General features: G+C 40.9%; 1 protein-coding gene across 3 annotated transcripts; it reads left to right on the top strand.

The window, feature by feature from the left end:
* Positions 1-63,137: 63,137 nt before the first annotated feature.
* On the top strand, positions 63,138-140,124 carry Snap25 (synaptosome associated protein 25). Of its 3 annotated transcripts, none has more exons than XM_057781657.1 (8): positions 63,138-63,295; positions 111,763-111,898; positions 113,901-113,942; positions 120,200-120,248; positions 127,219-127,336; positions 130,917-131,042; positions 134,349-134,493; positions 138,819-140,124. In XM_057781657.1, the coding sequence occupies exons 2-8, from the start codon at positions 111,827-111,829 to the stop codon at positions 138,885-138,887; spliced, it is 621 nt and encodes a 206-aa protein (XP_057637640.1). In that variant the 5' UTR covers positions 63,138-63,295; positions 111,763-111,826; the 3' UTR covers positions 138,888-140,124. The 3 variants fall into 3 exon arrangements, with proteins under 3 accessions (XP_057637640.1, XP_057637641.1, XP_057637642.1); XM_057781658.1 differs by lacking the exon at positions 127,219-127,336 and adding an exon at positions 126,928-127,045; XM_057781659.1 differs by lacking the exons at positions 63,138-63,295; positions 127,219-127,336; positions 130,917-131,042 and having other exon boundaries at positions 111,852-111,898; positions 120,200-120,245; positions 134,374-134,493.
* The last annotated feature ends 214 nt before the right edge of the window (positions 140,125-140,338 follow it).

The following is a 140,338-nucleotide window of genomic DNA, read 5'->3' as shown; positions in this document are numbered from 1 at the left end:
ATTTTTCTGTTCTTTGAATCTGATCTATGATTTGTTAGAACCAATAGAAGGTTCTGGAAAGAAAAGTTTGTCAATTCCAAACCTGGCCTCCATTAATCTTGAAGACCTTTTCACTTACTCTTCAACCCTTAGCAAGCACCATGTGACAATGTGTAGACAAGTTTGCTAGATAATAATAGACACATGTTCTAACCACACTGAATAAAAATGAGGAGCCTCTTGGGAATGAGAGCAGATAAATTCTCATGGATGTGGTGTAGATAAGGATGAACCAATGATATGAGAGAGGTCAGGTATAAAAATATTTAGGAAAAGACAAGGGCCTAACGATGGTAAGGAGAGACTTCTCTGTGTGGTCCACCAAAATGTCATGCCAGGAACTGTAAATCAGAAGTAAAAGGAATAATAAAAGTTTTTACCAGATGAAAATTAATATAAAAAGACTTGTAATGTATATGAACATTAGTAGAGAAATACAGACAGCCAGTTCTCAGAGAGAATCCCCTCACAAAGCAGGAGTTGGGGTTTCTTTTACAACTGTTAATGGAGGTTGCTTTCTCCTACCTTGTGCCTCTGTGGGGATTCTATATCTGGATAGGCCCACATCTAGATCTTGTTAAGTGATGAACTTGACAGCACCAGTTCTCCTTCGGAGGACTGGCCATTTAGGGCAAGGTGCCAGAGGACACAAAATGTTTGGCTGTTACTTAAAATAGCCCAAGTCGTTGAATAAGACTGGAATAGTCAAGATACAAGTTTTAATGTGTGGGGACTTTTGTTTTTATTTTTGGAGTTGAGTCTCCATAACGCCTGTAGCACAAATAATAAAAACCCATAGATAGAAATTGGGGTTTACCCGAAAACCAGAAAAGCAAAGCAGTCAAGCCACTAGAGAAGTCTTACCTCTACCAAGTCTGAGTGACCACAAACTAAACAGACAGCCTCTCTCTCTCTCTTCTCTTTTTATATTCCTTATAGTGCTGGGATTAAGGACATATGACTCCCCAGTACTGCGGTTAAAGGTGTAGGACAGGCCCATCTGGATTTATTTCTGCATTGATCTTACATAGCCCAGGGTGGCCTAGAACTCACAGAGATCCACCTGACTCTGTCTCCCAAATCCTGGGATTAAAGGTGTGTGTCACTATTGCCTGACTTCTAGTGGCTTTAGTTTTGCCTCTGGTATTCAAGCAAGATTTATTTATTTATCAAAATACGAACAATATACCACTACAAATGCCCTCACCTGTTATCCACTAAGTTTTTCTCCTCTTTTGTCAGCAATCAGTGAAATGTCAATGTCCTTTAGCCCTTCTTCTTATCATAAGGGAAAAAAACAAACAAACAACAACAAAAATCACAGCAGGTAGTTATAAAACTAGGATCCCCAAAGACAACCTGCCACCATCTGTATCCCCCCGTGGGAAAAGCCTTTAAGCAATGAAGAAGAGCTTTTAAAGAGAAAAGGGCCCCATCTTCATGAGTTACAAACCTCAGTCCCACACCACTCCGACAAAAATGTCTTCCCACCTCGGTGCCCCACTCCAGGCTGGCAGCCTGAGTCTCCTGCTGCCCCTTTATCCTTGACACCTGTTTCCTTCTAGTTGAAAGATTTATCTGAGAGTCTGTTCTCTAGTGTCATTGCCATAATTACCACTACAGAGTTTTCCCTCTTTCCAGTATCAACGCCACAAAGACTTCTTGCCCCAAACAGCAGCCAATCGACTTCCAAGCAAGAATGGGTAAGAAAGGATGGAGCACTCATTCTTCAGCCAACTAGAAAGTTTCAATCTAGCCCAGATGAGATCTAAAAACTGGGCCCAGGGCCGAAGGAACACCCACTGAAAAAAGTAACTTAAGAAACAGTAATGGGTCGTTTGAGGACACAAGTTTTGGAGTCTGTTAAGCAGCATTACTGTGATAGCTGTTAGCTGAGGCCTTGCACACCCTTAACCTTGGAGAAATCCAATCTGGATCAGAAGCGTTCGACTGACCTATAGGCAGCACTGTGTTGTCCAGCACTGTCCTTGTGAACTCAGATGATCCTACCCACAGAAGAGCATCATGGCTAGGCTTGTTGAATCATAGGAGAAAGAGGCTGGCAGCCTCATGGGACACTCGCCTGAATAGCAATTGCTCCTCCCAGCCAATTATATGTAATTCTGACACACTAGATGTGGCTTTGGGTCTCAGCAGGGGACCACAGTATGAAGGTTAGGAAGGACAAGAGGGAGAGGTGCCATCTGTGTGGCCATGAAGAAGCCATCATCCATGTTGGGTCAAAAAGAGACTGATTTGGGGTCACTCATGTTCCTACCAGTAATCCTTCATCTGTGCTCCATAATTAAACCCAACAAACTTATTGGTTCATGGGTGTGAATTTGGGTGGAATTGAAGCTTAGTTTGTCATCAGGACCTTAAAAGATGGGTATAGACCTTACCTAGTCTCCTCCCTCCCCGGGAAGAAAATTCTCCCAACAATTTGGCTCTGGATTTATTAGAGAGGTTTCCAATTCAGAATTATGGAGACTAAGGAGGCCTTTGGTGGACAGAGGACACAGCACTTGGGCAGGAAAGGCTCCCAGTCCAGAGGTCAGCTCTCTGCGCTGCAGACAACACAGACTGAACCTTCCCTGAAGTCACGGGGGAAAGAAGTGACGAGCAGGCAGCTTCTATTTTTGATATGTAGTCTAGAAAAAGTACCTGGGAAGCTCACAAGAGGAAAATCAGAGAGGATGACTGATGGGACCAACAAAGACTTTCACTTTATGAGGAATGTGGGAGAAGAGAGAAGGGCCAGAAATGTGAACAGGGAGCAGATGAAATTAGAACTCAGCCATCTCTGATGTTTAGCTTCAAGTATTCCATCTTTATTCAAATCTAACAAATACATAGCAAATAATGCAAATCTTAAACATCCAGCTTAGTAAACTCGTAGAGAAAGCCCCTGACCAACACGATGGGGCTTCTGGGAACCCACAGATTCCCTCCCAGATTCCTCTTTAGCAGAAATGAACGTCTCAGGATACTGGTTTCCTGACTTCTGGTTAGCTTTCCTGGGCTCTGAGTTCCATAAACAAGGACTCGTACAGTATATACTCATATATATACTTTTTCCGTTTGTCATACTGTCTATGAGACTCATCCACAGGGATTGCATGTTACAATCATTTGTTCCGGTGCATGCATCAAACACAACTCATTCTGTTCTGCAGCTGCTATGAGGCACACGAGCTGCTTCCAGATTTTGGCGTTAGGAACAGCTCTGCTATGAGCATTCTCCTCCTTGCAGTTTGTCACACATTGTCTTTCTCGGTGGCTTTTAACCAGCCCCTCTTTTGTACATCATCTAGCCTAGGAAGTAACTAAATGCAGTTACTGGTCATCATGACTGGAGTCAGAACCTGCCTCTGATTCCAGGATGCATTCTTAACAAAGAAAGGAGAAGGAAGGAAGGAATAGGTAGCTACGTGAGTCCCTCCTAACCTTCCCTCTTCCCCAGAGCTGCTATAATGATCTGCTTTTGAATTAAGGATATAGACAGCTCCTTCTAAGAGGCAAATATGCTTTTCTTTCAAGGACAGATCTATAAAAGAACTGAAATGAAATACTTGTCTGTTACTTCATACTGTTCAATTGTTCTCTCCTCTCCCCAGCTATCCTTTAACCTGGGAGTTTGCTAGAGGTGCAGAATTCTAGGCCTGACCCCAGTCCCTGCATTTTAACAAGAGTCCTCCAGGTAATTTCTGGGCATATTAGAGTTGACGAAGCAATATATTCTCCCACTTGCTACTTTATACAGATCTCTCCAAAACAGAAAAGGGAAGAACAATCATCATTCTACAGACAGGTTCAACAAGATGCAGAAAGGTGAACTCAATATGCCAAGGGCATCTTGCTGACTCTGTCCCAGGGGAGGCCTCTCTAGAAGGAAGTTCAGGTATTTTTAGAGGACAAATGTTCCCTTACTACTCACGGAGAGCTGCTGAAATGCCTACACTTCGTCATGCCCTCCATCCAGCTCTCCCTTCAGTGCAGTATCCTAAAAGATGCACTGACGACATAAGGAGCCACCGAGAAGGATATAAATACTTCAGAGCAGTAAATACGGTGAGGGGGAGCAACACAAAAGAAACCAGGAGCCATAGATCACATGAAAAATGGGATGAGGTGCGGAAAGAAGGGAAAGTGAAAACAAGATACATTGCACATCCCAGCTTCACCGTCTATTCCTTCCTTGCCAGCAGTCAGAGAGGTCTGTGTTGTGACAGTCTGCAAGAGGCTGCTGGCAGTCAGCCCAGAGCTGGCCCAGGTCCCCACTGCAGAGCCTAGGGCTATGCAGAGAGAAAAAGGTTGCCTGGCACACCTTTCCTGGGGCCTGTGGGGCATCAGTGGCCGCCTGCATCTGGAGGCCCCAAGGCTCTGCAGTATAAAGGCAGACTGCAGTACAGGCTGGAAAGTCAGCACAGTCACTGGAGACAGGGACAATTCACGGTTTGGTCTCTGCAGGGTCTGGGGACACCGTGGCTTCATTGTTGCTCTCTGCTCCTTCCTGAAGCAGATCCAGGTTATAGACTGTTCTCCTTGTCCTGGAGATCCAAATGCTCCCCCTTGACCCCTAGTCCAGTATTGATTCAACAGCCAGGATGATTGTGCATCAGAACTCAGGTCTCAGGTCAGTAAACCCTACCTGACTCTACAGACTCCCTTCAAACTCCAGCTGGAAGAGGGTTAGACATAACACCTGGGGGTGGGACTGCCTGCCCATATAGCATCAAAGGAAGGTGACAAGAAAATACTCAAACCTCTACCCCGTTTCAGAATCGGACATCAGAGGGACGATCAGCTGTAACCTTCCAAAGGCAGCTTCAGTTGTTTACTGATCCAGAAAGGATGGTTCTGATGGTACAAAGGGAGGAATATCTAGTCTAGTGAGAGAGCTTATGAAGGATTCATGAAGACAAGTTGAGGAGCTGTAAAACTATGTATGTGCATTGAGTTTCCCCAGTGTAGGCTGGGCCATCAACTGAACTCCCTAAGGCAAAAGAGTAGACTAACGCTGCTGCTTAGCCCTGAGCCTCCCTATTCCTCCAAGTAGCTAAGTCTGCTCCCAACTACTTCACCCTTCACCACCACTGTCTCTCCTTCTTTGTGTTGGGAAACAGTCCCTGTCTATGAACATCTGTGTTCTAGATATTCAGTTGGGGCCAAGTGGTGGGGTAGGAGCCCTGGGTCCAGGCTCCAAAGAGATGAAGCTATGAAGAAAGGACAAACACGTTTCTAAACCATGGTTAGAAAGTTGCTATGGCTAGAATGTACATCTGCGGTGGTCAGACACGGGGACAGAGAGTAGAAGCCACTGGAAAGTAGGTCAAAACCACTGTGTGAATGTGACTCTTTGTCTCAAGCAGCCCAGAACTTCCTTTCTACAGACTTTGCAGAATGAACCACTGAGCTTTCCTACCCCCTTTAAACAAGACCCCAAACAGAGCTCATGAATAGGTTCACCTGCTGTGACAGTGGGAAATAAGAACAAGATAAAGAAAACTCTTCAGACTGAAAATCCCTCACATCCAGGGAGGGGAAAATGCAGTATGTTGGATGCTACATGTTGAGAGTGTAAAAGTATTGACCCCATATACCATACACACCATTTTCCTCTGGACTTGCATCTGTATGTTTCCCACCTGTTTCCCTGAATCAGAGCCTAGATTTAGTTTAGTTTTTTTGGTGTTGTGTTGTCTTCTCTCACTAACCACCTACACCCCTGATAGGCCCTTCCTCCATTTACTTACATAACAACCTTAAGCACGTAAATTGCACTGGAGAGGAATCAGAATTCTTTCTACAATGTAGATGGATGTTTGTTTTTCTTACAAATATTTATCAAGCACTGCCTGCTTGCATAGCATTGTTGGGGGTGCTGGAGAGTATACTAAGGAAGAGAGCACAGAATGCCTATGAAAAGCTCAAAGGACTTTCAGAGAAATGACAAAGTCCCTTTCTACTATCACAATACAGTCCTTTTCTACTATCGAAGAGTGCTTCCCCTGTTAGAGATCCAGACATGCTGCGTCTTAAGGAGATTCCCCAGAAGGTTCCATGCATATTGAAGCTTAAGATTCACTGTTCTAGACAAGGAAAGTTCTACAAGTTTGGGGAAAGAGAGATTACCATGCACTTTGATTATCACCAAAACATGATGCAGGAGTCTGCCTTTGAAGAGTGTCTGGATTTAATTGGACATAGAAAGTTCAGAGGAATGTAATCTCCCACCTCCATTGATATATATATACATATATATATATGTGTATATATATATATATATATATATATATATATATATATATATATGCTGAAGAAGGCAGTAAAATTTTGCAAACACATTTTCCACAATAGCAAAAGCTTTGAGTGATGCAGTGTCTAAGAGTGTCAGGATCCCTAGACAGCAACCTGCCTAGTTTGGACAGCTTCAAGGTCAGATTCCTAAGTATTGTGGATTGGACCAGTCCACACAAGATTCCTCAACTTGTCCAGCTTACTTGCCAATCAAATAGATCAACCAATGAGAAACCAGCTCACTACTTTCCCCAATTATTCAGCCAATTGGCAGTTACTAGGAAACGAGTCTTGGAGTAGCATCACGGAAAGGATGATGAGGTTGCCACTTCCTCACAGCACAGACTAGGGGATCAATCATTGTGAGCTGCCATTAGAAGCTATTGTTTTACACTGAATCACTCTGGATGACTATTCTTTCACCAGCCCATATTACAGTCAGTTTAATTATATTAAGATTTCATTTCAAACCTAAACAGTGAAACAAATGGATAAACAGCTCAAAACACAGACTCTCTTTACTGTTATCTTCTGAGTTTACCTACAATCTACAATAGCTATGCTTCTAGAATAAATGAATCAGAGGAAATGGGAATATGGTCCATAATGAAGAAGCTTCAGAAATCTTAGCAAAGGGGAGCAAAAATCTTCGTCCAAGCTATCTACTACCACTGAGATTTTTCTTGGCATCATTTCCAGCTTTGTGCTGGCCCATATGTGCTCTGTAAGATTTGTGTCCATGGCTTATGTTTATGAGGTGACTGGTAGCAGATTGTTTATGAGCAATATGGAGAGGGGTACAGCAGAGTAGCAAACCCTAGCTGGCTGCCTCATATAAACTGGAATGTAGGACTTTCAGTCTTCACCTAATCCCATTGATCTAATGTTCCCTTTCTACCCATGTAATAACATACATACTGGACCTGTCAAACATGTAACTCTCCACCACCGTAACACCTTCGCTCTTTTCTTCATTACAGTCTCAAGAAGTATTCTATGACTCGTACTCCAGATGCATTTTAAACTGGTGCAAGCTGTGGGTGTGTATGACAGGCAGACATGGTGGGTACCCACCAAACAGAGTGGACATCCTGCTCTTAACCTAAAAACTCTACGATTTACCGAAAAGCTTTTGAGTGGGGAAGGATTCTTCTTGTGTCTTTCACGGGATGGGCATATCTTCTGTCTTTTAAATGGACAAATGAAAGTGAGAAATCTGGGAATGATATAGATTAGAACAGATTGGAGGAATTGATGAAGCAGAGATGAAACAGTATTTCAAATGTTTGAGGTATGGTCGTGGAAAAGGTAGCAGGTATGTTCTCTACAGTCCTCACAGGTGGAACCCAGCTCAGTGAAGGAGGCACCCCCTCACTAAGAAAACGCATCTAGCAAAAGCAGTAGATCCTACTACTCTCAGTGGTAACAGGTTCTTAAGTTTAGACTGCATAACTATTTTAGGAGCCATCTGTATTATATGGGAAAAGATGGAACAGAACTTGATCATTCAGTAATGAAAGCTAACGGTCGTCATTGTTATCATTACCACGTATATTATTCTATTCCTTAGTCCAATAAGGAAGGCATAGTTGCTATGTTTCATTTTCCTTTGACTTTTCTTTGATTGACAAGCTCTTGTGTATGTTATGTGAGTGTCTCTCTCCCCACATACTACTCTGATCTTCTCAGTATGATCTAATCAAAAGGCCTTCCCTGTTTGCATCTTCACCTTCAGTTATCCCTTACCCCAGCTTTCCCTCCCTACTCAGCTTTGCTGTCTGTATGCATATGTTACAATTATATCTGTTTATTACCTGTTTCTATTTTATTTTGGAGTTTACGTGTTCTCCAAAGACATTGTGTGGAAGGCTTGGACACCAGCCTATGGTGATATTGAGAGGTGGTGAAAACTTTAGGAGGTGGGGCCTAGTGGAAAGAGCCTAGGTCCTCATCACCAGAACCTTGGAACCTGGGAACCTCTGCTTCTTCCTCCCTCTCCTGGCTGTTTTGCAACATGCACTCCCTGCCAGCATATTTTGCCCCATCACAGATCCCAAACAGTATATCTGACCACCATGAACTGGAACCTCTTAAAACTGTGAAGCAAAATAAATCTTTGCCCATCTTAACTTGATTATCTCAAATATTTTTTGCATTCTTATCAATGAATGCAGAGACTTACCTGGCTTTGTTCATTCCTCTTAACAGCAGGTAATGGGTCATTGTTTTATTGTTTCAAATGGCATGTACCTATTAGAAGTAGAAGGCAGGACGCAGAGGGCATGAAGCCACCGTTTCCTTTGCTGGCCTTCTGGTTACACAATCATTTGGTTAAATGGAGCAAGTGGGTCGGAGAGGGACAGAAAACAGCTTGACAGTCACCTGGCCCTCATTTGTCCCTTGGCAGACAGACTGACTGACATAACTTCCATGCCTAAAATTAAATTTGCAAACTCAGAGCATATTTCTTGCTCCTCCAGGTGATAAAGCCAACATGCAATGCCGTGTCATGAAAGGAGCTGAATCAGCATGCCTGCATCTTCTCTCTGAGGAGGACTGGGATTTTCCATGGCAAAAAGTCATACTAATTTGAATATTCATGGATTAATAGAGGGACTCCACATATACTTTGGCAGGTAATAAAAAAGAATATGAACTTGAAAATTAGACTAACCTTAGAATTCAGATCGCTTCTTCTAGCTACAGTTTTCTTATCTGAAAAATGGGAACTAAGCCTCTTCATCGTATTCTTGCAGAGGTGGAAAGAAAGGATGTTAAAGGTATTACTGATTTTCTCTTTAGCTCTCAAACTGCTGCTTACCTACTAACCACCTTCTGATCTCTCCACAGCTGTATACAGGGGAGAAATGCATTATACGAAGGAGATATTAGACTGCAATCCAAGTAGCCAGATGGAATTCGCAAAAAGACATAGACATTCCTGTGTCTTACAAGTACAGAACTGTCTGTATTCTTCAGATATTCAGCGCAGGTCAAAGCACCATCCTGTCTCCCAAGCCCTGGCCCGGTGGGCAATGCTTATGTGGCTGCCCAGGAAAAAAACACAGAAAGTACTGAGACAGGTACTTTCATGACCAGAACCTGTGCTGTTGAGTCATCTTCCCTTGGAGCCCATTATGGAAAATGGGGATGACTTCAATAGGTTTGACATCTTTGAGAACCCTTGTAGATCTGCACAAAACTCCTTTTGCTTCAAGGAACAAAAATGTATTGCTGAGCAGTTTCCAGTCCAACCCAATGAGTTACGTCTTGGAATGACCATGGTTCTAAGCTTAAAATCAACACCATGAACTCGGTGGTAATCAAATTCTGTTGGCATACCATTTTCTCATAAAATCTGTCGGCAAAACCTGGCACATGGGCGAGAAATATAGCCCATTGACAGAGTGCCTGCCTATCAAAATCAAGGCCTTCCTTTTGATCCCGGGCACTATTAAAACAAAGGAAAAGCACAAGTGATACTAAACGTATGAAATACACTAATATTCCAGGGAAAGGCATCAGGATGCCTCCATTGCAGATGCCTATGGCCAACACCAGACAGGTCCCTACTAGATTCTAATAGCAAACCATACACAGTTATATGCAGCTGTCGCTAAAGTAGAGTAGGAAGACACATGTCAAATGTCTCCACTGTGGACAGCTCTGTTTCCCTGGAAGACTCCTAACACAGGAAGAGGTCATCAAAGGTATATGGTACATGGCAAACAGACTGTTCACTCTCTGGTACTTCAAAAGCAACATGAAATTTCCTGCACACTTATCTGCTTGCTTTGAAACAAGGCACAGTATTAAACTTGATATCTTGGGAATGAAAAATCCTAATGGTGTCAAGTGCATGATCAGTGCTCCATAAATAATCTGAGTGGATGAAGACGCATAGTAACTTAAATGAATGTCTAAATCCTGTGACTGTTCTCAGCTGAGGGACACGGAATTTTCCTAAAGTGTCGCCGAGAAAGAAAATGTCTCAAGGAACTGTCTGAGTGAAGCATTGAAATCCTGTGAAAGAGAAAGGCGGGAGGTAATTGCTTTCAGTTTCTGTTTGTCGATGGGTTTATTAATAACAGAGGGATTCTGGTCCCTGGTCTGGAGGCCACATTTATTTGTCCAGGTCTTCATGTTTGGTCCTAATGAATGATAGCGGTTTTAGGACTGAGCTTTTCAAAGCCTTTGGACACACACACACACACACAGAGAGAGAGAAAGAGAGAGAGAGAAAGAGAGAGAGAGAGAGAGAGAGAGAGAGAGAGAGAGAGAGAGAGAGAGATTTGGTAGTATGTAATTCCTTGCTGGGAGGAAGGAAATGTGCATGACTGGCCGTATGCTCACCAGCATCCCTGGCCTGATCCCACTGCTAACCTCAAGAAGAACTCCCCTGAATGTCTTTATCCCTCCTCATTCTTCATCCCTTCATGCATCTATCGATCCAGGATTATTCCTTTCAAGTTTTCTATCTCTAGCCTAACTACCATTTACATGTTACATGTAGGGTGAAAATAACACCCCTTCCCTGAACCACAATAAATCCAAAAATGTAACCAGATCTTGCCATATAGCCCTAGTATACAAAATTACTCCTGGTTGAGTATCAGTGAGTTAGTCTGAGAAAGCCATCATCCACTAGATAAATTTGATTTGTAGGCCTTTAAAAAGTATAAACTAATTTTGCTCTGCCATGACATCTGCCTTGTACTTGGTGAGGCCCAGAGCAAAGCAGTTGCAGAAAATAGAAATCTCAAAGGGCACTGAGTGCATAGGGAAAGTTATTATATGAATTGATAGTGTCTCCCTTAACTATTGACATGGTCGTGTTGCTAAACAAACCAATATGGAACTCAGGAACTTGGTAATTTATGCACAAATTCCAGTTCTAAAGATTGACTGGGGGTATGTAGAGTTTGTAGATAGTCTGGGGTATCAATTTTCCATGAATGTCTCTTTGAGCCCTGAGCTATAAAGGCAGTGCTGCTACCTAGGAAACGTTCTCATGATGGAAGGCAAGGCATCCAAGATCTCCCCCAGAAGCAAGCACTGTCTTTTTTAGGTCTAAACAGGCACACAGCAATCTGTCACTTCCATCCATATGCCACTGTCCTAATAAAGACCCATAATCAAAGTGGATCACCTCCAGCTGGGCAGGAAAGACCACACTTCCCTTGCATATGTATTTCAATGACTGCATTCCAGAACTAACACTGGCAATGGAACAAATGGTTGTTTGGCTGGTTGGTTGCTTCGTTGGTTGCTTGGTTGGTTGGTTAATTGGTTTATCATACTGGGGATGGAACCGGGGCCTCACTAGCCAAGCACTCCACCACTGAGCTGTGTTCCTGGCCATCAGTTCCATTAAAAGGCAATTGGTGATAGAGTTGATGCTGGCATTTGAGCACGTTTGCAAAACTAGTAAGGTCTTAGTAAGAAAATTCACATTTTTGAGAACCCTACGTAGCCATGCAAATGATCTGATCTATATTTAGAATTCTGTTTCTTTGCAGAAAGAATATTAAAGAAATCGCTAGTACCTTGACAACAGCCAGCAGCTTCCAACAGATGTATAGTCTTGTTTTGTTCCGCCTTCACATGTGCTCTGCGTTAGTCACAACCCCATCAGAGAACTTGTGCACTGTTTAAGTGTCTAAAGGATAATGTAGGGAAATGGAGTGCACCCAAAAGCAAAACGATTATTAGAGTAGAATAGATGTTACCCAGTTATGGTATCTTTAATAAATATCTGGCATTATTTCATTAATTGAAATATTTTACAACTAAAAGTTAAATCCAACAGTTTCCAGATAGTCTTTTAGGGATCTCACTGAGATCATTCAGCCTGTGGTTTACAAATAAGAAAAATTGAAATCAAAAATAAACCCTATGTTGTACAAGATTATCTTTCAACAACAACTGGCCCTGAGTTAGACCAGGTTTTTTTTTTTTTTGTTTTTTTTTTTTTTTTTTGGTTTTTCGAGACAGGGTTTCTCTGTGGCTTTGGAGCCTGTCCTGGAACTAGCTCTTGTAGACCAGGTTGGTCTCGAACTCACAGAGATCCTCCTGCCTCTGCCTCCCGAGTGCTGGGATTTAGACCAGGTTTTTTTGACTCCCATACTAGAATATTCCAGAAAACCAAGTGTGTTTTATGACATAAAGGAATTGTGGGCATTAGGTCTTAAGACAATAATAATTTTCTATTTTAAATATTGGGAATGCTTTCCATTATTGGTGGGGCAGAACTTGGGTCTCAAATGTAACAGACAAAAGATTTATTTTGACACCATAGGATATTGTCTAAGGGCTCCATTCATGGAGAAAGCACTAGAGATTTTCCCGTTGCAATGCCCACTCTGTTTTCTGGATGCCATGTGTCAAACCCAGTGTCAACCTTTGATTCCTCTCTATGTCTTTCTGACTTGGGACACTCTTGGGATTCCTATGACAATACTTCCCCGGTCTCCTCAATTTCTCTAACTGGTGCTTGTTTCTTGTCTTCACAATTGCTCCTATGTGCATTTTCCTAAACAATGGTGTTGCCCTGAACACCCTTCCCCCTCCCAACTGTGAATGCTGTGCACAGAATCTAGAATAATGGCTCCCAGACCTTTACCTCCATCCCCCGAGCAGTAACTTCAAGTTCTTGGTAGAGATCTGTTGGCCCACCAGTACCTCCTTATTACATTTCTCTCTTTGTGCTTGTCCTCCAACCTTCTCTTCTGTGGTATCCTAAACTAAGTGGGAAGTTGTAGTATCTGCATAGCTACCCAAGGCAGGGACTAGAAGTTACTTTACCACTATGGCTGCTTAAATGTTTCAGTTTCCAATTATCCCCCTCTCTTGGAAGCTGTCCTATCACTCTTTGAATTGCTCATTGGCCTCCTAACTCTTCTTCCCTCAGCCATCCCCCAGCCCTTACTAGATTCTCCATTCCCAAACCCTTTTTTACCACCTGCCTAGAACACAAATTTTCTAAACAGTTGTACTAATAAAAAATCAACTTGAGTTTTATGTAGTAGCCCACTTTCTAATGGACATTGTTTATTCACTAATTAATATTTATGAATTGTACTCTGTGTGTCTATCCTTGGTAAGTTAATAGTAAACATTTAGATCATTCCTCTTATGGGGCTTAAAAACTAGTAAGGAAAGATACATAATACAAGAGTAAATAACAATGACTGGGAATACAATATTCTATATATTAAGTTGAAGTGAAACTGATTTGGAAAAAAAAATGTCATTGAGCAGGGCAAGGGAAGTGACAGTAAGCGGGTTTAAGTACTATCATATGGTTGTCATGGAAACACCACACCGAGAAAATGACATTTAGAGAATGGAAGGGATGATTGAGTGAGCAAATGTGTGAATAATGCAGAAATACAGGATTCTGAGCTGGGAGAACAGCAAATGCAAAGGCCCTGATGCAGGGGTCTTCCTATAATGTCAAAAGATAAGAAAAGTACATCATTTTGGCTTTAAGGCAAGGAAAGTAATAGTCATCAGTTTATGTAGCTTCTAGCTACCAACAGTTGAAACAGCACTTAGAAGTCAAGTGTCTTTCAAAAGAAGGAAAGAACAGAGAATGTAAATGATGCTAGCGCTAAGAACAATACCCTTAAATACCATGCGTCCAAGTCAGGTTTGGGTGTGCATCGAACCACCTAAGTCTCAGTGTAGCTTAAAACTACAATCACTTGCTTTCTTCCTGAGTGCTTCTGTGCATTGGTTGATAGCATCTGGGCTCAGAGTGACCTGACCCCACACTGGTAATTGGGGGGTCAATCTGCTGCAACTTGTCTCCCTGGACCAAATGCTTCATTTAATGGCAGTAGGAGAAGAGATCCAACCAAATCATGTTCACACTTCAAAGTGCCCTCCCCCCACACACTAAGATGCCATTAGTCAAAACAAGTCACATGCCAAATTCAATGTTCAAGGCTTGAAGAATTGCATATTTCACACCATGATAGGAGATATTCCAAGGTCCACATCAAGCTATGTGCCTGAGTATTTCTGGCAAAGGACTGGGTGGGGGATCAAGACTAATTGTCCGATCTTTGTGTACTGTAGTCCTGTTTGGCTTGGCTGCCTTGGCGCTTTCAGAGAGTTTTAACTGAGGTAGGAAGACGCACCTGAGGATAGGTGGCACTATTCTGTGGGGCAGGGCCCCATGCTGAAAGAAAGGGAAGAATAAACTGAGCCCCAGCACTCTGCTTCCTGTCTGAACATGCAGTGTGACCAGCTGCCTCACGCACCTGCCACCAATCCCCATTATGGCAGACGGAACCCTCAAACTGTGAACCCAAATGAACTGTTCCTTAACTTGCTTTTGTCATATATTTTGTTAGGGCAATGAGAAGAATAACTAATACAAGAACCTTCTCTAAACAGCAAAGGATCCCAGCTTTTCAAGCACAGCCTAAACATAAGGCTCATGTCAAGCAAAATTTAGAAAGCAAGTTCAAGTAGCATATTCCAAAATTCGTTCTTTTAACTTCCTTGTCTTCCAAAGAGAAGAATATACATTAAAATCACACTTTTCAGATATCCTGTCGATTAGGGTCCCGGATAGGAATTGTGCTGTGCCATGTAGGTACCATCGCATGAGTTCAAAAAGACAGAGCTGTCCAGACTGATGGTTGGTAATCCTTAGGAGAATTGAGCATGTGCAAAAGTCAGAGTCAGGAGTCTACTGTCTAGCCACTGTGTCTTGGACTTGAGGTAGCAATAGAAGCAAGAGGGGAAAACATGACAACCACAGGTCCTGACTTTCCATAGAAACCAGATTCCATTTTTGCTCTGGTCCCTATCTCTCTGTACTAAACCTAATCAAAATGTCCATCCTTGTTCTCTTCTCTCTACTGGACTTTGCCATATCACATTGACATGGGATTTCCCTCTGTATGCTATGAATATGTTTTATTACCATTGGTTACTAAAAAGGCTGTTTCAGCCAGTGACTTAGTAGAGTAAAGCCAGGTGAGAATCCAAACAGAGATATTGAGAGAAAGTAGGTGGAATCAAGGAGATGCCATGTAGCTGCCAAAGGAGTAAGACATAAACCACTAGTCAGCTTACTGGTAGGCCACAGCCTCATCTCAATAGACAGATTAATAGAAATAGGTTAATTTAAAATGTAAGAGTTCACCAGAAATATGCCTAAGCTATTGGCCAAACAATGTTGTTTTAATACAGTTTCTGTGTTATTCAGGTCTAGGGACCAGGAAATGAATGAGCTGGCTCCGCCTACATCACATGAGTATCAAAATTATGAACACAGTGTACTGAACAAGAGTTAGAAACACAGAATTCATGCACAAAAGCCTGGCCTCTAGAAACAGTTATATTGAGACACTCAGCTGACTAGGCCATATTCACTATCTGGTTGTCTGTGGCCTCATATAATTAAATTGCTTTTATGAAATACGTTTCTAATTCATCTAATTGCTTGGGAGTCTTTCGGCTGAGTGATCTCTTGGCTGACTAGGAAAATATTTTAGAGACATTTTGGTGTGGTGTGGAAGCCAGAGTTGTGACTGATTGCCTTCATCACGGAGTAAAAGCTACACACCCACGGCTATGCTCCAGATGACTTACCATTACCTTGACATGGCATCTGCTCTTCTGAGAATGATGCTGGTCTCTTGTGTGCCTTCTCCAATGACTGTGAAGAATGGCATCAGGGGAAAGTAGCAATAAGTTTTTGGGTTCCGTGCCGAAGAGTAGGAAGCATGCAGAGAGAAAAGCCCAGTGAGATATTATGAACCTGAGATGTCCATTAATTTCTCAGGAGCAATGGAGGTCTCTGTGCCCCTGGAAGGAAACATTTACAAACACTGCACTGTCATGCGAAAGCAAAACAGCCATTCAAGCACAGAGCTAATGAGTTCTGGACTACAATAAATTTTTCCAAGTTTTAAAATATCTTTTATCTTTCAATTTATAATTATATCACTCCCCCTTCTCTTTCTTTCCCCCGAATCCTCCCATATACCTCTCCTTGCTCTTTTTCAAATTTATAGCTTCTATGTTCATTTAAAATTATGACATCCACACTTGCACAGAGCCCAGAGGTCCCCGAATTGGAAGTGAAGTGAAAACCTTCCCCCTGAGGACCAGCTTTCATAGTACCGCAAGGTACCACACAGGCTTCCAAACGAAGGAAGCAACTACCAGTTCCACCCAATTATGATGCTTATGAACCATGAACCACAGTGACCAGCACAGCACAATAACCCTAAGAGTGCAGCAATGGCTCACATTCCTTTAGTAAGCAACTGCTCTCAAACTGAACTTAAGACACATTCAACAGGCGGGAAACCATGTCTGTTATTAGAAACATAGTCCACTTCCAGGGTTAGTAAAGTCATGGATTTTGAAGGAGAAACTGCAATACCACTTGACTGAACCAGCGAAACCCCTGACTGCATTATGCCTGCAGATAGGCGTAGTATTCACCCCTCGACAAAGAAACTTTGGGGGAGGAGTTAAGAGCAGATTGCTGTTTAGCTTTTTCTTCATTGGACTTGGGAAACCATCTTTCCTGTCTTTCTTGCCCCTTCCTACTTGTCAACTCTTGCTAATCATCTCTGACTCTTGCTGTGGGATCACCCCTCCCTCACTCTCAGTTCATATTCACATAAGCTGACTATCCCACATGAGCCATCCAAACACCTGATCCATGCCTAGGGACCAAGATAATGCTATCATATAAACCACTTGATTGGGTCAGACATGGTCACATGATGTTCTCCTTGAGGCACACAGACAATAGCCATGAGTCTGGGGGCTTTACACAGAAACACTTGGGAAAGTAAATGCTTTATGTTGATGTTAACAGCATGGAGGTTTTAAGTTTCTAGCAGTGGAGGGCTATGTGAGAAAGTCAGATTAAAACTGAAGCTAACATGAAGAAAAGTAGAAAGACTGACTTTTGTGCCTTTAATACAGTTATCATCTCTTCTCCTTAGGAAAACAACTTAAGCCCTCTGCCTGCCCCCCTTTTCATCTGTTAAATAAGGGTAGGGGAAGGTCATGGTTTAGCATTGTCTCAATCTGAAATTTTTGCAAATTTACTCATCTATGATAATCTCCTACCTTCTTGGAAAGCAATTTCTGATTCTGCCCTGAGAAGCTTGCATAACATGTATCTTCAGTCCCTTATCCCAGGGCACCAAATGTGTTTCTCAGAATTTAGTGAGCATAGTGTTGCCTACCTTCAATTCTAGTACTTGTGAGGCAGAGGCAGGCAGACCTCTTTGACCCTGAGGCAAGCCTGCTCTAATAAGTTCCAGGCCAGTCAGAGATACATAGTAAGACCCCGTCTTAATAAACAAACAAATGTCATTCCTAATACCCATAATCTACACTATACAATCAAACTGATATTTCCAGACTATATATCCACCAAGTTAGATGACATATGCTACAACCTACTAAGGCTCAACAGATCCCATCAGCTTTGGAATAAAATCTACCACCTTCCTCTCCTCCACCTGATTCCAACTACACTGTTCTCTTGTTCTCCCCCGAACCTGCAATCTCCCAAAGATTGCCATACAGAGACTTGGTCTAGCAATATCTTCCAGAACACTCCTTGAGATCTAATATCCTTCCTTACTTTCCTTGTGATCTAATATGCTCCCTCATATTACCAACGTCATCCAAAGACATTTCTTGACGCAGAGTGTCCAAGCTGAAATTACATCCAGCTCTCACTCTTAACCCTGACTTGATTTATTTTATCCCTTGCTCTTATCTGAAGCTCTTCTATTGAAATTATAGTATATCATGCTATGACGACACTGTTATATAATTAACATTTAATTTAATATAATTTAATGGAAATTACATTAGCATAGAGAGTAGCAGATAGCAGAGGCTCAGTTGGCTCTGTGGAATGAATGAGTAATTCTACTTCCCATAAGCAAGCCATCTGCTTAGCTTTGAGGTCTATATGATGATACTCAAACTGGTTATAATGTCCCATTTTAAGCATAGTTTTCCCTAATGTATGGACAATTATCCTATACAATTATAAGAAAGTTTAGGTTCTGACAGAAAGAATTCCTCTTGTGAATTCACACAAATTCTATCTAGTAGAATTATAATAACTTTCAGAAGGGACTGCATATACAACATATATATAGCTACATGAAAACTTTATTTGTGTTCTTAAAAACTTTAACAGCAACACAGAGAAATAAATTTGAAGACAACCTGTTGGGGGTAGCATGGCAAACAGATGTCATGATACGGGCCTGGGTTTTCAGCTCAAACTAGGTTCTTTATTGATTTTTCTCTTTTTCTGTTGTGTTGCCACAGAATCTATAAACCAAGTGCACCAAGATCATTCAGAAAACAGCCCATGGAAACTATCTCAGATCTGATATCAGTTACTGCCTAAATTAAAAATTAAAGGACAAAAATCAAAGTCTTGGTAAACAGCATAAATTAGGAAGCAAAACTATGTTTATTAAAAGATAACGCAGATCTATGAGAATACTAATAACAGCACCACTGTAATAGCAAAAAGATGTTTTTAAAAATTCCATCTATTAAAGAAGATCCCTGTAAGGTTAGAGCGTACCTCTCATGTGTTCATTTGTTTAGACCTTAATTCCTCAGTGCATTCATATGGGGGTTTGGGGACTAGTGGAGAGCATTTAGGTTATAGGACAGAGCCCTCATGGCTGGGTTGGTGCCTTTCTCCCAAAAAGAGGAAATGCATCCTCCTTCCTCATTTGTGCCCTCTCTGTTCTTTGCCAATCATGACAAGAGGAAACACAAGAGCCTCTTTACATTGGCCAACTGATCTGGTACTTTTCAGCATACAGACCCTTGTCATAGCCAGAAGAAATAGACTGAAACAACTTTCACATCTATCAATAGTAGACTGGCTAAATTACATTATAATTCATGCTATAGGTTTTGATATAAAAACTGAGAACGTTTGATCTAGAAATGCCAGGAAACACTGATGCATAGCAAACACTGTTGAAAGAAACAAGCTAGGCAACAAAATATAGAACACTAAGTAATTCTCATGCAAAATTTTAAAACATGTAAAATCCCTGGTGTGAGGATTCAGAACATTCTTGGTGGGCTAGAAGGGGAAACTAAAGAGGCATCTGGGGAGTTAATGATGAGTTATTTCTGCATTTAGGTTCCAGATGAAGATATATGTTAACTTTTTCAAAGTTAATTCAATTACTTATTTATAATATATTCACATTCCTATATATGTCTTATATCTCAAAAAGAAATTTACAAAAAGAATGCTTCTTGTGTTTAAAGAATTTTATGTCAGGAAAATTAAGAAACCCTTTTATAACTCATAGTCTTATCTGCCAAATTTCAAATCCATGAGGAGAATGCACTGAAAAGAAGTTGAAGTTTCAGCTGAACTTTATAAAAAAAAAATAACTCATTTGATTCTAAAGGTATCACTCATCTCAAGTTCATCAAGAGAAAATGGCCTGCTTTTCAAAATCTTTAGTTAATTTTTCTAAAATATTATATCTTCAACTTCTGATCATTCACCAAAATTTGTATCCATATCTATATCTATCTATCTATCTATCTATCTATCTATCTATCTATCTATCTATCCTTCCATCCTTATGTATACATATGCATATATAGATGTGTGTATACATAAAATATGTGTATATATACATATATATGTATATACAAACACATACACATAAATGTGTGAGATGCAGAAGCCACATGATGAATAGACATCATTTTATCTCTTGCAGCTCAATTGATACAGATAAGAAAGATCTGTAGCCTGAAAGCACAAAAAAGTAATAAGACAATGAATAATTACCAAACCAATACCCAGGGAAAGATGGAAAATTGGAGCTGAATCATTGTTTGGTGCCTCCTGGTCTATGTAAAGGATATATCAGAGAGGCTGAAAGGGAGCCCAGAGGACAGAATTTGGAATCAGAAGCCCAGCTTAAATGCACAGCCTAGATTTGTCTGAGATTTATAGATGCATAAATCCCTAAATTTGATTAAAATGACTACAAATGGCTACTATCTGAGATACATGACAGAAAGAAATAAGTCTATTTCTGAATATTTCACATTCACAAATGTTTTTGAAACATAGTGCCTTTTATAAGAGGAAATCAGATTAAAATAGGAAAATGTAAAATACTATTAAAATAATTACAAATGATTTTGATAAAAAAATGGAATCATTGGCTCTCTTTATATTTTCACCTAACACATAGGCTTTTATATGCTTTTCTTTATTAAAACAGAAATTAATAATGAAAATGTCAAAGAATTGTAAAGATTTCTTAAAGAATAAAATGATATTTTAGAACTAAGAAATACATTGGCAAAATAAAAATTAATACATCGTTGTAATAGAAGAATAGAAAGAGCTAAAGAGGGAATTTGTGAACTGGAAGACAGGTTAGAGAGGAAAAACCACATCCATCAAGAACGAAGTGATGAAATGATAAGTCATGCTAGCTCCCCAAAGGACAGCACACTTTATAGAGAATGTCTCTTCACGCACCCCCTTTCACTCACTGCCCATCTCTCATCTTTACTACCAGAGAGCTGTAATTTGGCATTCTTTTTCACCTCCTTTTCATATACATTTTAGCAATTTTAATTTGATCTGACAAGACTGAAAAGCTTTAGAAATGACTAATTTGGAAGCAGGTAATAGGCTTAATTCGAACTAGCGAATAAATTTATTTGGTTGTCACATCAATTTTATTTTTCAATTTGTGAATACAAATGCCTATAGCCTGGGCAAATAATCTCTGGCGGATCATAATCCGCAACTATTTTTGATGTCTAATTCTCAACTCGTTATGCCTTTATTTTCTGTTGGAAAAACACTGCACTTCCTACTTTCGAATGAATTCTTAGGAATCAAAAGAAACAACTCTGCCTCTCTCCATTTGTCTATGGAAGGTCAAGAAAGTCTCTACAGGAAACAGCTTTTATATGGAGGGACAGAGATGTTTCCATGACCACGTCCCCATCCTTTAGAGTTTCCTGAGAGTAGATTGACACAATTGTTTGCATGTGTGTCCTAGAGAGAGTCAGTCAGCTGGAGGAGAGGTAGAGAGGATAATACCCCAATGATTCAGATCTGAATCTCTACTCAGAAAGGATCCGGTATGTGTACAGTGCCTCAATCCTCCAACTAAAAGTCTTTGGAATTAGAAACCACTAGGTAGAACTCCAAACTGTTTCTGAATCAACTACTCAGTTTTACTTCCCAAATATTATGATATTTAGGAAATATTGTCTCTAAATATGAGCCAAGTTGGTGATTTTTTAAAAAAATAACTGTATGTTAAAATTCCAACAACATATGAGACTAGCACACATTTTCAGGTGAGACTACCAGTGCGTCCTAGGAAGTCAAACAATAGTCCTTTTATAAGACAATTTAACTTCTGAAAAGGCTCAGCTGTAGGCCAGACAACCTGGCCCAAGACAGTAAGGCCCTGGTCTCTGAAGAGCCTGCTGGTTTAGAGTTCATGCCTCCCTACCAGCTCAGGTGGTCACCAACTTGTATAATAAATACCACTTGTTAATTCTGAGCTTTGGTGGTTTTACCTATGAAGCGGTTCCACATGACGATTCTGTTTCTAAAGATGGTTTCAGCTGTAAAATGCCACCTCCTACCTGCACCATTCTGGTTTCTTAACTTATGCAGTAGCTATGTGTGTATTTGAAGTATTTTCTCTATAATTACTTTTAAAGTTGAACATACATGCTTTATACAAGCCTCTAAAGTAAGGTTTGACAGTAAGTTGGAAGAGAAAAGAGCTATGAAAGGAAGCCAGTCTAGTACCATTCTTGAATTCATAAAAGTAGGTGTGAAAAATTGAATGTCAGAGGCAAAAAGCCAAGAGAAGATTGAAGCTTGTAAAACTCCAGAAGCTATAAAGCGCTGCAATGATAAGATAGAATCAACGACCGTAGAGTGAATGGGAACTTGCAGAGTAAGTAGAGCTGCTAGAGTCCTATAAAAATCCCCACAATGGTCCTTGGAGGAAATTGAGATCCAAGGGTGGTTATTCAATAGCTAAATTTCCTCTTAGCCAACTGTGTCCATGGGCATGCATTATGTAACTTAGGAAGAACATTTTTGGGTTATAATATGAAGCAACTTAACATTTTCCAAATAACTTGGATATATAACTTTTCTTTACAGGATTTATATCTTTTGTAAAGCATTACCTTAGGTCACAACAGTGTAAAGATAACTCTGGTATGTCAGATTTCAACGAATTTGCGAATTTAGATATCTCTTTGCCATTTAGAGTCAGTCTAGGTCCTTGCTTCTAGTGAAATCTCTGAGTTCTTTAAGAATATTCTTCATCCTCGCTGACCCTCTGATGTTCTCAGAAAGCGCCCATCTCAGGCCCTTTCTATTAGCTAAACATTTTCTCTGCCCATCTTTAGCTGACCAGCTTTTGTTTATGACTTGGGTCTCAAATAAAACACCAGAAATGCTTTTTTTGACCACCCTAGTGAAAAATAAAATTCTGTACTTTCTATATAATATCTAACTCATTTTTAAAAGAATATTTTCCAAAAATTCAAACTCCTTGTGTTTGAAAACATCTCTCAGTTTTTATTTTCCTTTTTTTCCTTTCTTCCTTTCCTCAATATGAAGGAAGTTCCATGACAGGAGAGACTTTAGTGACTCAGCAGCCCTTATGTACAGTACTCAAATCAGGGCCTGGCATACAACAATTCATTAAGTATGTTTAAATTGTGTTATTATTTATAAATGAATATAAACATGACTTATACTAATGGATTTCCAATAATTATTAAGGTTTTGTTTACATGCTCTCAAGCATTATCAAAGACATAAAATCTTCAGGGACTTGGAAAGTAAAGAAAGAAGCCATGAATCTTTATTGTGTATATGCCTTTTATGTCTGGTGCTTAGACTAGAGAAGGATTCACATATGTTCTAATAAGTGGGACTGAGAACAATGCATGGAATTCTTCACGGTAGGCCATGAGAGAAGGCATTCCAAATCTGTCTAATGAGCAGTGTATGGAAAAGCACAAAGAGATAAGACGCATAAAAAGTTACTAGAACATTGGTGAGTGGGAAGGGAATTTATGCCGTGGGGGGAAGTAGACTTGATCATGGGCGTGGCAGTGATTAGCAAATAGAACTGCCAGTCTGATCGTAGGGTCAGCAATGAACCTTTGTGGGTGAGGGGCAATGAGCACTTGGAAGTTGTGGATGAAATTGATGTGTGTGCAATAACTGGATGTTATCCTGGAGAGAAGAAAGAACTCACATATTTTACTAAGGTTCTTATAAAAGAATTTAAAACTGAAATATAAACACTGGCAAACAGCAGATGAAGTGCCCACACTGAACATAAATAAGTATCTAGAGAGGATGAGGCAGGAGAATTGCTGCAGTTGGAGGAAAGATCAACCTTGTAAAAGACATAGTTCTTTTTTAAAGGTGGTATCTTAACAAGTCACAATCAGTTGCATCTTTATGCTTCAGGGGAAATTTGTTAGAAACAGGAGACAACATTCACTTAGAATTAGCGAAAAGTTTGGACTATACCATATAAAATAATAAGACAGAGATAGAAATGATAAAAATAATAATAGAAAATAAAGATACTAAAGAGAAAATGCAGGTACTTGTGAACTAACATAAGGAAGAGAACGGGAGCTGGAGAGATGGCTCAGAGGTTAAGAGCACTGACTGCTCTTCCAGAGGTCCTGAGTTCAATTCCCAATAACCACATGGTGGCTCACAACCATCTGTAATGAGATCTGGTGCCCTCTTCTGGTCTGCAGCAGACATGCAGACAGAATACTGTATACATAATTAATAAATAAATCTTGCGCTGGTTGGTGGTGGCACACGCCTTTAATCCCAGCACTTGGGAAGCAGAGGCAGGCGGATCTCTGTGAGTTCGAGACCAGCCTGGTCTACAAGAGCTAGTTCCAGGACAGGCTCCAAAACCACAGAAAAATCCTGTCTCGAAAAACAAAACAAAAAAAAAAAAAGGAAGAGAACGAAAACTAGGGAAGTTTGCCATTCTTAGATGTGCCCTTTGTGTTTCATGCCTTTGTCTCAGGAACTGTCCTTCTGTAGGATGTTTTTTTCTGCTGAGCAGGTCTTCCCACACCCTATGGATGGAAATGCTGTTTTTGGCATCATTAATACTCTGTTGATCTAATTACTAAAACACCTTGAAGCTTAAAATATCAGTCAATTCATTTTTGCCTTCAATTATAATAATGCTATTATAGTTAGGGTAGAAACAACTCCAAATTAGAGGAGAATAAATTTTAGTGGAGAAACTGAAAGGGGGGAGCATTAAGATGAAACACCAAGCAACAAGAAAACCAGATAGATGCAAGGAAGGCCCAGCCCTGGTCATCTTCCATAAGGCTCAATTAAAGGGAAGCTTAGGTCAAGCAAGGACATTGGTGAGAGAAGACAGCAGGCAATAGAATCAGATGGCCTGGTCCTGTAGAAGCTTACGCACATCCATTTGAAGAGGAAGCTGGGTTTCAAGAATTGGCTTCCATTCAGCAGAGAGAAGTTGCAGGAGCCAGGAGGCAGAAAGATGTCTGCCATCTGGAGAAAAATGCAAGAAGGAGAATTGGAAGTCACAGATAAGGGGTGGGAAATGCGAAAAAGGAGAGACTATCTGGCAAGGAGTCTCCGGGTGGGGTTAGGTTCCCCCTCTGAATTTTAGGGTACAGTTTGCAGACTCTTCACAGTAAGGAATGCCAGCAAGGAAGAGAAAAATAACTCCAATTCCAAATCTTAGTAAATCTATCTATAGTTTATAAATGACATTTAGGAAAGCTGTCTTTTAGTATATAAATGTGCCTCATATTTTTTTAAAAAATATTATTTCTAAAATCTTAAACAGCAGTTCTACAAAGTGCGATGGATTTATTTTGCTCTTTAGAGGTAAAGAAAATTATGGCTGTTTTATCAAGATTCAGAACTTCATATTGGAGAATCAAAATGTGTAGGAAGTCCCTGAAGCACTGAATGAGTCAAGAAGAAAAGCCAAAGTGGGTTGGGGTTTTGGGATGAGATCAGTGAGATTAGATCCTCCTTCCACCATTTATTAAGGTTATGGTTTGTGGGCAAGTCCATATACTGTGCAAACATCAATATCCTGTTATATTAACTGGGAATTACACCCATGTGGAAGCTATTATGGTGAATGAAATTTAAAATAATCATGTTTACAAATGATCTAACTCAGTACTTGGCTATCTTTTGAAAGCTGAGTAATTATTATGTATTTATTGTATTACCATCATCCATGGTCTTAGTTTAGACAAATTCCATAATTATTTGTGAGTCGAGATGATTAGAATTGGCTTTTCTCTTACCATATGGTTGTAGGGCTACCACTTATCAATTCAGCTGCAGAGAGGGACAAAGTCTATATCCACGTGGGAGTTTGAGAATGTAGACCATAGATATTGCTGTTATTGACATCGACCTGGCAGACAGGAGCACATGGGTTCTTCTGTCAAGTCTATAATAAATTCACTGTGATGTGGCATACACTACAGTCTTTTCTCAACCCCTCTTTCTTCATCAGTAAAGATGGTTGGATTACAAAATCTCTATGGTTATATAAATTCTAACATGCCACCATTCTGCACCTACCGTTTCAAACGTGGCACTTGTGAGCTATAAACGATGTAAACCCCCTTTGACAGTATTAGAATTCATTGTGAGAGCTGAACGCACTGGGGGTGTGAAGATGTGATCTTGCCCAGGCAGGAGATTGGTTGCCCTCCTCAGGCTGCTTGCTCAGAACAGCCATTTTGCTCTTCTTTTGGCTGGCTGCCTCTCCAGTAATTTTCTGCAGCAGCTCTGTCTTTACCCAGCCAGCTAGAGGAAAATGAATTCGCCCAGCAGTCCCAGCCATCCCTTAGGATGTTTCAGGGAGAGAGCGCGCCAGGCATTTCACTGTTAATTATCAGCAGCCCGGCTGCTATGGCCCCCTGCTGTGCCAGTATGAGAGATGAAACTCTTTACACTGCTTATTGGGTTCAGCTAAATAAATATTCCCGAGCATTAGCATTGTCAAAGGGACAGTCTGAATTCCGTTCCCTCGAGGGGCTTGGGCACCTGCGGTTTTCAATATCAATTTTCCTGCCTGTCCCCACTCCACACCTTCCTTTAACACATTACAACTAAACTCTTTCTGTGTCCCCTGAACATCAGGGCACTGAAGCAATAACAATAAATAGCATTTGACTCCATTGCTTAAGGTTGTATCCATCGGTGCTACTGATGTTAAAGGAGCCAGATTAACTCACTTCCCGTACCTGTGCTATGAGCATTCAGATTTCTCAGCATCAGATTTTGAATTAGTACCACCTCACCCCTCCCTCCAAAAAGTGAGTTTTGAAGTACGTAAGTCACCTAGTTGCTGTAATAGAGTCAAGGGTGGAAACATGACCCTCTATGAGTCAATTAGGGCCCACAAGAATTAATTCCGATACTTCTTTAAGCTACTTGAAAAGCAATTCTTTTTCTTTGTGACTGAATATTGAGCCATGAAAATACAGCTCTAAAAGCAATTATTAGCTATTTTCAGCTATGAAGATAAAAACTAAATACTAAGAATGGAATCAAAACACATTAAGTAGGGAAAGGGATTTGAGAAAAGAAACTCAGGTCTGACAAAAGCACACGGAAGCCCAACTTAAGCTGTTTTAAGAAGCCATGCCGATCTTTGGACATTTAGGTGTTGGATTAGTACACCTCCATTATCATTCAAGTTTGAATTAGGGATTCTCTCTTATTTCCATTTAGGCCGCTATTGTATGTGGTCCTCTTTCTGTGCCAATTTTGCAAGTGCAGGTTAGCTGTACCAAACTGTGCCCTTTCAGATCTTAACCACTGCACTATTTTCTCCAAACTCCAAGGCTCACTCCAGAAAATCTAGAGCAGCTAGGTGCTCTCTAGTTGTGTGAGGCAGCTCTCAATAACAGAATGACAAGAGCCAGTAAATGAACACTTCAGATTCCCGTTTCCGTGGGATAAGGCTAAGCCTATGCTTTCTGTGGGCTGTTGGAGGATCCCAGTAGGATTGGGACAAAGTGATTTGATCTTAACTGTCTGCCCTCCTTTCCCTCTTACATAATGATTTGTTGGTATCACCTTGTAACTAAGTTACTTCTACAAATATTGCTTGACTTATGATAAGGTTATATCTTCATAAAAGCCTCACCGGTAGTGGACGCTAATGGAAGTCAAAGCTACCAAATTTCTAGCTTAGCTGCATAGCACTCTAAAGACTACTAGTTGTTCCTCTCGTGATCTGATGGTCAACAGAGAGATGTAGCTGTCTAGAATTACAAGACAATAGCTGACTACATGTCTTCTTTTGGCTGGGGTGGGGGGAATCACAGCATTGTCATCTGGAGAATATGTTATTTGGGTCCATAATTTCTTGATAAGAAAGGAAACATCTACTCATTATTTCTTACATGCCCCACCCCCATGTTTTGTTTACATGCCATTCACTGTCCATACACAATGAACTAACACATAACACAGATCTGTTGTATAACAATATCCTGGAAATTTAAACATTTCTATCCTGGCAGAAGGCCCAGTAAGACTCAGGATGTTTCAACTTAAAACATTCCATTCCAGAGAGAAGCTCATTAAGTCACAGAAAATAAACAACTCACAAGTTTTAGGAAGTCCTTGAAACTTACAAGATTCATAAAGTCCCTCCTTCCCCAAGGTTATTTAAGCAGTGAAGCCTGCTTTAGCAAAGAGACTCTCCAACCTGTTGACCTGCCTACAAGTTATGCAAAAGGCACCAGGGTTGCATTTTTCAAAGTCATCATCCATACGGAGGTGCACTTTTTTGCAATGCAGATGCCTTTGTGTCACCCATGTTCCACTAAGTAACCCTTCAACTATACCCCTGGTCAAGGGTGGAAGATTTTAGGAGAGAAAGCAAAGTAAAAGCATGATTAAGCCAATATGTAAAAGATGCTCATTAATCCATCCTCAGACTTCCAAAACTGGGACGATGTCCAAGTCTTTCCACTAAAAGAGTTTTAGTGTCACCAAGATTATGAATTTGGTGACCCTAAAAGATGAGCAACATAGATAGGTTTAATCCCTGGATTTATTTTCTTCCTGTGATGCCTCCCTCCTAATCTTCACACCACACACACACACACACACACACACACACACTCAGTAGGTATGAGGCTCTGCTGGAAACATACACTCCAAATGCTACATGTCAAGTGAAAAGCTTCTAAATAATGAATTTCCCCATTTAACTCCCTACTGTGATGTTGTCTAAGAGTTATGTTAAAAGGTTAAAATTTTTCTTTCCTGCCTTCCCTCCCCCCCACCCTGTGTGTGTGTGTGTGTGTTTGTGTGTGTTCTGCTGGTGGTGGTGGTAGAGGTAAATGTGTGGGTTGGGTACACACATGTAGAGACCAGAGGTGAACTTCATCATTCTCCAGTTTGTTTCCTTCAGTGTCTAGCCCTAAAACTCAGGCTAAGCTTGTGGACAGCAAGTCCCACTGATTCTCCTGTCTGTATCTCCCACAGTGCTGAGGATACAGGCATATGAAGCAGTACCTAGCCTTAGCATCCTGGGGACTCAAAACCAGGTCCTCATGCTTGCCCAGCAAGTGTTCTTAACCATGAATCCCTTGCCTAGGTTTATATTTGAACATTTTAAGCAAACTATTTACTCTAATATGAGAAGTGAAATGTTGATATCTTTATTGAATTTCTTTTTATTTTGCAGTTTCTCACTGTCTCCAGAACAGGTATTGTTCTATGAGCGCTGGTTTTGCTCTTTTGACTTTTTGGAAGGGCCCACAACCTAGCTCCCAAATAAATCACACAGGGAGGTTTATTCTTAGTTATGAATGCCCAGCCTTACCTTGCTTATTTCTTGCCAGCTTTTCTTAAATTATTCCGACTACCTTTTCCCTCTGGGCTTTTACCTTTCTTACTTCTGTATATCTTACTTTCCCTCTTACTCCATGGCTGGCTGGGTGGCTGACCCTTTGAGTCCTCTCTCCTTTTCCTGCTCCTCCTCTTCCTTGGTTCTCCTTCTATTATACTCTCTGTCTCCTGGCCCCACCTATCCATGCTCCTGCCTTGCTATTGGCCATTCAGCTCTTTATTAGACAGACCATCAGGTGTTTTAGACAGGCAATGAAGCACAGCTTTACAGAGTTAAACAAATGCAGCATAAACAAAAGTCACACACCTTTACATAGTATTCCCCAATAAGGTATGGGCAGCAAGGCAATTTCATTGTACTTCTGTTAGAGAGTGCAATTGTGGAATCACATGTCAAAATGATATCTATCTCCTCATCTTAGCAGTAAGAGCAGAGAAGGCACAAAGCCTTAGATGGTAAAATTGGACAGGACTCTAATAGCATCTGAACAATTTATTCTGTCACTGATGAAGACACAAAGTGAGGCACATATCAATGAAAGGTTTTGCCTAACACTTCTTACCTAATCCTAGACAAAGCTAAGGCTTGGCACCAACATTCCTCATTGTATAGCCACTTCATACTACTTTTGGTTTAATTTTTTTCTCACATTTTATCGTATTTTGAGCTTACTTTTCAACCCATACAGAATGTGATATAAATGTTTCTTCTTAGAAAACCTAAGGTTATACCACTGGCCTTGCCTTGATAGTTGAACTGGGAATAAACCCTTCTACATAATGAATTTTATCACTTTCTTGTAAAAAATATTCATGCCTTCTCTTTTCCTCTCAGGCTGCAAAGCCTAATTATACTGCAGTCCATTTGGTTTGATGCTTATCTATAATCCTAGGTCACTTCTGGGCTTCAGCCTGGGTTCTGGTGTAGCCAGAAAATTGCCAGAAGCCATATGGACTCCCCGGGCTATCTCCTGAATGAGGTTAGATGGTACAGACTTAGGAACTGAATCTTTCCAAGAGATGGAACAGATGGCACTTCAGATATGAATATGCATGATGTAGCTCCTAAGGTTGTTAAATAAGTATGTATTTTAGGTAGATTCATGAAAATCAAGATTTTCATAAGTAAAATTAAAAGCAAGCCAAGGAAAACACAAGGATCTCCTGGAAGCTGTGCATTATTCTTTATTTGTTGACACTGGCCTCTACAGCATGCTCCACCTTCCAGAGAAACCACTAGGCAGTAATGGGAAGAAATAAATAGCATCTTCAACAAAGGATGTGCTGTGGTGTCTTGGAGAGGCCATGAGGCAGTATTAGCATCCAGAAATACAAGACTAGAAATGGGGCTGCTTGAACTCGCTCTTTCTTGTGTACCAAGTACTTGTTCACGGTGAATAGTTCCTTGAATATTTCAGCTCTTTCCTGGCCCTTTACCAATAATTTACCCTTATGACCCTACCACCAACTCCAAGTTCTTCATAATTCAATCTTGGCTGCTGCAAGACAAGACCAACAAGTCCTAAGAGTAATGCAGGTCTTTGAATCCGTAGAATTAGTTAAGTAAATGGATTTCACAAATCTCCCATACAAGCAGTATCCATCAAAGGCCCTGAGCTCTCTGCCCAGAAATTTTATCTTACATATTTGGTGATGTCCAGTGTACAGAAAACTTTCAGACTCAAAATCATATCTGATTTTAAACTTTATTGCAACCCTGTGAATTTTTAACCCATTTATAGATGAGAAAGAATGAAGATGCAAAGAGGTTAAATAACCACTTGTGGGCACAACAGGGGAACTGTATCATGGTGACTTCAAGCTAAGTTCATTTGATTCTGTCCGGTAATGAATCTGACCTGGCTTTGACCTGTGAGCCACCAGTCAATGAAGTCTTCACTGGGGGAAAAAAAATCAGCTTGTCCTAAAACGGCCTAAGCCATATGGTCTGATTTCAGGAAGTCGCCACAGTAGCGGGCAGAACAAAGCAATAGCTCATATTCTGGAGATATTCAAAAGAAGGCTGTGAATTTCTTACTTCCACCTCATCTGTGTCAGCTCTGAACCTCTCCCTGTATTCATGGTCTTTTGTAGATCTTACTTGAAGCAAAATATAGTCTGCTTTCATTCAGACAGCTGTGGGACTGAGATCTACTTCACCGAATGAATTCCTAGCAAGTGTTACATAAGCAAAGATGAAATGAGATTGCCTGACTTTGCTCTTTTGATGTTATTAGTTATTACTTTGGGGTGGTTTTGTTAAACAGCAATGGCTGACTGATACCTGTCACTATTTTTCTTTCATCTTCTTACCTTTAATTCAGTGCAAACAGAATCCGCCCCTTGTTGTGATTGCTGTTTCTTTACAGGCCCTGAACTGCCTCTTCTTCCTAAGTCACTGGCGTATTCGATATCAGAGTCAGTATCATCATAGAATTATGAAAGTCTCACTAGGAACTGAGATGGGAGTAAAACCCAGGAAAAGGAAGTAGCAACCAGAAAAGAGAACGCTGTAAGATGTGAAACAGCTAGTCAAGGGGTGACTAAAAACATTTGGCCATTCAACTGCTATTTTATGTTACTCAATTAGAGAAAACACACTGTGATTAGCCAACTCTCTCAAGCTTCTGTGCCTAGTGGCCTAATGCTGTGTGGACTGCAGATGACAAGATGTCCACCCCCTAGAGGACTGTTAATGAACACGGACAGTGCAGAACCTGGCACCTGGTAGAAGACTTGAGTTGGTTTGGGACATATTGGGGATAAAAGGATTAGGCTCAGTGTCTGGCATGAAATGATTACCATTTCAGTTTTTCTGATTGTACCATAATTTCCAAAGCCCCAGAAAACCCAGTTCTGTTTCCTCCCAAGAAACATGCAACAAACTTTAACCTGTCAAGAATTATATGACTCTTCGGGGTGTTTCAGTGGTTCAAATTCCCACATGCTTGAAGCAACTCCCAAGCTATAATGGGAGAATAATGTCCAGATACCTGCCCACTTATAGGAAAGGCTCGTTCTCTGGAACCCTTCGTGGGGGCAATGGAAGAATATTATGCCTAGCACATCTGGTAAGCACTGGGTGAAGAAATAAGAGAGCAAGCAAGTGACCAGCCCCTGCTCTGCCCACCCCGATATCTTCCTACTCCGTTTCATCTCAGTTTGATCAAAGCTATCTGCCTGTCTCTCCAATGTGCCTTGCTCCAGACCTATGGTTCATACATCACAAATCCCCCAAAGTCTTCTCTGATCTCATTTCCTCTTTAATCTCTGGCACAGCTCGTTTCCGACTTAACTCGGAAACGATGCCTATGGATTTTCCATTTGGTTCTCGGTCCCTTTCTTAATATCCCTCAACTGGACTGTGTTTATACGCAGCCCCTAGCCCCTGAGCAGAGCTCCAGAAAGGTGGGCTTTGGTTCTCAGTGTTACTTAGGTGCGCGTGCACACGAGCGCACACACACAGACACACACACATGCTAATAGCATCATGCTGGCTGCTGGAGTGCCCGGTGCTGACCTCGCAAAGCACTTTACTCGGTGCTAATTCATCTGACCCTCACAGTGGTGGTCTTGGGAGGCGGAAGGGTAGCAGGACTCCAACTGTGGAAATGAGAACTCAGAGTAAAAAGAAGTGGCCCCCGCTGGTGTCTCAAGCAGCCAAGACTTAAACCCAATTTTGCTGTTATTTCTTCACATCCTGTTATTTTTAAAAGCACTACTGTTGCTGTGATTCTTGGACAGTCATTATAAGATTCAACCAGAGAAAAGAAAATTTCTAAAAAAAGGAATATTCTGAAGACATGGGGCATTGAGCTTACAGAGAAATTGAGAAATCCTAAAATCTACATCTTGTTTAGATGTCCAGGTTGTTCAGTAGTCACAATCTAATCTGACGTGAGCTCAAGGTCATTTCTAGCCAACCAGCTTGCAATGTAAGACAAGAGAGATGTTTTGGGGAAAGGCCATTAAATGTATGGAGTTGAACAAGCTCCACGGCCTGTCCTTGTCTTATTCTTTCCTTGCGTATTTATTGAGCACTTACAATGTACCAGTCATGGGCACTGGAACAGCTGACAAAATACAGTCCTTGCTCCCAAGGAAATCACTAGAGGAGATGCATTATTCACAGAACAATCATGCATACTGACATGAATGAAAGTGGGCGGCATTCGGCACCTTGCAGGGAAAGGATCTGTCAGCCCCTAGGGGTTCACTTTACCTGTGTGTAGAAGGGCCAGCATGGCTGAAGACCCACAGACACAGGTGCTCAGTGTTAAGAAACAGGAAGGCCACATGGTTAGAGCAGAGGGAGGGCCGAGAGCAGAGCAGAGGATGAGAAAGAAATGGCAGGTAGAGGTTATGGATGGTCATCTCAGCTTAGCTATGACTTTGGGTAGGAACAGACCCGAGGCAAAAATATGGTCTGTCTTAGCTTCCAGTGTGACCTTGAATCATCTCGGTAGGAAAGAATGACAACCTTCTCCTTTCTCGGAAGCCAGCTGGGATGACCTAGAGAAACAGGCAGCTAGCTTCCCACCGCCTCTCTGTGAGGCTGCATCGGGAATCTGGTGCTTTACTAAGCATGCCAGTGACCATCTTGCTTGAAGCAGAAGCACAGGGAGGCTCCAGAAGGCTTCTTCAATTGGCTGCCATAGTGACTCAGGAGGTCCGGGAAGGGTCCCTCTAGCTCAATCCTAACAGGAACAGCTATAGTTCCTGGAGGTGGGAGATTCTGTTGTCGAGGTTTGCCATTTGGTTGGTTAAGAATCAAAGGACCCTAGCTGCTGCTGACTCCCTAAAATGGACTGCTAAGGCTGGTGGTGAAGAACTCAGCAGAATGGTTATTTTAAGGATACTCACGGCTTCCAGACCCTATTTCCTTTTTTCTGAGTAATATTGATATTTTTAGAGCTATAAATTATGAGTGCATTTCTATGCTCCTGCAGAATTCAAGCTGGGAGGCTGGGCAGGGGCTTGTGTTTAAGACCAGAAAGCTCTCAAGGAGGCTCACTTGCTTTCCCCCATGCTAGAATGAGGCCTTCCTGCTATGGCTTAGTTGCTTCAAAAACCCTGAGTCATTCCAATAGTCCTGTGTCTCTCTTTCCTTCCTGTAGCTCCCCCAGAGCACAGCACTCCTGGAGCTGCCCCCCTCACTCCCCCCTAGCCCGGCAGCCGTCCGCAGACACAAAGTGGGGGTGGCACAGCTCGGGCAAGCCCGCGGGGAGGGCGCCAGGGACGCGGCTCTGATCGTAGGCGGAGGGGCTGTGTCCCCAGTGCCGCAGTGAGCGGTGGCGGCGGTACGCGGGCGGTCTCCTGAGTCACTGCTGCTGCTGGGCTGCTGGAGCCTCAACTCCCGCCCCTACAAGCTGCGGAGGAGGCAAGGCAAAGCATCCCCTGGGTCAGGGGTCCCGCAGGCTTTCCAAACAGCCTGTGCGCATTTCCTCGGGAGCCCTCGGGGCGCTGCGCTGTCACAGCCTTGTCACTCTTTGTTTATTTCGACATCTGCCCCCGGAGATTCCCTTAGACCAGAAACTTCTAAGCCACCCCCGGATGGATTCGGGGGCCTTTGCTTATGGCAAAGCGCCCGGAGCGTCATCATAACTTGGGAGACCAGTAAACAGCAGTGGGGGAAGGAGAAAAGGAAGGAGAAGGGGGAGCAGAGGGCGGGAGAAGATCAAAACAAAACCCAACAAAACTAAAAACCGAAAGGGAACTGACACTCCTTATCTGCAGAAGTGCTGAAGCCCACCCTCAGGTAGTAAAGAAACTAAAACCTTGGGTAGGAGTGGACTGCACTCACTCCCAGGCCTTCTACTACGGAAATCAGAGTCAACACTCTCAGGAGGGAAGAAAAGGACTAGATTTAAAGTCTTTTGCTCATAATAAGAAAGGGTGCTCAAAATGTTACCCCCCCCCATGCCACTTGCTTGTAAAGCAAACAGACAGTGGCTCTTGCCTGTTCCTTCACTGTAACCTCCTATATCTAGAAGCTGGAAGAGTATTAGAAGGCATCTAGTGCCCATTTTACAGGTTAGGAAACTGAGATTCTGGGAGGGATGCGGGCAAGAATCACAGGAAGAGGTACGGTTTCCAACCCATTCATTTTCTTTCCTTTTGCCTTTCCTTAGGTTTTTCCTTCATTCCCCCCGGGTTAAAATTCTAATAGATCCCCAGCCCCACTTCATGCCCAGAGTTCAACTTCAGAAAAAAAAATTCTGAGCGCGGAGCCTCAGGCAGCTGTAGCCTCTAACGCCCCCCCCCCCCCTGCCCCGCACCAGGGATTGTCACAGCTGCCAGCGCCAGCGCCAGCTTGACAAGTTTCTGGGGCATCTCTGCGCACCGAGAGGTGTGTCTCCTGCGGCACTGAGAACAGATTTTTGCCATCTCATCCTCACCTTCGCAGTCTCCAGTTGGCTTCTTGTGATTGGCCAGAACTTTCCCTCTTAGAGATGAGGAGAATCCAGTCTTCCAACCAGCTGAGGAAAAACAACACTTACCACCTCGCAGCGGCAGACCTGGGATGCTCCACCCCCTCCAGTGGCCAGGCTGGAGCTCCACAGGCAGAAAGGTCGTCTATTCCAGAAGCTCTCTATCCATTTAAATCCCTGGCATGGACAGAGGGCGGGCGGGCAGGCCTCTCTGACCACCGAAGCTAATCTGCTCTTTTCATTGAGGGTGTCATTGTGTGTCCTTCAGCTTTCTGGAATAAAAGTTCTTCAAAATCGAACTTGAAAAGTTGCCGTGGAGCCTGGCAGTTTGTGTTCACAGGAAGTGGTTGCTGATATGCATCAGATTAGGGACCATTAACTAACCTTGTTACCTTCCTACCCGAGTCCACTCCTCACCCACTAGACCACGTGAACCCGTGGCTTCGTCCAGGGTAGGAAATCTATAGCTTTACCGGGCACACCGGAGTTAAGACATAATTAGTTATCAATAGCCCTAATTTAGCAGTTAAGTCTCTGCCCAGGCTCGGTCTTAGAACTGCTTGGTTTAAAATAATACCGATTCTCAGGTCACCTCTGACACCGTGAAAATCACTGTTATGCAAGTGTTTCCTAACAGTTCGTGCAGGTGACTGTAAACCACAGTAAGCCCAAAAACATCATCCTATGGTAGGTGCTGATGTTGCCTCTCCCCACCAAACCATTCCTCTGGAAATCCAACTCAGCAAAGCACAATATGGGAGGCCGACTCCCACCTGCCCCCTTGTCACCACCCGTAGAAAGTCCCCCTATAAGTCAAGGCCACAGGGAAGAGATCACCAACAGACTGAAAGATACCCACCCCCCAAAGAAACAGGTGCCTTCCCCTTCCCTGAAGCCCTGTGAGCCTCTGAGGCTGTGGTGCAGAACATCCTATCAGAGCTCATAGGTCACATAAACTGTAAGCTACGTCGGAACGCAGAAAAATGAGTTCTGGCATAACTGAATACCCAACAAGTAGTTTGGGTATTCAAGGCTGAAGACGAAGAAACAAGAAATGGTGCTTTTGTACTTTCAAGTTCATGGCTATCAAAGAGGAAGGTGAGGGGGCTGAAACACATGCCTCGAGTTCCTTCTTCAAGCCCTTAAATTAAATGGTTCTTACTAGCTCAAGACAAAAACAAACAGGCTCACTTTAAAGATATCCTTAGTTCTGAACTTAGTGACTAAAGTCTTGTCTGAGGGTGACTAGGCCAAGTGTCTCTTCCCCTTGAGCAGCCCATCCTGAGCTTGGTCACATGATAGAGTCAAAGTTCCAAGTGTGAAAACAAAATTGCATGAAATCCCTTGAGGTCTAGATTCAGAACATTATCAGCATCGCTTCACGTCGTTTTGTTAGTCAAAACAAGTCACAGCTCCACTTCCTGATGGCCAGCCTTGCAAAGTCACATGGCAGAGAGCCAACAAGAACTCGCAGATAAATTAAATCTCCCTTCCTGGTTAGCAGAAAAGGAACTAAAGCCGATGAACTTACCCATCCTCCTCTGATCGTGGAAGGACCAGACTCTGTCTGGTCTTACTACTGTCCTCATACTCTGCTCCTTGAAAAGGTTATTTCCCATAAGGCACAGGTCCTAGTGATTCTAATAAACCCTGTGGCACAGTTAGGGTATATTTTATCCAAACTTACTACAGAGGAAGATCAGATAGTATTATTCTCATAATTACTCAACAGTCTCAGAAAACAGGACAGTGGGTTCCATTTACACAGAGCAAAGGATTGAGCATTTTGATGGTGTGGCTTGGACTTGAACCAATCAGGACCATCTGATTCCTCCTCTGGATTTGGTTTTCATCTCCATGTGCTATGGCCTGGAGATGCTGCTTAATATATCAGAGATAGTTGTCTATTCGTGTGCTGCGTGTGACCCCTGTCATCTGATGGGGCTCTCAGCCTTTCCCGACCCCACATTCTTCTCCCTGCTTCTGACCGTGTTCTCTTTGATCCTTCAGTGCTGTGTCCTTTCTCCTGCCTTTGTTGGATGGGGACCTGTTATGCAATTGTCTTGGTGGAGTCTAAATAACCGGTGGATAAAATGTAGAACTGGGAGGAGAGGAGTGAGAGAAATGACAGAACAGACAGGAAAGCCACATGTGTGCGAGTCTACAGAAAAAGCTGGTGTGCAAAAAGAAAGAGCTTCAGAGGAGGGGAAAACCTGCAGGCTCTGAGAGCTGGGAGAGGCAAGGATTTTCATAAAGGCTGTGATGAACTGCGAGACTGATTCTTATTTTTCTTCCAGATGCACAAGTGAAATCTTATCTACCATGTTTATTGCTGTTCATTACGTGCTGTGATGGGGTCTTTAGAGCTAACATTCTAGCAGACCATACTCAAAGGGAGAAGACTTCCAGATGCTGCAGTAAATAATTTTATTTCCTGGAATTGTCTGTGAAAGGCGAAAGTGGAAATGATTTTTAAAAGAACTACCATGCTGAATAGCGTAAGGGGTTAGGGACTTTTCACGTCGTCTTAAGCCTGGAGAACAGACCTGTCGAAGGGCTGGAGATGAAAATGTGGGAGAGGCTGAGTGATGCTACAAGTAGTGAGTGGAAAAAAAAATAGCCTCTGTTCTTAGAAGTAAACATTAGACAGAGATGCCCACTGAGAATGTTGCAGATGTTTTCCGGACCACACGCTGGGAAACCCTTGTACTGTGTCTTTGAAAGAAGTTACAGTCAAGATGCACATTTGTCTTCAGAGCATCCACACTGCCCTCTTAACTCTGGAGCCAATCACTGGTCCGCAGAAGAATTCCAGCATGTTCGAGTGGAGTCAGTGAACAGTGAGCTGGAGTGGAAAATCTGAAGACCAGGTGGAGCACGGTGTTTGATATTTCAGCCCCGTGCAACATTTCCAATTGTCTTAGGATACTCCAGTTTTGCAGGGGTCTCCCTTAGCTACACCAGTGCCCTAATATTTATTTGTACATCCAGAGAGCATCAGGGTTGATTGTGACAACTTTGCATCCTTTTAAAGACTAGGCTCTTGTGAAATTTTTATTTGCAATATTAAAATAATCTTGTCAAATTTTATATATACAAATTTTATATTTGTATCAGATCCCCTTGTGAGTCTCATTTTATTGCATTGTTTTTTACTTGTGTATAAGCCCCAAGTAAAAATTCATTATTATTATGAATGTATCTATCAAAGAAAGGAGGGCTCTTCTCCACTCAACTTAGCTGGTTGACAGTTTTGTCGTTGCTATTTCTAGCAGGTACATTTGTGCCAAATGCCAAAGTGTCACCAACTTATGTTCGGCCACTTAGCTTGCTGGGACTGAGTAAATGTAAGGTCTGTTTGTCATAAAAGAAATACATGCTTCCATCAACGAGATTATTTCAATATTTAGGGAAGGCATAAGCATTTTCTGGCAAGAAAAGTGTGGCCAACAAAGCAAGGCACATAGTAAATAAGTCCTCTTTTGGGAATTGCCAGGGTCCAGGGCATGGGCTGCTGTTCTGTCCAAGGAGACCATTTAAATTAACAGTCTGGCACGCTTCCATAGAGATCCTTGGCTGGGAGACAGAAGCCAGGCACAAAACAGGTGTCCCTTTCCACTATTCTTGGTCACAAAATCTAATTTCTAGCACAAGCTGTGACAGTAAGAGATGTTGGAAATTAATCGAGATTCATTTTGCTCCAGAAGTCCTCTGTGTACTGACAAGACAGGGAAGGAAGCCTCGTTCACAAACAGAAAAATATATTTGCTAAGGAGTCTTAATAGTAATTTGGGGGCATGCAAATATTCTCAGGGACTCGGACCATTACTATTAAATAATTTTCAAGTAACATTGTGGTGATAAATGCATCTCTCTCTCTCTCTCTCTCTCTCTCTCTCTCTCTCTCTCTGACTTACTAAATTGATGCTATTTTCTAGGTTTGTTATCTGTATATGTCATTATTAATGGAGGCAAAACCAAAAAACTATTTGGTATTTTCCATCTTCTTGAGCATCAGGAGGTAGACCTCCTGTGTTCTTTGCTCTAACTAGTGTCCGGGATTATTTCTTCCTTGAAAAGAAGATTTGTCAAGATTAACCCATCTTGTCTGAAAGCTTTTGGTGCTCTAAGTCCATGCCTCAAAGAAGCTCCAACTTCTAATTCCTGGGACCTGAGCATTCCAGGGTTTGCTTTGAAGGGATGTTAGGTGTCTGGAGAGATAGCTAGGAGGTTAAGCACATAAACTGCATATACAGAGGACTTGAGTTCTATTCCCAGCACCCTATCGGGTACCCAACAACTGCCTGTAACTCCAGGGCGTCTGATGCCTCTGACTTCCAAGGGCACTGGCACTCATGGGTTCACACACATACCCGTGTACATAATTAAAAATAAAAAAATATTTTGAAAGATGTTGGGGAAATGATGTTTCCCTTTGAAAACTGACCCCCTATTATTAGAAAAATAAAAGAGAGTTGTCCACTGGAAAACAAAAGTCCTTTATTTCAATGTCAAAAGCATTGAATGGGGTTGGGCTATGAGCCATGGGATGAAACCGTCTTCAGCCAGGAAATAAAAGTCTATTGCAAAGCCAGAAGTAGTAATATTCTGAGCCAGGGGGTGGGTCCTGGAGCCAAATGCAGCAGCCCCAAGTGATATGGATGGCAATGCTTAGTGTGACCAGTGACCTCCAACTCTGGAAAGAACACAGATTGCCAGTGAATCAAACCGTCTGTATCTGTTCTGTATTCAGGGTGGTGCTTGGGTGCAGTGAGCTGTGCGTGTCACATTTGTTTTGTCAGGTCTCCTAAACTATTTCTGTGTCTCTACTTTGTATTTATAGTTGCTGTGATCTTACGTGAAAAGAACAAGCAGATGACATCTGAACAAAATTATAATCTCGGAGCTGGAAAGATAACTCACCTGTTCAAAAGCACTTGAAGCCTCTGTAGAAGACAGAGTTAGTTCCAGCACCAGGTCAGATGACTCACAGTTATGGTAACTACAACTCCAGGGACTTCAATGCCCTCTTCTGGCCTCCAGAGGCACCTGCATACATGTGCATGTAGACACACACACACACACACACACACACACATAGATCCAATGATTAAATTTTAAACTATGTTTTCTATATTTTGAAATTTCTCTCAAAGTACAGAGAACTACATGCAATGATAAGGTTAACATTTATTAATTATATCTCATTAATTAAACAACTAACATATTATAGAACAGGGTTGGATCTCCATTCTGTTTCTCTCTCTCTCAGCCAAACATCCCTTAGTCAAGATGTTTGTATTTTCACCACCCACATAGAAAATATATAGAGTTGTTTTTCTATTTAGCTGAATATTAGCAGACTGAATATGATATTTTGTCATTTCTTTTTTCCCTCTGCATTTCTTTTTATCTGTTTTGATTTGCATGGCTCTACACTTTCACACAGCATTCCCTCATATAAGTCTACTTATCTTTCCACAGATGAACATTTGGGTTATTTTCTGAGTTGCTGCAGCATCATCAGTACTTGAGTTTGTGTGTGGCTTCATTTGTATTTTTAATGACCATGCCTAATGCCAGCTTTCTTTTGTTTAATGTTTGTTTCATATAACAAATTCCTTTCTAATTGTCTTATTTCTCACCATCCTTGATCTTTTTACATTAAATGCATCTATGGATAGATTTGCTTGCTTCTTGGTTTGTTTGTTTTCTGTATGGGTTTGAGCCCAGGGCCATGCTATGATGGGTACATGCTCTATGGGTCATATCCCTAATCACAAGTTTTAATTAATATGATTGCCCTATGACTTGTATAATGTAACTGTATTTATTGTAATTACTTTCATATTTGTATCTATCCCTGCATCTTATTATTTATATTTCTTCTGGGAGACTTTTCTTTGTTTTGCCCTTCTGCTCCTGAACACGAGATTCTTTCCTTCTGAGTTTCTCCACTGGTTCAAACGTCACATTTGTTTCCACTATATTGTAGTTTCTCCTTCCGTTTATTTTTATGTGGTTTTTTATGTGTATGAGTATTTTTCTGTGATTCTCTGCATGTCTGTGAACCACATGGGACCGGAAGAGGGTGTCAGATCCCTAGGAACTGAAGTTACAGGTGGTTGTGAGACGCCATATGGGTACTGGGATCAAACGCAGATCCTGTGCAGGAGCAGCCAGTGTTCTTAATCACTGAGCCATCTCTCTGGCCACCAGTTTTGTGCTTTCTCTTAAAGACTGAACCATGTCGTTCAGAAGGCGCATGTGTATCTGCATCTTACTCTAGTACACGACTTTGAAATATATTAACTCTGACCTTCTCGCTTCCTCATTAATGTAGTCAGACATACTCTGTGATTTCTATGCATGAGGTTGGGGAGATTCCCTGAGTCAATTCAGTCTCTAGTTTTAAGTTCTATAACTGAACTTCCAGGGGAAAAAGTGTTTGAAAATCTTTGGGTGGATATGCACCAAAATACAAGAAAAACATATGTGAGATTAGTTTGATTAGAATTTATTTCTAAAGCATCTTTTTTGCTTTACTTTTTGACATTTTTTTCTCCATGATCAAACAAAGAACTATGGGAAGATAGACATTTTTTTATAAGAAAAATTCAAAGTAACCCTAATTACTCTTCGGCTTTCCTCTTGCTCCGTATTTTTCATTTATACTCATGACAGGGTATCATTTTAAATTCATCAATTAAAAGTTACTCAGCTGTTAACCACATATCAGTTATCAATTAGCATAGCAATTCTACACAAGAAAGGGTCCTCAAACCCCATATAAAATATATTAGTTTTTGGGTGCTTGTATATATGTTTTGGTTGATTTGGGTATGTATAGCCCATGCATTGATAGCGAAGACAGAAAAATGGTCCCAAAGATATCCTTTCCTATTCCCTGGAATCTGGGACTGTATTTCCTTGCATGGTGAGCTTTGCATGTGTGATACATCTAAGGGTCTCTAGAAATAAAGGTACTCTTTGATTACTGAGGTTGGCTTGTTAAAATCACAAGTTTCTTTAAAAGCTTAATGAGAGATTGTATGGGAAATAAAGAGGTTATGATACTGACTTTGAAGACGGGAAAAGAAGAAGTCAAAGGCCAAATAACATAAAGGCTTATAAAAGCCAGAAAAGATAAAGAGCCACATTCTTCTGTTTAGCTTCTAGAAGGAATGTAACTCTTCAGGCCCAGTTTAGACTTCTGGTTTCCACATCCATAAATATGAATTTTGTGTTGTTTTAGGCACTAAGATTTTGACGATATGCTGCAGAGAGAGTTAAAATTTAATGTACTAGAGATATGCAGCTGCCCGCCGATCTAGGATGATCAAGTGGGGATGACTAGTGGTTCAGCTCTCCTCCACACTGTTCTTAAGCCTGGACGTGCTCTTGTGGCTATGGCTCACAAGAAATTGTGGGAAATACACTTAAAAATCCTCCTTTCAGTTTCATAATATTCATGGAAGCAAGTCATGTGGCCAGCCCCAGATCCAAGAAGTGCGCAAGTTGATTCTGCCCTTGATTTTACCTCATTTGAAAGAGAAATTATAAGGCCACATGACAAATGGCACAGATACAGGAATGAGTAAAAATGTTAGAATTCTCCACTACAGCTTCCTTATTGAGGTGGTTACTAGCAGATTGAGCTTCCTCAATCTCTTTTTGATTAACTCACTCTTACTTTTATGAATGATGAATTGCTTCTGTTTCAAATGTTGTCTCAAGATTGTATGTATCACTTGCTTCTCAGTGTCTCTTATGCGTGATCTTCCCTTCTAATGAGGAATAGAGCACAGAGAGGAGTTTGCCTTCTTTCCTTTGCAATTTTTCTGTTAGCTCCCAATAACTTTAAGTTCAGATAGCCATCTACTCACCTGGCAAAATTTCAAACGTTCTACATTTACTTCTGAATGTCTTGTGCAAGGCAATACATACTCTGCTCTTGATATCGTTCTCTCTGGAACTTAGTGGTAAATTTCTCCCTTGGGACAGGGTACTGAGTCCCATTCAACCTGAATAACCCTCCTTGTACCCATCTACTACTGAATCACTACACATTTCCCATGGAGGAATCCCTTGATAGAGTCACGAGTTGGCTTTCTCAATGTTTCTACTTGCCTTCTAGTCTGGAGATCCTGGATTCTCTATAAAGCACAGAGTAATGGAAAATATTCTTGCAGCTCAGCTACATTGGGCCATGTGTCCACTTACCTTCTACTTCAGTCTGTCCTTGTTGGCATAGGCCCTTTCTGATATAACCATTCTGGCGAAAGCGATAAAGTTCTAAAGAGAGACACAGGTGCTTTTCCTATGGCCTATCAGATTGATGAAACAAAGGATCCCAAAATAATGAAGTTTCTCCTGGAATCCCATGCTGGGGGAAGGAAAAGGCTGAAACCTGGTGCCATTCAGGGAGGAACTTGTCTCCCAGAAGCAATTTCACAGAGTTCTGACGGTTTGTCAGACCATCTTTCGGGAAAGACTAGATCCTAGACAACGAGGGACAGATGGCAGGAGGAGTCATATCTTGACCTAGGTTGCTTAGTCATATGTACTTCTTGCCTTCAATTTAACCAGGTCTGTCTTTGAACCCTGAAGACAGGCTTGGGGTTCATGGCACCTCTTTACTCCTCTAAAAAAAAAATATGGCCACATTGAGTAAATCTCCTTCTGCTTTTCATTATAGCTTATCTCTTTTTAAATTGCTATTGTAAGGACAGGTGGCTAAGCGTCACTTTTTGGAAATAAGCAAAGCTCAAGTTTGAGTCTCAAAACTCTGATAACACCAATAACACTGAAGTGTTTCTAGTATCTACTGGTGAGAGTAAGGAAGCTTATTTTCTTGCTTTGCCATTTCTCCAGAACTGTGTGATTTTTCTCTCTCTCTATTGTATTATCTTGGATGCTTTGGACTGTAGGAACAGAAACCCTGGCACAAGCGGACTAAGCAAGAAAGCGCAATATTAAATCACAAAATACAGAGGCTGGCATTGGGCCTGGCTGACTCAAGGGCTCGGCAATGTCAGGTAGAGCCATTTCTTTCTGTTGCTTCACTCTGAAAACCACACTGCTGGCTTCATTTCAGAGCTGGTTTCCCTCCTGGTCAGAAGCCCAATGTAAATAACACTGCTTCCTCTATCATCAAGAAAGCAGATAAATCTCTCCCCATGACCTTGTATTCCAAGGCTTTTCCTTTCATCTTAGTTGTGTCAACTGAGAACAAGTAAGAGTCAACAGAGGAATCGTACTTGCTGATTGCTACCAGCTGCCCTATAGAGGGTTGAAGTCATCTCACTAGTTTAGACTAAGTCCCACCCGGTAACTAAAAGTAAGTTCCATTTCTCTACTTTTTTGGATGAAAGAAAGATGGATGCCTGGGAGGTACTAAGAAGTAGACAACTAGGGAAGCTTGCTCGACAGTTTTCTCTAAGCCATGTTTCCCAAAGTTTGCTGTGTTTACAGAGAGAACCATATCTGACCCATTCACCTTCAGTTTCCCCTCCTCTCTCTTTAGGTGTAGGGAACTTGATGCTCCTTTGGCTCTTGGACTTTTCCCATAAGCAGATGCTAAACTATTCCTGCTCTGGTTTGTGAATTCCTGGCTTCAGAATGCATACATTGCTTTTACTTTATAAAGGAAAGCTTAACCTTTTAAAATCTGGTTTTCCTCATCAATAAAAACTTGCTTTCTAAACTTTTGCGTCATGTGACTCAAACCCCTTCTTAATTGATCAACACTCTGTAGAGAAAGTTCCCAGCATCCTTTGGAAGGCACGCACACTGGAATCCAATGAGTAGAGCTAAGAAGCAGTAAGGCAAACAGGTGTGTGGACAATTCAGAGTATACTGGAAGATACAGAAAAAAACAAAGAAGCCAAATTCTGCCTGCCAGATGTTCCCTCCAGGCATAAAGAATTAGAATAAAACTTTGATAACAACAACTCTATCCATAGGCCAAACCAGAGGTCTCCCCTCCTTGACCTCCAACTCATCTTATTTTCCTCCTTCTTAATAATTATGATAAATTAGCACTATATATTTGCAATTATATCCATGCATCTGTTTGCTACTTTCATGTTTTCTGCATTATAATTTAAGATCTATGAGAGCAGATACTTCAAATATATGATTCATTATTTAACCCTAACATCTAGCAAAGGATTAGGCACAGATAGGACTTAAGTAGTTACTAGTTGGATGAAAAAAATTAATGAATGAATTTTTCTTTTTAAACCCTTACATAAGTAGGTGAACAAGTTCGGATCCATTCTATGAGGTGGTTCTCAGAACAATGCTACTTCCTCTTACTAGATGATAATGATGATAATATTCCACTACAGATACACGGAATGACTCTCACAAGGACACATAGCGAGTATGAAATATACATTTCAAACTCAGGCCATCTGTCTCAAGTTCCCTGCTTTTGACATTTTAACCAATGTTTTAAAGTTCTCAAAGTTGTGAATTACTTCAATAAGCAGAGATTTGATAAAAAAAGAAAGAAAAAGAAAAAAGAAAACTTTCTCTACTAAACGAAAAGAGAGCAAGCAATGTTAGAGGATGAGAAGCAACGGGGATCATTTGGGAGACCATCCAGTGGTATGTTCTGAAAGCACTTCCAGGTACCTAGCCTTTTAAAATGCTTAGAGATGTGAGACTTCCCATCATGCCAGACTTTCCTGGTCTTGGTCTCCCTGCACTAATACGGGCTCTAGCAACGCCCAGACATTCTCTGCGTAAGAGAATCTGGTTGGAGGTCACAGTACTGGAATCACAAGGTAAGGGCGATTGGATTTAGCTTCTGCATTCCTGGAATGTTCCCAGAGCCTGAGTTATGTGGGAGCAAGTCCAACAACAGAGCTTGGGGCTTCTCCTGCTGCAGTAAAAGGAAAAATCCAAGGCCCTGCCGGCCTGCTCTGCTCTGAACTCAGGGATTGGAGAGCAGGCGCAGAAGCCTGGGGATCTGACCAAAAACTGGAGTGGGGCTGACAGGAAGACAAGTGAAGCTGGCAATTTCTTCCCTCTGAAAATCCAAACCTTCAATCTCCAGGGCCCTGAGGCAGCTGTGATACTCCTACAGCTCTATGGTCCAAGCCTGCCTGAAAACATCACCCCATATGAAGTGGGGCCAGCATGATCTCAGAGCAACCAGTTTTAGGGCTGAATGCCCCAGTCTCTGTTCTCACTCATTTCTGACAAAAGCTTTACCAGGCAAGCTGCAATCTGCATTTCTCTCCTAAGACTTCAGTAGCAAGGAACTACAGACAAGGTGGCTTAAAGCCATGGAGGTCTCTTGTTTCAGTTCTGGAGGTTAGGAGGATGAGATGAGTTTGTTGGCAGGATATAAGTCCCTCTGTCTGTGAGTGGCATTTTTCCTTGTCAGTCCCTAGCTCCTGGTGATGTCTGTCCATCCTTGACATTCATGGGATTGTGCTGTCTCGTACTAACTTCTGCCTGAGTCATCACCAAGCCTTTTCCTCTTGGCCAATATGAGCATAAGGGATTTTCTCTTTTTATCAGTACACAGAGCATTTAAGTTCCTACACTAATGACGTCATCTTAACTTGATCATGTCTGCAAAGATACTATTTCCAAATGAAGACATATTTATAAATACTGGGGTTTAGGGCTTCCATGCATCTTTGAGGGTGTATAACGGAACACGTAAGATAGCATGTCTGTTGTTTGAAGGAAGAAAGTGATGTTTAGAGAAACCAGAAGGGTACTGTAACATCAGTATGGGGGAATAGCTGTCATGGTGGCTCCCATTGTTTCATGTCTGTCCGTTGCTACCCTTTGGAAGGGCCTTCTACTCTCTTCTGGTCTTTTCTCTGCATGCGCATGTTTCATTTGTGTTCATTGCACATTATTAACCAGAATAATGATATCAACAGTCTTAGCTATCATTTTCTGACAGTTCAGAAGGCCTCTTCATCTCTGTGCCATCCTTTCTTAATCAGAAGAACACCCCACTGATAATGAGTCCCATCTGCTTCTGGTTTTGAAAGATGAAATTGGAAAGTCTAATGGAGAAATGCTGAGCAAAAATGATAATCATGGCCAAGATTAAAACCAAGAAAAAAATCAAGAAACACCAGTGGTTAGGGAATCAATAGATAAAAAAGAACTGGAAAGTGCTGTGAAGACTGTCTGATCTAAAGTCTAATCCAAGGACATAATGGAAGTATTTTACATCCTGTATATGGGTGATGGGCCTAGACATTAAATTCATTCACATAAAAAATGACTCTGTTTTATCCTGTAATAAAAACAGGGTGAAATAAAGCAATGGTAAAATGATCTTGTTTATTTTAGCCTGTGTTGATAGTGTGGTAGGAGAACTTAAAACTGCATGATTAACTTGCCTTGCATTTCTATTGAACAGTATTGGAGGGCAGCAAACCATTGATTAGTCTGAGTTTTCTCCCCAGACTGACTGATGAGTTTGGTCTTGTACAGACATTTCATGAGCTAATAGCATATTCTAAGCTAGGGATAAAGGGGCGGTTGAATCAAAGATGAACACATGAGCAAACGTGTAAATGAGGCAATTACAAATAGTCCTTTTGATAGAAGGAAAGAAGTAATAAATAAGAGAATAATAGTCCAGTGAAAAGTATGACATCTTCGGGCAGAAAAGCAGGCAGAGCAGGTCTCTAAAACAAGATGATGAACACTGACATTAAGACTAGGAAAGTATCCCAGCACTCGGGAGGCAGAGGCAGGCGGATCTCTGTGAGTTCGAGGCCAGCCTGGTCTACAAAGGGAGTTCCAGGACAGGCTCCAAAGCTACAGAGAAACCCTGTCTCAAAAAACAAAACAAAACAAACAAACAAACAAACAACAACAACAACAACAACAAAAAGACTAAGAAAGTATCCTGCTATATTATTGAAAGTGTTTATGAGCTGTAGAAGCTCCTTGGTCAGAAGCCTTCCTTTACACAGATGATAAATGGACTGAGAAAGAAATCAAAGAAACATCACCCATCATAATAGCTACAAATAACAGAAAATATCTCGGAGTAACTCTAACCAAACAAGTGGAAGACCTGTATGACAAGAACTTTAAATCTTTGAAGAAAGAAATTGAGGAGGAAGCCAGAAAATGAAAATATTTCCTGTGCTCTTGGGTAGGTAGAATTAATATAGCAAAAATGGCAATCTTATCAAAATCAATCTACAGATTCAATGCGATGCCCAGCAAAATTCTTCACAGACCTCAAAAGATCAGTACTCAACTTCATATGGAAGGGCAAAAAGCCAGGCTAGCCAAAACAATCCTGTACAATAAAGGAACTTCTGGAGGCATCACATTCTCTGACTTCAAACTCCTTCCTCAAGACCAGCAATACCACTTTGGGGTATGTATCCAAAGAATGCTCAATTGTATCACAAGAACATATTTTCAACTATGTTCATAGCAGCATTGTTTGTCATAGCCAGAGCATGGAAACAACCTAAATGTCCCTCGACCGAAGAATGGATAAGGAAAATGTGGTACATTTACACAGTGGAGTACTACCCAGCAAAAAAATAATGACATCTTGAAATTTGCAGGCAAATGGATGGATCTAGAAAACATCATTTTGAGTGAGGTAACTCAGACCCAGAAAAACAAACATCATATGTACTTACTCATAAGTGGCTTTTAGACAGAAAGCAAAGAAGACCAGCCTACAATTCACAACCCCAAGAGAACCTAGACAGCAATGAGGACACTAAGAGAGGCATACATGTATCTAATCTACATGTGAAGTAGAAAAAGACAAGATCTCCTGAGTAAATTGGGAACATGGGGACCATGGTGGAAGGTAGAAGAAAAGGGAAGAGGAAAGGAGGGGAGCAGAGAAAAAAATCTATAATTCAATGAAATCAATTTTAAAAAGTTAAAAAAAAAGACTAGGAAAGTAGAGGTGAATTATAATATCAAACATACAGATGACAGGAATATTGTTAAACTGTTACAGTTAAAGACACATGTCTATGTGCTGAATTGTGCTAGGATTGTGATGTACTTAGTCTGTCCACAGAGACGTGATCCCAAACCTTTGTATGTGATGCTACTTTCTCTTCATAAAATATTGTTGGCATTTACTACCTTCCTCCTGACTGATAAGAGGATGTATCTCAGCACATTACTGATGAGTACATTTTCTAGTTAAACTGCTAAAGGTGGGAATCCAGGAAAAGAGCCACAGATGTCACGCGTGGCATATTGGGCAGAAGATGGGAAGCATCTTTTTCCAAACTTACCATCTTGACTGCCTATAACAAAAAACAATTATGGAGGCTGGAGAGATGGCTCAATAGATGCTTCATTGTTCTAGAAGACCCAAGTTTGCTTCCCAGAATCGATGTCAGATGGTTCACAACCACTTTGAATTCCAGCTCCAGGGAAATCTGACACCTTGGGCTTCTGTGGGCACCTGCCTTTGCATGCACATAACCACAAACAGATGCATACTTAAAAATATATTTAAAAATTCTTTAAAAAATTAAAAATAATCAATTTATAAGATTATAGAGAATGATAAGTGGAGTAAGAAAACAGTTGGATACTGAATGTGAATGTGAAAATGGAGAAAGCCCTGAGTGGATGTGTAAGGAATGGATGAAGGCCTGGGTGCATCTGTAATATTGACATGTATACAGCCATGTCAAAGACACCAATACCTCAGACTTACAGGAACTGACAGAGCCTTCTTCCAGGTAAGTGAAGAGTCAGTGGTCAAGCCTTCCGATGGTCTAAGTATCAGTGTTTACTACTGATCAACTGGGACCTGTAAAAACTAGCAGCTGTACTTCCTTGTCCAGGATGGCTGAAACCCAAGACTACTACCCTACAGAGACCTCTCACTAAGACTACTTACTTAGGGATCTCTGTTTTATGGCAAGCCCTTTCCTAGGGGCTTTCGTTATTTTATAGCAGCCTGTTTATTCTGTCGCCTCTACCAACGTATGTGGCCAATTTTACTACTCTCTAATTTAGATGAGGAAATTATGACTCAGACAAGGGACATAACTTTGTCACATCATCTAAAACTGGGGTTAAAAAAATATAAAAGACATAAATGCATGTCTTCCATTCTAGTTTCTTTCCCCTTTCCATTGCAACTTCCAAGTTAAATTTTAATCACATTATAGGTTGGTGAAAACTATTTTCTTTAAAAATCTTCACTACACAATAAGAAAATACTTATATCCATACAGATTTTCAGTAGAAATTTTTGTTTTTCCTTTTTGACTTAAATTTTTACTACTCCTTCTTCTTCTCCTGCTGTACAAAACAAACACTGAGTCGCCCAGTTGGTGCATAGTGGGTAGTGCTCCGATGCATAGTTAGTACTTTTCCATTCGTGAGCACAGCCCACTCGACCCCAGCTTTTCTGTTATGTGTTCGGTGAATCTGCCCTTTCTTCATTCCCTTCTCACCCCAGTTAGATTTCTAGAATCAAGCCATGCAGGATGTGGTGTGTGAAGAGCTTTGTTAGTAATTCAGATTCATATACCATCTACTTCCAGATCTTCTGAATTTCCAAGTTAAAAAAAAAAGTGGGCTCTGAAACTATCATTTCCACAAATATGAATGAAAAAAGTCTGTGTACTCAGGTGAAGCCGCCAAAGTGGGGAATCAGGTTTGACAAAAGGAATTCTATGCATGATTTCCTGCAGATTAAAACAAAAAAACAAGACAAAACAGAAAGCTATGGCCTCACATTTTAGCACAAACAACATAGAGACCATATCTAAGACCTTCTTTATGCTTCAGACATTCTCCTCCATGGTTGAACAATAAATAAATTGAAGTACAGATATACAGTCTATGTGTACCTACGATGCTTTTCCAACAAGAGTCTTAAAATTGCCAAGAGAATTATTTTTCTTCAAGGACAAATAAACAAAAAAACTGAGATTAACCTCAATTTGCTGAGTTTGATATACTTGCGTTTTAACCACAGGGGACTCAAGGCATCTGGTTCTGGGGAAAGACATAGAAAAGAAAGAAAAGAAACAAAAGAATAAAGGATGAAAAAATGGGAGAGAGGAGGAAAGACAGGCAAGAGATGGAGAAAAAGACACACATGGGAAGATGAATTGGTTCTAGAAAGAAAAGAAATCCACAAATTTAAGTCAAAAAGGAAAAATAAAAAAATTCTACTGAAAATCTGTATGGATATAAGTGTTTTCTTATTGTGTAGTGAAGATCTTTAAAGAAAATAGTTTTCACCAACCTATAATGTGATTAAAATTTAACTTGGAAGTTGCAAAGGAAAGGGGAAAGAAACTAGAATGGAAGACATGCATTTATGTCTTTTATATTTTTTTAACCCCAGTTTTAGATGATGTGACAAAGTTATGTCCCTTGTCTGAGTCATAATTTCCTCATCTAAATTAGAGAGTAGTAAAATTGGCCACATACGTTGGTAGAGACGACAGAATAAACAGGCTGCTGTACAATAACGAAAGCACCTAGGAAAGGCTGCCAGAAACAGAGATCCCTAAATGTTTCTCCCCTTTCTGCCTTTCTCACACCTACTCTTCTCCATGGTGCCCATGGTTTTCTCTCTGAGGCGTCTTAAAATGAGCTGTATGCTGGCAAGCCCGAGCTCTAACTCTGCCAGATCTGGATCAGGCTTTCCTCTTCTTTATCTTAGCTAACACCCATAGGAACTCTCTATTATCTTACCCATTTTGCAAAGGAAAGGAGGCCTAGAAAGATTTTTAAATCACCTCCACCCCACAAATCTTCCAGCTGTATAGTGCCTTGGTAATGTAGGACTGCCAATTAACTTAGAATTCAATGGATCACAAGCTACAGTTGGCCTGACTCAGCAACCTATGTGTGGGACAAGTGGACTGTTAGTCAAGCTGGCATGGCTTCAGCAGAGTCCACTCACGCAACTGAAGTTACCCATGCTTTGACAAAGCTCTTTATTCTATGACCAGAGAGCAATGAGTGAGCAGCAGGAAGTGGAGTCATCTCTGCCTGCTTTAGTAAATAGAATGTGGCTTGAGAGCTGGATATTTGACCTTAACCTGACGCCAGGACATTTCTTCAGTCCAATGCCTTAAACTCCTACAGTCTTAAAGTAGCAAGGTGATTTTAGCAGAAAAGCTGCTTCCTACCGCCATACTAGCAGAGAAAGGCATATAGAGGCTTCCAACTCTCTCCCAGTAAGTTACAAGGGAGGGTGATGACGATGCAGAACTCATCAGATGAGAGGACAATTTCACTAGCTACTTCAGCCCAACCTCAGATGGAGGGAAGCATGGCCCTTGGCAGCACCACCAGCAGCACCTGGAGTTCTTTCAGAGGTAGGGATTCTTGGCTTCCACCCCAAACTCACTAAATCAGGATCTGCAAAACATTCCTTCAGCAGAAATTACAAGCAAACCAGACCACTGAGGAAGCAAACACAGTCAGATTCACTGCACTGAATGAGTCAACATGACACGAGCTAATTCATCTCAGTGAAGCAATCCAGCTTTGTTTGAAGTTGAGGCCGGAAGCCAGACTTTCTAATTATATTACCTGATGTCTCCATTTTATGCCTAAGATATTATGGTCTTAATTTCTATACTTTACTAGCAAAATAGTCCCTCTCGCCACAACATGTCACAAGCTTGCTGACTTCTCATAGTCCTTTGCTCAGCTGCCGGTCTCTCTTCTCTTCCCTGTCACCTAAGACATAGTAATTCTCCAACTTTTAACTTATAATTTTACTTCACAGCGTGCTCCCAAATCTCATAGGCAGGAAATCTGTGGATGATACCTTAACAGCCACAGTCCAGGGTCTGGAACCCACATAGTTAGTTATGAACATACTATGGGTCTAGAGTGCTGAAATCTATCTAGAGGCTCGTTAGTCAGTTTAGACTGGAAGTATGAGCTTGTTCCAAATCCAGACTCTCCTACCCCACAATAGACCCTGATGAGGCACATGGGAAATGACTCTAAAATATGTACTGTGTGTGGGGAAAAACTGTTGTCTAGACTTAGAAGGATAAGCAGTAGAGTTCTTTTGCCTCAGTTCCCTAGCTTGCAAAATGAGCAGACTAGTCTATTTTGGAGTTTTACTTGAGCAAAGGCTTTCTAGGACATCCAGAATTTCAGATCCCTAATCCAAATAGACTATAACCCAAACATAAACAGATTAAGAGGGAACAAAAGTAAAAGGGTGACTCTACCAGAAAGAAATTGGGTTGACCTTGTGGGTGGAAAGGAAGATAATCTAAAGACAATGCTTTGTCTCACAAATTAAAAATAAAATGCTGTGTGTCTATTACAAAGAGCTAGGACTGCAGAGACAGGTAGTGAGCTCTAGGTACAGCGAGAAACTGTCTCTAAAATATAAGATAAAAATGATAGATAGATGATGAAAATACCCAGCGTCAACCTCCAGCCTCCACACATGTGAAAAATGTCCCCATGAACAAGGTTTAAGGACTTGGCAAGTATGAGAAGGCCAACCTTATTCCACAGTTTTGAAAAGTACCCTAATAACACAAGAGTCTTTACTATAACTAACTTGATATTCTATTCTTAGTAAAGGAAACACATCAGTCTAGATCTTCAGGGCTTTAAAGGGAAACAAAGACTATGTAGATAGAAAGTCCAAGAAGGAAGGAAGCAAGGTGACTCCTGCCGACTCTCTGCCATTCACCAAACATCTCAAAATCATAGACATACTTGGAAATTAGTGTTTAATGGTCAGCATTCAAGACCCAGTTCACCATAGTAAAACTGTGATTTCTAAAAATAGTTCCCAAGGCACATGTGTCTTTTAATTTTGGCAAAGTAATTTCTGAAGCCATTCTTAGTATACAAGATGGCATTAAAGCCATCCACATTCCCATGTGCCAATCAGCAGTGCTCTAATCCAGAAATCTTTTCGTCTTAGAAAGTAAAAGCTCCATGCCCATTAAAACATAACACCCTGTTTCCCTTTGCTATGCAGACACCACCATTCAATTGCTGCCCTCCAGATCTCCCAAGAAGGTGGGTCACACAGGATTTGTACTCGTGCCACTGGCTTGATACGCCTCGCAGTGTATCCTCAAGCTTCTTCCTTGTCCATGTGTTAGAATATCCTTTCTTTTTAGGCCTGAAGGCAATACATTATATTTTTGGACTACATTTTGTGTCTACACTTTTCTATCTGGATTGTTTCTGTCTTTTGTGAATGTTGCTATGTACACAGACATCACTTCTTTATGAATTCAGTTTCAGTCTGTATTCAAAAGTAGAATTACAGGATCTCTTGGCAATTTTTTTTCTTCTGCTTTTTCAGTTTTCTTTTCTTTTTTTGAAATCCCTTTTTAAAAAATTAGTATTGCTTTCCATGGTGATATTTTCCACTATCTCCAATAGTGCACAGGGGTTCTAGTATAAGCAAATCCTTTCCAACATGTGCTATTTTTCTTTTTTGCTTTGTTTCGTTACTATTAGCCATTCACATAGAAGTCAGTTGGTAACCCACAGTTTAGTATGAAGTACCCTTTATCTCTTCTAGACAGAAGTACTCAACAAGAAGCTAAAAGGATGACTCTGAAACCCATGAGAGTAAAGAAGTGTAAGCATATCTATCTATAAAATGATGCTTAAATGCAAGGGCATGGGATGGAATTTTGAAAATAACCTTCAGTACAAAAATGGGATACTGACTCTCTATGTACCAATGGTCAGTCCAGAACTCTGGAAGATGCATCAGTATCTCCATTATCTGATATAAGATTTACGATAGGAAGTTTTCTGTACCAGTCCGTGCTTCACTGCCAATGAGCTGTGTAGTGTAAGATCTCTATATAGAAAAGTTATTGATTACTTGGAAATATACCTCAAAGAACTTACATTAGAATAAAATGGAGATTGTGTGCACGATAGTGCTTTTGCTTGAATAGAACTGTAGAAATGGGCAAGTTAGGGTTTGGGGGCTTTTTGTTTTGGGTTGTTTCATTTGCTTGTTTGTTTATATGTTTTACTCTTGGACTTAGTCTACAAGGCTTCTATGGGGGAAACTTAAAACAGGTACAATGGACATATGGAGCTCCAGGGGGACTTGCGTGGAACTCAGGGCGATGTCCAGATTAAACGGCAGGGAACCACTATTTTGCCATTTCAACCCATCTGCTGTGGAAATGGAGAGGCCAACAAAGAAGGAAGAAAAAAATACACCCAATGAAGAGAACTCTGAAAAATGGAGGGAGGAGTACCGCGTTAGATGAACCCATAGTCAGTAAAATGAAAAGTGTACTGGAAATGGCCCAAAGGTTGTAAATGGATGCTACTGTGACAGGAGAATGGGGGTGCTTAGCTAAAGCCGGCTGGCAGACAGAGCATCGTTGTTGTATCAGTGGAATGGAACTGATGTGCTGATTCCATTCTCAACTGTATCCTGAATCATTCACTCCCACCTATACAAGTCTGATCTCCACCCCAATTCCTAGCACTCAACATCGATCCTTATATAAGAACTATTCTGCCCCTCCCAAAACTACTAGTGATGTTGTTTTGCTATGAGTTCCGGATAAATTTGTTAAGTTATTTTGAGTATTGCTTGCTTTCATTCTTAGTAAACTCACTGGGAATCAATCTTGGAGTCTCCTCCTCCATTATGCTTTGTGTCAGTGGTAGCAGGGATGAAGGCATAGTTCCACTTGTTGCTCTCAGCAGCATGGAAATTTCCTTTAGCCTTTTAGAGTTCCCTGCTCAGATCTTTGCCTTCCACACAGAGAATTGCATCATGAGCCAGTATGAAGCAGAGCTGGTCATTCTTAAAATAGAAAGATACTCAAGGAAAGAACAAAGTCCACCAGAAAATATGACTGTGAGGCTCTCTCTGAAGTGTCACAATTTATCAAAACACACTTTCAATGTAGACTTCAAGCATGTTGGTTAAGAGAAAGAGATTTTCAGGGAAAAAAATAATACATACAACGGTGTAGGTGTGGGCTTCTTGGGGAGATTTGAAACTGTCTTAGCAGTAGATATATATGCCACTTTTGGTGCCTCTCAATCTAGAGCTCAAAGGACAGCTAAGAAACTATTTTGTTCCTTTTATTTCTCTTCTTAATGAGTGAAATTATAGGGGATATCCAGAAGTTCCTTTGATAGAATTATAATCTAGTAAAAAAAAAAAAAAGCAAACCAGAAGCCACTAGGATTACACAGGTGGTTTAGGACATATTCTTTATTATATATTTGGCTTTGGTGGGAGTCCAAGAAAACTGTAGATCTGTGTCTAAGAAAGGAGACTGCCTTAAGCAAATGCTGTTAATTGTGTTGGAATTCTTGATTCTAGACTAACAGAAGGTTCTAATTCAACCAGACTCTGAGCAGTGGGCTTCTCTCCAATGTTTCCATAATTTCTTTCTTTCCATCCTGCCTCACTTTGGACTTTTCTTCTTTAAATATGTTCCTTCTATTTACTTGACATGAACAACCCTTCCTTTGTAAGTGCCCCAAATCAAATTTGTTATTTATCCAACCAAACCAATGGATCATAGATTCATGTCCTCTAATGTCGTTAATGAAAAAAGGTATACACAAATATATTGATGCAGAGAGATCAGCTGTGGGAGAAATGAGTTTAAGGGACTTGAAGGGTAGCAGCAACAGACAGTGATTATGAACTTGGATCCTTGAGTTCAAATTCCAGCTGTGCACATATTAGCCAGGTGACTGGTCAGATTATTTATTCTGTCTAACTCTCATCTGTCTCCTTTAGTTTACCTCCGTTTCAATGTACTCCAATACCAAGCACAATGATAAGTATTAGATTTTGACTAATTGAATAAACTAATAGAGATGAATAAGCCTAGGCCTAGGGCAAATAAGTGACACATATCTAGCTGTTATTTAATGAAGCATAAACCTCCATATTAAAGCAACGTTTCATGTCATTTCTCAGAGACTTGAGGTTTCATTGAAATGATAGATATTTAATCAAAAATTCACAAAACAAGACATGATCCTATATGCCTCATCATTCCTTTGAGACTAGTGCACCTATCAGATAATTGAGGTAGAGAGAGGGAACAGACATGATTCTTTTTTTTTTTCATTTTCCAGACTTTTTTTTCTTTTATTAATTAATTTATTTAATTATTAAAGATTTCTGCCTCTTCCCCGCCACCACCTCCCATTCTCTCCCCCTCCCCCAATCGAGTCTTCCTTCCTCCTCAGCCCAAAGAGCAAGCAGGTTTCTCTGCCCTGTGGGAGGTCCAAGGACCACCCACCTCCATCCAGGTCTATTAAGGTGAGCATCCAAACTACCTGGGCTCCCACAAAGCCATTACGTGCAATAGGATCAAGAACCCATTGCCATTGTTCTTCAGTTCTCAGTAGTCCTCATTGCCCATTATGTTCAGCGAGACCGGTTTTGTCCCATGCTTTTTCAGACCCCGGCCAGCTGGCCTTGGTGAGTTCCCGATAGAACATCCCCATTGCCTCAGTGTGTGGGTGCACCCCTCGCAGTCCTGAGTTCCTTGCTCGTGCTCACTCTCCTTCTGCTCCTCCTTTGGATCGTGAGACTTCAGTCCAGTGCTCCAATGTTGGTCTCTGTCTCTGTCTTCTTTCATCGCCTGATGAAGGTTAATATTCAGGGGGATGCTTATATTTTTTGAAAGACTTCATGAAGGGCGATGATGACAATTTTTCAAATAGTCTCTTTGAATTGGCTACCATTTCTTCCCTCCATCCTTCATTGTCACAAAGCTCTTCTCTATCTGGCCACCACCATGCTCAGCCCTGGAGATGCTTTAGAATGTGACCAGGTATGAAAATGAATACCACACATTTTATAAATACCACAAGTTATATTGCTATCACAAGTTTTTTCTTATTTATGGAACCCTAATTTAAAAGTGTAGGGGGAATCTCAAAATGGGATCATGAGAGAAGAGATCTTAAGGGAGATGGGGGACAGGTGATAAGGTAATGGAACACATGCAATAGGAAAACAGAAAGAGAAACTAACTAGGGAGAGGTAAGTAAACAGCTGGGATAAGGTGAGAGGATCATAGAGAACACAGTGGAAGGGAAGATGGACGAATGCAAAGTATAATTGCATGTATAGATGAACGTGATATGGTGAAACCCATTACTCTGTATACCAACTTAAAAAAATTTAAGTCTTTAATTTTGGTGTATAAAGGAATAGGAGTGTGGAGGCTTCCAGCCCCCAGTTGTGGGCAATCTTCTTCCATTACACAATTCTTAGTAAAAAAAGAAAGTATTACTAAAAATTGTAGGTGTATAATCTTATTTTTTCTTGGCATACTAAACCAGAAAGAACTAATATTCCTGGATATCTGACAAGATAGGTCCCTGTTTCAGATGCTTTGTGGAACAAAGGTAGTTTCAGAATTTAGACTTGTAGCATTTTATTTTTTCCAAGAGCAACTGTGTATGGGAATTGAGTTTGGGGTGGGGGCAGCTACAAGAACAGGTTAGACAAGTCATGTGGAAAGAAAACCAAGGAAGCAGAAGAGCTCATCTATTAAATATGTGCTCTTTTGCCCAAGCCTTGTGTCCTTCCATGATTTTGATGAATCATTAGGAAGTGCCAGGTATATCCCAAAGGAAGACACTGGCAAAAAGCATTTCTAAGCTGGGTGCTTCTAAAATACTTCGGAGTTGATTTTGGAAAACTCTTACAAAATTTTACAAAGCTTACATAGTATCAAGCTCCCTGCCGCACATATTAGACAAACTCCACTGGCAGCCTTGATCAGGGAAACGTCAGCTTCTAGTAAATGATAGAGATGCAGAAACTAGTTACTTCTCACCATAAGTGGCAGATGAGTGCTCTTACGATGAGTGCTGAGATGAGGGCTAAATGAGACATTTGTACCAGCCCCTCTAAGGCTCAGGGAACATTGGGGAAGTAGAGGCGGTAGAACGAGAAAAGCCAGAAGATAATGAGAGGATCATAAAACAGCATCTACTGGGTAAGAAACCATCATCAGAATCATGAGCTCAGGTATCAGTGGACACCTGCACTAGGTCTGCGAAAGAACGAGCCTGTCAATTGTCAGGTATGAATGGAGGAGGAACTCTGGGGCCCTACTGCTCACTTCTGAGCTGTTTGCTTCTGCCAGTTTCAGGGAATGAAGAGATCATTGCCTTCAGCTGTATACTCTCTGATGACCTTACCAAGCTCCACTGAACACTTCCAAATCAAGGGTTAAACAGATAACCCCTAGTGAAACTAAATGGGCCACAAAGCAAAACTTGTAGTTGTAAACCTAGGGAAGAGTAGGAGGCATAGTGAGAAGGAGGGATTATAAAAATGATGGGGAAAACGTAAGAGAGAATGTGGAAGAGAGAATAATCAGAATACAATATATGCATGCATGAAATTGTCAAACAAGAAACATAATTCATAGAAACTTTTAAAAATGAAATTGTAGTTGTCGAGCCAGCTATGGATCTTTGAAGTTTTTAGTTTGTTTTCTGTATTTACTCATTTACTTACATTTTGGAGTTTTGGAGCAAGGTCTCACTATAAAGCCCAGGGTGGGCCTTGAGCTCACAGTGAAGCCCCTGCCTTAGCCTTCCACTTGGCTACAAATCTTGAACTTTCACAGTATTCCAAGCGTAGCCATTGTGGATTAGAATGCTCTGGGGTATGTCTATCAGAGAGCTTTGAGAGGCTGCATTAGCATAGCATAAATGTCCCTTCTAACACAGCAGCGAGTTCCTCAAGTTTAGTCACTTACTATACATACTGGTTCTTTGTAGAGAGGACTCAGAAACAGCTGAATCATTTCGGAGCAAAATGTTCTTCACCTTACTTCTCTGTATGTGTCAGACCCTTGTAAACCTGAGTCACTGTCAAGCCTCACCATGGGAGTTTTTGTTTGTGTTACTTTATTTTAATGAAACAATGGAAACAGTCCTGGGTAAATCTCACTATGATATTCAAATTATACTAAGGACTATCTTGTCATACATGGCAAACTTTTATTTATCCAGTGTATCTCGGATTAGACCTTTGTGCTCCCCAAGTACGAGGAAATGCTCAAACAGCATCATTTTCGAAAGAGCATACAGATATGAGCAATGCTGTCACCTCATTCTGCAGGGCCAAAGATATTTTCTCTGATGCCCTGAGTCAGTCTGACTTTTTCCTGCTCTGTACTTTTTGAAGATGTCAGTGTGAGGAATCTTCAGATGAAAATTCAGAACTTTTTGGTGACTGCCACATCATTTTTGCCCGCAGAATGAGGCTCCGTCAATGACGTAGTTACTCTTTTTTTTTTTTTAACTTGGAAAATCCCCCGCCTCCACTCTTACACAAACTTTCTGCCTGAATGATTTCTAGTCGGAGGGCAATACCCATATTTTTTTCCCTCTTCATTGCAAGGTGGTTTCATTTTTTTTTTCTGGTATGCTGTCTTTTTTTCCAAACTCATATCCTAACTGAAAAAAAATTACATTCTTAAGCCTATTCCTGCTAGCTTTTTAATGAAAGTAAGAGCTAAAATGGCAACTGAGTGAACACCACGCATGTTTTTTTTTTATCATATAGAAATTACAAATGTTGAGTGAATAATTAAGTAAGCAAATTGCAGCAGCAATATTTCAGGAATCTGGACTTAATAAAAATTTAAACAACATCATCATCGCAAACATTAACATTTCAAAATATCGTTTGGAACGGGGTATCTTTAAGAAAATGAGAATTATGCTTCTTTCTGGCGCAATCCCTTTACAAATCTTCCCCTTCCTCCCTCAGCTCTCCCTTTTCTTAACCCGCAATCTCCTACAATTAAAAGCTTTATTAGTTAAAGCTTTAAAGCCAGCAAGCTACGGTGTGCGAGCGTGCTCGCGTACTCGCGCATGTGTGTGTGTGTGTGTGTGTGTGTGTGTGTGTGTACGTGTTGTGCGCGCCTGTGTGGTGTTGTCAAGAGGGGGGCATCTGTGCGTTGGTTTTCAGACTCAGACCCAGTTTTAAACGCCACCTCCCTCCGCCTCTTCCCCCACCTCCGCCTCTCGGCTCTCCTCCCCCGCCCCCGCCCGCCCCCGGCAAGAGACGAGGATTTTCCTTCGCCCAAGAGGCCATCAAGTTTTAAGATTGCAAGGCACGACTTCTACTCTCTTCCTCCGCGGAAAAGTACAAACAGTTCCTCAGCCGAGGTCCCCCACCTCCCACGCGCTCCCCAGCTCTCCCTCCCCACCTAGAACCCCGACAGCCTCCCCAGCACCTGTGAATCATCCAGAAGCTGAACCACCGAACTATTTGCATACCGCCGCCCGCCCTCCCCAGCTCCTGACGCACAAGCGAAAACAGGATTATGTTGTATGGTTATTACTTCTAATCTCTCATCTGACCAGCAGAAGTAGGCATCCTTGCTCATACCCGGCCCTGAGCTTCGGAGGGTAGGGTGAGCCACTGCGAGTGCCGGGGTTTGCATAATGAGTGACCCTCCCGAATTCTGTCCAGTCCTAGTCACTTTCCCTCCGGATGTCTGGACTTGCATGCACAGTTCTCTGGAGGTGTTCTAAGAAACCCGAACAACACACAGGCCCTGACTGCAAATTCAACCGGAAACAGCGTCATCTATTACCCCCTGGGCAAACAACTCTCAACTCCAAGCTCTGAGCCTTGCAAACCCAAGCTGGTAGGGGTTAACTAGCTTCCCTGTCCTTTTCCCAGCTCAAGTGCTACCTCGCTGATAATTGCTCTGACGTACTTTAAAAGAAAGTGGGAGCCTTTCCCCAACTGACCATGATTAAATGAGAACTCCAAACCTGCAATGCTGCTTTGCTACAATAATCACTCATTAAAATAGCAACCCCTGTAACCGTAACCTGATCTCATTAGAAGCTGGTGACGGCTGGAGGCGGTAGGGGGCGGGGGGAGGAGATGCTTCTTCGGACCGACCTCTTTGGAGAAAATAAATCTTAACCGCAATCTTCCCCAACCACTCACATCACCAGCCCTCTACTCCTGCCTTCCTCTCTTCTCACTCTCTCAACCAAGACAAGTCAGCAGAGGAACGTTTTACATGTAAATATGTATGTATTTACATTATAATTGTGTATACATCCATATATTCACATATGCATACACACATACGCAAAGGTATATATAGGCCATCGGGAAAACAGTCAAAAGAGATATGTGTTTTCCCAAGACCGTGCTAAAATGGAGTCAAAAGAATCGGGCCATTTAGATGTTTATAAAAAATTGAAATAAAAAGGTTTACTGCAAAACGTTCGGGGAGCTGAGTCAAGCACTCTGCACCTCCCGGCTCCTCCCCTACCGCCCCCAGCCACCTTCCTCCCTCCGCCCTCCCCCAACACACTTCCTCCCCGCCCCTCGAGGAGCCGGCTATTAAAAGCTGCTGACGTCAAAGGAACGGCCATCTTTGATGAGGGCAGAGCTCACGTTGCATTGAAGACGAAACATCGGGGAGGTCAGGAGCTGTCTTTCCTTCCCTCCCTGCCCGGTGGCTCCTTCACTCTTGTGACCTGCAGGGATCGGCGGACAGCATCTTCTGGAGAAGCCAAGGTAAAGAGCCCCCTCTCCGGATCGTGGTCACGGCCCTGGATGGCCGCATAAACAGAAGGGACCGCAGCTGGCAGTCCAAGTGAGCCTGGACAAATACAAGTGTTGGTGCGCTTAGGGTGCGGTATTCCCTGTGTGCAAGTCTGCCTAGACTCTTGCCTGGGGCTACATAAAAGTATTTTCGAGGTTAGCTATTTGGAGAAGGAATGGATGGGGACACTGCAGATGGAGCGGTGGGAAGAAACAGCGAGGATGCGTGCAGAATAATAACTTACTCTTTTGAAACAGCCGTGGGACCCTCTTCCATCTTGCGATGCAGTTTGGGGATATGTTTAGGTTATTAGGGTTGTGGGTTTCTTTCCTTTTTTCTGTAAAACAAAAAGCAAAAGCAAAACATGATCTTGTCGTTCGTTCTGTTGTCCTTAGGGCACTGCTACCCAAGGGAGATAGAAAGCAGGGTGTAGGAGCTGAGGAGGCGAGAGGAGAAAGGGGGAGTTCCCGCCCTGGGCAAGCTGAGCTGCGGCGGCGACAGCAGCCTCCGTGCCCCGCAGACTTGATTTATGCCGCTTGCCCCATGTCAGCTACAAGCGGGCGGGTGGTGATGAGTGGGAGAGCTCCGCGGAGGGTTGGCCCGGTGGGCTCGCCTGGAGGATTGCGGTGGCCTGAGCTCAGCACCCTGGACAGGAGTGCCCAAAGCCCGCGTCGGCGCCCTGACCTTTCAGCACCGCGGACAGCGATCAGGCGGCAGCGCCGCAGTACCTGCTGCAGAGATGCTTGGCCAGGGCTGGAGGCCAAATTTTCTCTTGGAGATTCTGGTCTTATAGAAACTCTTAGCAGAGCTGGCATACGAGATTAAAAGGAAGATAGAAAAATAAATCCTGTCAGAAGGGATTTATTTACAGAAAATTGCTTGCCTGCTCTCCTCACCTCCCACGTAGCTTCAAGAAATAATAGACTACTTGTAGAAATCTTCTGTATCTCTCCCTGTGCCTTGTTCTAGACAGAAAATAAACACAGCTCTAAAAACGGTCATTTACCCTCAATATGACATGAAAATTGTTAAATTTTTGTTTTTAACGCAGGGTAAATATGTCTGTTGATGTTAGGTAGGCTGAGGTGGTCATATATGAAAATGCCAGTACGATCTGTTTATAGTTCCCTCCCTATATTTTTGATTTTAAAAATGTGGATCATCTGAACTAAGTAGAATCAATTTTAGGAATGAATCCCTCTTATTTCTTCATTTATCCTTAAAACTAGGTATGAACGTGCATACACAGCCAAAAGAAATTTTCATCTCTTTGTCCATGGTTTGGAGTTTGTATGTTTCCTATCAGTACTGATTATGGCATATTGATTGCTTTAGATTTTGACATTAAGTGTGGTCATCCTTGGGAAAACCCAACCATGTCCTTCAGGGTTATGCAGGTGAAAGAACCACGGTGCGAGGCTGAATCTGACCCCGAGATTCCCTGCAATTTCTATCACAGCACTGCAGGATTTTGCTGAGGTCATGATAACTATTTTTTTCTCTGAAATAAAGAGACTCTGCATGAGCAAAAATCATTATAAGGATAAATATCTATTTGATTTAGATTTTCATAATTATCATGAAAGTGTCAGGACTAAAATTATAAGCTTTCTGCAGTTAGTAAACAAGAGTGATAGCTTCATCTTTAAGGATATATAGATACAATCTATATATATATATATCCAATGCATTAAAGAAATACTGGTAAAACCCTTTTTAAGACCGTCTCCCAAAGGTTTTGAATTATGCTTATTTAGTCATAACTCCAATCATCTGTGTTAGAGATACTAAAATCCCTTGTTTATGTAAAAGGTTCACTTTATCCCCAACTGGTTATTTCTGGGTTACTTTTCCTTTTCATGAAAAGCCGTGTGCTTCCATGTATGTATATGCTGATTATATTACTGTGTGTAGATGTAAATTGCTTCAGTGGAAATTTATTCAAGATTACGGAGCTGCATGGGAGTTTATAATTCAGAAATCTTCAGATATAATAAACAACTACGTTTTATTGGTGGAAGGTGGAAGCAAAAATATGGACAAGAGTCTATTTAAATGCTCTAACATTATAGTGCACATCCAGACAGCCCTGCGTAGCTGCATCAAATGAAAAGCCTAATGCTTCCTGAATTGTGTGCTTGAACATTAATAATCACTGCTTGGTTTATTTGCTAGGGGCAGATGAGGAAAGGGGTACAGGACTGCGGTAAAGCTGCCAAAGGGTGCAGAGCTGGGAGAAGGAGGTAATGTGGACAATTGCACAGCTAAATATAGACCAGCTAGCTGAGAAAATAAAGGAAGATATAACTGGGACAAAGATTTAATGTTTATTTCATTGTCAATCTTCAGCAGGAAAATAATAAGTTTTTTTTCCCTCATTTTAAGTTTGAATTTTGAAAACCCAGGACAATGTGGTGAAAGAGGCAGGAGCAGAGGGGTGTGAGGACAAGCCAGGAGACAGTCACGCATGACCCTGTGATGGTACCTGCTTGTTTGTTTATTGTTTTCTACATTTAGGCATTCCCAACACAAAATAATTTACAATTTCTGTAGTCCCTTTATGGTAAAACCTCCCAGGAACTGACAATTTTACTTTTTAAAATATGCACAGCTTCAAGGCAGACTGCCCTTTAATTTGTTAGACGATGTTCCTGAACTCTGAATGTTAACCCTAGAGTCAAGGTTATCACTTAACAATTGATTGCTCCTCTGGTGACTCCTAGCAACCTTGTAGCAGATGGCCTTGAGGAGAGCATGTTGGCTTTGACCATTAGCAGAAATAAAAACAATTTAATCAAGAAATTGAAAGAGGAAACAAAAGAATATTGTGATTTTTTTAAAAATGATGCACTATCAATGCACATTGCTTCATATACTATGAGATTGCTTTACAGCTCTAGAAAGGTAGGAAGATTTATGGTTTTTTGGCCTCAGCACTGGATCCATTTCTGCAATGTCATCCCTTGCCAGCAGGCACCAACCAAATAGGAAGATATTGATCAATCAGGAAGCAGCAGATACATAAATGAACCCCATGTGGGGTATAAAATTTCATGGTTATATGGTTTTTGACCTCAGTAAGTTTAGCATCTAACCATCTTAATAGAAATAGAAAGTAATAAAACATCACATAATACCAGAATGAAAAAGCAGTAAAACATCAGAGAAAATTATGAGACTGTAAGTAATTCATTTCTCAGTAAATAAGACCAATCGTAAGGAATACAGTTTCAAAGGAAGGCAAAATGAAAGCGGACATAGGAATTGAGCTGGCTTTGAAAGGTTAAATAGAAATTAGAACGATCTGCTAAGTAAACAACTTCAAGTTATGTAAGCGAAGCTATCTTTGCTCAGGGAACCCTGAAAATGTCTGCCCATTTGAACGTAGCAGAAAACTTTTGCAGAAGAATTTTCTAGAATAGAATTAGAGCCTTCCATGGAAGGCTTAAAATGCCAAGTTTAGGATTAGATATTATACTCTAAAGTTGATTTCTGAGCAGAAACTGATATAAATAACAAAGCAACCAGGTCCTGGCTAACATCCAGGGACTGCTGTTGACAAAGTGGTTTAATCCATAGAAGTAAAGGGAAATGTTAGTTCATCAAGGGCAATTCATTTAAAAAAATTTAAACTGAATTTAAACTTCATTTATCATCACTGTTTAGGATATGTATACCTACGTGGACATGTAGCCCCTCGCCAGAAGGAAATTGTAGTTTCCATTTTTTCTAGAGCAAATTATTAGAGATGAGCTCATGCCAAGGAAATTAAAAGGTCAGGAACCAGGTGATCGGAGGTCCTAGAATGTATATTTGAATAATAAACACGGTATAGAAACCTCTCTCCCTTCCTCTGAGTTTTCCAAATTGGCAGACGCACTGAATGAGCGGCAGGGAGGGGAAAATTCTTTACAACATGTTTCACGCTGCGTGACAAATAGGACCAGTGTCCAAACCTAGGGTCCAGGGGAGCTGGGATGAGCTGTGGTGGAGGACAGAACAGGTTTCTTTTCCTGCTAAGCTGCTGATTCTTGTTGGCTCCCGATACCCCAGAGCTAGGTTGAAGTCTGAAATGCATGCATTCCCCTTTTTAACCTTGTAGTTACCACTCTCAAGATGGAAACTCAAAATTCCAAATAACCAACACGTCATCACTGCAGCGGAAGAAACGGCAGTTAAAGGTTTTGTTACTTTCCTTCTGACTATGAAGCGTGAGGAAATTTCCTTTTTTTGCTATTTACCAAAACATGGGTAGGAAAAAATGTGATGGGGTAATGTTTTGACCTCCAGGCTCACTGCCCAGGGGAAATTGGGGCGGCCGTGGCATTTAAGCTTTAGGAGGAAGTTGTCAAGCTGGGTCCAGAGAACCTTTCTCAGGTACGAGGAAAGGAAGAATGAATCACAGTGTCAAGGAAGCAGGTGAGTGGAGAAACTGGTTCAACGAAATTAGTCTTATGAAAGAAAAGAGGTTTCAGAATTGCTGTTGTTGGTATTGCTGTGTTTTCTAATTATCTTTAGTGAAATTGCTGCATTTCTAACTGTGAACAAGTTCAAGTGGATTCTCATTTTAAATGAAGTATGCAAACTACAGTCAGATGTGTCAGATGTAACACTAAATAGCATTTATTAAGTCGTGAATTTGATTTGAAAGGACAGAGGTACGAAGGCAGTGACTAATCCAAAGAACTTTGGGGGATGGGGTGGCCTGAGTCACCTCTGCTGCTAATTCGTCAAGTGCTGGTAACAACTTTGTAGCCAAGTTACTCATATCATTTTGATTTTGTAGGTGAGGGAGTTGAGGTAGAGCCAAGACAAACCAAATGATGTTTCAGAGAGCAGAACCAGAAATAAATATAGTAGCTTGACTGCAGAGACCAGGCTGTAAGCTCAGTGAACTGTGTTATTTCTTATATCGTCTATTTTCCTACTGGTCAAGTGAATCACAGTGAATATGCATTAATAGATAGATAGTAGATAGATAGATAGATAGATAGATAGATAGATAGATAGATAGAGAAATTGATTGATTATTTGATTGATATATTGATTGACTGATTGATTGTGTGCTAGGGACTAAACCCAGAGAATTGAGCATGCTGCACAAGCACCCAATCCCTATACTACACTGCAGACCTCTGCAGATAATTTTTTTCTCCATCTTTTCCTCATCATTTGGGTAGCAAGGCATTCCTGTGGGTATGCTGGTTGGGAGCCAGGAGCCCCACTGCTATGCTGAAACAAGTGTTTATAATTTCCTGTTTCAGAATCAGTCTTTTAAAAACTCTCCCGAGCACTATAAAATTTCATCTCCTCACCCCCAGGCTGTGTTGGTCAGTATAGCTGCCATTCCAATGCAGCTGAAATCTCCCAGAAGCATGTGTGGGTTTCAGAAGAAAGACTTTCAGCTCCCAGCAATGCTTTGGTCACCAACCTGCTTGCTCAGATCATATGATTCATGTATCCCCGGTATCATATCCCTTTTTTTGTTCCCTGTTATTCCCCCACCGAAAAATTATTTTATATCATCTTTCTAGTCAGTCAAGGAATCCTGACTTTTGCCTCACAGATCTGTTCTACATCGTCGCTGCTTTGAGTGTCGGCCCTTGTTCTTAGATTTGTAATCATCTGGTACATACTATATCCTACAGTCTTCCCAGGCATTTTAAATTCCTTTTTAAAATAAATTACTTTAAATTTTTTTATTTCAAGATTCCATTTTGTTCAACTCCTGTGTCTTACTTAAGGCTGTTAATTTCTAACTTTCACTTTGACGAGAGAAGGGATACCTGTGCAGAATCTCTGAGCTGCTAAGTATTTTTAAAATAATATTTCTGTATTAACTGAATCATATAATACATATGACCAGTACAAAAATTGATCACACAGGACTGAGGGTATAGTTCAGAAGTTAAGCACTTGCTTGACATTTGTGAGGTCCTGGGTTCTAGCCCCATCACACAGAAATTCACATATCTCAGCAAAGACTGCTTCATCAACTGCAGTGTTGCTCCCTCCAGGTAAAGTGTTACAAGGCAAGAAGAGATCAAACAGATTGCTTGCTTTTTTGTTTATTGCTGACTCACAAATATTAGCCTTATCAGCAATTAACCTGCTATTATAAACAAATCTGCATCCCAGAAGAGACAGCGCAGGGGAATACCGCTTAACTATTAGTGTCTCTCCTTTTCATTCAGTCTAGAGAAAGGGAATTTCGATGCCTCCTTGGGGTTGATGCTAAATGACTGCTCAACTAAATTTACGGCTTGCTGTTTGATCAACAAGAAAGGTATATTTGACCCTTTTGCCGTTGTTCTTTCGTCCTGGTGATCCCAGGGTAGAGGGATCTGTGTATCTGCTGACCCACTTCATGTCTTCCAAGGTGGTCGGTCCATTTTTGTACTTGAAGGGTAAGAAGATTTTCTTCCAAAGCAACACGGTCCACACTGACCAGCTGGCCTCAGCTTCCCTTTCACTTCTTTTACTCATATGTCACTAGTTCTAGATTTTTGAACTTGGAAGACGAGGTCCCATGGTCTGCATACTTGAGTCCGCGGTTTTTGCCTTATATTGGGCAGCTCTGGAGGAAATGAAAGTCTCTCTGATGCCTCCCTGAGGCCAGAGTTCAGTACTGCACCCCTGCCTCCTTTCTGCTTTAGAGAATGCTCTCAGATGAGCTCTGTCTGCAGTTCGACGAACATGGCTGAATTCCCTTGCTATGGAGAGTGTGGGGCTAAGCCGTTCATCTTCTTTATTTATATTTCTCTGTTGCATAGCCTCAGAGAATATGACTGGGAGATACAAAAGAGTGAATTTCTTAAAATCCCGTGCAGTTATTAGAGGTTGCTCTGATGGCTAGCCATAGATAAATCACACTGTCACTTTTTTTTATTGATAGATGGAAAGCAGACAGAGATAATACCAGAAAGCCTGCTGGGAGGAACACCATTAGACTGGGTTCATATGAGGTAGTCCAATCGAACTTTTTTTTTTATCTTAATGAGAAAGTCTATTATAACTTCTTCGTGAGAAAATTTTTACTAGAAATCAAAATCATATTCCTGGTTCATGTTTGAGAAATTCCTGAACATGATAGGCATTTCTAACTTGACTGTCCATGCGTTCCCCAAACATCATCAGCGGTTACTATGGCACTTTTGTTCATTTACTCGGCAATATTTTCTGAACAAGCTGCTGTTTATCCAGAAAACTCTGTTCTGGCTCTGTAGCTACAGCAGTAAGTAAGTATGTTTCTGCTCTCAGTTTGACATGCTGAGGATACCCTATTCAGACAGTAGTATTTTAAGAGATGTGTTTCAAATAGGAGCTTTTTAAAACACAACTTAGAAAAGAACACGGGAGGCTATAAAGATGGCTCAGCTAATAAAGTGCTTGCATTGCAAGCATAAGGACCTAAATTCAATCTCCGGAACCCACACGAGAAACATGAAATGATGTTGACACATGCTTGCAATTCCCGTGCTTGGACGACAGAGAGAGGAGGGCTAGGCCTCACTGGCCACTCCAGGCCAATGAGAGACCCTGGCCCAAAGGAAGCAGATGGCATTCCTGAATTCCTGGCATTCCTACGCTTGTCCTCTGGCCTCCAGACATATAAGCACCCAAACGCATGAGCACCGATGCGTGCCCAGGCACACGCGCATACACATACACACACACAATCACACACACACGCACATTCACATACACATAAAAAAATCAGCATATGAAATTAATCTGATAGTAGGTTTCTTGTACCCACCTACAGCAAGATTACTATATCATGAATGAATATATTAAGAAACATCCTTGGTCACCTAGACTAAACAAATAAGTAAGATATGACTGTGCAAATTTGTCTTCATTCACATGGCAACCACTAGGTGATATATATCCCTTAAATATAGTTTTGTATTTCAGCATCTGTCTTCATAGGGTTATCTCCCTGTCTAAACCACTTCTTACCATGGAGAAAGAACGAGGCATCAAAAAACATGACACCTCCTAGGCCAGAAAACTTATTCTCCAATCTGAAATTCATGGGATGATGCAAAATCAAGGTGGCCAGGAGAGAAAATGCAATATTTTTGTACCTTGGTCTCCTATAAGCTCTCCACTATGGGCCATCGCTCAGGGATTCAGAATGGTTAACTCCCCAGTCCCTACTTTTAGAATTTGACTTCTGTTTATCATTTAACAGTGGTCCCACCTCCTTTGAAGGTTTATGGCATGGCTTTATAATTATGCATTTCTCTTCCTTAGAAGAAATGGAAGCCCTAGAGATCAGAGACTAATGCTCTTGATTCCTTAGTGCCCTGCATGCACCAGGTATACAGGAATGAGTGAGTGACTGGGGATATTCCCATTTTTTTCAGAGAAGTAAATTCTATCCATTTAAGGAGTTCTGCCTTTAATTGACCAAACATTTCAATCAGAAAAAGTGCAATAATTGTTCTGTAACCCTGTAGGTAGATTCACCCTAAATGTTGAAATAAAATTGTGTATGAAAGTGGTGCCTTGGCTCACCCCCACTGGCTACCAAACTACAGCAAACAATTCATATTCTGCTATGCTATTTCATCATCTATGAGCCAAGGGTTAAAACGATAATGGAGAACAGAGAATTCTCAAGAAAAGTAATACTAAAAGCAGAATTATATTGAGATTTTAAGCCATTAGCTAAGAGTGATTTAAGTCACTTTCCTATAATGAAATCATTTAGCACACAAAATGCATACATTTAAAACTCTCTATCATTTATTAGTATCAAATGGTATTTTTAATCATTGCCTATACATACACTGAGTCATTAATTTGTGCCTCTGGCCAGCCCTTGTCTTCAGAACCACACACCGCTTTATTAGGATGGGCATGCGATGTACGTGCTGTCCATATTGACTTGGCTCTCCGTTAAATGTCCTCTAACTTCCAGCCGTCAGCATCTTCTTTCCTAAAAGAGAAAAATCTAGACTTTAGCATGCTGTAGCATATCAGCCTAATTTATTGTAGGAAACCCAATGTATGTGCCCAACTGAACGGCTTTTCCTCCATACTTTCTTATGAATTAAAAACTCATAGACAGTAGCTCTGTACTCTATTTTCTTCAGAATATATAAACAATGACACTCAATGATCACAAAGACATAAACAAATAATTGACTAAATGCCTGATAGATGCTATACTCAACCTTTGGCTTAGGTTAATTCGCGTAATCTCTCTGGAAACATCTGGAGTTCTTGTCTTTCTGAATGTAAAGTCCACATTTTACATTTTCCTCTCTCCCCATGAGTTTTTCACATTTACACATAATCCATTGAGACTCTTCTCAACCTTCCTAATGCTGTGACTCTTTAATAGAGACCTTTATGTTGTGGCGACCCCCAACAAGCTGGGCAGTGGTGGCACAAGCTTTTAATCCTAGTGCTCAGGAGGCAGAGGCAGGCAGATCTTTGTGAGTCTGAGGCCAGGCTGGTCTATAAGAGCTAGTTCCAGAGGCTACAGACCAGCTGGACCACTGGAGCTCTATGACTTTGAACAATTCACCTGAACTGAACTGAACTGAGCCTTGGTGTTCACACATGTTAAAAGAAAGCGAGGGCTACTACGAATGCCAAGTGGCCCCAAGGATCTCCTGCTGTAAGTTCAGTTACCTCTAGCATGCTGAAAGAGAAAAGCAGATCCCTGGGTTCCATTAGCCAATGAAGCCACAGTATAGTTCCAGAGTTCTTGATTGCAGGTTATTTGAAGAGGATGTGCCTCTTTTTCTCTTTATTGTGTTGTCTGTTTAGAGAACTAGCAGGTCACGATATCATACTGCTTTTTAGCATTAGCAGCATGCATGATTTATTGACAAGATATATCAGGAGTATTTGATTTTTTATTTAGGGGAAGGTTTTCAAATGCCTTTGATAGCATTTCTGCTTTGGGAAGGGCCTCATGATTCTTGGAATGATATTTAGATACCAAAGTGGCTCAGTTTTCACTTAACTAAACACTCTCCCCCTCTGGACTTATGCATTTTAAGGTCCCTTGAGGAGGAAAAAAATAAAATACAAAACAATTGTTTTGCTGTGTAAAAGAAATGTACTGGAAGCTGCCCAGTGAACAGTTACCAAACTGCATCTGTTGATAGTGTTCTGCCTCAGCTTTTTCCTGAGGGGTATGGGATAGGATTAGGTTTCTGATCAGATATTTGTGCATGTGTGCATGTTTGTATGTGCATAGAATATACAAGCAAACTGAAGAACAATGGCAATGGGTTCTTGATCCTATTGCACGTAATGGCTTTGTGGGAGCCCAGGTAGTTTGGATGCTCACCTTAATAGACCTGGATGGAGGTGGGTGGTCCTTGGACCTCCCACAGGGCAGAGAAACCTGATTGCTCTTTGGGCTGAGGAGGAAGGAAGACTTGATTGGGGGAGGGGGAGGGAATGGGAGGTGGTGGCGGGGAAGAGGCAGAAATCTTTAATAATTAAATAAATTAATTAATAAAAAAAAGAATATACAAGCAAAAAGATGTAAATACAGGGTCTCTCTTTAGCTTAACTTGGTACTTGATTCTTACATGTATTCAAAACATTTAGCTTCATCTATAAGATAATAAACATAAACTGGACATAGGCAAGTCTTATAAACAGCACACTGTCCCAAGGTTGCCTGCACATCAAGATCCCTGTCATACATGGAGGCAGTTTCCCAAGATATTGTATACAGCAATGACCTCAGTCTGCTTTGGGGGAAAGTTCTGCAGATCTAAGCCTATAAGGCAAATGATCCTGCATAGAAAAAGTTTTGAAGCCCCCATTCTGTCCACATTAGTATCTACTGGGTGATAGTTGTCATAGTCCTATCTGTTGTAGTTAGTTTTATATTTAATCTCTATATCAACATACTGAGTGGTAGATTTGATTTTCCACACTTACATAGGAGAGTGTTTGGTCAAGATATTTTAAGAATCCTAAGGTGTTAATTGCCACTCTCCTCTGCATGAAGGGCCTTATACCAAGATAAGAGGTAGTGACTAAAACACCTGGCATTTTGTTCAAGCTAGATTTGTGGGGAGAGAGTGGTTATAGCCAAAGTCAGGTTACCAGACTTCATCCTCCTTTCCAGTATTAGAACCTGTGAGAACAGAAGACTGCAGAAATATGTATAGTCAGACGGAGAGGCTAAGACCTCTTCGGTCTGACCCTTCAGAGGAGCAGAACCTGCCTTCATGAGCTTACAATCTTGAGACAGAAAACTCAACTTGGCTCGGGACGTGCATGCCGATCTTAGAGATGAAATCTAGTAGGAGACTGTGTTATGATGTCCTCTGCCTGTTTCCTACCTCACAGAGCACTATATTGGTGGTGGAAGGGGCAAATAAAGGGTGTAGGGACTGTTGAAGGCCATTTTCTCAATATCAGTCATGTGAAAAAGTGGAGATTCCTATTTTGTGAGACAAGATGAGAACTGATGAGCCCTTATTAGGAATAAAACCATTTCCTCCAGTTTCTACTTCTGACTTAGTACTAAAGATGCTGTGGTCAGGCAGAATGAATTTAAAGGATAAGTCAGATAGGTATCTGGCTACAGGATGAGGACAAGGGTCAAAGGTGTGTGTTGGGGAGGGGAGGGGGACAATGGACGATTGTTTCTTGTAACAATGGCTCTATCTAGTATTCCAGAATCCTTCTCTTGAAGTTGGCCAAAATTTAGTATCTCAGGAGTCCTGTTTCTCCACCTACAGTCTTACTTGCAGCCTTTGTAGGATACAAGAAAGCCAAGATGCCCCATGTACGACAGCTAAAGCAATGCCTGCCTGTCCCTGTCCCTGTTGCTTCCACAAGAAATGGCCTGCTCCCACTTGGGATCTACAAGGTTTTGTTTTCTACCCTGGGCCAGAACATCAATGGCCTTTATAGAAGGAATCTTCATACCTCATATTTCTCTTCTTCTCCTTCTTCTTTTTTTTTTTCCTTCTCTTGTTTAGACTCATAGACTTGAAGATGTGGCATAGACCTATAAAACTGTATTTTTTTTTTTTTTTTTGGATTTTTGAGACAGGGTTTCTCCGTAGCTTTTTGTTCCTGTCCTGGAACTAGCTCTTGTAGACCACGCTGGCCTCGAACTCACAGAGATCCTCCTGCCTTTGCCTCTCAAGTATTTTTAGAAGGAAGAAATCCCATGGCCCAGACATAACTCCTTACCATGGTGGCTAGCAAGTGCTGAAGCCAGTGCTGCTACTGACTAAACCTCAGTGCCTCTTTTCTCCTGGCAACTCTACCCCATCTCTTCCAGATTTTCAGTCTTGACTTTGTTCTTTCTTCTGATGAGAATCTCCCTACCTGTTCTTACTTCAGATGTCTTTGGTCTCAGAGAATCAACAACCTCAGAACTGGATAGAATATCTGCTATGGTTTGAACTATCAAACAAAGATTCATGAATAGTTGTTTTTTTTTAACTAAATGGCCATTTGAGTGTTGCTTATGTTTTTCTAAAAAACAGCTGTGAATTGTCTTTGACAAAAAAGATTTATTGTTTAAATTTTTTAAGTTAATGTTGAACAGTCAAATCACAGGGGAAAAAAAGAGAAGGTAATTCAAAGAGCCAAATGAGCATTTAAACTCTCCCCAAATAAATAATCTCTTCTCTCACCTCCTTCTATGTCCTCTCTTCTTTTTCTCTAACTCTCCCCATCTGTCTCTACTACTTTCTGTACATTTAATACAATTTCTGTACATTAATACATAATGCAAGCACGGCATGATTAAGTACTCCCTGTGGACCTACCATGGACAGGGGATTACCATTGTTGCTTGGACTCTATGTTCCAGATTCTCTTGGGATTCCTGTGATTGACCCAACTTGGACCAGGTGTCCAGTAAAATGGGAAAGTAAGTAGTGTCATGGAAATGTATTACAAGCTAGAGCTACACAGATTAATTGAGGGATGGAGCCAGTTTCAAGTCAAACTCTATGGAGTTGGTGGGTGAGGTTGCTCAAACCTGTATCCCCAGTACCCAGAAGAACACTATTTCAGTGATAAATAATAAAATCTCATATTGTGTAAAGCACAGACCCATATATGCCACCCCCCAAAAAAATATTAGGTTGGGTATAACATCTTCTGAGTTAGAGGGAAAAAAATGTATTAGGAAACTTAACAAAATCAGAAACAAGCACCTTTAACATCCTCTTGAATTCATACTTTTATGGTCCTACAGTACAATCCTTCCTTATAAAATTTATCGAATAATTGTTATTCCTTCGATGTGTTTCAGGCACAGTTCCAATCAATAGGAATAAACAGAGAACACAGCACTATGATAAAAGCTACTTTCCAGTAGAGAACAATTGGCACTGTTGTGAACAAAATAATACAGGACAGGGGATAGTCTAATAGCACCACAAGGTATAATGGTGGTTTAGGAAGAATAAAAACACGATTCTCTGAGAGGTGACACTTAGCACTTAAGCAAAGACAAAATTATCCCAGGGCTCAGTGATGAAGCAGTCCCTTTGGCATCTGGTGCCATCACTGACCACCAACCAGCAAAACCAAATTAGAATGTGATCTCAACAATATAGGTTCATTTTCCCATTGTCATCTCATCTTTCTCTGAGATTCCAAGGCCAATGATACCTATTGTTACAGGCACAGAAAGAAAATAATTATAAAATCTATATGTCCCATAGTGGCATTGGACAGAGATAATCTGAGCCTTGGTCCCATTCTTTCTTCCTCAGGTTTATTTTGTTTCTTACCATGACTATACTATGGAGCCAGAAATACTGACAGATGAGTTGGGACAAGTATGGCCTGTGTAAGCTGAAGTACTCTGATTAATACAAAACCTAAAAGTTTTGCACTAAAAATTGAATTAGGTGGCAAGTTTCCTGTTAAGCCTAAGCTTCACACATAGAATTCTTCCTATATTTATTAATATATGGGCATCAGAAAGACATACATGGTACAGTGGGAAAAGATGCTACTATTGTGCTCCAATCAGCCATAATATTTAGCTATGTCAAAATTTCATTAGACACAAAATGGGAGGGAAAGAGATAACTTCTGTCTCTGCATCCACTAATTATAACTTGTTTCTCAGTCACCTAAGGGGACCAAGGTAAAGTTGAGTCATCTCTGGCCCAATGGGAAGGTAAACATTAAGAATTAGCATTTAATTGGATGATGGAATACAGGAATGCACACCGATCAGAAAAGAGAAGAAAAACTGAGTCTAAATGTGCACTTTGAGTACCACATGGTACCATTGCATTGACAAGCTGAGCTTTAAGTTCATGGCCTCATTTTATTTGCTCTAATCTCTTTTTGCTCTGATACTCTAGGAGTCTAGTCTTCTTCTTTCCTTCCTTTCTTCTTTCCTTCCTTTCTTCCTTTCTTCCTTTCTTCCTTCCTTCCTTCCTTCCTTTTTAAACTTAACATTAGTCTCATTCTTTTTTTAAATCAACAATTGTTTCAACTTTTTTATGTATTATTAAAGTGGAAATTAGCTCTCCACCTCAAGACTTGAGATTCACATGAGGTAGACCTTTCATGCTCCCAATTGGTATCCTCCCAACCGACTAAAAACTCTGACCCATAAATCAGAGCTGGCCTCTTGGTGAAATGGATAAGGCCCCATTTTTATTGTTGCTGACAAATTTCTTTTGGATTTGACTGGCTGCTGATGCAAATAAACTACATCCTCTATAAGCAGACTTGTAGTTTATCAGTTCACTTGCCAAACAATTGTACTAGATCAACATGTATCCATTTAATGATAGTTGCTTCTTTTTCCTAACATGTTTTCCTACTGTGATCTAATTTTTTAACTTCATGTAAGCTCTGTAAAGAAAGATGATAGAGACCATAACTACTTTGTGAGTTTAAAAATTGGTGCATAAGAAATTTGACTGCTGGGCTGGAGAGATGGCTCAGAGGTTAAGAGCACTGACTGCTCTTCCAGAGGTCCTGCGTTCAATTCCCAGCAACCACATGGTGGCCCACAGCCATCTGTAAAATGAGATCTGGTGCCCTCTTCCGGCAAGCATACAGACAGACAGAACACTGTATACATAATAAATACATTTAAAAAAAAAGAAATTTGACTGTCCTGAAAAAGATTACCTATGTAATCAACACCAGAGCTTATTTGTGAATGCAGGTTGACCAGATGTCCTATTCCTCTATCTTATTCATATTCTGTAAGTAGAAATAATTGATTCATCAGTTTTATAAATATACACATTTATTTTATTTGGCCAATAATATATTTTCAAATTCTTGAATATGAGTATCAGGAAGTAGTTTATTTCCTTTCTAATGAACACTTTTCATCTTCTAGTCTTGTCTAGTATGTAGTCTTAGTATCTTCTCAGTCCTGTAGATGTGAACTTGCTTCCATTCCTAACCAAAATTATGAAATTCCTTGTGCTTCCATGGTGTTCCCAAATCAGGAATGATTAGGATTTTTGGATTTCCTTTTTCTTGTGAATTTTTTATAAATTATATCATTACCTTAAGAAACAAGGTTGAGCAAGTAACCTGCACTAAATAGACCAACACATTTTTATCTGAAAAAAAGGACTTATCTTTTTGTTCTTTTTCACTGGTAGTGTGGTGAAGTCTTATGAGTCCCTTTTCAGAGTTACATGTTTTAATAAAGCAAAGCACATAAGGTTGCTGTCTTAGGGTTTTTATTGCTGTGAAGAGACACTATAATCATGGCAACTCATAAATGAAAACATTTCATTGGAGTAGCTTGACTACAGTGTTCATTATCATTGTGGTGGGGAGCATGGCAGCATGCAGACAGATGTGGTGCTGGAGAAGTACCTGAGAGTCCTATATCTTGCAGGCACCAGGAAGTCGAATGAGACACTGGGAAGTATCCTGATCATAGGAAACATCAAAGCCCTCTCCCACAGTGACACACTTCCTCCAACAATGTCATACCCACTCCAACAAGGCCACACCTCCTAATAGTGCCACTTTTTATGAGATCATGGGGACCAATTATATTAAAAGGATCACAATTACATACAAAATCAATTATATTGAAATATAACTATCAAAATACTCTTCAAGACAAATGTGTGATAGTGATACATAATTTCTTTAAAATTATAACACTAAATAGTGGTAAGTCTAATAACTACAATGAGTTTAAAGCACTAATGAGTGTGTAAGACAGTTAAAGATTCTGTACCCACTATAAAGTGATATAAAGTCATCTGAGGTGCCTGTTGACAAGTCAGACCAAGCCCTCTATATGGCAGGGTAGGAAGAAACCATCTGTGCAGAAGAAGGAGAAGACCCACATATTACCCAGTTGTTAGTGATAACTTGGAGACCCAGAACAAATACTTTATTGTGGAACAAACCATTCTAATACATGGTGACTAGAATAAGTGACCATCTCTTATCGAGCATGTCCATTTAAGTATATGGTTTTTCAGGGAACTGCTTGAGTGGCTAAAGCATGTGTTCACTTCCATGTGTGTGGTTGTTGCTGGCTCTTCACTAGGGCATTGTTGATGCCAAAACCATTTGTCTCCTGTGCAAAAGGCTAGCCCTAAGTTGTATATGGACATAGTGGGTGTTTCAGAGTTCTTCAAAACAATTAGAGACAGTGGGTACGGAGTAGGGAGGTATCACCAACGTACAAAAAAATTCCACTGTTTGTTTAGGCTACTGTATTGAATCAAAGAAGTCACATAGCTAAGCACAGAGCCCTGTGGAAGGAGGAATTATGGGTACCGGAAAGAGAATGATCATAGTCAATTTTCATATAACACATGCATATGTATATATGTATATAAATATTGCTGTGCACCAATCTTGAAAGCATGAGTCAGAGAGATTTTTGTATTGGCCAGAGTCTAGGCATGGAGCATTCCTGTCCATCCTGAGACCATACACCTGCTACTCAGTTACATAAACCAGAAAATTTAGCTAAAGATCATTCCTGCTGCCACCACAGGCTTCCCAATGCCTTTCCAGTCAAAATTGGAGCCCTACATGAAAGAACTGGATGCCTTCGTCCCAAAGGGCATCTGTAGCATGAACCTTGTCTTTCCAAGGAAGCTGAACCATCACAGACCTAAATACTATGTAAATTCTGGAGAAAAAAAAAGAGGAAGATGATTTTTTTCCCTCAGAACATTGAACATTAAGGATAAGTATGACTCTCTGGTTTTGAACTAGAAAAATAAATGCAAATGCTTTATTGTTTTGTGATATTTTTCTATTTGATGAAATTTTTCTTAGACCAATCTTAGTAAAGGCAATTGTAGTTGAAGCTTTTTCTCTGTCTCTCCAGACATGTTTCACGTTCAATCAAGAAAACCCTGGTTTCTCCTTTAATTATCAGAACCACTTACAATGCTAGAAACAATTCTTAGCCAGCCCTCTTCCTAGGCAGCACCAGCAAAGGGAACCCAAGGGAGGAGGCACCAGAAAATAACCCTGAAGGCTTTGCCATTATGCTGCCGCATCATGGAAAACAAGCCAGGCAACTGACTGGAAGCCCTTAGAGCCCTCTCCTTTGTCAGTCTATAGAGTACCAAGGAGCAGCTGGTTCACAGGCCGTCCAACCAGACATATTCCAAGAGTGCTCTGATTTCAGGCTGCATGATTTTTAGATTCAGTTCTGACATCAGACGGTAGACCCCTGAAGATCAACCCCTGGGTAGATGGCCTGACTACTTTTTCAGGTCCTGTGCCAGTCCAAAGTCAAAACATAAAGTCTTCTCAATTATTTAGTTAGACTGCTGTTTTACCCTGGGTCCATCCAGAAGCAGAGCCTGCTTGAAGACTGTGAATAGCTGCAATTAATCAGGACAGTGGTCTTAGGAAGTGCTGGCAGGTGAGGAAGGGATTTAGACTAGACTTTGAAGGAAGTCATGGAGAGGTCATTAATGAGCAGGGTGACCCTTGCTGAGGCCCATTCTAGCTGAAGCCCCCTCTGGGGAGAGTATATAAAATGTGCAAATCCCTTACCTGAAGAGCAGGAAAGCGAGAGCCCTATGCAGCAACCATGGCTACTGGCTGCTCCCTGGGGCATTTGGGCCCCTAGTGCATGTCATGTATTCAGCATCTATGCACTGATTGCGGGGAGGTTAAATAAGTTGCCGTATGTCCCTAACCTTTAAAATGACAAGGCTGAGATTCCTGGTAAGAACTGCCTCTAAGACCCAGCTCCAGCCACTGTAAGCGCCCCCCCCCCCCTTCCCCATTCCAGCATCCCAGTTAGATGGGGATTCTAGTCTCCTGCTGATTTGAGCCACAGCTCAACCTTGCTTGCCCCGGTCACCACCACCATATGTCCTGACTCTTTCCTTCCCTTTCCCTTTTTTATCACTCTTATTCCTTTCTCTCTTGTTGAGTTGACACCAGGAATTAACTCCTGTCTCTTGGGTATGCCAAGCTTTCTCCAGCACTGACTTATCCTTCTCCTTCTCCAGACTCTCTTACCTGAGGCACTGTGTCCACTAGCTTTAAGCTGACAACACTGAATTTCTGAGTTCTTAGACACTCTCAAACACCCGCTTCTCCCACTCACATCTGTGTTCCCTCTGCTTTTTTTTTTTTTTGTATCAAGCCAATATGTAAGATTAGTGTTGCTGGTATTGTAAGATGGTATGGGGCACAGAGAGAGAATAATTATCTCCAGTCTGACAACAAAAGAGTGATAAAGAAAGAGAGGCATTGCCCTCAGGGTCTTGAAGAGGACACTGTAGCTACCAGCCAAGACTGTTTTTCCCAGGAGCTAAAACTACAAAGAGGATGGGCAGGCATGCAGGATGCTGGAGGGCTCTGTTGTACATCCCATGTAGCCAGCACTAGCATAAGGTAGTGACTGAGGGACTCTACCCTTTGCAGGTCCCAAACTGAAAATAAAGTCAGTACTCAAAGAACTAAGATGTGGCTCAGCAGTAGAGCACTTTCAAGGCATACATAAAACACTGGTTTCATCCCTGGCACAGCAAAATTAAGAAAAGAAAAACTTAAGCAAGTGGAATAGAAGTCGTTGATGGAAAAATACCATGGAATAGGCCAAAGAGTGTCAAATATATCATTAAAAGGACAAAAAAAAAATCCGCAGTGTTTTAACAGAAAACGAATATTAGAGATCCCTTCAGACTTTCTTTAAAATCCCACCTTACATATCTCTCCGGGGAATTTTTGAACCTTCTCAGAATGTCATGACTCTTCTGTGGCCTTGGGGGAAAAGTTGAGTACACATGGTTTAATGATGGGAACAGGTTCTGAAAAATATCGGGCGTTCTCCATTGTGAATCTCGTAGACTGTGCCTGCTCACTTAGATGGAGCTTAGTCACTCTATGCGGGTTCTTTATGTAACCAAGAGACTTTATATACTTGAAATAGATAGGACAACCTCTGGGGGCAACAGGGATTATTATTATTATTACATAGGTGGTTGGTTCTGAATGGTGATAAGGACTGATCCCCAAGATCTCATGAATGCTAGGTAGGTACTATAACACTGGGCCATTCCCATGCTCCAGAATATTGTTTTAGTCAACATTTTTCATAAATGGCAGCATACTCTAAAGTAGTGATATAAAGTATAACACAGTGAATAATATGAACAAACAGCACAGTCTTTATTATTTATATTTCATACTATGTATACTACATACTATTTAATAATATACAGAAATACATGCATTGGCCTTTTCTATTGCTGGAAGGCCAGTAGCTTTGTTTACATCTTGGATGCCCCAAACATTACCAGGTGAGGACTCACATTAGTATAGATACATCACTCAGTGTTAATTCCTCAGCTCATTATAATGAATGTGAACCCAATGATATATGTGGTTTGTTGCTGGTGAAAACATCACCCCTCTGCATGATCACATGAGAAATTCACAAATACATAAATGACATTTCAAGTATTGGAAGTATTCTGGAGAAAATCCAAATAAGAACAGAATGTTTGAAGGGACACTGTTCCTAAGTAAGAGTGGGATTTCACATCGGTATTTTGATTTTGGAGCATAACTGAATCTTGCTAGGCCCAAATATGCACCCCCTTTTTTTTTCCTCACAGTTTACTTTTATTTTTGGAGATCAAGTCCTTCTATATTGCCCAGGAAGTTCTCAAACCAGTGGGGCTCAGGCAGTCCACCTGTGCCTCCTTGTCATCTGGAAGTACAAACAGATGCTTCCATGCCTGGCATTATTCACTTTTTGAAAATACAAACTGGACTTAATTTGGTGGCTGCAGACACTGGTACAAGCATTAGAGAATTCCTTTAAAAGCAAATGGTGATTTTTCAAATGTTGCCAGACCCTAAGCTAAGTGCACTAAGTATACAATTGTTCCCATACTCACCCAGGTCAGGTTCAGCGGAAACTCGAATTTCCATTTAGAGACAGAAAAGGTGATACTCTGAGGAGCCGTGAGGAATTTATCAGAGATCTGATTTCCTTTCCCTAGGAGGTCCTGTAGCGCGGGTTCCTAGACAGCGTATGCTGCTACCTTAGAGCAGCCTCTGTGCAAGTGGCCCAGTGAGAGGTCCCCAAAGCCTTTCCAGCGGCCAGGCTCCTCAACTGCGGGATTTTGATGTTTGCAGGCCAGCTCCACCTGACCGCCAGAGCTGGGGCCTGCGGCTGTTTTTCTGACTTTGATTGCTCAATCTGCAATCATGATCCCAGGGCTAGCGAGGCCTACGGAGCCCTAGAAGAGCAGGCAGGGGGGCTCTGGAGCAGTCCTCCTTCTGTGTTTGCTATTAGCAACCCGGGGAGTGATGCCAGCGGCCTCAGTGCTCAGTGGAGCCAGCAATCGCAGCGGGGTGGTCTGGGGGCCCTGGCAGTGAGCTAGAGAAACATCTCTGTGAAGCTGTTGCTGGAGAAACAGGAATGCCCAGCCACCACACTGAGCCTCAAGGAGGGCCAAGCCCGGGGCCTCGGAATGTGGCCCCACGCAGGGGAGACCCAATGCTGACTACCAGGTTTCTCAGTGTGGGCTTTCTGGACAACGCTGATGTTGTTGTTTCCTCAAGGCAGCCTAGCTTTGGGCTAGGATCAGGACATGCCTCAATGGGGTGGGCTAGCAAGGCAGGTGCAATTGCGCGATGGGGAGGGGGCTCAACAGCATATTAATTCTGTTATTCATGGACATTCTAGCAGTTTCCCCTGAGCCTCCCTGAGTTCAACACTAGATCTCCTTCCTCACAGAGAGCTTTAAAACCCACAGCTCTGAAATCCCCTACTGCCTCCTATTGGCCACACATTTATCCAGCAGTCATTGCATGCCAACTGCTTCACCAGGCGGCTGGCAAACAGATGAATATAACAGGCAAGGGCTCTTCGTGCAGTAACATTATAAAGACAAGAGACAGACATCAACAGACAGAGGGACAAGAAAAATAACAGATAGAGACAGGGACTGTGTTGGAAATGAAAGTCAGGCGAGGAGATAGCACTTGTGTTGGGGAAGATCTTTCTGCAGAAAAGTTTAAGTTGATGCCAGATTCTGAGAAGGGATTGGACACGAGAAGATTGGGAGAGCATTTTGGTTGATGTGAAGCCATAGGTTGGACCAAGTCTGGTGTGTTGGAAGAACGTCAGTTGATCAATGCTGTTGGAGGGGAGTAGAAAGAACTGTTAGGAAAGAAGCAGATGAGCCAGGGTGCGTGAGCCTCGTGAGGAGTCTGACTTTGGATGAAGACACCAGAAGGTCAAAGAATTTGAAGACTTCGTATATTCTGATGTATCTTTTTACAAGAACACTCGAGAATGGAGTGGAACAAGAGTGAAAACAAACCTACCGGGAGGCAACTGCAGGACCAGTTGTGCCTGTGGGTGAGAGAACAGGCACAGAAAGGGTTTCCTGCGGGATAGAACTGGGCAGCAGGGAAAGCGCCATCAGTCCAGGCCACTAGAGAACCCTATCTATCGTCGCTCCGTCACACCCAGTGAAGAACAGAAGCTGAATCTACCTCCTAAAAATGGCAGCATTTTGTGTATTCGAGTTCAAGTGAAACTCACAGGAACGCGAGGGACACAGGATGGAACTGGGAACAGTCCAGCATGGATATGGTGTCAGCTGGAGGATACTGTGCACCTGATCCCCACCTGGAATAAGAATTACGTCTAGTCCTGCTTTGAAGCAGGGGCGGTGGCTTTGGTAGATTTATGTTAATCAGTCTTTGCAGACTGTGCAGACTCCCAGGCATCTTCAGGGGAGGGTGCTCCTGTCAGCCACAGGCAGGGCTCTGCAGAGTCACGAGGGTAAACTCCGAGCTACGGCAAGTGCAGCATCTGGGAAACAGATGCACCTGCCGGTAACGATTAGCAGGAACACGGTTACCACACCTGCACCATAATGGTTGTAACCTTACAGGGAGGGTGCAGAGGGGTTTGTGGGCTAAGAAATACAAGGAAGCATAAGGCTGAAATTTCTAAATAAGTAGGCTAGCACAGACAGTCTGGGACAGGAGAAACCTCTCACTGCCAACACACTCTCTTCAAACTCTCCTTAAATGGTCAACCTCCAATACGCACTCAGGTTATAGGTCTTCTATTTGCCTAACTCTTGTCCCCAGTGGTTTTATCTGAATATCAATTTATACAATATACAAAATGATGAGGACTCGGTATCTGTTCCTGAAAACAAACAAACAAAAAATAATATGAGAATAAATATAGTTCACTAACGAGGAGTGGTAGGCTCGGTATTAGAGAGTACCCACCTGGCATTCACAAGGCCTGATGAGGTTGGCGATGTCCTGCAACTGTGTAGCTTCTTCCAATGTAGATCCATGGCTTTTGAAATAATAATACAGGCAACAAGGCCTTTCTTAATCTGACCTTGTCTAATAGCTAACTAGTCCTACAAAATGTATGCTGTAACTTACATTGGGAGGAGAGATAACATAGATATGTGAATATTGATGTTTTCCGATGGTCTTAGGTGACCCCTGATAAAGGGTCATTCAACTCTCAGAGGTGTCGTGACCCACAGGTTGAGAACTGCTACTCTAAACCAATCACATTATAATTTCTGGAGTGGTTTTAAACTATTTTTGTGTTAGCGTAATTTTAGATTTGCACAAAGGTTGTAAAGATGGTATGGTCTGGTCAGGTCAGAGGAACCTAATCAAAGAAAATACCCATGACTATATGCAATGCAAGGAAAGGGCCATTGTGGGAGGAGAGGACAGGAACCCCAGGAAAGGCTGTTAAGGAAACTCTGGCGGAATGATAGTGATCTTTCACAGGGGAGGCTCTTGCTGTCTCCATTCCTAACAGCACCAAGAACTCAAGTAGGCTTCTGATTTAAGGGAGACCAGAGGGGATAAAACTTTCCACTCAAGAATAGAAGGGGTGGCCTGGCTATGTAGAGAGAACAGCCAGGGCTATGTAGAGAGAACCTGTCTCAACAAAACAAAACAAAGACAGAAATGGTCACCTGCATGAAAAAGTCTGGGGCACCAAAACATATTCTCAGGCTGGTGAAATGGTTCAGTAGATAAAGGGGCTTGCTGAAAAACCTGAGGGCCTGAGTTCAATCCCTGGGACCCACATGGTAGAATAAAAGCAGCTCCCACAAGTTGTCTCCTAGCCTCTACGTGTGCTCCTTATCACAAGCTCATGTGCGACCTATATGTAAATATAATCCAAACAAAATTCAAAACCATGTTCTTAGACTTGCATATAAAGGACCCTGAGTTCAAGCCCTACCACCACAAAAAATTAATAGTAATGAATAATTAAATACTCACCCCATATGCATGTTTATGCCTTGCCTTGCACCTTTAGCAAGATCAACCTATCCTTATTCATTTTTAGTTTAGGATAGGGATCGTTCCCGGCAATGCAGAAAAGTTTCTGACTCTGAGAACTTAGATAAGCTGCAGACTGCGTCTTGGTAGATAAATGTTCACTTGAGTCTCAGTGTTTATCAAGGTACTGTTTCCAGATTTCACAGTGGCGCGTTTCTATCTTCACCCCAGCGACATCTCCAGATCCAGAGTATGGCACTGAATTTATCAGGTGTCCTGCTGTCAAAACTATCAGTCAGCTTTCACATACCCTGGCAGTTCCCACAGAACTGTCGCTGCTCAATGCATGTTACAAATGAATTAGTAACTAAATAGACTTATGACCCAGTAGTATGGCTTGGTTATTTATCACTGCATCCATAGTTGGTACCCAAAGAGACCACATAAATCATGCTTTGTTTTTTTTTCCATTCTCCCACCTTGTTCCCATATAAACTCATGTTTCTGCTAGGTGTCTTGCACATGCCTATAATCTCAGCCCCAAGATCTAAGACAGAAAGATCACCTATCTGATATCAACTTCACCTGCATAATAAGACTGGTTTCAAAGGAAGAAATCATCTTCCCATTTATAATATTAGAATGGAATAAAATATGCTAAGTTTTTTTTTTAAATTAAAATTGCAAACTTGCCTTTACCAAATCTGACACTTCAGAGCTCTGTGCCCTTCAGCCCAGGTAGCCGAGTGTCTGATAGCACAGGCAATATCCAGAGAAGCTCATTGGAATTCATTCTGTGCCCTAATAAGATGACTCCAGTCAGGCTGGAGGCTGGTGGGTAAACTTGGAATTCTAATGAATCCACTGTGGACAGATACCTCTAAGCTATTTCTGAGCTGCCATATTTCGAGAAGAATCTCACACTGGATTTCCTGGTTTACAGCAATACAGAATAGTGAGTATGTATATTCCGTGCATATCTATGGTGGTTTGAATAAGAATGGCTCCCACAGGCTCCTATGTTTGAATACTTAGTCTCCAATTGGTGGAACTATTTGGGAAGGATTAGGAGGTGTGGCCTTGTTGGAGAAAGTGTGTCAATTGGGGCAGGCCTTGAGGTTTTAAGAGACTCATGTCATGCCCAGCATTCTGTCTCCTGCTTATGGATCAAGACGTGAACTTTCAGCTATTCCTGTTGTCATGCCTTTGCTCCACCATCATGAACTCTAACCTTTGGAAATTCCCTATTAAATGCTTTCTTTTAGAAGTTGCCTTGGTTATGGTGTTTTGTCACAATTGTAGAAAAGAAACTGAACCAACATCTGTCCATGTATGTGGGGGAGGAGAGTATAAGATAAGAACCAAGGGATAAAAGAAATGGAAGAGAAAGCTTTTCTCTTGCCCTTGAGGCTGAGTACATGAGCCCAGCAGATTTTGACAGAGGAGAAGAAAGGTGAGTACTTTGACAGTAGCAGGTGAGGGAGGCCTTTGCTATATTCCATGCACGGTCTTCACTAGTGCCCCTGCCTTCATGTATGATGCTCTCACAACCGGAGGAACTCAGCATACTTGCTGAGGAATCTCTCTCTCACACACATACACACACCCTCCAGATGAGTCTCCTACACTTCCTACCAAATTGCCAGTTTCTCACTTGAAGTTTTGTACTTAAAGTCCAAAAAAACTACATGAGCTTAGCATGGCCTTCTAAATGATGAGGAGGGGATAGAAGAGAGAATAAATCAAGGTCTCATCACTAGTATTGATTCTATAGGGATTATGCCAGTCCCTGGAAATTGCACTCTGGCTAGGGCTCATGATATTCAGTCAATCCTAATTTTGTTGATCATCTACTATGTTCCCAACCCTATCCTGGCATCTGGTCCCATGCTGACATAAGAGTTGAGGGCATGTGCTCTGGGCATAACCTAGGAGGAAGTTACTGAACTCCTGCTCCTCATCTCCTTTGCATGTGTAAATGAGAGTGATAATAGGGACCTTCTTAGTTGTATAGCATGCAGCAAATGCTGCATAGTTCACTCCGCTGCCTCTGGGCTCAGAAGTTGGTCTTAGACCACTTACTAAGACCCAAATAATTCCAACTTTAGAAACAAATAGGCAATTGCTCATGAAGAGGCAAGAATCCTACATCCCCTCAGGTGTTGGGGGAGCTGCAGGGATGCCCTTTCTGCCCAGCACTCTCACTAAATGATGGCCATTGGCAGAGTAGTAAAGAGATCCCCCATTTCTTATTGGCAGTGGCATTTGGTCTAGCTCAACAGCATTTGTATGCTGGGATGGTGGGTGTAATCTGAAATGAAATGTGATGGAAAAAATTCAGTTTCACCAATTCTCTTCTGCCTGCCCTAGCCCCCAACTTCAGTTTTTTCTCACAGACCATGATGGGCATTTACTGGAAAGAAATTTCACCTCGAGGAGAATGATAGGCTAAGAATAGAAGCGCTGGTTGTTTCTCAGATACCGTATGAAAAATTCAGATTAAGTGGAGCTTCCTTTGTTCCCTTGTCCTATTTTCTTTTATTGAGGATCCAAAGGCAGCGCCATCCATCTCCAATGCGCCTTCCGAGCGTGCATTGTTTCTGCTCTACTTCCTGCCTGCCGCTCCCTCATAGTGATAGTCATGGTCTGTAAAACTAATGTAAGAGAATGAAAAGGAATGAGACGGCCGAGTCTGGAGGGCAGAATTGGGAGAGAAGACAATGACACCATAGCACACTGAGTTATTCTCAGTATGTCAGTTAGCTTTGACTGGGTAACAAATGACCCCGAAACTTAGTGAGGTCAAAAGCAATCCATTTATATAGCTCACTGTTGTATAGATCTGCTATTTGGACTGAGTTCATCTCAACTCATTATAAAGTTAGTTAGCAAGATCATTTGGCAGCTAGTTGGTCTAGAGTGTCCTTCACAATGATTTTTAGAATCTACCTCATCATTCACTAGACTAGCTAAGTTCGCACACGGTCAGACTACATGGATCCAGAAAGGGATGAAGAACCCCCTCATTTCAGTCAAGAGTCATTTCCACGGGTTGTTTTTCCTAATTTTCCTAGTCTACTTCCTATTGCTCTGATAAACATCACGGTCCATTGCAACTTGGGAAGGAAAGGGTTTATTTAATCTTGCAGTTTATAGTACATCCTGAAAGGAAGTCAAGGCAGAACTTACGACAGGAAGCTGGAGGCGGGAACTGAAGCAGAGACCAGGGAGCGGTCTGCTGGCTGGCTTGCTCCTCATGGCTGGTTCAACCTAGTTTCTTATATAGCCCAGAACCACCAGCCCTAGACTGGCATTGCCCCCAGTGGGCTGGGCCCTCCAACACATCAATCATTTGTCCAAAAATAAAAAAAAATCCCTCACAGGCTTACCTACAGGTCAGTACAATGGAAGTGTTTTCCCAAATGAGTTTCATTCTTTCCAGGTATCTAGCTGCTAGCAATTTGGGGAAGAAAACAAACAAACACAGGTTTGGCAGAATCCCTTGTATGCTTTGTATGGCTCTTTAACACCCAGTTTGCTGGAGCCCAGCCCAACAGAATGAGTGACTGGGTAGAGCTAAGTCCTAAGAATCAGCATTTCTAGCCTGCTCCCAGGAAATGCTGATGCTGCAGGCCCATGCACCTCACAGTGAGGTGCTCTGCTCACAGCGGCAGCAGTGTGGAGGAGAGCAAGTTCAGTAAAGAGGTCATGGACGCACAATTGGTCAACTCTGTGCCCCCCATCACACTTTCTAGTACAATTTAACGGGGAACCATTAGCACTGACCATTTTCATCTCGCACCCGAGTCCACGTCTGGCTTACGGTGAAGCCACAGTGCTCAGAGAAGTGGTTCAGTTCTTCAGTCCAGCATCTCTGAAAGCCAGGCATGTCTACACTGCAAATGTGGTGGCTACAGCCATTCTTTTCCCCATTCATTCATTTCCTTCCCTGGCTGTGAAGCCCCTATGGAACAAGGTGCTATGAGCTCAGCCAGCAGCCTCCGCAGACTCCACAATTCAAGTTGTGTTTCTCACTGGAGGAATAAAAGTTCTCATCACGTGAGGTTCGGGCAGAAAGAAAGGCACAAGTACATCACATTTTGCGGCTACAGCAAAGCACCCTCTCCAAGGGCCTCCATGCTCGTTTTAAATGACAACGAGCCTCATATTGCTATTGTTGGGTTTCTTAGGAGGAATAAAAGAGCATCTGCTAATGTCAATGCATTTCTGGCTCTCCTGAAATGAAATGGAGCATTCCCGGTCATGCAGCCTAGCCTGGGGCTTCCCAGGTGCCTGCACTTGTTCAGAGTGTGGTCTGTGGGCCAGCACCATTGTGGAGAAACTTCATGAGAATGCTAATCACAGCCCCCGCCACAGAGCAACTGGCCTGGGCCACTGCAGACAGGATGCAGGGATCTGTATATTAGCAGTACTATCCGGCAGTTGTGTTGCGCGCCTTCAATTCCAGGACCTGTGAGGCAGAGACAGGAGGATCTCTGAGCTCGAGGTCAGCCTGCTCTACAGAATGAGTCCCAAGACATTCAGGGCTACACAGAGAAACCCTGTCTGTAAAACCAAAAATTAAAAGAAGAGGTGGGAGGAGGAGACAAAGAAGTATAAAGGCAAAGGTGCAGCCAGTTTATCCTAAGACCTTCATGGGCTTTTATTTAATACAGCTGGGTAGACCTTTGTTCTCTAAAGTAGGGTGAGTGTGCTAAGGGGAAATTGGCTTCCAGGCAGCAAAGGGCTCAGTAAACATGAAAAAGAGAGTGGGAAGCAGATTTCAGCATTACTCTCCTTAAAACAGAGATAGCCTCCACATCATGCCAGTAAAAACTGGCTTGTTTGAGGACATTTATATCTCTTGTCTCTGTTCCCAACCCCCTTCTTTCTTAAAGTCAGATAAACAACTTCATTTTGGCTGGGGATATGGGATTTTAGCAAGAATGGCTTTGCTTCAATTTGACCCATGGGCATAACACAAGGCTCAGTTCAAACCAATGGTCTCTCACACCTTTTGTGGAAAAAGTGGGAGTTCTCTCATCTCTTCCTCACAGCTGTGCACCATACTTTTCATGTCCCAGGCTCCTGGACTAACCTGCTTTCCTCTCAGGACCAGTCACAGTGTGCAGGGGAATGCAGAGAACCAAAAGGCAAATGTAGAAAAAGCACACACAATGAATGCCTGAGAGCCACAGAAAATTCCAGAAGAGACCTGAGCCCAGGTCAGCAGCCTCCTCCAGGAGATGCTGTTTGAAGGGCAGGAGAAAGGGTAATATAATGGACGTTTGGAGGATTCCAGCAAAGGCAAGCAGGCAGTCATTCATATTAGGTTTGTTCCTAAAGGAACAGGGATTAAAAAGGATGGGTTCTGATCCCTTGGAAATGTCAAGCAAACCTGACGCTGCTTCCAAAAAGGAACACAAATCCACTTGAAGGAAGGTGTGCCATCCTGTGTTTAAAGCAGCTAACCTTTCTTGCATGGGCTTTGTCTTTCTGTTGTGTTATTCATGAACTCTCTCATTTCCACCACATCTCCTGAGGTTCTAGCTCAATGCACTGCAGAATCAGGAAAGCCTGTTTGCCCCAAATAGGTTCCTCTTCAAGGTGAACTCATGGAAATTTTAGATATTTGTGCAGCTACAGAAGAGGAAATCTTAAGTTGAGGGAGCTTAAATGACCAAGAACCTTGGGAGGCTTGAGGTTCATATTCTGTGCACACTGATGTTTGCCCGGTGCATCTACCAGCACATGAAAAGGAAAGATTAATAGCGAGATTCCTAAGTCTTCTTTTTTATAGGTCCTGAATAACCGTCTACAATCAGCTAGAACTCTACCATCTTTTAGTGGAGACTGAAACACCTGCTATTTGTTCTCCAGAAGATTTGGGGGGATATTTTCTGTTTATGCACACCAAGGACTCACACATAATTTGATGGTGGCAAAGAATAATTTTCTTTTTTTAACTGTATAAAAGAATTTATACAATTCCCAGATCCACCTCACCTCCCTACCTGCCCAACTTTATGTTCTTTCTCTCACTTTCAAAAAAAAAAAAACAGACCCCCCCCCCAAAAAAAACTCACAAAGGTGAAAATAAAAACAAACAAAAGATGAATGCAATATAAAATACCAGGAAAAGAAAGCAAATGAAACAAAGAGTTCACAAAAATACTACTGAATCCCTTTTATACTGGCAAACTGCTCCTGGCCTGCCCCGGAGCCTGTCCTGAAATGCGGCTGATACACCCAGGGAGAGAATGTACCCACTGGAGAAAACTAATTTCCCCATCACCAGTAGCATCAGTCGTACATAGTTTCTTCTTTATGGGTGGGGTCCCATTACTGCATCAGTCTATCTTGCTGCAGGTCGTTGTTATAGGTGGCAGCATTTGCAGCTGGGTGATATCGATGACTGCATTTACCCTCTGAAAGTATACAGAGTACTTTCCAGAACACTAGTAACTCAGTTGGGCATCAGCTTGACTTCTCCATGTTTAATGATGTAAGTGTTATCTTCAGCCATAGGATCTTACCATCCATTTGTGGAATGCAGCCAAGAGCCTGTGATTTGTGGAGGTTTCTATGGGGCCTCTTTGGCCAATGACATTTTGGCCAATAAGATGTGACCCATTCTTGTAACTGGAGGCTGTACATAAAATGTCTGACTGGGGCATTGTACCTTTATTTAGATTATCTTCATATCTGTATGTATGTATATATATATATATATATATATATATATATATATATATATATATATGCTTCTATAATAATAGATTTTCCCCATGTGGTTTTTCAAATGGTTTTAGTGTTAGTTGTCCCTCTCCATATTTCCTCCTTTACCTATTGCTCTGATTCCTTTCCTATTTAATCCTCCTAGTCTAGTTTGCCCTTTGTCTCTCTATAACTCTATTTCCCCTTCCTTGAGAGATGCTGTCCCCACCTCCAATCTTCAACTATGTACTTAACCTCTGGGGTCGTTCAAATTGTGGCACAGCTATGAAAAGTTTAAAAACTAACATCCACATGCAAAAGAAAAATGCAATATTTTTCTTTTGGGGTCTGGGTTGTCTCACTTCAGATGACTTCTTTTTTTTTTTCTTTTTGGTAGCTCCCTACATTCACCTGCAAATGTCATAATTTTGCTTTTATTAACAGTTGGATGATAATAAATGATGTAAATGGTTCACATTTTCATCATCTGTTTATTTATGGATGGACATCTAGACTGCTTCCAATTTCTCTTCAGTAAGATGTAGAGCCCTTTGAGTTATACAAAAAGTTATGCAGCTATATTTTGAGGTAGACCAATTCTCAGCTTCCTGAGAAAACCACACACTGATATCCATAGTGGCTGTACCAGTTTGTACTCCCATCAGCAATGAATAAGTGCTCCCCTTTCCCCACATCCTCATCAGCATGCACTATCATTTGTTTTATTGATCTTCGCCACTATTACAGGCATAAGATGAAATCTCAAAGTAGTTTCGATTTGCATTTCCCTAGTGGCTAAGGATGTTGAACATTTCTTTAAATGTTTCCCGGTCTGTTGTGTTTCATCTTTCGAGCTCTCTGCTTAGATTCATACCCCATTTTTATTTTTATTTTTATTTTTATTTTTTTTTTTTTTTTTTTTTTTTTTTAGTTTTTCGAGGCAGGGTTTCTCTGTAGCTTTGGAGCCTGTCCTGGCACTAGCTCTTGTAGACCAGGCTGGCCTCAAACTCTCAGAGATCCGCCTGCCTCTGCCTCCCGAGTGCTGGGATTAAAGGCGTGCGCCACCACCGCCCGGCCCGTACCCCATTTTTAATTAAGTCGTTGGTTTGTAACGAATGATTTTTAAAGAATTAGCACATGTCTCTTTTCTGACTAGGTAGTGAGTTTATGCCAAAGATTATTTTACATTCCCAGAATATCTGAGGAATGATGATTTTATAGTCAGTCAGGAGAGGAAAATTGAAATAAGTTTGTCAAGAGGACTTTCAAGCAGATTAATGTGCTATGATCTTTGAGAATATATTTCCTGCTGGAAAGAAATTATCTGAATCTTTAACGGGCCAAAATTACTTGTTCAGTCCTTTGTAAACTAATATCTACTTTTACAATCCAGTCTCTAATTCAGAGTCAGAAAGAGTTAGAACTTTTTGGGAATGATAGAAACATTTATTTTCTTGTGTCAAAGGTTTCAACGGCCATTTTTAAGATTTTTACATTAAATATATGTTTATTGTATACCAGTTATACTACAATAAAACTGTTAAAAGAAAGAAAATAGTTAGTATAGGAATGAAGTCACATACCTGTAACCCTAGCACTTGGAAGGCGGAGAGAAGAAGACCTGGAGTTCCAGAGAAGCCTGGGCTACACGGTAAGCCTTACCACACAATTAAATAGAAAGTCAAAGAAAAGTTTACGCCCTTAGAAAATTAGGCAATCTTTGAATAAGTCAAAGGTATAAATACTCCAATATGGTAAAAATAAGTGCTCTTCTCTTTTGTATATCTAAGTTTTACATAATGCTTTTAACATTAATCTAAGTAAGCAAACAGACTCAAGTCAGATCCCAACTGTGCCACTTACTATCTTTATGATCCAGAACTATGTATTTAAACCCTCTTAGTCTTGATTCCCTACATATAAAATGTGGATAATAACGACATTAGTCTAATTCTTATTTAAACTAAAATGATCAATGAGAAATAATGGCCTGACATTCTCCAGTATTTTCTACTCAGAGTCTTTAAGTGACATCGAAGGATCTCTCTCTCCCTAAGCATAAGGACAATCCAGAGATTAGTTTAAGTTAGGAAAAGAGAAAGACCTGGGAGTTTCCTTGCTGGCATTTGCTAATTCAGAAGTCTAAAGGGGCCTTTTGACCGGTGTTATGACCCTGACCCTCAACCCTCCAGCTTTTCACAAACCTGGCTGTTTTCACACACAGGAAGAGGAAAGCTCTTCAAAGTCACATGGCGAAAAGGTCTGTAACCTGCTCACCTTGCCACACCCTTAGTTCATATCACACCTCACACACTTATTCTTCACAAGAGCAAAGGCTATGATCAAAACGAAGACTGGATGGGGAAAGTGAGTGTGTCAGAGTAAGGTCTTCCTGGCTCTCGGAATCACAGTGTAGGGACATACCCACATCTTCTCCTGGGCTCTCCACCTGCTCAGAAATATAGTCTATGATTCTCTGAGGACGATGTGTTATCACATACAAGGATCCAAACAGTGTTTTCTTTTTTATTATTATTAAAGTTTTTCACTTATTTCCAAATAGTGTTTTCTAAGCCCTGGGTGCTCATTCCTCTTCTTAACAGGGCCTTTGAAAGTTAACAACGTGGTTTCTATGTAATGGAGACACTTCTGGGTGCCAGGAGCCATTCCAGAAGTGTCTGGGAACACTAATGCAAGCTATCTAACAGCTGTATATGCAGAATAATGATATTTAAAAACAGTCTGCTCTACATATTATGTGTACTCTGGGCCTAAGGAAAAGTTCTTGGTACCTGCAGAGAAGTTAATCTGGCAGTTTCAGGGTGAGCTGGCCAGGCCTTCCATCCTGCTGCCTGGCAGGGATCCCTGAACAGGATGTGCCATCATGTTCCCACAGAGCCCACAGATGGCTTGAACCTGTTTTGGAGATGTCTCCTCTCTACAGCCTGAACTGTAAGAGTCCCTGGAGAGTTCCTATTCCAAGTACTGTTGGTCCCTCGTGAGATACCCTTGGATCCCCTGCCAGCTTCCTTCATAAATTCTGTGTGTTTTGTTGCTGGAGATAACCTGAGACTTTCTCCACACCCGAGGCTGCTTGGTCTAGAGGACAGAAATGCCTGGGTGCTCATGCCTAAATGGCTTTAGCTAGTGACTGACATGGAGATAAAGAAGGTTGTTGATGGAGGTTCCGCTGAAATAATTACTCAGAAACTATAATTTTTAAAACACCTTTTTTAAAAAAAAAATAGCTTAGGCGTATTGCTAGCTAGCTCTTATATATTAAATTAACCCATTTCCATTCATCTGTGCATCACCATGAGGTCGTGGCCTACCCACAAAGTTTTGAGAGGCTCTTGTGGAGGTGTCTGGCTCCTGTAATGGCTACATGGCTTCTCTCTGACTCCACCTTCTTTCTACCAGCATTCAGTTTAGTTTTCCTGCCTAGCTCTACTCTGCCCTATCACAGGCCAAAGTAGCTTCTTTATTCATAAACCAATAAAAGCAACAGAAGCTCAGTTCCCTGGTCTACTGATCAACATCCTCTAAGTTGTGTGTAAGGCCTCATAACTCCCTGCAAGTTAAGACCAGTGCAGGAAATCTACTTTGCTCATCCTCTTCCTTTCTCTTAACTTCCTTCCTCACTTGATTTCCTGGTCTGCCCCAAGAGAACCCTTTCAGTAAGTCATTTGCCCACAGGCTCTTGGCTAAAGGTTGGCTGTTGGGAGAGGCCTACCATCTCTCAAACTCCCAGAAGAGAAGTGTCTCTCTGCAGACAGCTTGCTGAGTCCTGAGGGGGGGGGGGTCATACTTTAAAATTCTAGACATATGGGCCTTGTCTTAATCAATTTGCCTACTCCAAGTCATTTATTCATGAACACTTTGGAGACTAAAAGACAAAACAGCATTGGGTCATACAGTCCATTAAAAATTCAGAATTCTCCAAGAAAACATCCGTTACAAGGCAGAATGCTGGAGTAAGACCTGCCTCCCCTCGGGTCTGGGAGGTGCTCTGTAATGTGCTGGGAAGTGCCACAGCTTGGAGAACTTCTCCAACATGGATGTTCTGTGCCTCAGAAAAAGCTCCTGTTCAGCTAGCACAAGAGGGCTAAAGCTTCATATCAGACTTATGGCCTTCTAAACAAAGCATCTGCCACCCAATGCCCTTAAAACTGAAGGGATCCTTCCCTGAAGGCATGAAGGCAGCTCAGGGGCTAGCTTTAGGAAAAGGGGGGGGGGTAACCTAAAAGGTTGCCTATTGGTGTTTGACAAATCTCCAGTCCAAGGGGGCTCTCAGTGAGTTAATGGCCACAATCCACAACCAGTCGGTTTTCTAAAAGCCTCATTGGTTTCACATGGGTAGAAAAAAAGCACTTGGAAGTTAGATTGACTTATCGAGTAATATTTGTTTACCTAGCCACACCCTCAACTCTCTCATTCTCCATCATGCCTATCCTTCAAAGGAACAGAGCTGTGGGGTAGGACTTCCCTGAAGTCTATATGTGAGGCTTGGTCTCTGACCATAGGAGAAGCACAGTGAAGGGGTCTCAGACTCAAAGCAAAACTAAGAGTGATAATGTTAAGGAGAAATACCTTATTTTATATTATTATTGTTATTATTATTATTATTAGTTTCTCATGACAGCATTTCGCTGTGAAGCCCCAGCTGTCCTGGAACTTGATCTGTAGACCAGGTTGGCATTGAGCCGTGGGATCCACCTCCCCTGTCTCTGCCTCCCAGGTGCTGTGATTAAAGGTGTGTGCGCCACCACACCCAACTTACTTATTTAAGCAATGATTTAGTAAATCTACCTTTCCTGGATTGCGTGATTCATATGGATTAGAAGGGAAAGGCTTGAATCCTGTACTCATTGAAATTCTTTTGTTTTCTTGAATACAATTTAAAAAGGTTCACCTCCTTTTCCATATACTATGGCCTTGACAATTTTGCATTTGTGTGTGTGGTGTGTGTGTGCATGTGTGTGTGTGTGTGTGTGTGTGTGTTCAATGCTTGAAATAGGACGGATGAGGTGACTCAATGAGCAAAGATTCTGTTGCCCCTCAGTTCAGCCCTGGAATCCATATGGTAAAAGAAAAACTGACTCCTACAAGTTGTTCTCACACATAGATACAGACATACCAAATACATTTTAAAAAATATTTCAAGCACAGAATGAGATTATGTGTTTTTTTAAAAAGTTGATAAAAATTAAATATATATCTAACAACAATACATAAAAATAGATAGGTCCAACTAAATCGAGAATTAGTGATAATAGCTTTGGCGTTTCCTTTCTACAGAAGCAAATGCTGGGATGTAAACAATGTTATAGAGGCAGTGCTTAAAGTGGAGCAGATGGATTGAGGCAGGCTGTAAAACCACAAGCTGCTTGTGGGCAGATTAAAGGTGTCTCAGGGAGGATGAGCTTTGGGTTGTTTTCAACACCCAAGTGCTCTATAAATGAGTCTGAGTTAAAACTAGAGAGAGGTGTTTCTAAGAAGCAGCAGTTGTTAACATCTAGATAGGAACATAACCTGATATTTTTAGTTTAAGCTTCGCCGAGCAGATCTTGGTCTATTCAAAGCACAAAGTCCAGTTTTTTAACTAATGTGTTCTTTTTTAAACTCCTAGCTTTTGGTATTCATAAGAAGAAAAGGTCTTATTGACAAAGAACTTTTGAGAAAAATAGCAAGTCAGACTCTCGGCTTTTTCCATTTATACAAAAGGATACGTTTACCAGGGTTAAAAAAAAAAAAGGACCACTGGGACGGGGGAATGACAAAAAATAAGTTTTAAATTCTTCTTCTGATATGAAATATTTTAAAAATAAAATGTAAAGAAATAACAAGTGTAAAACAGAGCATGGATAAGGCTCTGTGTAAGGCAATGTCGGCAAAGGTTCAGAGGTCTTTAAACAATCATCTTCCTTCGCCTGTGAGTCTGCTCCAATGGGCAAGGGAATAATAGAAGATGTGCTGAAGTTCCCGTGGACATATATTGTGGCAGTCTAGTTTATCATTACAAGAAAGAAAGGGGGCAAGGGTGACAGACAGACAGACAGGTGAACAAAACACTAAACACCCAGTAATAGAAGACTAACCAAATAAATCATAAATTTATATGATGGGACACAGGTCATGTTTAAAGTGGCATTTAATCAATATTTAATGCCAAACTTCATAATAGGATTGGTAATTAAAGAAAAACTTGGTAATATGCGTTTGGTCCTAATTTTAAAAGAAGTTAATGCCCCACCCACACCATACCACACCACACACACACACACAAACACACACACACACACAGAGAGAGAGAGAGAGAGAGAGAGAGAGAGAGAGAGAGAGGTGTATTTCATCTTCCGGTGATCTTTCATGTAAATTACTCCCTGGGATCTTTTCTCAGGGGTTCTTGAATTGTCTGGGGGTGGGTGCGACCTGGCAGTGGACTTTTTTAAAGCTCCTCAGACCTTTAATCCCAGCACTCGGGAGGCAGAGGCAGGCGGATCTCTGTGAGTTCGAGACCAGCCTGGTCTACAAGAGCTAGTTCCAGGACAGGCTCCAAAACCACAGAGAAACCCTGTCTCGAAAAACCAAAAAAAAAAGCTCCTCAGGAGGTTTTTATTTGCCTTCTTGAGTTTGAGAACCTTAAATATAATATTAAAAGAAATACTGTTCTTACTCAGTTCCCTCAGAGACACCAAGGACAGCCATTAAGTTTTTGAAACAAGCAAGTTACTTGACCGCCAATGTCAAGTATAACATAGTGCACAAGGTGAAACTGTCTTGCTTGCATCTTTAAGAAAAGTTATGTAAAACCTTAGAACCAAAGCCAAATAACAGAAGCATGTATGTCTATCTTTTCATCTGCCAGACTGATGCAATATTGAATGGACTCACTTGCTCATTACCTAATTCCCCTTCTTTAACTCACTATACAGTTAAAGAATAAATTTTAATCATTGCCATGCTCCATGAGACCCTAGTTTGTTGATGTGAAATTAGTGTGTAATGCATGTGTGCACGGCTTCTCTATAGTGATCCACAGAGTGACGAGCTGTTACCTCACTGCCCTACCGAGTCTGTGACTGTACAGGGACTCTTATCCCAGCATTATATACAGGTCATCTTTAGAGCTGTTATGCCCTCTTGTTGGTTTTCCTCACTAGAGAGCTGGATTAATCTCTGACACAATCTTTCTTTACTCTCCTGAGAATCGTGTGTTCAACTTCTGAACCTAATGCTTTTGAAACTATCCAAGGTCAAATGTGGATTTGGAGATAGAATAAAAAAAAAAAAGAACTCATCCTGACAGGAGATTCTGGCAAAATCATCTCAAACTGAAAGCTTCCCTCTTTAAAGGAAATGCTCCGTGTGACTTACAGAAATGTTCTAGCCTTTGCCCACAAGGTCTAATCTAAAGTGCTTTTCAAACCCTCTCCACATTAAGGACAACGAGTGACAAACTGTGTAACCGGAGAAGTCAAATTTGCACAGTGAAGCAGTTGCAATCACACCAGTGACTTATCTCAAGCGAACGGAGATTGGGGTAAATCTAATTTGATAAATTGGCCTTCTGTCCCCCATTGACTCACACAATCACTTCAGGGGCACTTTATCATCATTTGGAGCCCTTCTGCTGTTAGCAGAGTCTCCAGACTCTTTGGCTGGGACTCCTTTTATGTTCCCACTCTTTGTGTCAAACACTTAATGGTTTGAAGAAAGAAAAAAAAAACTAGAATATAAGCTAGGTATATAAGCTAATTGTTTTTTACAGCAACTCCGCGGTGGATTCCCCTGAGAGCCAATAACTTTGCAGTGAGCCTCTTCCCTTACCTGTGACAAGAGGGTGGTGGGCAGAGGCTCTGTATGGAGGGAGGCTGTGTGCAAAAGTCTTCATTTCAAGGAGAGACGTAGCTGAGACATTATTGCAAAGCTAAAAATGTGGGGGACATTTTCACCGAAAGTAAAAGATATAAATTTCCTTTATTGACTGAAACAATTTCTCTGAAAAATATCAATTAGGGTGCCACTTTTGTTTCTGTCCCTGGCCCCAAATTTGTCAGCCCTGAAAAGAATAAGTAAGCAGAAAGAATTCAATCTCTCAAACTCTAATCTCCATGTAGTTTTGTGGAAGAACTTGCTATCAAAGAATTGAATTTGTTCTAGCTAAAAGGTAGAACACACTTATAAAGTGATGTGGGATTATGGGACTTTCTTCATGGCGCCGAATACCCAGGTTAGAAGGGAATGTGATACAATATCATATACCATCCCATAAATAAATCATGTCCACTAAAATCACCCAGTCTTTCTTTGAGTACTTCCAGCAATAAGGGACTCACTTCTCCAACACACAGTTCCAAGTCTCGTAGGAAGTTCTTCATCTGGTCAAATGCTATCGCTTCTTCTGAATGCTCGTGATTTTCTCCTTGTGCACTATTGCAAATTTTTCTTCTACCATTTGGGTAATATTCCATTAATTATTACAGTACAAGTAGCTAAAGCAGGCAAAGGTTATGGTCTCCTCCTTCGTGACTTTAAATCTACATATGATTTTATCGAGAGAAGAATCTTCTGTGTGGACTCTCGCTTTTACTCAAATATTTATTAAATAGCAGATCCAATCCTAGTCTAAAACCCAATGAAACTTCACCATGTTAATTAGATTTCTGCTACTGTAACAAACACCAGAAACAAACAACTTACAAAAAGGCAAGGTTGATTTTGGCTTACTGTTTTTGAAAGTTCCATTGCAAGATGTCTCAATCCCTTCACTTCTGGGCCAGTAGTAGACAGGACATCATGGCAAGATGAATATAGCAACAGGAAAGGCACTGAACACATCAGTCACTGTTTTCTGTCACATTCTGAAGATAACACCAGCGAGAGCAGACAGGTCCTTTCCTTCTGAGATTTCTCATATTTGCTGTAAGCAATGCCTTGAAGTTGGGCCCTAGACTGAGCATTAAAAGAATCATGCTTTGGATGACCTGTAACTTCAACCAAATTCTTCCACCTCTCTGAACTTCCTTTCTTCCTATGGGGAATGACCAGCTTATACCCTTCCAATGCTGGCCATTCTGTGATATTCTGCACGTGGAATCTTCAAATCCGAGTACGTCCCACCCAGATTTACCATATTTCTTACCATGGCCAGAATGAAAATTTTCTTCTTTCCCATTTTTTTTCCTGATGGGATGATTTATTGATACCGTTGAGTGCCTGGAATATGTAATAAAATACAGTTCATACATAAAGGGAAGTTGTCTCTAGACTGAGTTCAATGGAAACACTCTCCTCAACAAAGATTGATGTGCCAGTGATATATGAAGGAAGTATTCTGGGAGTATACTGGGAGAAAGGAACAGGTAATGGACAGAAGCCAAACAAAAGAGCCATTGGTGCAGCTGGGATTCCAGCCTCAGTGCAGGCTGCAGGATTCTCTGGAATGCATGTTTTAAGGCTAGGCTTTTGTGTTATGTATCCTTCTCCAGTTGCTGACCCGGAAGTTCTCAGTGAGTGAGATGAAACAATGCTGGGTAGTCTTTATAAAAAGGGTCACAGGTGTAGCCACGGGAGGGTGATGGCAGAGGCGGCCACAGTGACCCAGTAGGGGAGCTGAACCCTGCACCAGACAACTTCCATCGCTGAAGCCAAAAGCTGTGAGGCTGAAAACATGGAACTTCTTGCTAACTGTTGACTCAGCCATATGGCAACAGAAATGATCTAGTTTGAAAGACCATGGGGATCCTTTCTCTTTAATCTTGGGTGCAGTTCATTCATGACTCTTGAGTGGAATCCTTTTATTTAAGACTTAGCAAGACTTGTGGATTTATTTATTTATTTATTTTGTAGCAACATTCTACAAAATGTTGGTTTCCAAGAACCAACCTAATATTTAGAAAAGAAGAATTTTCAATGGCCCTTCACAGGCACAGCAGAGGACTGATACTTGGACCAAAATGAGTCTTGCTAGGGCCCTCAGAGTCATCCCTAAGATGTAGTGATGTGTCTCCAGCTGCATGCGGGATGTGGCTGTCCTCATGCTGTCCTCATGGCAAGAGGAGCTCAGTGAATGAACTGTGGTTTGCTTAAACTATGATCAGGATAAGTGAGACCGGGTTCAGCTCCGTCTGCCCCTTTCTCCTAGTCAAATTAGTCTGCCATGCTTTGGCTCGCAAGTAAACAATTCGGAGCCACTGCAGAATACAAACTATTGCACTAAATACTCATTTAGCCACATTTGCAAAATAGACAAAGAAACACTGGCATTTTTGAAAAAGAGACATTTAATCCTAATCAGTACTAGTTGTGGCTGACTGCCCTGTTGCAATTAAGGAATCCCAATGCTGGTTGCATTTAAATGTAAGGCCACCCATACTCAGCAAGCTTACAGAACAAACCCAAACCAAAGTCACCTGTCAGCTATGCCCAAGACAGGCCTCATGTGAGAGGCAGTCTTCCTTTTTAGAATAAAGGATATCAGAACTCCGTTTAGATCGGGTATAAGGATGGAATCCAAATCCATGTATGTAATGACATATAGTAGGATAGTCTGGCAAATAAACAAGCCAGACTTGAATAGGAAGTAGGTCTCTGCGAATGTTCAGTGCCTGGGGGATTCTGAGGGGGGTGGGCATTTTATGAGCTGGTTGAAGTATCTGTCACTTGAGACGATTCTTCAGCCAGGCTCTTCTTGTGTATTCATGGTAATAAAGCATGAATATATATCATCATATTGAAAAAAATGTTGAAAAATAAGGATGCCAGCACCTCAAATCACTATGTAACAACATGCCGGAGAACCACATGTTTCCTAGATCATTTTATCTCAGGGCTACCAGAATGTCCCACTGGATGCTTGCAGTTACCTTCAGCTACAGACAGATGCTACCTTTAGCAGGTGATGGTGATGGGGGAGGGAAATAAGAAGAACTTATTACTGTTAGAAGTACAGATTCTAGCCCCCCCCAGATTGATTTCTCTAATTGGTGTAACTGGAAACGTGCAATTTAACAAGTTACTAAAAAAGGTTTTGAGGCCAGAACCCTTAGACCATGCTACTAAAGGACCTGCCGTGAGGAGGTGTGACCTATCCTTTAACCAGTTCCTGCACATAAAATAGATGCATAGCGGTTAATAATTTATTCACAAGTCATGTATCCATCATATCTGAGATACAGCCTTTTGATTTAACTAAGAAATTAATTGATACCAGCAGGACCCACTAGAAACAAGAAATTTGAATTTTATTCGCAAGAATGTTCAGAATCTATTTACAGAGACACAAATCTGGACCCACATTAAAAATTTAAAATCTTAGTTACAGAAGATTTAAGAAATACCTATTTGATTTTATACTTATCTATTTTTATTTTTGAGACAAGGTCTTACTATGTAGCCTCAGATGACCCCAAATTCATTATGTAGACCAGGCTGACCTGGAATTCACAAAGATTCACCTGCCTCTGCCTCCTAAGTTTTGGGATTAAAAGTGTGCACCTCCATACCCAAGAGAAATGGCCATTAAACATAAAATTGGTTTGACTTTGTTCTGTAAGGATGGTGGGTGAGCACAACCTTACATTTAAAGGTAACCAACATTGACATGTAAACAGAGAGTTGCCATATACTATTTGTCAAAAGTACTCTTTGCTCTGATTTTTGCTTTTGAGTTAAAACATAAGCTTCATTTAACCATTTTCACATGACTAAAAAGATAATCACCAGACCACCCCTAGCCTCCAGCATCAGAATGCGCTGCCTTTGCCCTCTATCTTTTCTGGAGATGGACGGTGCCAGGTGTATTTCTTATTAACCATCTTGTTTTAGCTTTCACAAGAAAAGTTTCCTTGTGGAAACTAGGTAGTTTGGCCCCTCTCAGAACTCTAAGAATCCTTTCCCAAAGACTTTTAAGTCTACTTGAAGCAAATGGTGCTAGAACTCTGGAGGCTATGAAAACTGGGCAAACTCAAAAGAAGGATGGCCTGGTTTAGTCATTACACACTCCCCAATATGCCAGTGAAACTAAAAATAAGATGGTGTTCAGGCTTTAGTCTAAAGGAAAAATATCCATACAACTTGCTCTGAGAATAAACATGCTTTGAGAGTATTTATATTGAAAATGATCCATACTCCTGACCTACATCTGAGGTGAGGGCCAGTCTTTCCTTCTAAGGCACAGTAGGCTGTTCACACGTACATCACTATAAGGTCTATGTGAGATTTAAATAGGCCGCAAGTACAGAGAAGCCTCTGAGAATGCTAGTCAACATGATTAAAGTTTCTTTGTTCTTCCTCCTGCTTTCTCGTCATAAACTCACTAATTTTAGAAACAAGCCATCCTTACAAACAAGAGATCCTCCATTCAAGTAGCTAGCAGAGGCAGACATCAAATACATGTAGCTCTCTGTGATATTCAAATAGTAGGCATTGATTTATATAAATGTGTCGGTTTGTTTTATTAATGAAGAGGATACATAGAGTGAAAGAAACCACTTGCTGGCTCCTTACCCTGTCCTCAAGACGTTCTTTCCCCATGGCCTGATGTTCATAGCATGATAGCCACACCTCTGTCCAACACACAGATCAAACCACAGACCCCAATATTCACACTCAGCTGACCCAGCGTCTCTGAGAATAGACCCAGAGGTGGAGAGCAGTTTTATGTTATTGCACTTAACCAAGTCCTTCAACAGATGAGGAGGCTCTCCCCAGTTCATCTGCCTCTTGTGTTAGTGTACTGCCACTATGAGAAAGTTTCTGATAAGTTTCTGATACTATCAATTGAGAGAGAAGATTTGTTTTGATCTTTAGTTTTGGAGATTTCTGCCCACAATTAATTGGTACTGTTGGTTGGGGATATGGTGAAGCAATGCCTTATGCTGAGAGCACACAGCAGAAGAAGCTTTTTACCTCATAAAAGCTAGGAATCAAAAGGGGGAGGAGGTAAAGGAGAGAGAGGGAGAGAGAGAGAGAGAGAGAGAGAGAGAGAGAGAGAGAGAGAGACTCAGTATTCTCTTTAAGTGCACATTCCCAATGGTCTAACTTTCTTCCTCTAGGTCCTACCTTTTAAATGGCCCACCAAATCCCACTTGTACCAAGCTCAAGGCCAAACCCCTAACTCAAGAGCTTTGAGGAGCATTCAGGATGCCAACTGTGGCAGCCTCCGTCCCTTGTAATGAATTCCAGGCAATCTTGTCTGTGGTAACAAATGCAAATTTCCCCTGACACCAAAGAATAACTACAGCAGCTTGCTAGCTTTGCCCAACGTACCACAGCAGTGGTAGGCACTCAGATGTGTCTGTTTCTGATATGGCCAGCCCCGTACTGCTGCTGAGGCTGGGAGCCTTTGTCTGCAGCTGACCATGGAAATTAAAATCTCTATGAGGTTGTGAGGACACCTCATCACCTCACAATTAATTGCAAGGGCTAAATCTGATTTGCAATCCTGAAATTCTATAGGCATAGCCATTCAAAGGCAAATTCATTTTCATATTTTGTAGTTTTGCTCCATGCATCATTCTTCTTTTAGAATATGTTCCAAGGAAACACCATGGGGAGCTTCAATGAATGGATTTTGCAGGCAAAATTGAACAGAAAAACAAATAACCCTACTCGGTGCTCATCTGTAGAAAATACGCAATGCACTGGAGACTTTAAAAGCTGAGAATGAACGTTTAAGGATTTCTGGGTTTGTTTGTATGTTTATTTGCTTGGATCCACAAATTAATTTTTTTGCAGACCCAGCTAGAAAGTATGTTCAGCTTTGTGGACCCTTATGGCATTGAAGAAGCCACTAATGGTGGATCCAGGAATAGACAAAAATATGCTCAAATAAAACTTTATTTACAGATCCTGAGATTTGAGAATCATAATTTTCATTTTACAATTTTTTCATCTCAAATCTTTCAACCATGTAAGAATAGGGGTGGGGATTAGCCTAAGTCCAGTGCAAAAACAAACAGCAAGCTGGTTTTGGTCCAGAGGACTGTGAAGGAATGAGAATTCCTGGAAAGAAGTTGTCTGCGCAGGCTGGTTAACTGATTAGACTATAAGGACTATGGAGAGGTTGGAATGATGTATGTCCAGAGCCTAATTAAGTTTCTTTCAACTCTCTTTATTCCTCTAAAGACTTGTTTCTTATACACCTCCCTATCAGATATAACATCCTAATAAATTTTTTTAAAAAAAACCTTTGGAATGTATTAGTTTAAGGAAACCTGTTTTCCACCAATCAGAGCTAAGAATGGTATCAAATAACATCTGAGGCCTATAGTTGAGATTCCTCTACCTGGATGTAACCACATCTCTGATATTTTCTCCAATAGACTTTAGCAATGCCTTGATATATAATTTTCTTTGTTCCATGACCAGAATAAACTTCCTGAAATGACTTTCACATTGGAACTATGGATCTCACAGTAATCTAAGCCTATGTCCCTGGGCCACTGTCACTCAAATTTAGGTCCAGAATCAATTGTCTCTTATTCTCTTTGAGGTGAGAGCTATGTTGCTACAGAACCCTTGACTGGTTTATTCAGGTTAGTGTCCCATTTGTGTAATTACAAACATTTCCTGACCCTATCCAGTGACATTTACTGATGCTCTAGCAGGAAGTAGGCCAGATGTGGTCTGCAGAGCAGCAGTGTTCATACCTCCTGCGTGTTTGTAGAGACAAAAAATCAGGGACTGCATCTCAAACCCTGCAAACTGGAACCTCTGCAGTTTTAATGACTCGACCATCATTAAAGAGCTTTCTGTGATGCTGACTTCTGCAGGACTTACAGAAGCATTATCTTAAACTTGAAGCTGAAAAGTGCCGATTCTGGGACATTAACAAGACTGCCACGATAATACAATCAATCCTTCATTCCAAAATCAGCTAATAGGAAGTGAACACCTAGTAAGGGCCAGATTTTGCATGGGTGATTGAGATCAACAAGGGTCTTTAATGACTAGGGGGTATCTTACATCTGAGCTCCAGGGAAGAAACCTTTTGAGAGGCAGTTTCTCTGTTCCATCTTTTGCAATGTGAGATTTGCTCCTTTGGGCCACATCACCAGCTTAGGCAATGAATGTGCAGGAGTAACACTTGTTCTACACTACCTGGGTGATTTCATTTCATTATTAACATCCTCTCAGCCGCTGAAATGACTGCTAGTTACCATGATGCCTGTCTCCTAGAATGCAATCATGCATGGGCTTGGAGTTTGTAGGGACAATTTATCAAATGGTCGCGACAAACGTCCCAGCAAGCGGCCTGTTGTCTGGCTGTTCTCATGGTTCTCATCAGGAGGGCTGTCATTGCTTTCTCTGCTTTAAAATACTGTGTGTCTGAGATCTGTCACTCAATCATTCATCCATCCAAGACACAGATAATCATGCATTTGAGAGTGAGACAAAGGTATGGGAACTCCTGGTGGGTGTGAGGGTGGGGAGAGCATGAAAGCGAGGAATACAAGAGCATCTACCACATGGCTTCTCTGCCAGCCTGCCACCTGCCCATCAACCAGGCCCTGGCAGGTTGCTGGCAGCCTGGAGCCAGGAGCATACAGCTGTTCTTCTCCTGCTGAGAATAGCAACTTTGAGAAATCACCAAGGAAACACCGTAGATAGGAAGAGTGAGTGAGTGTGTGTATGTGTGTGTGTGTTAGAGAGAGGGGGAAAGAGAGAGAGAGAAAGAGAGAGAGAGAACAAAAACTTATCCTTGATTAAGCCCAGAAGAGTGGGAAATGGCAGTTTACTGTGGTGCTGAAAGCATGGGGACCCTGCTTTCTAATACACTGCCTAACTATGAGCAAAAGTCAGTAGCTTGTTGAAGGAGGAGATGACCCAAGAAAGAGCAAGCAGCACAACGCAAAGACAACCCAGGTCAGGCGTGCCCTTACTTGTTCCCTGGTGGCAATCCTGAGGGAGTTGCTGCTTAGAAACCAGCACCTCCACACTCAGCTGGTTTCCTTGGTTTCTGCTTCCACCAGCACTTAGCTCCTCGGCAGCATGCCTGATGCCAGCCATCATTAAAGGAAGAAGAGGTAAAGGAGCCTAGATTATGGCAAAGGGTTTGAGAATATTTTGCACAAACAGGCTGTCTGGATATTAAGACCCGGCATCCTTAGCAAACAAAGATGATCAGAATTTTCTATTATCAGCATGCCTGTGATATAAAAGCTCAGAAATGAGCTGTAAGGAATAAAGCTCAGGAAGGGTGATGATCTTGCCCACAGTTACCCAACTTCTAGTTCACATTAACATCCTTCCTGTTTAACGTCCCTCGAGCAGAAGACTTTCATCACAGGGGTGGTTAATGCAGGTTGCTGATAATATGTACCGCTTCCGCACCCCAAAAGAATTCCATCTGAGCAGCTGGGAAAGTGGCATGACAGTGGGCATACAATCCAGTCATATAGTTCATGAGATGTGTGTTGGTAACCATGGAATCACAGGTGTGTCTGGTCAGCAGCCAACTTTTCTCTCTTTGGGGATTCGGAGGACCCAAGTTCCTGCTACCCTGTGGCTCAACATCCTCTGTTGTCCTGTTTTGCTGGCAGGAGAATAGGGGGAGTCAATATCAACTTCTGAATGCCCGCTGTCTGCCAGGGACACACGCCATCTCCCTTTAGGGACCTTCTCTAGCTACATGGCCATCTCCTGGCAAATACTAGAAATGTAATTTCTAGCCTAGCACCCATTCTTCAGAGACCATATTCTGCTCTGCAAGAGAAAAGACAAATTCTATTGCATGCTGGATCATCTCAAATACAAGACACAAGCCCTGGCCTAACATCAAAGACTTGTCTCAAACTCTGCTTCTGGGGCCTTCTGGGGGCATTACTCCCTTAGAGGAACTAAGTATTCCTCACAGGCATGATGCCTAACTCCTATGCTCAGAATTCCTTCACTTTCTTCTTCCCAATTAGACTATAGTTCTGTGGTGGTGAATTCATCATTCTTGTTCATCAATGCCAGGGATGTTTAGTAAGTATTTGAGAATGGAGAATGATCAGAAGTAAAGAGCGAAGTGTGTTCTGGAAGAACCAGGTTCCTCCTTTCTGTATTTGTTTCATATGAGTAGCCACAAAGTGGGCTGGTCACATTGGAAGGTTCTGGACACATTCCACTTTGGAATAAGGGCTGTTCACCTGCGCACAACCTTGATAACCTCTAATGACAATGCTGGATGCCTCTAAATACAATGGGATGCTACACACAAGCAAGTGGGAATGGTCTAGTAATTGTGCTATCATGTGGGTAAGTTTCAAAAGAATTATACCCGGTGCAAAAGCCAGGCATTTCATTTATACGTACTCCTAAGAAATACCAATTATAATGGTGAAAAGGAGGTCAACAGCTTCCTGGACACAGGAGGGTATAGAGAATAGCAGATAGAATAACAATAAAGAAATTTGGAGGATAAATGCTCTGGTTCATTTTCTTTATCAGGGCAGTGGGTTACTGGGTATATTGCATGTGACAAAACTTCTCAAACTATCTAATTTAAATATGTGGAGTTGATAGTTTATCAAATGTATCTCAGTAAAACTGTCAAAATATAACTGAATATATGTGGCATTAAAAATTAGACAAACATTAGCCTGTATCGTCCACCCCATTATTCCCATGTCTTGTATAGTTTGCGTCTTTAACCATACTTTAGATGAAGTCATATATGTTCTTGTAAACCTGTAATATTGGAACACTTGGAGGTTGAAGCAGAAAAATAGTGATCCCAAGGCCAACCTGGGCTACAATGCAAGACTATGAGAAACATATGTAAGCATGTGTCTGTTTCTGTGATAGAGCTGATAAAAGATACATTCCTGGTACTTATGGGAGAAATAACACAATTCTATTGATTCTTGCTGAGTTCGGCTTCCAGTTCAGACGTTATCTAAACCACGAGAACAGTGTGGGTCTTAGACTTCCCAGTGTGCATGCATTCATATGAGCTCTCATAGTTTCCAATCTGTCTTCTTCTCAGGTTCTGCAGCCAAACCCATTGCTGACTTGCTGGCCCAGGCGCCCAGCAACCCCCAACCACTACCATGGCCGAAGACGCAGATATGCGCAATGAGCTGGAAGAGATGCAGAGGAGGGCTGACCAGCTGGCTGATGAGGTAAGGGGGAGAGACCTAGGAAGTAAGCCAAAAACTGGAAGGTGGATGGTTTGAATACAGATTCTGAGAAAAGACTTCTTCTAACGTCTAAATTAAAAAGAAAAAGAACTTTCTTTTTCTCTAAGATGCCTGCAGGCTAGACAGCCCAAATACTCTGGACTCTTATATACTTGAGAGGGCAGGGTCCTCTAGGAAAAATTTTATCTTTGGATGTCTTGCAGTACGCTGTAGGTAACTTAGTGTAGGCTAACACTTTAAGGGACTTTCCAGGAGGGTTGCTAAGCATGCCTATTATTAAAATTGAAGTACATAATTCGAAAATTAGGTGAAATATATATGATATATATATTAAAATCAATGGTACTACATGCTTAAAACTCATTGCTTCTAGTTAGTTTAGCACATTTCTCTGCTATCTGTGCCCTGGAGACATTTACACTTGCTGTTCTTAAGACACAGAAATCCTATAGAACACTGTTGGTGCACATTTCAACTGCAGGGCCAGTGTACCACAGTGCAGTCAAAAATGAAATAGAAAGCAATAATTTAGAGCCAGTCATTGACAAATACCACCAATCACGGCTTGCTCTATTGTTTTGGTAATTATAAGATCGAAGGGAAAATATTAATAATCCACATAAAACTTTTAAAGCATGCATGTCTGTAGCTATTACAGTAAAAAGGTAATATACAAAGTTTGGGTGTAGGGATTTAAGGTTGGATCTGGGAGGAGCTGGGGGAAGGGTGGAGGAGGTGAAAATGACTAAAATACAACATATGAAATTCTCAAATAGTGAAAAGACTTTTTAGAATATAAAATATATTTAGAATATAAAAATTTGAGGAAGTCCTCCATTAATTGGGAACTTTTTCAACAAAAACATCACCTTCTTTACTCATAAGTTTCATTCTAATGTGAAGTCTTTGCTGCTTCATTTTCTTCTTATTCGTGAACATACGTGAAGTTATACAGTTCCAGTGAGCGTATTGGGATTACACTAGCAATCTGATGAGCCATCGACAGACTGCACTAAAAACAGGAGCTTTCTGTGAGAATCAACCTGCTACACAGAATTTATAACCGCGCATGCTGTGTTGTATTATGTGTCACTTCTGTGCCCTTCGTGTTTCATATCAGTGTGATAAATGCGAATATACATAAATATATCCGTATTTTTTCCAGAGAGTCAGTTGTTAAACATTTGGCAGCATGCTATTGCTAATAGCCATTTTATTCAAAAAGGAGTTCACTTAAGTCCTTTGCAGCAAAACTCCACCTCCTTCAAGTTCCTGCAGAAACATGTCCAACATAAGTTTGTGACTTAAAAGCATGGTTTTGAGAAATCACCTTGGTTGTTGAATTGGAACTATGTTAAAGGAACTGAGAACAAAGTGGTGATGCTGTGCCTGAGGGACCAGCCATCCAGCTCAGAGCTTTCTCCATTCTTTCTCTTATCTAAGAACGAAGGTAATTATAGCTGTCTCCGATGGGCTAGTCATTTCAAACTTGCTTGATTTTTTTTCACCCTAAGGCGACAGCTTAATTTGTATTGATAACAACTTCCAGTTGTGTTTCTAGGAGCTTTAAAGAACTTGTTACACTCATCTCTACTCATGAAATATTATGCCTGTGTTTAAAATTCACTCTTCCTAGTCCAGGGAGACCAAAGCAGTCCTTGGAGTATATGAGATGGTTTCCCATGCATTGGAGCATACAAAATTATTTTTTCAGATTACTTTGTCTTTGATATCAAGATCAGCCTCATATGGTTTTGGTTTAGTGAAGATAAGTTTTCCTATGATTGCTTCGGGAAATCTGATCATGTAGAAAGCCCAATAGGATAGAGATTGAAGCTGGAAAGACATTTTGTGTTTCGGTTGCAAAGTTAAAGTCCCATGTGATAGGAACCTTTGTGTTTCTCACGTGAAGAAAGTACTTCTGACTTTCCTGGTGCTCTATTACTTACCGCCTTTTAACAATGTTTATGTTTTTCTGTCTTAGTCCCTGGAAAGCACCCGGCGCATGCTGCAGCTGGTTGAAGAGGTAAGGCATGGATTCTATTAATATAAACTAGGCCCCTGACAGGTTTATTCCTACCTCCTATTGCTTTTGCCTGAGACATGGCTCTTTTGCTTCCAATGCTAATGTAGCCTATCAGAAAGCCAGAAAATACTGGAAATGTTAACTAGTTATCAAGGTGACCTCACCATCCTCCAGCTTAGGTTACCTCTACAGTTCATAGTATAGAGAAGCCTACCATTTCTAAGCTCCTGTTCCCAAAAGTCACAAAAGTGGGGGTCCCTGCAATCAGACAGAGTAGTGCTTAACCTATGAAATAATTACTTACCTAAAATCTTCATTTGTAATGATTTTGTTGTAACAAATTACAGCTAATCTAAAATTCTTTTCTAACTCCAGCTATATTTATAACTTTGAAAAATATGTATTTATGCAGACATGTCATCTTTTGAAATTATTGTATTTAGTGTCAGACACTAAAATTTATGAAAAAAATAAGAAAAATCCTAAACAAAGAGAAAAATCTAGTCCAATTAAGTAAATATAAAAGTTCTTTTATATTACTGGCTCCGGATTGCACATCCATTTGTAAAGCATTTGTAATTCATGGTTTAATGAATCCCAAACTATTTTTAAATGGGTAAAATAGGGCAGATAGCAATAATGGAATCAAAAGAGCATTTGCAATAAAACCTACTCATTCCAATTTGATAGAACAGCAGTCAACCAGGAAGAATAAATGGATTAATTGAACTTGCCCTTTGAGAGAGATGGCGTAGAAAAAGAATGGCTTCAACTATATTTATCTTAACCTAATAAAACAAGCCTAATGGGCTTTATTCGGCAAGATGCTGCTTTAGCCACGGTTTGAATGTGACTGCTTATCAATGTATAAATTCATGTGTGATTATCTTTTCTAGAGATCTTGGGCTTTCTCTGGCAGAATGATTAAATGAGCCTATTCACCCACCCTATGCTACTATAAATTGCTTATGCAATGACATGAAAGGGAAGGAGGAAAAAAAGATAAATTTTACAAAGGCTTAGAGAAAAGGCAGCTGCCTCTTACACCATGGAAGCAAATACTGTCTTCCTTTTACTTCTGATGCTGAAGCTCCTCACCTAGGAGTGAAGTGTGGCTAAAGGTTAAAGACAACAGGAAGTGCTGGGAGAAGTAATGATGCGTTCTCTGAATAAAATAAAAAAGATCTGTTATTTCAAAAATGACAAACTGAGCTTGCAATGCAGCACAAATTGGCCCCCAAAGAAAGGCAGCCCCGCAGGGCCTCAGCAGCATAGGAGAGCAGCCTTCTACTCTAAATGAAGGGAAATGTCTGTTTTGCTTTGTTCTAAGGACACTGGTCATGTAGAAATGCTTAAATGCCAAGAAGGAGGCAGATAACCTAAATCTGGGAGTGCTGACCATTTGGCATTAATGTACCGTTTTCCAATTTGTTGTAAGCAAAACACAAAAGGGGCAAGAGCTTGGAACATTCTTACATGAACTGAGATTAACATGAAGGGAGCGCACTGTTAACAGTTATAAATTATTTTATTGTACTCCACAGTATTATCACAGTATACTTCATGACCTACAACGAGAGCCTTCAAACTCACTCATCACTTGCTTGTGTAAATACATGTACATCTGGTGCACATTTCTCAAGCTGTCTCCAATTTGCTCAGTTGTGCAATGCTGAAACATTGCCCAGACTTGGAAATTAGTAGAATAAGTGCATTGGAATTCACCCCATTAAACTGGCCCTTTGTCCTTCAGAGTCTTGCGAACCTGAACCCTTCACTCATGTATGGCTTCTAAAAATGAAAGTAGTATCAGCCTGTCTTACAAAAATCTGACTGCTCTAATTTATTCTAAGAATAAAAGCTCCATTGATTGAAGTAGGATTCTCAAATTATATGTTTTTGTTTCTCCTAAATTGTTTCTCGATCAAGCATGAAGTTGAATCTTAGATCAAGGAATGAGAGAGATGGGTGTAATCTCTTCTATTTAATAAGTAAAAGGAGGCTGTTAGACATTCCATCCTTAGGAAATTGTGAGCAAGGCATTATTAGAGCAGACTGGCTTGCTCTTACTTCCTCCTGGGCCATTGTCTATTTATAGTGAAACATTCCTCATGTCTAGGGTATTGGCTATTCAGATGATGTTCTGATTTTCAATCAAAAAGAGAATTCTCTTTAAAGGGAATCAGTATTAAGTATTCATCAAGGGCAGAAATTATTTGGGAAATATGGGTTTTTGAAATGCCAGGATCTTACTCACTACCCCAAAGTCTGTCAGTGCTACATAATTTGAATTGAACTGAATTTTTATTGAATTCAGTTTCAAAGACAGGAAAGGTTACTAGAATTGAGAAGTCTCCCAAAGGCAAATAGTCCACATCCTATGAAAGCACAGCTTTATGCTACCTCTAATAAACTCCAGAGCATAAGAACAGAGGAGGCTGAGGACTAACTTTTAATAGAAGTCAACACCAACATCTCAGGGATGATCTAAAGTTATTCAGAGGTCAATGGGGAAGAAAAACTGAATATCATAGACAGGTACAAACAATTAGAGACTCGATGATACTTAGTTCACAGCCTGGAGTTGGGAACTTAAGTTGGGTGGATACATTTCAACAAATGTTTATACAATACCTAACGTTGGAGTTAAGACAGAAATGCAAATTGATTTACTGCAGGGAAACCAACATGTGAACAGCTGTCCAAATTCAAGATCATACGTGCCTTGGGAGCAGAAAAAAAAAAAAGAGAGAGAGAGAGAAGGATTAAATCTAGAAGAAGAATCATTAATATGTTCTCCAGGAGAAGATATTTGAGAAGAAAATAGTTAACTCTGCTGATACTAAATGCAGATGTGAAGTCTGCATATCAGTGTCATGGGCTATGAAGCTTGAGCTAGAATAGACCAGACGACTTTAGGCAGGCATATTTGAAAGCACTACAGAGCCTTCCTGAAATAGTTACTGAAACACTAATATTTCATAAATGCCTCAGTGTCAGATCTCTTTCTATACCAGCTTATCTTTCATAATGCTTTGGCAATAAAAAGGAGAGAGCCTTGTAAAAGCCACAGTTGTAGATGTGAGGCTTTCAGTTAAACATTTTATCAAATCAAGTTGCCAGTTCTTTTTAATAAGCTGATGTGATGTCCTTCAGAGTTTAAGAAAATGCCTGGGTGTTCAGGCTTTAGGGAAGATGTCCTGGAGTTTGGGAAAACACCCCAAAAGGACAGCAACAAAATATTCTATAAACACTGGCTTGATTCATTTACTAAATAAATTCATCAACATATTTTAAAAATAAAAATAGATTTCACAAAAGAAAGAAATGAAAAGAGGCATTTCCAACTCCTTTTAGATGGTCTATTTCTCCAGCAAATTCAAACACAAATGAAGAATTGAGCTCAGGTAAAACTAGAGCCACTTCCTCTCACTCTCAATCTAGGCATTAAAGCTCACAACTCTTCCAGGAACTGGAAAGAGTATTCTTTCCAATTCTGCCTCCTTCACAGTATTTTCCCCATCCCTTCCCCTCTGTGTTTTAGATCTCATAAGAACAACCCAGCTATTTTGATAAAGCCAATAGTAAAATAATGGAACCAAATTTAAGTTCAAACCTTTATTAAGAACCTACCATGTGCCAGGTACTGAGCTTAGAGCCAGCAGTATGACCATCATAATCAAATATATGCTAGCTAATTTAACCCTTATAGCCACATTTTACTAATACCTTGATTCCTCTCTTCAATTCAAAGGACTTTGAGACATTCAGTGGTTAAGTAAATTGCTTCAGACACATTGTAGGAAATGGTAGCTACGATATTCATGAGCATGAAACCCCATTGCAGAGTATGGGTTTTTACATATAGCACTTTAGTTTCATTCTGACATAAGTTTCTTTTTCTTTAAGATTTCCACATCAAGAGAAATGATCTTAGGGTAGTAGCTCATTCTAAGCATGCTGAAATTCCCTTCAGATAAAATACAACATTGGAATGTATTCCTCCTTGAATCCCACTCAGGCACCCATGAGCTGAACTGGTTTTGAGATGGATATACTGTGTAGTGTAGATGGAAGTTTCTGTCCTGCCAGGTCCCACAGCCATTCAGTCCCAACAAAATACACAGAGGCCTATACTAATTATAAACCGGTTGGCCTATTAGCTCAAGCTTATTATTAACTAGCTCTTACAACTTAAATGAACCCACAATTCTTATTTCTGTTTAGCCATGTAGCTTGGTACCTTACTCAGTAAAACATTCTCATCTTGCTTCCTCTATCTAGTCTAGTGACTGCAGACTGAATTCCCAGAATTCTCCAAGTCTGATTGCCCTGCCTATACTTCCAGCCTGGCTACTGGCCCATCAACATTTTATTGACTCAATTCAAGTGACAAATCTGTACAGGGTACAAGAGCACAGCAGTGTAGAGCTTATTTCATCCTTATTATTACAGTAGGAAGTAAGAGAGCTCTTACTGTCCCCATCTGACCACAGGGTGGGTTGAGATATAGAACAGTTGAGATTGGAGCAATAAGATGTCAAAGAGAGATCTAGAATTTAGAATCATTTACTGAATCCAGTCCTGTTGACCAAGTTGTTTCTCACATCGAGAAGCACCATTGAGAGACAAGCTATACATTTTTCTATCCCTTATTCTTAATGTCTGGAACAGAGTAGCTATCCAGTACACATTTATTGAATAAGTGAATGAAAAAGCACATAAATGAAATAATAGACAATGAAAGAAAAGGGGATTAAAAAGATAAATAAACCAACCTACTAACCACACCCTATTACTTTTTGTCATTGGCTCTACTCTCAGTGTGAGAAATGGTGAGACTGAAAGAATCAGCTAACCTTCCAGCACAGTCCAGCTTTTCTGACTCCCAGGCTTCCTGTTCTAACACTTCCTATTTATGTTCTCCTCAACTGAGACAATGTCAAACACTCTGGCTCCTTCCAACTAGTTCAGTTCTAGTTTTGAAACATGCAGCACCTATTGGAAAAATGCAAAATTATACTTCTAGGGCATCATACAAACATAAGTGAGAGTCAAAATACATCATAGAATGCTATGACATACAAATAGATGAGAACTGGGCTAATAAAAAGTCAACAGCTTTTCTCCATCTTCCACCAACAACAGAATGGAACAGGATCTTTGAGCAGAAAATGTTCTCTAACATGCTTCTGCACTGTCAGATCCATTATGCCTTAATAAACTACCTGCTTTTCATTCTACTGTCTCATACCTAATGGCTAAGAAGTGCAGAAAGGGGTCATTAAAATGTGAGATGGAAGTCCACTCAAAATATACTAAAAGAAAGACTTTAAGATGCCTTTTGTGGTCCATAGTCTCTCTGGTTAGTGTGTATCCCCCTGTAGCATACAATAGAGCAGGTTAGGTTCCTAGACACGAAAACTCCCAAATCAAATAAGACATTATGTTCACTTCTTCTTCTCCCATCCACTCTCATTATCTTTGTCCCAATAACCTAGGTAGTCTTGGTTTGTGTGGGGCAAAAGCAGTGAGATGAAGTATGTTTCTAGAGATCGCTGTACAAATGTGTAGCAACCCAGGAGAGGAATGGTTTTCTCACATTGCATCATTGTACAGAACTGGGGATTTCAGAGAAAAATATTTTCTGATCTCACTCCATCTTCCAGATCTTGAAGAACTTCTCTCCACAGAGAAAAGTCAGAGAGTCAGTTTTCTTTTGAGCTGTGCTTCTCAGCCTTTGGAAAGCCATACACTCTATGATAAATCTAAGCACCAGGATTCCAAGATCCTTATGTATCTCCCATGGGGTGTATACCTCCCCTGGCCATTAATGGGCACTTTTTGGTCAAACTTGCCAGAGGAAAAGAATTCATCCTAGAAGACTGTGAAAATGTTGTTTTCTGTGTTATGAGAACTATAGATATTTTACTTTTCAGGTATAGAATTATTGTATAATATTAAGTACATGCATTCCAATGTGTACTCACTGTATTGAAGGACACAGGTCCACCCAATGGGGAAGGACTACTACCTGTCTCCACATGGCCCTGAGAGTCACTGATGAAGTTCACCCTTTACCCGATTCCTCTGGTCCCTACCTAGTCCCTTAATGCTCTTGTCATGCGTCTTCCCTTTGTTTCCCTTTGGTCCTTCTTCATTTTCCATATTGAGGAATATTTGTCTCCTTACTGATTTCTCTTTCTCTTTTCTCTCTCTAACTCCTTTTCAACTTTGCTACCATTATTGGAATGTAGAGTAAAGATGCTGGTATCAGGACTTTGGTTATGTTGGATGAACAAGGAGGTAAGTTCAGATTTATTCAGTAAGAACAATTCTGCAACTGAATAAAGTTACAGCTTTTAATTTTTGTGCACCCTCAATGGCCATCTGCCTGTGTTACGTGTATATATAAGTGTAAGAGTTCTAGAAAGCTTGTCTTGCTAATTTTCTTTTTCTGTTGAATATATTAAATGTGGAGATGTCAAGGCCTTATTCATGACTGAATTAATGATACTGCTGTCTCTACTATATACATCAAGATAACAGATTTTAAAAGCAAAATCTGTGTATGTCTCTTAAAAGACAATATTTTAGACAGTGTTGAGAATTTGCCTATTCTTCTTACTACCAAACTTTCCCAATAAATTTGGTTTCTTCCCACTAATGTCAAAGTTATGGGATATAATATATGAGGTTATGCATTTCCTATGACCATCCAAATTTAGTATCTGAAAGTTTTGGTTTTCAAGTCATTACAGAGGCTTCCCCAGAATAACTGAAAATCATTTTCTCATGGGGTATTTAGAAAGTAGAAATTTTAACCAATCATAATATTTTATCTATTTTAAAAGCATTTTTGGAAAGGCTAGGAGTAACAAAACTCAGAGAGTCAGGATGTTAATAGATCATCTCTACACACTGAGGTAGAAACCATAAAGGCAATCCCATGTTTTAAATGGACTCAAAATGTCTAAAAATATGGTAATATAATGTACATAATTCTAACCACAAGTTCTTTACCTGTTTCCATTTTGTGTTCTTATAACAATGAGATAATTGGACATTTTTATACTTTGCAAAGACATTAGAAAAACATTGCGACTGTGATTTTTTTCCCAGTGGCAAATATAAGAATGTAAAACTCACCCCAGCAGGTCCGTAATAAACTCCAAGCACAAATTTCAAGCTGAGAGAAAAATTGCCATGCTGACAGCCTGGCATAAAATACTTTTCCTAAAATATAGAGAGCCTATGCATATCATCAAAGGGAAAATAACAAGAAGAAATATAGAAATAAGATATAAAACTTCACTTTGCAAGTAGAGATGTAAAATATTGTCTCAGCATCAGAGATAATGACATGCCAAGTTTTGGCAAATTGACCCAAAACTTAAAAATTGAAAATAGAAACACTTAATTTCCAATTGATGCTGTGGTCTGATACACACGTTATAAGGAACAATTTAATATTAATATCTTCAGTTTTGAAGTGCACCTATCCTTGACCAAAATATCCCATTCCTAGGATTTTTACACTGTAGTTAAACACTAACAATTATGTAAAGAAAAATGAATATGCCTTACTTGTAGTTTTTTTAAGACTAGGAATGATCTAAATATCTGTCAGTGGAAAGATCAACTAAGTCAGCTAGGGTATGCCTGTGAAGAGATGTTCTGCCCTCAACACAGTACATAAGTGTTTAATGATTTCTGGAGGGTTAAGGTTGGAGTAAGAAGAGAAGACAAAAAGCCATAGCATTTGAGGTGTCCTGAGGAGTTATTAGAAGCATTAGAGATTTATTTAAGGAAGGATGGATGGATATAGAAAGTAAGAGCCTATGATTTCTGGGTGTGATAGTAAGATCCTTAGGACTGTGATATAGGTCTAACACCTAGAAAGGGAGCTGGAAAGAAAAGGAGGATAGAGTGGGAGGAACCCCAGACTAAAAACCTATTCCAAGAAGGTCTCAGCTAAGGTAATGGGGAGCCCAGGAGCTAAGATTGCCACGCCTAAGTAGAGAAGAGAAGACCTTGTTGGGCAGAAATGCCACAAACCTGGCAGTCCCACTATACTTGGGTATTAACCTGTAGCATCTCGAAAAAGCATGACCTTAGTATGAATACTATGCAACCCATTGATGCAGAGCTACACCCTACTTCTCTGACAGGTTCCTTCCATTGCTATCAGAAAGGGGCTTTTGTTTTTGTAATATTTATTTGCATTAAACTCTTTTCAAAATATACATCAAATAATTGTAAAACTAGGGAAAAAACAGTTATACACCAACCTCATCACTTTTCTTCCACTGTTCAAATTAGAGTTGGTTGAAATCTCTAAAATTAAGAATCCAGTTGAGTTCTGTTTCAAAGGTATTAAGGATTGCTGTAATTACTTTCTGGTTTGATCTGTGTCGCAATGTCTCAACTCTTAAATGTGGGGTGTAGCAAGCCATTTCATGAAAAGTTGTGAAACACAGGTGCCCACATAGATAAGTTAATAGTCAGCAGTGTGGAGAAAGGAGCTTTACAACAGAATAAACACTTGGGATAATGTCTTCTTCCTTCTCTACAAAGTACTGACAAAAAGGCATGATATGGAAAACAATAGACAGAAACATGGAGCCCTAGAGAGAAAGGCTGAGGATGTAGCTCAGCTGTAGAGCTACAGTGAGGTCCTCGCTTAAGGCCCCAGCATCACAGATGAAGAGAGAGGAAGAAAAGTAGAACATGAACAGTCTGCTTACCTGAATTGAAAATATCCTTGTACTTTGATGAAAAAAATCTAGAGGTACAGTGTGCCAAAATCCACATATATATGCAAAAATTTATAATTCTTAAATATGATAATTCCCATAAGCATCTAGCTATAATTACCTTAAAAAAAAGCAAAGAACAGATTTTCCCCCCACAGGAGTGAACGTTTTCAGCTGAAACATTTTGCATTCCTCCAGTAAGCATATTTTCCATGAGAGTTTGTGTTACAGCAGATATGTGGCAAACAGCTCATTCTGACAAAAAATAATTAAAAACTACAGTTGTAAATCTTCAAAAGTGGGTGATCTGGGGCTTGTCTGACAGAGTACACATTCCATTTTTATTAGGAACTTAGGGCCTTTGCAAGTGACAGATGGGTGTGCCAACCACATCTTCCTTGCGTCTTAATAAGTCAATTTATTTATTTAATTTAATAAATATTAAATTAATAATATTTAATTCTGTTTGTGTAATGTTTACTTGCTTAGATAAGTAACTGCTTTTTGATTTCTCTCCAACTTATGCTGTACTAATTTTGTCTATGCCTGACATCCAGAGTATTAACCATTTCTACCTCACAGCTGCTCAAGGAACGGCAAGCAACAACCACCCTCCTGGAAAACTATTGCACCTGCTGTGGAGGCAGGCCAGACCTCTGCAGGTTCTCCAACTGAACAGTTACCCTGGGAAGGTCCTTATAGGATTCTTGTTTTAGACCTAGCTATCAGGGACACCAAGGAGCATCAGGCATGACAGACAACTTTGAAGGCATATAGAGTCCTGGGACTTTTGTTCCCCTAAAAATGATGTCTCTCAAGACATCATATAATATAAAGCCTGAACGGCTCTATATTAACTTGAGTACTCTTATCTTTCATTTCCTTTTCTCTTGTTTCTTTTGTGAGTCTTTTCTGGGTTGTTTGTTTTGATGACTCAGTCCAAGATCTCTGAGAGTGTTCCTGTGATGAGCTCTAAATTAAATAGTACAATCTCTGACCACTGCTCACAGGAAAAAAAAAAGAGAAAATGAAGGTCAATCTAGAAGGCCATCCAACCATCTTAATGTTAATAGCACTACAAAACAGTGTTTGACAAAACACCCCACCCCTTCGCTAATCCACTCTCCAATCTTAGTTCCGAATGACTCAGGTTGTCCAATGTGGTAGCCAATGTGGATATGTGGTTATTTCACTTTGTTTAAATGAATTTCATAGTGTTCATCAGTATTAAAGAAAATGGAAAAAAAAAAAAGAAAATGGAAATCATATAGGTAGTATCTTTTACCTGGATATTAGTATAAAGGTATGCATACTAGGTAAAACAGTTACTGTCCTTTATTTTAGGACCAGGCTGAGTATTCTAAGGTCTTATATTCCTCGACTTAAATGATAGTAGAAGAAAAGATGTCTAAACAAATCCCCAAGAATCTATCTTCTACTGGTGAATCTATCGCAGAGATATCACGACAGAAACATAATTGTTTTAGTCTCTGCTAACAACATGCAGTATTGTCTACTAGAAGACTGGAAGATACTCACGACAAAAAAAATTGTTCTCTTCTCAACTTCCAAGAATAAACGCAAAGCTTAGGGAGAGAAAACATAGTCAACCCTGCACAATATACTATAAGATCCTCACAGATGCCGTCCTACACAGGAATGAAATGAAGACATGTACACTCTCATGAACTTCCTGGAAAGTGCATCATGGGAATTATTCCAAGGCTACCAAGTCTTAATGCGTTAAACACGCCCACAAACATTGGCAACTCAGCACAGTAAACTTCATACTAAAGCTAGAATACCTGGAGAAAATAGTTCTAGGCTTTTTTTTTTCCAAATCAAATTCAGTATCAGATTTTTCTCTTTCAGTCAAACATTTGCTAACAAAGCTGCAAACCATGGCAGAATGCAGTTTTTAAGAAGTGTGAATATGGATGTATTCATTATTATCTTTCAATGACCTCATAGGTCTAACACTTAGGGTCAGTCCACACATATACATTACCTCTTAGTCTCTAGAGACACCAGAAATAAGGCATCTGAAATCTTGGCAGAGAGTCAGGATTTTTGCAGAAAGGAAAAAAGCATAAATTGTTTTCTAAGTTAAGAGAAATGCATCAGGAGGTTCAGACATCTGAAGATGTACCCCTTCTGAATGTGCATTGCTGCCATTGTTTGTGCCCTACAGGGAATTTGCCCTTTGAGCCCAGGTACCTCCTTAAATCCACCCTAACACAGTGTTCTTCAAGATACCAGCAATTCTTTTATCTGAACCAGCATCCTTATTCTATCTGTATGCATCATGGTTCTTCATTTAATGACACATTGATAAAGGCATGAACCGTGTCAACAGAGACATGCAGGAGACGAAGAAAAATTTAAGTTTCATGAAAACACTCTGTCCTTTCCCTTATGCTCTAGTCCTCTCACTCAAGTATTAAATTTGATTCACAAACTGATTTACTATGTTCTTAAAAGGAAACTGGAGTTAAATCATTAGTTAAAAAAAAAACAATCAAGTTTGGCATGATTGTGCTTCCGATCATGTGCTAAGGATGCTGGGCTACAGAGGGAGATCCTGTGTCAAAAAGGCAAATAAACAAAGCAGGAAGGGAAGCAGGCAAGAGAAAGGGGCATTCTCTCAAATATGAGGAAGGAGGAAGGGAGAAAATTCTTGCGTGTAAAGATTTCTGGGCCATCCCTGTCTCTGTGCACTCAACAGGAGAACGGTGCCACTGTCCGTCCACATTGACCAAACACTGCAGTGTTTCCATCAGTTTCTGCAAAACGTAGTAGAAGTGGCAGAGACCTAACCAGTGATGATTTCTTCTTTTGCCTTAGTGAAGAGAGCAAAAATAATCTCCTCGTACCCAGATTCATGCTGTCCCTACTTGAGTCACCAGTGAGCCTCGTTTAGGTCTCACAATGACAATTTCCACATCATACACTTATGTGAAATAATTTTTAGGTGCTTGTTTAGCCCCTTGGGCAAGAAATGTGCTCATGTGTTATACCCTAGGCATGCCGTTGCTTCTAGAGGCACAATCATCAATGCATGCATGAGAATATAGACAGAAAGAGGAGCAGGGTGTAACTGGGTGTTATAATTAGACAGCCAAGACATCATACTGCACTTCTCCTTTAATGGTCTTAAAAGCTACTTGACAAGTCCCCTTCATTAAACTTGCAGTTACCCTAATTTGGTGACACTTTTGAGAAATCAATCAATTTGGTCTATGTAACCCTGGCAACCGAGAACGGATTCATTTTTTATGAGTATCGAGCTATGCTTCAGATGCACTGAGGACAGCTTTCCTTGCAGCAATGACACAGTGCCATTCTGTGTGTCAATCCATTGCCCCTCCTCCAAAGAGATGCACATTCTCCTTGTTCTCTGACCAGGTCAGAAGTTAGCAGGTCCACATCGTAGACACCAGGGAACCAGGGTAGAATAAAATGTCTTTCCCAGCTTTTGTAGCAAGTCACTCACAGGGTAAGAAATGAATTGAAATGTTTTGCTTACAGTATTGCTATGCTGATGTTGCCTTCTTTTCCAGCTCCTATGAATTAAATAAGGAAAACCAAGAACAGACCATTGGCCACCTTTGGCTATACAGCTACTGCTGGGGGAAGAGCAGAAACTTATAACTATGTCTATTCCTGCTTACTGTTTTGTCGTTTGCCACAAAGAAGTAAACACGTTCTATTTTCTCTTTTTATCTGATTGGGGATACTTAAAAACAAAAAGATACGGATATTTTGAAATTGGAGCAGATAATCTTTCTCGAAGCATTGACTGGGAGCCCCTTAAACATAACACCTTGTTTTTCTTTCTCTTGGTTTTCACTGGTGTCTGAATCAATACACTGCTGTTTCCCTGGATATGCAAAATCAAACAGACCTTCCGATCCCATCCCATCGTGTCTGAACTGCAAACTATTTTGAGCATCGTTCTTGTTCATTTCCTTCCACCCATGTCTACTTAGGGCAGCAGCAGCCGTCTACAGCAATGCATCCTCTTGGATAATGCATTGTAATCTCAATCTCTCTCTCTCTCTCTCTCTCTCTCTCTCTCTCTCTCTCTCTCTCTCTCTCTCTCCCTCTCCCTCTTTTCTCTCCCTCTCTCTTTCTTTCTCTCTAATTCTGTTTCACATAGTCATTTCTCATGTTCTGTTGGAAACCCAAAAAAAATTCATTCCACACTATCATCCCTTTGTCCTAACCAGAACAACTCGATCGTGTCGAAGAAGGCATGAACCATATCAACCAAGACATGAAGGAGGCCGAGAAAAATTTAAAAGATTTAGGGAAATGCTGTGGCCTTTTCATATGTCCTTGTAACAAGTAGGTACTGGGTACCAGCTCTAATCTGTGGCGTCCAGTTTTCTTTCTTTTCTTTTCTTTTTTTGGTTTTTCTTTTTTAATGTCAAAGTGAATGTCTGAAGTTTTGTCTTTTTTTTCTTTGTCCTTTTCCATCTGCTTCATTCTGTGGGGATAAAATACTTGTGTTTAATCAGAACAACTGGAACGCATTGAGGAAGGGATGGACCAAATCAATAAGGACATGAAAGAAGCAGAAAAGAATTTGACGGACCTAGGAAAATTCTGCGGGCTTTGTGTGTGTCCCTGTAACAAGTAGGTGCTGCCTGCCTGCCTGAAGCTTTGGTTTTTCCCAAGGCTCATCTCCAAGCCTTGACTAGCTCATTCCTGCAGGCTCATAGGCAGGATGAGCATGTGGCATGCAGAACAGATCAATACCGTCTCCAATGCATTCATCTCATAGCATAGATAATACTAGTGGGAGTTACTGTTGATGCATTAAAAATCAGGCATACTACAGTGGAAGCCTCACTATCAGCAATTTTTATTGATGAACATTTCAACATTTTCCAGAAAGTGTACTTTGAGACAGAGGCACTCAGGGCACATTGTTTTCCTCAGTCCCAAGAATGAAAACTATAGATTTAGAAAAGACTTGGGGTAAGTGTGGAGAGCTAGAAATGCATGTATCAAGGTTTGATTTTCTTTTCTTTCTCAGAAGTAAAAGAGACAGGCTAATTTGACCCAAGTAAGCCTCTGCAAGTCAAAGTGCGTGGCATATTCCCTCCTGCCTGCCCACACAGCTCCGGCATTTGGTCACGAGGTGCTATAGCCTCACCCGGTGCAAACGCATCCTCCTCAGTGAGATGCAGTAGTGCCCGTCCCAAATTGGACCCAACTCCTTCAACTCTTCCTCTTGGAAGATCTGCCTGTACACTGGCTGAAATGTTGAAATGTGTAGATTTTGCATGCACGACATCACAAAACATTTAACTGTTCTCAAGGTTCTGCAACGCTTTTTTGGAATGTAGCAGAAATGTGACATGTGGTTATAAAGGTTTGCAACAGAAAGAACCCAAAACTCGAGGGTTCTAGAAGATAGTTTCATTTGGCTAGCAGTGGGGGGAAATGCATGAGTGGATTGCCCAACATGCATTTGGAAAATTAAACTCGTTACCTGATCTCCCTCTTCCCTCCCCCTTTCCCTCTTAAAAGAAGCCTTTTACCCTAAAGCTCTCCTGACCCTGGCTTTTAGAAATAGAAATTGATGTCATTTTTTATCAGATTATACGACCATTCACATCCTTTAAACTTTGAGGCTGATTTGAAATATCCCACTTCCTGCTTAGGAGGGGAGGGGCTCATTTTACCAATAAATAAAAAACATCTTTTTTTTTTTTTAAAAAAATGAATAACTAAAAGAATTCTCTACAGTAAAGCCTGGCTAACTGGAATCCAGCTCACAGGAACCCTCAGCTGCCCAACACTTTTGCTTCTTTTCTGATTTTAGCCAAAGAAAAGTGGTACAGGAGTAGGGAGCAGTCAGTCCAGATTCAAAATGTTTTGTTTTCCGGGGCATCTAGCTCATTTGCAGTGTCTCACATAGTCTCTATTCCACAATCCCTACCTATGAGGAAATTCATAAGTGACAAATTAGAGCTGATTTTAAAAGGTCATCAGACACATCAATATAAGCATAACTGTGGGAAAATTAGATTGTGCCCATACCCAAAGACTCCTAAAGAGAGAATTAGCTCAAGAACTTGAGAAAGATATTTGCCAATTACCCTTAATACAAAATTTGTCCCCCAGAGTCTACTGTTCACTAGTAAAACCATAGAATTCTCCAAAATGACTCATGGGCAAGCATTCCAGTTAGTCAAGATTTGACTGTAAACCCTTTTCAGAGCCAACTTACCCCACATTTGGAGTGAATTTCAACAGACATACCCCCACCCCCTTCATTGTGTGTGAAGAAAGGGGGGGAGGTAGGGCGCCTTGAGGAAGCTCCTCATGTTCTGAAGAAACATGACCCCATACTAAATCCATATATAAGTGGTCCCTAATACCCTAATTCTAAAGAGACCCTATTTGAGCTTCAAAGCTTGAGTGAAGTGTTCCCTAATGTGTGTAAATAATGCTTTAAAAACCATGTGTCACAACGCAGTGGCTGGTGGTGCCCTGGACTCTCTGGGGGCTTTGCCCTGTCTCGGCATGTTTCGAAGGACTATGGTAGATGTACGGCCGTAATGTGAGTCTGTGCAGCGTTGTTGGTGCAGTGGTTTGCCTTCTCTTTGGAAACGCATATTTCCCTTTCCTTTGACCTTGCCAAAGATGGTATAGCAGACATTTTACATAGCAGAAAACATCACAAAGTCCAAACAGCTTCTTGCAACCCAAAAGGGAGCCAATGGGGAGGTGGGCTGGAGAGACAAACTCTTGTCACTATATTGAAACTTCGTTTGGTGACCTTGTACCATTCCTGGAGTGGGCCCATGGCCCTTTGGTGCAGTTAAGTTGTGACAGTAAATTGTGGGAGCTGCTGAAATCGCATTGGTGCATTTCCCAGTTTGTCACCATGGTTTCCTGATCCTCCATCCACAAGGATTAAAGCCAGTTTAAGAAATGGCTTTGGCCCTCTAGTGAGAGAAAGAAGGGGGAAAAAGAATTAAATCTTGGTGCCTTAGAATAAAAACTGTGAAATGGGACCAAAGGATTATGTTGTTCTTGGACTCAATAGCATGTGGTTTCTACTATGCAAAGAACCTAGAAACATCTTTGATTGCCTTAAATTACAACACACCCACCAAAATATGCTCTATATGTTTCTATTGAGCACAATAGGTATGCCTGGATTTTAAGTTTTGTTCCAAGGCAGGTCAGAGAAATGTAGCCCATGGAGACCACACTAGTTCCAAACCACTCTCCCCGGTCATAACCCAGGATAGCTTAAAGTAGGAATCTGTACGTACACTACCCTGCCCTTTGGCCCAACCAAGAAGCTAACGAACTGCGTTTCAAATCATCATGAAGGCTATTACTGTCCTGCTAGTGCCTATTTCGAGAATGGTCAACTTCTGGAGTAGTTTGGCTTAAATGAGAATGCTTCACTTTCTACTCATGCCTGTAGCTGGTGCATGAAGAAGACACAGGGTGGGCTGGGGGTTCCTTTTTGGTGCTAGATGGCTTGTTCTCTCTTCTATTTTCCTGCATTCATTTCACTATGCTTCTTTTACTTTTTGTCTCTGTGGACAAAGGTTTGTACATCAACCCTGGATGTATGGTGACTGTTTGGAAGTACCGATATATTATCAAATTCGAAGCACTATAGAGGCAGCCCAAAGACCATCACCCTTGGCCAACCACCAATCCTTTGTGTCTTTCATGAAGCGTTGGAAATATAATTCACACATTCGTTGGGGGAAATATATCAAGCAGAGATCGTTGCATGATAATGTGTTAAAAACTTGGTCAAGTATGTTTTTCTTCATGATTCTGTGTTACTGTGGTGTAATGTACACCCTCTACTTGGCAGTCTTGTTTTGTGTCTGTCTGCCAGTATGTTTTTCTGTGTTTTGTGTCTCAAATTATAACCATGTCACTGAAATGGAACTGAATGTTCTCCAGCTATCTTAAGCCTTATCCAATTAAACTATAAAACAAACCAAAGATAAGTCTTGACCACTGAAATTGGCTCAACTGAAAATAAAATACTGAATAGCTGAGGCGTGGTGGTGGCCAACTGTTTGGGTCCAGATTATGATATATCGGTATTCTCTAATGCCTCAATTTAAAACTCATTTGCTTGGTTCGGTTCTTTGCTTAAAGAATTGGCAATTTCTGTGAGCTTGCTGCTCCACCCTGTGCTTTGTCACTCACCCAATTTTTTGCATAGGCTTAAATCCAGTGATGCTTATAAAAAAGCCTGGGGCAATAATCAGGATGGAGTAGTGGCCAGCCAGCCTGCCCGTGTGGTGGATGAACGGGAGCAGATGGCCATCAGTGGTGGCTTCATCCGCAGGTGAGTTTCCTTCATTTCTCTCTTGATGGATATCCAGCACTGAACTATTTTACCTTCTTCCACACAGAATTTTTGGGCTCCCTCACGGAGCTAGGACTAGATTTGTGATACCCTCACTGATTTCCCTAGTTTTGGGCTGGGTTATCACTTGAGGCACATCCATCCACCTCCCTGAGGTCTTCCAACAAAGAGCTTGGATTTCTTCATGGTGATGATAGTGTGTCAAGAGGACAAGACCCAAGGCACAACGTCTTTCCAAATGATGGTTTGGGTGCTAGCCAAAGCAAATCCCATGACCACATCCAGAATCAGAGTGGTTGTGGAAAGGCACTGGATGACATGGGTTTATTTTAAGCAAGCTGATTAGAGAGACTGTTACAGAGGATGTTAACAGCGTGTGTGATGAAGCATTTATAGCCTAGTAGTAGCAAGGAACTGTTACTATTCAGTCCTCAGGAGATAGGAGTAAGAACTATTACCAGAACCCAACAATTATGAACAAGTACAAAAAGGTACTATGGTAGTGAAAGGTAGTCATAGCCAGAGTTGGCTAGAATGAGAAAGGGAAGGAAATGCCCCAAGCCTTGCTTCTCTTGTGCTCCAGTCTCCCTCAGTCCAAAGCCCACTGGAAATCAGAGCAAACAAAAATGTCAGCTTCACAGGGCACAGAACACAGAAAGTCAAAGAACTGATCTGAGTGAAAAAAAGAGTGAGAGAGAGAGAGAGAGAGAGAAAATTAGATCTAAAAGCAAACACCAATTTGAGTATCTTTTAAATATCTATTTAAACTTAAATACCTATTTTTAAAATTTCAAGTTACATATATCAGCCAATACCTCAGCTCTGAGGAAACAACCAAGCAGAAAATCAGCCAAATATTTTCAATGAAAAGAAAAAGATCATAGAACTTATATTTTTTGGGTCCCCAAACCCAGTTTATTCCATACTATCATCCCTTTGTCTTAACCAAAACCAGCTTAATTTTGTCAAAGAAAGCATAAACTATAACAATTAAGACATATTTAGATGACTACATACATAGGCCAGCGATTCTCAATCTGTGGATAGCAACTCCTTAGGCAAAACTCTGTCTCCAAAAGTATTTACATTATGAATCATAACAGTAGCAAAATTACAGTTATGAAGTAGCAACAAAAAAAGTTCTATGGTTGGGGGTCGCTACAACATGAGGAACTGTATTAAAAGGTCACAGCATTAGGAAGGCTGAGAATCACTGGTGTAGACTGTCATACCAGAACTCAACATAGGTAAGAGTATGTATATGTCCTCATGATTCTCTACCCCCAAGTCATTGTAGCTGTTGACTAACCAATACTTCCGTGATTCAGATGTGATTCATAAGGTGTAGGGCCTCGATTCGCACCTGTAGCCCTAGAGATTCCAAGTCCAGTTCTGCCTCTATATGATTTTGAAATCAGTCGCTATATTAGTATCAACTAGAGGAATGCAGAAGAAAGAAATGGAGAAAGGGAAGGAGGAGCGATGGAGGGACTAGTGCCTGTAGCGAGTAAACAGCAACTGAATCCACACGCTTAACACTGACACAAGCAAGCGCCTATGATCAGTAAAGCTTGGGGGATTTTGCTGTGTATTGGGACCAGAAATGATTACACACAGAAATTTGTTCATTGTTGATGATCATTTAAATGAAATGTAAATTGTAAGAGGTGCTCTCTTAGTTTTTAAAAATGTTCTCGTGTTAATATATATTTTAGTGAAGCCAGGCATAATCCCAGCATTCAAGAGGTCCGGGGGCTCAAATCCAGTTTGGGCTATATATTGAAACAAGGCTTCAAGCAATACAAAATTAACAAAAGAAGAAATAGGCCAGTGCACTCTGGGAGTTGCCATGGGGAAAGGCATCTACCCCTCCAGTTTTTAGCTCATTCCTGTAACTAGTAGGATTCTGTAATTAGTGCCTTCTATTTGCAGTGAGATGCCTGCTGTTGGCAATAGAGTACCTTCTTAACCTTCAAGTTGGCCTGTGGAAAGGTGGTAAAATGCTTCGTGAACCAGCTCCTGCCCTTCCTTTCCTACCCCTTCAACGGAAGCCAGCAGATACACATTTCTCTGCTCTGAAAGCACCTGTTCCAATGCCCCATCCAACCTATGACCTCATATACGCATGTATTAAGAATCATCTGAAAAGCAGTTCTGTTTCAATCTTTTGGGAGTTCCCAGGACCAGGAGTAGACAGGTTAATACTGATGTTCACACTGATGTACGTCCCAAGGCAGCAAAGTGATCAAACACTGTGGTTCTATATGTCATTTTCTTTTTTCCATTTTCAAATTGAATCTTGGAGATTTGTGTTTCAAAAACAACAAAACATAGTCTCTACATAATCCTGCCTCTATCCTCTGACCTGGAGTCTCTCGGAATAAATGATTTTATCTTCACAAAAATACAATTAAGGTATGGGGTGGCTCGGAAATTGGTCAGTGGATAAAACTCTTGTCACTCAAGTGAATTCAGATGCTCAGAAGCCATGTGAGAACCAGATGTAGCAGTGCACATACCAGGACTCACACATGAACACACACAAGTCTCTCTCTCTCTCTCTCTCTCTCTCTCTCTCTCTCTCTCTCTCTCACACACACACACACACACACCATAAACACACATTAAAAATAAGTAAAATAGGCTGGGTGATGGTGGGTCATGCTTTTAATCCCAGCACTCAGAAGGAAGAGCCAGACAGGTCTCTGAGTTTGAGACCAGCCTTGCCTATAGAGAAAGTTCTAGGAAGGACAGCCAGGGATGCAAAGAGAAACCCTATCTGGAAAAATAAAAGTAAGTAAGTAAGTAAATAAATAAATAAATATGAAGGGCTAAATAAATATAAAACACTAAACATGGAACAATGAGGAAATGCCATAGTTTCAGAAATCATAAAGTTAAATAGATCTATTTAATTTAATTTCATGCCTTCTTTAAAACTATGAAGTCAAAGCAGGTATAGAGGTGCATGCCTGCAAGATTAATACTGGGAAGGATGAGGAGGGTGAATCAAGATCTCCTCCTGCCTTGGCTTTGGAGCCAAATGTTATCAGAGAAAGATAGGGAGAGAGAGAATCCAAAGCTCCCAAATACATTTTTACATATTTATGCAAAATATGCTCAAAACACAGATTTTAAAATTACGTTTGATGTTAAGGCATGTTGGTATATTGAATAAGAATAAGATAGCTCCTTAGGTAACTGTAGACTTTCCACAGGCTCTATTCCTTAATACCAACTTTCTTCTACACTCTCTGTCTTTCAAACTTGTTGCTTGGCTCCCAGGGTAACAAACGATGCCCGGGAAAATGAAATGGATGAGAACCTGGAGCAGGTGAGCGGCATCATTGGCAACCTTCGTCATATGGCCCTAGACATGGGCAATGAGATCGATACCCAGAATCGCCAGATCGACAGGATCATGGAGAAGGTGAGCCCACAGCTATCAGGTGGTAACTACCAGTTACCACTAACTGGGACCTCCAGGTGCACTGGTTGCTGGATATTTTGCCCTGAATATTTCATGGCAAAAACATGGGATTCAGCAACAGAACTAGAATGAAGATTAGAATGTAGTTTGGATTTTGATTTATTGCAGTGCTGGGGATTGAGTACAGGGTCTTGGGTATGCTAGAAAAGTCCTCCAGAGCATGCATTTAGATGCAGTCAAGGTTTATCTAAATCTCTCCCATGTCAAGCATGTGCTAGGCACCTAGAACACATGAAAATGAGACAAATCATACTCCCACTGCCAAGTCTAAACCATGAAACTGCTCACCATAGAAATCAGACATTAATTCTCTTTCCTTGCATCTTCCTCATCTCTAATAGTAGCATGGTGAATATTAATTATAATCTTTAATGATTTTATGGGTGTCATTTCTGTCTAGCTACTCTTAAGTTGTGTGTTTATTCTTTGTGAGACCCTGAAGTTCTTAATATGAGATCTTGAACATCTTTATATTATCTTTTTCATTGCCAAGAGCAAAGTAGATTAGTTTTTAGATCTTTTAACTCACAAAGCTAAGTAGTGGTTTCTTGGTCCCCAAGCATCCTTCCATACCTTGGAGGGATGAATAGACAATATTGCTTCATATATGCCCCAGATGAGCAATATCTGAGCACCAAACACGACCTAATCAGTAATGAACCTCACAAATGTCAGAGCTGGCTGGCAAAATATTTGTGCTTTGCTTTTGTCTGCAAGTTACAACGTGCTTGCCATGGCTAAGCAGCTTTGGCTATGATAAAGCTTTTAATGCAGTGAGAGCCAATGGATTTTAGAATCGTATTGAAAAGTTCAAAAAATGCTGGAGCCCATGCAGCCTGACCGAAGCCATTATCGCCCCAAAGGAAGAATGAACAAAGAAATAACTGCTGAGCTGTTTTCCAGAAAGAAAACAATCTGAGAAAACAGGAAGTGCTTGTTTTTGGTTTTTTTTTTTTTATCCATGGACCAGATTGACTCAGAAGCAAGCAACAAAGAAAGCAGGCTTCTAGAGAAGAGAGAGTATCACTCAGATAATGGGGTCAACCTTTGAGTTACTGGAAGTTGAAAGAGAGAAATATTTATTGCTCCGGGAAAAGCAGCAGAGTCCATCTTCTGCTCCCTCTGCAGGTGTAGTTCTCTAGTATGGCGAGGACTTTCTGTATTAAGCCTTGCACTGCAAATGAAAAAGAGCTTCTCTGGTTTGCATCAACCCTAGACCGCTGAGTCACTGAGTTAAAGAGAAGGGGCATAATTGCCTTTTAGTAATTAGTTTGATCAATATTCGAAATAGAAATTCTTCCAATTTTCCCCCAAATTATAGTCTGGACATGATTAAAACAGAGCCATTTGAGTCCAGCCCATTGTGTTACTGTGCTGCACCGTCATTAACAAGTTTTCCCCTTCTCAAGGAAGCTCAGATCTCTGCTAACTATAATGTGATGGCTGGGGAGTTCCAAATAATAAGAGTTTTCAGATATTCTTAGGGATTTTTAAGAAACTGCTTCGTGTTCTTGCTGATGGGTGTTTATACATGCAGTCTTCCAAAGTTACAAACACCCAGTTGTTCCAGAAAACTGGAAACTAGAAGTAAGTTTCTAGCCCAAGCTTTCTGCAATCTGGTACTAAGGGAATAATGGAGATGTTCAAACTTCAAGGTAAAGCCCGTAGAAGTAAATGTGTGAGATGCAGGCTAGGCAGCCCTCAACGTCTTCTGTCAGTGGGAAACACAGCACCAGAGAACTAAGGTGGTTGCTTCTAAAAGAGATTTGCTGTTCACCAGCTCTGTAACCTGAAAGACTAGAGAATAGTTTCACCCTGGAATGTGAATGATCTGGTATAAATAGTAAGCACACAGTTCTAGATGTCTGATCTGAGCCAGTACACCACCAGCCATGAAGTTGAGAACTCAGAAAGATGGACTCCTTCTAACAATGTCTGGGTTCCCTGGTAAATACTGTGGCCTTTTTACAAAGGGGAAATCATGTAGCACATATTGAAAATGTTAGCAAGCTTAGGATCCTCTAAAATCAAGCATGAAAACTGGGGTGGGGTATCCTCCATTAAAAAAAAAAATTCTCAAGCACATAAGTACAGTGAACGTAAAAGCATTTTCCAAGGGACATACCTGAACAGAGATTCTGTTGTTTTTGTTGTTATTGTTGTTGGAGTTTTTGTTGTTGTTTGATTGTTTTGATGTTGTTTTTAAAGGGTGCTATTTCTCTTATGAAACATAAGAAAGATTATGGTACTTTTGTGTCATGTTTTATAGATCTGAAATTTGAATGTACTTCAGGGAGAACTTATAAGCAAGTCACAGGCACACACAGTGTTCCAGGTCCACCCCGTCCTTGGAGACCATCCCTAGAATAGCCTCTGCTCTACCTTAATATCCCCAAAGCTGCCTTGGGAAGGCCAGGCAGTGCATTCATAAACAAAACAGTCTCCATTTACCTTCAGAAAGGACATTTCTTTTAAAATGGATTATTTTCTCACGTTAGCTTTTCTGTCTTCTGTCTAGAAACAGCACAACTCAATCTAACGAAACATTTCAAATTGGTCTAAGCTAGTAATTTTCCTTTGCACCAAAGTATGATTATTCCTGACACAGTTTGTAGGTACAGAAGGATTTGGGAACTAAATAACATTGGAGAGATTATCCACTTTCCAAATGAGGCTCCTGGGAATCTGATATAGGTACCTATAGTTCAGAATAATCAGGACAAATCAGTGTTCTCTCTTATGATGTAAATACTCATCTTGAAGCCAACTCCTGATTAACCAAACAGATGGCAGAGAACCACAGCCAGATAATTCAGTTGTGAATAATCTGGAAATGTGTTCAACTTTCCAAATCTCTGTTTGAATATGGATGACTCCAGTATCCTAGGAATTTACAAATTTAAATTGAATGTAAAAGACCCTACCTAGTAGAGATTGGAAAGTGGAGAAGTAGGTGCAGAGCTTGTGGTCAGTGAGTGATAAGGCTCATCAGAAAACTAACTCCAGTGTCCCTGGACCACCTGGTGGCTTTCTCCTCTGCGAGACTATGGAATTACAAACAACATGATCACCTGTGACAGGAAAGAACACAGCCTCTACTCGCTGACTTACCTTTCTCCATGGTTATGGGAAGAGCTAATTTCTTAGGGTTTAATGGTCTAATCTTGTAGCATTCCTGGGTTTCATGCTGTATATACAGTAAGACGTAACCCAAAAAGTGAATAGGTTAATCCCCAGGCTGACGGAAGCATGGTACAAAATTATGGCAATTGTGCTTTTGTTAAACATAAACTGGTTACCAAACTCATGAAAGTGAGCCTTCAAAAGGGGCCCTTGAACATTGCTGTCTTTAATGACAACACCCTCTTATTTAGGGCTGCCCCAACAAGAACGCCAAAGGAACATTGAATCGATTTGCTTAAATTATATTTTTTAAAAAGGGAAAATGGGGTTAAAGGCCAGGAAATAACCTGAACATGCCAAATTTCAACTCAATAACAATAACTGTAAGATATGACACAATAAGTACTTAATCTTAGGACTAACATTTTTAAGGTCCATTATATATGTATGCTCAATTAATACATCACAGGAAACCTCTGTAGTGGAGTAAGTAAGAGTGTGGTTTCTGAATCCAGGTTGCTTACATTTTGGCTTTCCCTAAATTACTAAGACTCTAGACAGTATTTCTATCTGCTTTGCTTCTTTACTTGGAAAAAGTAGCAAATGATCATAAGCACCCAATGGCTAATGCCCATCCAGGTTTAACGAGTAAAACGCTGTTGATGCCACGCTCATTAGCACTATTCTTTACCATGCCCTTCTTGTAAACAAGAAAGTTGAGACCTAAGATGCAACTGGCACAGAGAGACTCTGCTGGATAAGTAGGCCAAGAAGGATCTAATGAGTGGTGGCAGTTCAGTTCTGTTGAACAGCTAGGACTGCTTCCACAGAAGTCATTGAGTGTTGAGTACCTTTCCCGTGTAGAAAGATAAATGATATAACCCTGTGCTCAAAAAGCAGATGCTATTCAGTGAGGGAAGTGGTCAGAAATTCAAGTCAAGTTTCCACCTGATCTTGTCCACTTAAGGCCGTAGCAATGATCTTAGCAGGGTGGGGAAGGTGGGGGAGGGGAGGTAAGAAAAAGGTGATGGTTCTGAATGGGGAAGTTTCAAGGTTGTTTCACAAAACAAGAATCTGAGTGGACTCAGGTAGTGAATGGGACTTCCTAAGGAGTAATCTAAAACTTCTCTCCTCTTTTCTAGGCTGATTCCAACAAAACCAGAATCGATGAAGCCAACCAACGCGCAACAAAGATGCTCGGAAGTGGTTAAATTTGCCCTCCTCCTGTGCTCTCCTCCAAATGCTGTTGGACAAGAGAGCCCCTTCATGCTTTTCTCATGAAAAGTATTACCTAGTAGGTCTTGCACACACACACACACACACATACACATACACACACGCACACACAATCGCCCCATTGTAAGTGTCCTGTGTGGTCTGTCAGCTTCCCAATGATGCTATGTGTCTTTTGTTCTCTCTGGCTCTCTTTCGTTCCAAAGGTTGTACATAGTAGTCATCCAATGGCTCTGATTCCCAACCTAAGATGTCTTGGGTCTCATTTTTTTCTTTTCTCAGTGGCGTTTGCTGAATGACAACAATTTAGGAATGCTCGATGTGCTGTTGATTCTCTCAATACACAGTATTGTTCTTGTAAAACTGTGACATTCCACAGAGCTCCTGCCACAGTCCTCTCTTCGGGTGTCAGGCTCTGCATCTTTCCAAATGTGCTGTCTTTGGTTCCTCATGGCTACTATCTGTCCTTATGATTTCATGATTAGACAATGTGAAATTACATAACAGGCATTGCACTAAAAGTGATGTGATTTATGCATTTATGCATGAGAACTAAATAGATTTTTAGATTCCTACTTAAACAAAAACTTTCCATGACAGTAGCATACTGACAAGAAAACACACACAACAGCAACAATAACAAAGCAACAACGCATGCTCAGTATCAGGACACTGTCAAGATTAAGTCATACCAGCAAAACCTGCAGCTGTGTCACGTTTTTCCTGTCAACATACAGACTTACTGGTCATAATCATCCCCTTTTTCTTTTTCTAAACAACAACAAACATAGATTTGACACACCATTTAATCATTTCTAGCAAAATATGTTTGGCTTAAACTATGTGAAATGGATGTAATATAGGGTTTGTTTGCTGCTTTTGAAAGCTATGTTTTGGAGACAACACTCTTGCCGTGGAAGGTGTGAAGATGTAGAACTTCAAAGTCTGCCTCTTGTTGATTACTATTTCCCTGTGGTTTGTCATCAGTACAACTCTTTGTTGCTTAATCTAGAGCTATGCACACCAAATTGCTGAGATGTTTAGTAGCTGATAAAGAAACCTTTAAAAAATTATATAAATGAATGAAATATAGATAAACTGTGAGATAAATATCATTACAGCATGTATATTAAATCCCTCCTGTCTTCTCTGTTGGTTTGTGAAGTGATTGACATTTTGTAGCTAGTTTAAAATTATTAAAAATTATAGATCCCAGCTATTGGCTCCTGTCTGATATTACACTCATCCTGTAAGATGAAATCTACATATTCTGTTCAGTTGATCCTAAGAAGCCGGCTGTATTTAACAAGGACACTGAGTATAGAACCAAAGACTTTCCATTTCAACACAATCCCAATGACGACGCCCAACATGCCTTCGTTCTTAAAACCTGTTCTAGATATATGTGAGATACTACATCTATTTACAT

This window comes from Chionomys nivalis, chromosome 9 (assembly GCF_950005125.1).
Source record: "Chionomys nivalis chromosome 9, mChiNiv1.1, whole genome shotgun sequence".
Classification (NCBI taxonomy): domain Eukaryota; kingdom Metazoa; phylum Chordata; class Mammalia; order Rodentia; family Cricetidae; genus Chionomys; species Chionomys nivalis.
The sequence above is the reverse complement of the archived record's forward strand: the minus strand, read 5'-3'. Positions and strand labels throughout refer to the sequence as shown.

What these genes read in the sequence shown, in the direction of transcription:
- Snap25 (XM_057781657.1), top strand. Translation starts at nt 111,827, where the DNA reads ATGGCCGAAGACGCAGATATGCGCAATGAGCTGGAAGAGATGCAGAGG. An exon ending in TGTGTGTGTCCCTGTAACAA is followed by an intron (nt 127,337 to 130,916) that starts GTAGGTGCTGCC and finishes TTTTTTGCATAG; the next exon opens with GCTTAAATCCAGTGATGCTT. An exon ending in TCGACAGGATCATGGAGAAG is followed by an intron (nt 134,494 to 138,818) that starts GTGAGCCCACAG and finishes CCTCTTTTCTAG; the next exon opens with GCTGATTCCAACAAAACCAG.